Genomic DNA, 135,773 nt, shown 5'->3' with positions numbered 1-135,773 from the left:
ACTAACCTATTAATCTTCAGAAAACTTGGTGTGTCATGTTACTCCTTTGCTCATAAAACATGCCTATTGGCTTCTCATCACCTGAAAAGGTTTACATCTCCATCTTGAGTCTGGTTTTCATTTGTAAAAGGAGGTTGATGAGTAGCACTGGGAGGGCTATGACAAAATGAAGCTGTGTAGTTAGCTTACACAAACTTGGGAAACTAGATATTTGAAGAAAACTTAAGTACCTATATGTTGGCCACATGACTTCAGTTATTTTACATAATTAGTAAAATAGAGCTATAAGGAGATTTTGGTTGCTGGACTTGGGGAGGTACGGTCTTGTCTGTTTTAGTAGGGGTGCTGGGGATAGAACCTAAGTGAGCATCTCTGGTAAAGTTTTACCTGCTCTACCACATCCCAGCCTGTAAATTTTAATTTTCACTTTATAGGTGAGGAAACTAAGCTCTGAATAATTTGCCTAAGATCCAAGCTAGTAATAATACTTACTGTTAATCCAACAATTATTTATTTGGACCTTGTGTGTCAGACACTAGGCACTGTTTATATTATTACACAAGATCTGATTAAGTTGATGTTCGAGTATCTTCACATTTTCACACTGGTTTCATCTGCTTCGTTCATTTATCTCCCACCATTACAACTATGTCTTGCTATTTTTTTTTTTTTGCTGACCATATAGAGTATTTGTTTAACCAAAATTAACACTCTATTACATGAGTGATAAGAGCTTCAAATTTGACTAAACAGTACAGCCTATGTTATTGCCCTATAATCTCTATCTACACTGAGATGCGAAGCAGGAGGAATACAAGTTCAGCATCAGTCTGGGCTACTGTACACTATCTCAAAAAAAAAAAAAAGTTAAAGAAGGTGCACACTTGTAATCCTAGCTACTCAGGAGGCTGAGATGTGAGGATTGCGATTCAAAGCCAGTGGATGCAGAAAAGTCCATGACTCTTATCTCCAAATAATAACCAAAATGCGAGATGTAGAGCTGTGGCTCAAGTGGTAGAGTGTTAGCTTTGAGCAAAAAAGCTCAGCACCGAGGCCCTGAGCTCAAGCCCCAGGAAGGGAAAAAAAAATTACTTTCTAATAGAAGAAAAAAGTAAACAGATCAACACAAAAATATGTTTACATGCTATGCAAAACAAAATGCTACAAGAGAGGGTTTCAGACTTGTAACTAGATAATTAGGGAAAATCTAAGGAGACGCTCAAGTGAGGCCTAGATGGTAAGAGGTAGCTAGCTGTGAGGACTAAGGAGCCATTCAGGTAGAGGATACACCTAGTGCAAAGGCTTCTAAGAAGTTAGCTCTGCTGGGAGATGAAAGAAGAGAAATAGAAAAGACTCTTTGTAAAGAATTTGGATTTATCTTTTATATATCAAGTTCATGAAAGATTAGAGATAGCTTCATGCCAGTTAGGTCAGATTTTTTTCTGCCAAATGTGTATGTATATATATATATATATATATATATATATATATATATATATATATATGTATATATATGGCAGTCATGGACTTGAACTCTGGGCCTGGGTATTGTCCCTAAGCTTTTCAGCCACCAGCGCCCGCCTGGCTTCCAAATAAATTTTTAAACCTGGTTTACAGACTCATAAACCTGTAATTATGTGCATGTTCTAAGGATTAAATGAATTGACCTGTGATACACTTAAGAATTCTAAGTGTATGGGCTGGGAAGGTGTCTCTGGTAAAGTACCTGCCTTGCATGCATGAGGCCCTGGGTTTGATTCCTCAGCACCATATAAACAAACAAAAAAAAAAAGCCAGAAGTGGCACTGTGGCTCAAGTGGTAGAGTGCTAGCCCTGAGCTGAAGAGCTGAGAACAGTGCTCAGGCCCAGAGTTCAGGCCCCACGACCGACCAAAAAAATTATTAAAAAAAAAGAATTCTAAGTGTTGTGCCAGGCATTGGTGGCTCACACCTGTAATCCTAGCTACTCAGGAGGCTGAGATCTGAGGATCGCGGTTCAAAGCCAGCCTAGTCAGTTAAGTCCTTAGAGTCTTATCTCCAATAAACCACTCAAAATACCAGAAGTGGGCTGTGACTCAAGTGGTAGAGCACTTGCCTTGAGCTGAAGAGCTGAGGGATAGCGCCCAGGCCCAGAGTTCAAGCCCCATGACCGACAAAAAAAAAAAAAAAAAAAAGAATTCTAAATGTTGTATAAATATTAACTATTAGTCTTACTGACAGAAGAGTGACTTTACAAATCAATACTTTAACTGGCACCAGTAGTTCAGGTCTGCAGTTCTAATTATTCAGGGTAAGATCCGAGGATTGCAGTTTGAATCTGATCTGGGCAGAAAAGTCCATGAGACTCTCTCTTTTCTTTTTTCTTTTTTTGGTCGTGGGGCTTGAACTCTGGGCCTGGGTGCTGTCCCTCAGCTCTTCAGCTCAAGGCAAGCGCTCTACCACTTGAGCCACAGCACGACTTTCGGTTTTCTAGTGGTTTATTGGAGATCAGAGTCTCATGGACTTTCCTGCCTGAGCTGGCTTTGAACCTTGATCCTCAGATCTCAGCCTCCTGAGTAGCTAGGATTACAGGTATGAACCACCAATGCCCAACTCCATGAGACTCTTATCTCAAATTATCCAGAAAAATCCAGAAATAAAAGTATTGATCAAGCAATAGAATGCCAATTTCAAGTGAAAAACCTGGGTCAGAGCACAAGGCCCTGAGTACATCAGTACACACACACACACACACACACACACACACACACACACACACACACACACACACACACACACAAGCAAAGGACTTGAATAGGTACTTTTCAAAGAAGCTACACAGATAACCAAAGAGACTCAACGTCATTAATCATCAAAGAAATGCAAATGAAATTACTATATCTATGCACAAAATGGTTATCATTAACAGCAACAACAACAACAACAAAACAGACATGATGTTGTATACTTGTAGTTCCAGTACTCAGCAGGCTGAAGCAGTAAGATTATGAGTTTGAACTCTATATTACAAAACCCTTGGGCTGGGAAGGTGTCTCAGTGGTAGAGTGCTTGCCTTGCATGCATGAGGCCCTGGGTTCAATTCCTCAGCACCACATAAGGAGAAAAAGCTGGAAGTAGTGCTGTGGCTCAAGTGGTAGAGGCTAGCCTTGGGCTGAAGAGCTAAGGGACAGCACCCAGGCCCAGAGTTCAGGCCCCACGACTGACAAAACAAAAACAAAAAAAACAAAACAAAACCCTGCCTTAAAAAAAAAAAAAATGAGAGCTGGGTGCTGGTGGCTCATGCCTGTAAATTGTAGCTACTCAGGAGACTGAGATCTGAGGATCTCAATTCAAATCCAGCCCAGGCAGGAAAGGCTGTGAAACTCTTATCTCCAATAAACCACCAGAAAACCGGAAGTGGCACTGTGGCTCAAGTGTAGAGTGCTTGCCTTGAGCTGAAGAGCTGAGGGACAGCACTCAGGCCCAGAGTTCAAGCCCCTGACTGACCAAAAGAGAGAGAGAGAGAGAGAGAGAGAGAGAGAGAGAGAGAGAGAGAGAGAGGCGGGGGAAACCCAAGTGTTAACAAGGATTTTGGGAAAGTAGTATACTTCTGCAATATTGAAGTAAGCATAACGTGAAGTAACCACTATGGAAAAATAGACAATACAATTGAAGTCCCTTAAAAAAGCTAGAAAGCTGGATGTGGAAGTGTAAGCCTGTACTCTAGCACTTGGAAGATCAAGGCAGGATGGCCATTTGATGCCAGCCTGAGCTAAAGAGCAAAGCACTGTTTAAAAAAATAATAATAGGGGCTGGGAATATGGCTTAGTGGTAGAGTGCTTGCATACCACACATGAAGCCCTAGGTTTGATTCCTTAGTACCACATAAACAGAAAAAGCCAAAAGTAGTAGTATAACTCAAGTGGCAGAGCACTAGCCTTGAGCAAAAGAAGCTCAAGGACAGTGTCCAGGCCCTGAGTTCAAGCCCCAGGACTGGAAAAACAAATATTATTAATAATGATAAAGTAAAAATAGAATTATTTTTGGGCTTGGGTACTCACAGTAATAATCCCAATACGAAGGAAGCACAGGTAGGATGATTGAAGTATGAGGCTAGTCTGTAGCAAAAAGCACAAAACCATATATGAAAACTAAGCCAAAAAGGACTGTGAGTGTGGCCCAAGTGGAAGTGTGCCTACCTAGCAAGCTTAAGGCCCTGAGTTCAAACCACAGTACTGCAAAAACAAAGTCTAAAAAAAATAAATAAATAAAAGCCAGGCGTTGGTGGCTCACGCCTGTAATCCTAGCTACTCAGGAGGCTGAGATCTGAGGATCACAGTTCAAAGCCAGCCCAGGCAGGAAAGTTGGTGAGACTCTCATCTCCAATAAACCACTAGAAAAAGGGAAGTGGCACTGTGGCTCAAGCAGTAGAGCGCTCTCCTTGAGCTGAAGAGTGCAAGGACAGCGCCCAAGCCCAGAGTTCAAGCCCACGACCGACCAAAAAATAAATAAATAAATAAATAGATAAAGCAGGGCTAGGAAGATGGCTCAGTGGTAGAGCACTTGCCTTGTATGCATGAGGTCCTGGGTTCGATTCCTCAGCACCACATATGCAGAAAAAGCTTGAAGTGGTGCTGTGGCTCAAGTGTAGAGCACTAGCCTTGAGCTGAAGAGCTGAGGGACAGTACCCAGGCCCAGAGTTCAGGCCCTATGACAGAAAGAAAAAGTAAGAAAGACAGAAAGAAAGAAGGAAAGAAGGAAAGAAAGAAAGAGAAAGAGAGGAAGGAAGGAAGGATAAAGGGATGGAGGTATGGCTCAAGAGTATTTTATACACTGAGTCCAAACTCTAGTACCTTAAAAAAATGACTGCATGACCTAGTAATTCCATTCAATTAATATATCCAAATATAAATATATTTTGGATATATACCGAATATATCCAAAATAATTGCAAGCTATAACTTGAAAAATATTCCTGGAAGTGGAGCTGTATCTCAAAGTGGTAGAGTGCTAGCCTTGAGCAAAAGAGTTTAGGGACAGCACCTAGACCCTGAGTTCAAGCCCAACTGACCAAAAATGAAAAATTGATACAATACTTTGCTTAGTGCCATTATTGGTAGTAGCCAAAAAGTGCAAACAAGTCAATATCTATCAATAATAAATAAGTGACTAGGGGGCAGTGGCTCATGCCTGTAATGCTAGCTACTCAGGATGCTGAGATCTGAGGATCATGACTTGAAACCAATCTGGGCAGCAAAGTCTGTAAGACTCATCTCTATTTAACCACCAAAAACCCCGAAGTGGAGCTATGGCTCAAGTAGTACAGTGCTAGTCTTGAGCAACAAGAAGCTCAGGGACAGCACCCAGGCCCTGAATTCCAGCCCTAGCAAAAAATAAATTTAAAAAATACTGAATAATAAGCAAAATGGCATATTATTGAATTTAAAAAGGGAAAAGAAGTTCTGAGACATTCTACTGTATAGGATATCATTTATCCCAAGAGAATAAATTCTTCATGATATTACCTTATATAAGATGCCAATGCCTATGTGTTCATTCACAAAGGCAGAAAATTGAATGACACTGATCAGAAGGTGAGGAAAGAGAAGGGGAGTGACTGCTGATGAATACAGACCTGCAGTTTGGGCAAAAGAGCTCTGGGGATGGATGATGATTCAAATGTACGGATGTGCTTAATGCCCCTGAACTGTACACTGAAAACTGATTAAGGCTGGGAATGTGGCTTAGTGGTAGAATGATTGCTTGGCATGCATGAAGCCCCAGGTTCGATTCCTCAGTACCACATAAACAGAAAAAGGCAGAAGTGGCACGGTGGTTCAAGTGGTAGAGTGCTAACCTTGAGCAAAAGAAGCTCAGGGACAGTGCTCAGGTCCTGAGTTCAAGCCCCAGGACTGGCAAAGAAAGACAGAAAGAAGTATAGAAAGCAAGAAAGGAAGCAAGCAAGCAAGAAAGAAAGAAAGGAAGGAAAGAAGGAAGGAAGGAAGGAAGGAAAGAAGGAAAGAAGGAAGGAAGGAAGGAAGGAAGAGAGATAAAACAAGAGGGGGAGGAAGGAAAGGAAGGAAGGAAGGAAAAAACTGGTTAAAATGGTAACTTTTATGTATTTACTCTAGTTCACATACATAAACAGAACATTCAAACATTTTTTAAAAACTTTAGAAACAAAAATTCAACATGCAGACAAGAATAGAGTATACAGAGAATACCCAGAAAAGTTTTTTTTGGTCCGGTCATGGGGCCTGAACTCTGGGCCTGGGTGCTGTCCCTCAGCTCTTCAGCTCAAGGCTAGCACTCTACCACTTGAGCCACAGCACCACTTCCAGCTTTTTTCTTTTTGCTTATGTGGTGCTGAGGAATGGAACCCAGGGCCTCAGGCATGCAAGGCAAGCGCTCTACCACTGAGCCACCTTCCCAGCACCAGAAAAGTTATTTTTGTTGTTTAATACAGAATATTGATGAAGATCATTCCGTGGAGAATATAAAACTGTTGAAAGAATTTTATTCTGGTTGGCACTTTAGTTATAAATGTGGTTCCATACCTGAGAAGAAATTGCTAAATACATCTTCTCTTAGGCTCAACAACAAGACTTTGTCTATAATTCAGAAGAGATAAAGCACATAAGTGAACACAAACCTAAACTGTTCTTTAGAGATAAAATAGATCCGTTATGGTATTTTTAGCTTTGGACGAATTCAATTTTTAGTGTTTTATCTTTTACCCACTTAAAAAAATGTGTTGGCAATATGGACCACCTCAGAAACCAGGTGGGCAACCACAGGGTATGAAGAGAAAACAGTGGCAAATCCGATGCGTGGCAGTTGGTAGCTTTCTTTTTTTTTTTTTTTTTTTTTTTCCCAGTCGTGAGGCCTGAACTCTGGGCCTGGGCGCTGTCCCTCAGCTCTTCAGCTCAAGGCTAGCGCTCTACCATTTGAGCCACAGCACCACTTCGGGCTTTTTTCTTTTTGCTTATGTGGTGCTGAGGAATTGAACACAGGGCCTCAGGCATGCAAGGCAAGCGCTCTACCACTGAGCCACCTTCCCCGCCCCGGTAGCTTTTTTTTTTTTTTTTTTTTTTAAGATGAAATAGGACTCATTTATTCTTGCTTGTCCTTGGGCTTGAACTCATGTCCTGGGCACTCTCCCTGAGTCTCTTTGTGATCAAAGATCGCACTCTACTACTTGAGCCACAGCACCAATTGGAGATAAGAATATCACTGACTTTCCTATCTGGGCTGCCTTCAAAATGGAGATCTTCAGATCTTAGTCTCCTGAATAGGTGGGATTATAGGTGTGAGTCACCAGCTAAGACTCATTTTAATCTTTTTTTTTTTTTTTTGTCGGTCGTGGGGCTTGAACTCTGGGCCTGGGCGCTGTCCCTCAGCTCTTCAGCTCAAGGCGAGCGCTCTACCACTTGAGCTACAGCGCCACTTCCGGTTTTCTGGTGGTTTATTGGAGATAGGAGTCTCACGGTCTCTCCTGCCCGAGCTGGCTTTGAACCGCGATCCTCAGATCTCAGCCTCCTGAGTAGCTAGGATTACAGGCGTGAGCCACCAGCGCCCGGCTACTCATTTTAATCTTATGTCTACCTTTTATTCCTCTGCAGAAATGGCAGAAGATTTTTTTTTTTCATTTAACCTCCAGGGTAAAATTGCAACTTTTTGGAATCAAGCTTTCCTTACTATTACAGTCCTATTGATTGTTCTGTTTCTAGATACCATGAGAGAAGTGAGGAAATAGTCCACTACTCATACCTTTGAGAAAGGCACAACCAACAGACCTAGTGCCTATGAACATTCGCAGATGACACTTTTTCGGTCTCAAAGAAATCTTTGTATCTCTAGAGTTTTTATTACTTTTTTTGACTAGTGTTGAGACATCTGGTTACACTTAATACTCAGCTGAACAAAGGAGTATTGAAAACTCAAGTAGAAAATACTAATAAAGTTGTCAAAAAGTTTACGGAAGAGGATGGAAAATTAAAATACTATCTACTTTTTTGGTAGCTCTGTAAATGTTATTGGTACCCTAAAGGAATGGCATACTATTTTTCAGCATCCAAAAATTTTCACCTGTAATTCTAGCATTGGGGAGACTGAGGCAGTCAGATCCACAAGTTCAAGGCCAGCTTGGACTACATAGTAAGTTTCAGTCCAGTCTAGGGTACAGAAGTCTTATCCTTGCCATAGTTAAAAAAAAAAAAAAATCTGGGGCTGGGAAGGTGGCTCAGTGGTAGAGTGCTTGCCTTGTAATGCATGAGGCCCTGGGTTTAATTCCTCAGCACCACATAGGAAAAAAGCCGGAAGTGGCACTGTGGCTCAAGTGGTAGAACGCTAGCCTTGAACTGAAGAGCTGAGGGGACAGCGCCCAGGCCCAGAGTTCAGGCCCCACAACCAGACCCAAAAAAAAAAAAAAAATCTTTCCTGCCTGGTGCTGGTGGTTCATGCCTGAAATCCTAGTTTAAGAGGCTGATCTCTGAGAACAGACAGCAGTTCAGAGCCAACCTAGACAGGAAATTCCATGAGATTCAAAACTCCAATTAATCACCAAAAAACAAATGTGGAACTGAGGCTCATGTGGTAGAGCACTAGTCTTGAGCTCAAAATCTCACAACAGCAACTGGGCCTTTATTTCCAGCCCCAAGACCAGCACACAAAAAATATGTATTTCCTTTGTTGATATGTCATAGGACAACTGTGTGCCTTTACTTTTTCTTTCTTTTTTTTTTTTTTGTGGGGGGGTCCGTTCATGGGGCCTGAACTCTGGGCTTGGGAGCTGTCCCTCAGCTCTTCAGCTCAAGGCTAGCACTCTACCACTTGAGCCACAGCGCCACTTCCAGCTTTTTTCTTTTTGCTTATGTGGTGCTGAGGAATCAAACCCAGGGCCTCAGGCATGCAAGGCAAGCGCTCTACCACTGAGCCACCTTCCCAGCCCTGCCTTTACTTTTTCCTTTGAGAACAATGCTCCTGACAGCAAAGCATGAGGAATATCTCATAATTCTAACTTTAGATAATAAAAACTTTTCATGGTAATTAGGGAATAACACCACAAGATGTCACTCTTTAGCTGAAAATTGATTCCAGTTCCATCCAGTACTTGAAATAAGCAATGCCACAACAGTACAAAAGCCTGTGATTACTTACTAGTGCTTTGCCCATACAAATAAAGGTGGTTGTTGTTGCTTGAAAAGACAGAATTCATTTTGTGTAATGGACTAATTATTTACTTTTCACTATGAAATTCTTGGTGGTGCATCTTATTTTCATAGTTGCAAATTGATTTTCATTTAAATTTAACAAGTGGCAATAAGACATAACTAACTCTGAAAGTAACATAGTAAAACTCAGAAATCGACGTGTAGTGGTCAATGACCACTGAAGGTCAAATGGCCTTGTGACACTGTCATGAAATGATATGTAATCCTGGGAGACATTATATATTACCTCTCTCTCTCTCTGCCTCTCTCTCTCTGTCTCTCTCTCTATATTTAATATGTGTGACAATATAGTTAAATATATTCTTCTAATTCCAAAGTATTTGGTTGGTTGGTTTTGTTTTGTTTTTTGTTTTTTGGGTTTTTTTTGGTCAGTTATGGGACTTGAATTCAAGGCCTGGGACACTGTCCCTGAGCTTTTGTGCTCCAGGCTAGCTCTCTACCACTTTGAGCCTCAGCTCCACTTCTGGCTTTCTGGTGGTTAATTGGAGATAAGTCTCATGTACTTTCCTGCCCAGGTTGGCTTTGAACTGGAATCCTCAGGCCTTAGCCTCCTGAGTAGCTAGGATTACAGTGTGACCTACCAGCACCTGGCTAGCATTTGGGTTCTTACAGTAGTAATAAAATTAGAACTGTTCAAATACAATAAATACCATTAGAGGTCAGTAACAGAAAATACTTTCTTAGAAACAGTACAATCAGAGATGTAATTTTTTTTTTCCACTGTTGGAATGAAACCTAGTGTATTCCATTTGCTAGGCAAGGGTTCTACCACTAAGCTACATCCTCTTCCCCTAGATATAAACTCTTGAAATTAAACAAAAAAAGCACATATATTACTAAGAAAAAAAGATGGTGGGGTGTTATAAAATATCAAAAGATGTTGGGTGCTGGTGGCTCATGCCTGTAATCCTAGCTATGCAGGAGGCTGAGATTTGAGGATCCAGCCTAGGCAGGAAAGTCCATGAGACTCTTATCCCCAATTAACTACCAATAAACCAGCAGTGGCACTGTGGCTCAATGGTAGAGTGCTAGGCTTAAGCAAAAAAGCTCAGAGTTCAAAGCCCCAAAATTGACAGGAAAAAAATCCCAGTGAAGTTCTTTACCAAGATAGACAAAATAATTCAAAAAATTCTTACGGAACAAAAGAAGACCCTAGAATAGTCAAAGCTGTTCTATCGGGCGGGGGGGGGGGGGGGGGGGGGGAGGGGAAGCAACACTAGTGGTATCACAATCCCAGACCTCAAGCTCTATTACAGAGCTACAATAACAAAAACAGTTTGGTACTGGCACAACAATAGACCTGAAGATCAATAGAACAGACTAGAAAGTTCAGAAATAAAACCATATACTTACCATTATCTGATATTTGGTAAGGGAGCCAAAGATATACAGTGGGGAAAAAAAGCCTCTTTAATAATTGGTTTTGGGAAAACGGGACATCCATATGCAGAAAACTAAAAGTGGATCTCTGTTTGTCATCATACACTAATAGCAACTCAAAGTGGATCAAAGACCTCAACATCAGACCTGAAACTCTGATATTAATGCAAGAAGCTGGGCACTGGTTTCATGCCTGTAATCCTAGCTACTCAGGAGGCTGAGATCTGAGGATGGAGGTTCAAAGCCAGCCTGGGCAGGAAAGTCCGGGAGACTCTTATCTCCAATAAAACACCAGAAAACCGGAAGTTGCACTATGGCTCAAATGATAGAGGGCTAGCCTTGAGCTGAAGAGCTGAGGGACAGCACCTAGGCCCAGAGTTTAAGCCCCACAACCAAAAAAAAAAAAAAAAAAAAATACTGTAAGGAGTAGGAGAAAACACTAGAACTCATAAGCATGGGCAGAAACTTTTTTTTTTTTTTTTGCTGGTCATGGGCATTAACTCTGGGCCAGGGCACTGTCCCTCAGCTCTTTAGCTCAAGGCTAGTGCTCTACCACTGGAGCCACAGCGCCACTTCCGGCTTTTTCTGTTTATGTGGTGCTGAGGAATCGAACCCAGGGCCTCATGCTTGCAAGGCATGCACTCTACCGCTGAGCCACCTTCCCAGCCCAGGCAGAAACTTTTTGGAAAGACTCCCAGGGGCACAGAGATAGGACAGAGACTTGACAAATGGGATTACACCAAAATAAAAGGTTTCTGCACAGCTAAGGGCATATTTATTAAACTAGAGACAGCCAACAGACTGGGAGATCTAGCCGGGCGCTGGTGGCTCACGCCTGTAATCCTAACTACTCAGGAGGCTGAGATCTGAGGATCGCAGTTCAAAGCCAGCCTGGGCAGGAGAGACCGTGAGACTCCTATCTCCAATAAACCACCAGAAAACCGGAAGTGGCACTGTAGCTCAAGTGGTAGAGCGCTGGCTTTGAGCTGAAGAGCTGAGGGACAGCGCCCAGGTCCTGAGTTCAAGCTCCACGGCCGACCAAAAAAAAAAAACAGACTGGGAGATCTTTACCAGCAGTACATCCAACAAAGGTAATATCCAAAATATACAAGGAGCTCAAGAAATTAACCCCTACCAAAGAATAAAGCAATCATTAAATGGGCAAAGGAGCTAAGGAAGAGTTCTCTGAAGAAGAGGTAATTTGAATGGCAACTAAACATAAGAGGAAAGGCTCATTATCCATGACCATAAATAAAGGAAATGCAGATCAAAACAACTTTGAGATTCCATCTCACCCCAGTTAGACTGGCCAACATTATGAATTCAAACAACAAATGCTGGTTGGGATACAAGAGAAAAGGAACCCTATTGCACTGTTGGTAGGAATGTAAACTAGTACAAGCACTTTGGGCAGCAGTCTAGTTCCTCAAAAAGCTAAACATAGACCTTTCCTACAACCTCGCTATACCACTCTTGGGCCTCTACCCAGAACATCACAAGCCAAGATACTATAATGACACTTGTACATTACTACATTATTCACTAGCTCATTGCTGTGCTATTCACAATAGCCGAGATATGGAAACAGACCAGATGCCCTATAATAACTGAGTGGATAAAAAAAAAAATGTGGTACTTACACACCATGGAATTTTTTTTTTTTTTTGGTTGGTTGTGGGGCTTGAACTCTGGGCTTGGGGGCTGTCCCTGTGCTCTTCAGCTCAAGGTGAGCGCTCTACCACTTGAGCCACAGCACCACTTCTAGTTTTCTAGTGGTTTATTGGAGATAAGAGTCTCCCGGACTTTCCTGCCCAGGCTGGCTTTGAACCTCCATCCTCAGATCTCAGCCTCCTGAGTAGCTAGGATTATAGGCGTGAGTCACTGGTGCCTGGCCACACAATGGAATTTTACACAGCCACTTTCTAGAAAGAATAATTTCATGTCTTTTTCAGAGAAATGGATGGACCTAGAACAAATCATGTTAAGTAACGTAAGCCAACCTCAGAGAGACAAATAATGCATGGTGCATGTTTTCTTTCATATGCAGAAGCTAGATCTAAAAGGCACCTGGAGCCGGGCGCTGGTGGCTCACGCCTGTAATCCTAGCTACTCAGGAGGCTGAGATCTGAGGATCGCGGTTCAAGGCCAGCCGGGGCAGGAAAGACCATGAGACTCCTATTTCCAATAAACCACCAGAAAACCGGAAGTGGCGCTGTAGCTCAAGTGGTAGAGTGCTCACCTTGAGCTGAAGAGCTGAGGGACAACTCCCAGGCCCAGAGTTCAAGCCCTACGACCGACAAAAAAATTAAAAAATTAAAAGGCACCTGGACATGATAAATTATAAATTATACAGGACTCTAGGTATTCATACACAGTGAGACTAAAGAAGGATACTCTTAGGGGAAGAACCCAAAGGTATAATGCCTCTGTCTGAACCTCTGAACATTTAAAATAATCTTCATCAAAATGAATTTCAGGAAACAATGTGTTTTTTGTTTTTGTTTTTCCTTCTTTCTGCCAGTCCTGTGCCTTAAACTTGGGGCCTGGGCTTGTCATTGAGCTTTTTTTTTGCTCAAGGCTAACACTCTACCACTTGACACTTCCAGTTTTTTTCTGTGTATGTGGTACTAGGGCTTAGGCCATGCATGTTAGGCAAGCACTCTACCACCAGCCCTTTTCTTTTTCTTTCTGCTACTGTTGGTGATGATGGCATTGTTTGTTGCTTTTGAGGGGTTTTGTTTCTTTTGTTTTTTTGTCTTATCTGTCTTGGGCCGGGGGAAGAGAGCACAAATATGGAGGGACAAAAGGTGAACAAATGCACTGTGGTACTCAGTAGACATTATGTTAAAAATGAACTATACAACTGTGGGCAGGGAGTGGAGGAGGAAACTGGGAGAAAGCAAAGAAAGGGGTGACACTGCCCCAAAAGAAATGTACTCATTACCTGACTTATGAAATGGTAACCCCTCTGTATATCACCTTAATAAAATTAAGAATTACAAAGAAAATATCAAGGTTTAAGTGGTAGTATAACCATCTTAGGGGCTGGGAAGATGGCTCAGCGGTAGAGTGCTTGCCTTGCATGCTTGAGGCCCTGGGTTCAATTCCTCAGCACCACATAAGCAAAAAGAAAAAAGCCGGAAGTGGCGCTGTGGCTCAAGTGGTAGAGCGCTAGCCTTGAGCTGAAGAGCTGAGGGACAGTGCCCTGGCCCAGAGTTCAGGCCCCCCTAAAAAAAAACAAAACAAAACAATCTTAGCATTTAACAGACTGAGGCAGAAGGACTTCAAGTCTAAAAATAATCTCATATAATTGTCATCATCGTCAAAGTGTTCTTGCTCATAGCTTATTGGAGTTATGACTCCAATCTGACATTTTGTTGATTAATTGGAGGAGTCTCACAGATTTCTCTGCCTAGGCTGTATTTGAACTTTTTCTCTTCAAGTCTCAGCCTCCTGACTAGGTAGTATTGCAGGAATGAGTCACCAATGCCAGCAATTATAGTAATTCTTAAATATTTCACCATTTGAATTACTACCTTTCAAGTATAATGCAAACAATTTCCTTTCCTTTCCTTTTCTTATTCTGGTACTGGGGTTTGAACTCAGTGTCTTGATCATGCTATGCCAGTCTAGACAAGTATTCTACCACACACTAATTCACACTAGTCCTGAGTCCAAACCTGGTATTGGAAAATATAAATATAGTACAATTGTGTAAACAGTGTCTGGTTTACACTATGATTCTTGTTTCGTTCCAACTGTCTAACTTTCATTTTTTGTATAATTTATATATGTAAAACTAAAGAAAGGTTTGTTAAAACTAAGATTATTTAAACGGTGGAAAAAATACAAGATCTATATTTCATGTTGCAGGCAGGCCTGCTCTCTCCGTGTGTGTGTGTGTGTGTGTGTGTGTGTGTGTGTGTGTGTGTCCTAGTGGTGGGAAGTGCAGTGTGAGAGGAGTTTGGGAGGGGCATCGTAGGGGTGGTGCTTTCTGTCCCATTGATAACAGTTCATTCACTGGGAAGCAGCTAAAACAGGCTAATCGCCTATTCAGTCTTTCCCGCTACGCTAATCAAGTTCTGCCACCTCGCCCAGAACTCGGTAAGTTCAAAGAGCAGTAAAAGTGCACGCTTCCGAAATTTAATAGGAGATGATTTTGTAGGCCATTTATTGGAAGTGGGGAGGGTGGAGGGGTTGGAAGTGGTAATTTGCAAACATCCTAGTGCATGGGTAAAGAAATCTCCAAAGCACAAGTGATTCTTTTCAAATACCTATTTTGATTCTTAAAACTGGAAAGCTCTTTAGAAAAGCCCCTCTTAGACTGCGGCTGCCCATGGGAAAAGTGGGTTTGCAGAAAAGCTCCGGGGAGGGAGTTCCCAGGCTCCTGGCCAGGGACGAAGGGCTTCTTGGGGGGGCGTGGAGGTGGGGAACCCGGTGGATTCAATCTCTGTGCTATCATCCGCAGATCCGGGGATGCTCCTGGCCTGGCGTGGCCTGCCCTGAAAGCACCCAGGGAATTCCAGAAGCGTGGATGCAGACCCCGCAGGCCATGTGTCCCCCGAGCGCGCGAGCGGGGCTCTCCCTGCGGCTGCTGCTGCTGCTGGCGGCCGGCTGCCTCCTCGCGGAGGCCCGGAGGGACAAGGGGGCAGCCGGCAGCCCGCTGCAATCGGCCTCCAGCCCGGGGGCGGGCGGTTCCTCGGGTCGCTTCGTGAGCCCGGAGCAACACGCGTGCAGCTGGCAGCTCCTGCTGCCGGGCCCCGGAGCCAAAGCCAGCAGCGAGCTGGCTCTGCGCTGCCAGGGCCCGGACGGGGCGCGCCTGCAATGCGCCTTCCGCGGGGAGCCCGAGCGCTGCGCCGCCTACGGAGCCCGCCGCCCGCACTTCTGGAAGCAGGTGATGGGCGCGCTGCGCAAGAGGGGACGGCCTTGCCTCGACCCCACTCCCCTGCACGCCCGCGTGTGCGCCGGAAAGAAGGGCCGGGGTGCCGAGCTGCGCCTGGTCACCCGCTCCACCCCGCCCGCCGGCCTCACTACCGCGGTCCCGCGCCTGCCCGGGGAGCCCAGGCTCAAGGCCAGGAGCCGGGGGCGACCCCGGCAGCTCGCTCCCGGCCCCGACGCCCCGCCCCCGCCTTCCCCGAGCGTGCCACCCCGAGTAAAACCTTCCGAGCGGAAGATCAAAGGGGGCAAGAGGAAGATGGCCTCGGATCCCGGGCAGGAGCGACCCATGGCCACGGGGCCCGACCCCGATGGGCTGGCGGAGAACGCCGAGCTCACCCAGACCTACTGCGCCGAGAAGTGGCACTCGCTCTGCAACTTTTTTGTCAATTTTTGGAACGGTTGAGGCTGCGATCTGGAAGGGACTGGGGGGTAGGGGCGCCCAGGGAGGGCAGGCTCCGGGAATCTTAGAACCCAGCGGTCCTGGATAGCAAGGGGAGAGGAGTCCAGATTCTAGGATGGGCAAGGGGGAGGGAAGGGGTGGATAGGGTGAAAGTCTAGGGGGGTCTGGAGAATAAGGCAAAGCAGTTAAAAACATTGAAGGGTCCCAGTTCTGATTAGGAGCAGACTAGTGGAAACAGAAATAGGCATGGCCTTGTGCAAAAACTGTAGACTCTACAGAGAGACAGGTACAAAGAAAGACTGAGAAAAATCGTTAGCAATAGGTGACCTGAGCTAGGTTCAATGTCTTCTCACCAATTCAATTGGCAAAGTGACAGGCCTGGTTTTTGTTTTGTTTTGGTTTCCTTTTCCAAATTGGTATGAACATAGGCACAGCTTGGTGTCACAGGAAACATCTGTGGAACTATAAACCTTGTAAGCCAAAAGTGAAATCTAAGAAAATATAGTCATGTAATTGCTACATTTTATGGAATGATATCTAATTTTTTTATTTTTATTTTTTGCTGGTGCTGGGGCTTGAACTCAGGGTCTGGGCTCTGTTCCTGAGCTTCTCTGTGCTCAAGGCTAGCACTCTACCACTTGAGCTACAGCACCACTTGTGGTTTTTTCTGAGTCATTTATTGGAGATAAGAATCCCATGGACTTTCCTGCCTAAGCTGGTTTTGAGCTGTAGTCCTCAGATCTCAGCCTCCTCAGTAGCTAGAATTACAGGCAAGATCCTCTGGCATCCAACTATACCTAACATTTTCAACTTTCTAAATTCAGAAGTGAATTGTAAAAGTTTAGTGGCTTGTGAGTCCTTTTAAAATAAACAAACTTCTTTATAATTGATCCTTCTTCAAAACCAGCTAAAATATAATATGTATCCCAGTCATTTTGACCGCTGTGTCTCATGTGCTTAACTGTTGATTTCATTTTTAATGTGATTGACTTTGTACTTGTTAAGTACTCAATAAAAACTGTACTCTAGATATAAAGAACTGTAAAGGCAGTGGGAATTGTCCCTGTCTTTGATCTACTTCCAAGTACTTTTTTTTTTTTTTTCCTGTCATAGGGCTTGAATTCAGGGCCTGGGTGCTCTCCTTGAGCTCTTTATGTTCAAGGCTAGTGCTCTACCACCTTGAACCACAGCACCACATTCAGTTTTCTGGTAAAAACTCACTTTCCTGCACAAGTTGGCTCTGAACTGTGATTCTCAGATCTCTGCCTCCTGAGTAGCCCCCCTCACCCCCATACTTCTAAGGACTTCTAAGTAAGGTGTTTATATTTTGAGATAGGGTCTCTCTCTGTAGTCCAAGCTGGCCTTGAGCCCTATCCTCTTGCCTCCATCTCCAAAGTGCTGTGATTACAGGTGTGTACCACCATATCCAACTTGAATCAAGTTGCTTGTAGTACTGGGGATTGAACCTGGGGCTTGGAGCCAGTGTTCTACCCCCTGAGCTAAGCCCCCATTCCTGAATTAAGTTATTAAATATGCTTGGAATTGTTAGAAGGATAAATGAGTAGGAAGGGCTTTAGCTCTGTAAAGCTTTGAGAAAATTTCAAACATGTCTGTGGGGAGCCCTAGCAGTTGGCTCAAGGTCTCAAACTCTTGCTTAGCTTGTGGTGTGTGTGTGTGTGTGTGTGTGTGTGTGTGTGTGTGTGTGTGTGTGTGTGTGTGTGTGTGTGTGTGTGTGTGTGTGTGTGTGTGTGTGTGTGTGTGTGTGTGTGTGTGTGTGTTCATGCCAGTACTGGAGTTTGAACTCAGGACTTGAGCACTATCCATTAGCCTTTGGGCTCAAGGTTAGAGCCTTGAGCCACAACTCTACTTCTGGCTTTTTTTGTGGTTAATTGGTGACAAGAATCTCACAAACTGCCTGGCTGGCCTAAAATTGTGATCCTCAGATCTCATTCTCCTGAATAGGTAGGATTATAGTTGAGCTACCAGCACCCAGGTCCTGTGGTGGATTCTGACGATGCTGCTGCTGGACATGGTTAGCTAACTACACCCCTCACAGCAGATGCTCACTAAAGGAGAAGTGAGCAATTCACTCCCACAGTTGCTATAAAAGATTAACTTTTGGCTGATGTATTAGTTGGGTGTTTTCTCCCACTATCCTTAAAATGTATTACAACCAAAGCTAATAGATGTATAGGCAATGGATTCAACTCTTGTTTTTACCACTAATCATTATAAAAGTTTCATCTCTCTAAGTCTGGTACTTTTCCCAAAGGGTTGTTAGAGCATTAAATGTCTTGCTTAAATAAAGCTCATGTGCAGGCCACCACACTGTTGAGCCTATAATAAATAAATATATGGTTAGTGTTCTCATGTATTTTGAGTACCAGTGCAAGCCCCCAACAGGGACTTTCAGTATTAAAGGGCACTTGCACAAAATCAGCAGCAGCTTTCCATCTCAGTGGGCAACAACGTAAAGGCAGAAGCAAGGGATAGGGATGCAGCTCAAGGGTAGAATACATGCTTAGCATATTCAAGGCCCTGGGTTCTTTCTCCAGCAGAAGAGAGAGAAAGAGGGAAAGACACACACAGACACAGAGACACAGAGAGGAGGAGGATAAAAGGAAAAGAGAGAGGGGGAAAAATAAGGAAAAATGAAAGAAGAAAAAGGATGAAAGGAAGGGGAGGGAGGGAGGCAGAATGGCAGGAAAGAGGGAGGGAAGGAAGGAAAATATTAAAAGAAGCTGGGCACTGGTGGCTTACTTCTGTAATCTTAGCTACTTAGGAGGCTGAGTCAGCCTAGGCAGATAAATGCATATTACTTTTGTTGTTGGTGGTGGTGGTAGTGGTTGTAGTGCTTGAACTCTGGGCCTGGGCGCTGTCCCTCAGCTCTTCAGCTCAAGGCTAGTGCTCTACCACTTGAGCCACAGTGCCACTTCTACCTTTTTCTGGTTATGTGGTGCTGAGGAATCAAACCCAAGGCCTCATACATGCAAGGCAAGCACCCTACCACTCAGCCATCTTCCCAGCCCCTCCATATTATTCTTATCCCAAATTAACTAGCAAAAAGCCAGAATTAAGGCTGTGGCAGAAGTGGTAGAGCCTTGAGCAATAAAGCTAAAGGATAACACATAGACACTAAGTTCAAACTGTAAGGTCTGCTCCTGGAAGGCTAACAGACTTCACCCTCCTTGAAGCAAAGTCTCCACCCAGTATCTGCGTTACCTAGGCAACTGGGACACCTGGAAGAGGTCACATCTGCATCCTCTGAGGTCACATCTGAATTTGATGTGGCCACACCTTTCTCCACCCATACCCTAGATAAGGCCTAGCCCAGGCCCAGACGCCCTCTCTCTGCTCTTTTCTTTTCTTTTTTTTTTTAGGCATGTGAGGTAATATTTAATTTACTCCATTTAGTCATCATATAATGTAGTCTTATTGCAAAACATATTATACCATCTCTGCTCTTTTCTAGCTCTTTTCTCCCTCTTTCTTCTCTCTTTCCCATCTCTTTCTCTTTCCCAGGCCTTTCCCAGCCACGTGGAGTGCCAACCTTGCCTGGTCCCAGCAGGTCTACTGAATAAACCTACCCCTTACCTGAATACCACATGGGTGATGCTAACACAATCCCCAGAATTTGTACATGTGCACATGCATATGCACGCATGCACGCACAAGCGCCACACACACAAACACACACACAAGGGGATTTTGTGACCATGAGAGCAGTACTCACATCCTTGAAGTGGAAATGCTAGCCACTTGTGAGGAATTTAAAAGGCAAATGTTTCTGTCCAGAGTTCATATGTAGTCTTAGAGGCTAGAGGGCCACACCTGACCTCCCAGCTTTCTTACTTTAAAAAATAACTGCCCTAGCCGGGCGCTGGTGGCTCACGCCTGTAATCCTAGCTACTCAGGAGGCTGAGATCTGAGGATCGCAGTTCAAAGCCAGCCCGGGCAAGAAAGACCGTGAGACTCCTATCTCCAATAAACCACCAGAAAACCGGAAGTGGCGCTGTAGCTCAAGTGGTAGAGCGCTCGCCTTGAGCTGAAGAGCTGAGGGACAGCGCCCAGGCCCAGAGTTCAAGTCCTATGACCGACAAAAAAAATAACTGCCTTTAGTTCTTGCCCACTGCTTTACATCTGCGGAGCTTTGATGAACTTATCCAAGTTTTGTCCTTCCTGTGACCTCTGGTTCATCACACTCAAATTTTGCCCCTTTTCAAAATTTCAAAGCAACCAGAAAATACACTAAAGTCCTCCCTTTTTAAAAGGAAGAAGCTGACTTTGGCTGGATTAAAATTATTGGGGGCAGCAGAATTCAGTGATAGAGGGAATGCCTCGCATGCACAGTGCTCTCTCTCTGGGTTAATCCCCAGCACCACATTAAAAACAAAACAAACTGAATGGCTATCATATATAGACAACAAGCAGTTAGACAATACAATGGAAGTTAACATTACTAATAACAACACAAAGTAAAAGAATTCACAAGGAGAAGACTCAAGAGGAAATATGGGAGAGCTAACACAGAGATACTTTTGAGAGTAGAAAAGAAAGACTCAAAATGAAACCATGTGGATATTTTTATTAGAAAAGAGAGCTTCCATATTTTAAAAATGTGTCCATTTAAACAGGATTATAATTAAACTGTCAGACTTTGGGAGTGTAAGAATTAGACAAACTGATTGTAAAGTTCCAATGGAAAATCAAAATGCAGGAGGGATGCAAGTTCTAATGTTTCAGAGAAAGACCGAAAGACAGAGAGAGAAGGAGAGAAGAAAGATGCTTTCATTAAGGGATTTGACTTGAAATGACTAAAAACAGTCTCCCAAAGGAATGTTGGCAGCTTGGTACAAAACAATGTAAATACTGTGTGGCAGGGGTGGAAGGGAGGGTTGTTTCTAGGTAACCACAGGGACTCCCTGTAAAAACCTGAAGCTTCAGAGCCCACCAGCATTTCAGCTGACAGTGGTTGCCTTTGAGCTGGGTGGTCATGTGATTTTGGTGGAGCTGAAGACCCTAGACCTTTGATCCATATGTCTTTTTTGTTCTCAGGCACAATGATTACAATAAGGATGATTCTTCTTCACACCAAGACAGGCATAGGATGCTGGTGCATTGATTTGAAGATGTGGGAGAGAGGTGAAGGGGAACTGCCAGTGTGGGATCCCCAGAAGGGCGAGGCATCAAAGTTTAGGCTTAGCCATGGGCTGGATAAGAATTGCTTCACAGTCCAAGTTGTCTACTTGTGGATATGAAACTAGAACAGTGCATCTCGTGGAAATGTTTTAAGAAGATGAGAGCGGAAAAAAAAAAAAAAAAAAAAGAAGATGAGAGCGGGTAAGGGAGAGGAATAGAGGGATAGAGGGAGTTGAGTTGAATTGGGATACATTTTATACATGTATAGAAATGTCACAATGAAATCCTCCTTGTACAATTAATGAATGCAAGCGAAAAGAAAAAACTAATAACAGAGATTGTGTACTCAAAAAGAAAAAAAAATTCTTGGACAATGCCACTGCACAAAATTCCTATCAGTATCTAGAGGCAGCAATTTATTTCCTAATCTCTATTACTGCTCAAGGCTCTAAAGGCTTTCACTTGGGGAAAAGGGCGTGGAGAATTAAAGCAAAGAAAGAGATCAGGTGCCAGTGGCTCATGCCTATAATCCCAGCTACTCTGGGATTATTTAACCCTGGCAACAAACGCCAGAAGACTCATCTCCAATTAACTAGCAAAAAGCCAAAAGTAGAGACATGGCCCATGGGGCTGGGAAGGTGGCTCAGTGGTAGAGCACTTGCCTTGCATGCATGAGGCCCTGGGTTCGATTCCTCAGCACCACATAAGCAAAAAGAAAAAAGCCGGAAGTGGCGCTGTGGCTCAGGTGGTAGAGCGCTAGCCTTGAGCTGAAGAGCTGAGGGACAGCGGCCAGGCCCAGAGTTCAGGCCCCACAACTGGACCGAAAAAAAAAAAAAGAGAGAGACATGGCCCAAGTGGTACAATGTCAACCTTGAGAGAAAAAGCTAAAGAACAGTAGCCCAGGTTCTGAGTTCTAGTCACTGGCACATACATACAAAAACAATCAATTGACTTTCCAACTGGAGCTGGACAGAATGGGTCCTGCAAAGCGAAGTGGTAAGAAAAAAGGCTGTTCTGCTATCAACCAGTGAATGCAACACCGAGAATACACCATGAACATTCACAAGCACACCCATGGGGTGGGCTTGAAGAAGCATGCTTCTCATGCACTCAGGGAGATCCATAAGTTTCCTTTGAAGGAGATGGGGAACTTCAGATGTGTGCATCAATCGATACCAGATTTAATAAAGCTGTCTGGATCACAGGAATGTCTCCTATTGATCTGTGTGCAGTTATCTAAAAAACTTGCAGATGAAGATTTACCAAACAAGCCCTGTACTTTGGTAACCTATGGCCCTGTTACCATGTTCAAACATCTACAGTCAATATAGATGAGAACTCACCAGTGAGTGTTCAAATAAAGCTATAACATCACCTTTGCTTGGATGTCAGTATATTTCTAAAAGCAATTCCCAGATGTGGAATCATTTGGAGAGCTCGAGAGCTCTTGAAACTACTGATGGCTACCCAGCCCCTGGAGATTACTTGAACAAGGTTCAAGGCTAGTTTTATTTTTATTTTTAAAACAGATTCTGATTTGAGAAACTTTGACAGAGGTGGTTGGGGACATTGGAACTATGTTGAACAATTTTCCAGGAACCAATGTGTAAGGATCAGATAGATGTCTTTGGCCAATTCACACATTTTAAGAACCCCTACCCAGGCTCCAGGGGCCTGTAATCCTAGCTACTTGGTGTTAGGTTTTTAAAAAGAGGTAACCGAGTTAGAACAGCACCAGCACGCACGTGGTATTCAGATAAGGGGTTTATTCAGTAGACCTGCTGGGACCAGGCAAGGGTGGCACTCCACGTGGCTGGGAAAGGCCTGGGAATGAGAGAGAGCTGGGAAGAGAGGAAAGAGAGAGAAAAGAGCAGAGAGAGGGGTAAGAACAGTAGCACTCACGTGGTATTCAGGTAAGGGGTAGACCTGCTGGGACCAGGCAAGGTTGGCACTCCACGTGGCTGGGAAAGAGAGAGAGCAAGAGAGCAAGAAAAGAGCAGCAAGAGCTAGAAACGAACAGAGAGAGAAAAAAGGGGGCAGCAAGAGAGCAAGAGAAGAGCAGCAAGAGCTAAAAAGGGAGGGTCTGGGCCTGGGCTAGCCCTTATGTAGGGTATGGGTGGGGAAAGGTGTGGCCACATCAAATTCAGATGTGACCTCAGCAGATGCAGACGTGACCTCTTCCAGGTGTCCCAGTTGCCTAGGTAACGCAGGTACTGGGTGGAGACTTTGCTGCGAGGAGGGTGGAGTCTGCTCGCCATCCAGGAGAGGACCTTACATTCCAGCCTTTTAATAATCATGAAATAGGGCGAGGATTCTCTCTGGCTACTTCCTGCTGACAAGGGGCGTCGACAATAGGGGTAAAAGGCTGGAAGTTGGTCTCCTCCCAGAGAAGGCAGTGAACAGCAGCTGTCCCTTGGTGGCGTGAGTCCTTAGATGAAATCTGGAGAAGTCTCATGAGCATTGAGGGGCTGGAAAAAAAATACTAGAGAGCAAATAAATGGCAAGAGGAAGGACTTGGGGCTGAAAATGTTGGTAGAAATGTCCCTAGTTACTTCTGACATCTGGCGACTAGGTAGAGAAGTCAGGTGACAAAGGCAAGAATATAAATTCCTGTTCAGTTAATAGGTAGACAGGTATAGACATTGGCTGGGTAGGCTTCTTACTTCTACTGACCTCCCGGCTCAGGTTAATTTTGAAAGGGCAGGCACAAAGTAGCTGATGTGACATCATCTCCTCTTACTCCTTTCCACGTTCCCTTGTTCCCTAGACTGGCTGAGTCTAGGTGCTCGTTGCTGGGATGGCTTGTCCCAGTTGGTATTCAAGATTTGAACTCAAGGCCTGGGCACTGTTCCTGAGCGCTTCCGCTCAAGGCTAGCACTGAACCACTTTGAGTTATAGTACCACTAGTATTCAAGGAGGTTTGAACTCAAGGCCTGGGCACTGTCCCTGAGCACTTCTGCTCAAGGCTAGCACTCTGCCACACTGAGTTATAGTACCACTTGCAGAGTTTAGCTGGGAGACGGAGTCTTAGGGATTTTTTAGCCCGAGATGGCTTTGAACTGAAATCTTTGCCACAAAAGCCCTTTATTATTTTCAATTAAAGCAACAAGGAGATCAAGTAGAATAAGTAGAGCTTACCTGGTTCTTATCAAGAATTGCCAACAAATATTCTGAAATGACAAAACTCATTAGATGTGATGAAAATTTTAGCATAGATATGCCCAGTATTTTAGAACCATGTAGTCAGTAGTAGAATACACAACACAAAACAAAAAAGGCAAAACTCAAAACCTAAAATTTTGACAACATTTAGACATCTTTGCTAACAAAGCACATCAGATGGTTGGGCCTCAGTTACTAGGGCCTGTGAAAAGAGCAACTTGTTAGCAAGGCACCTTAGAATAGATGGAGTAGTAAACTTAGTGGAAGGTTAAGGGTCAGATGGGGCCAAACCCTTAACCCACCACGTGGCCAAGATGGCGGATTCAAGATGGCGAATTTCTGAAAGAATGCAAAGAAAGCCTGAATAGATTAAGCCTACATTGGCTAGCCTTTGAGAGGGAACCTAGAGGGGGGTCCCTGGGACCCAGCCTGCGTCGCACTCTTCAAGGCACAAGCCAAAAAGTTGTAGAAAAAAAGGGTAGAAAGTTGCCCATGAATGGCAGAGAGAGCAAAGAGCCTGAAATTAAACTTCTGACCATTTACCATTGCAGTAGCAAAAACTGTGCTTCTGAGAATGGCATAAAAATGAGGCTCTCTGGCTTTCCAGGGAGCGCGGGAGACATTTCAAAGGGGTTTCACGGCTCAGGCGTGATTCGTAGCACCCCATTAAATGAGTAGAGTCAGTCTGGTGAGTGAAGGAGAGCTGACCAGGCAGAAGCGGCGTCCCGAATTCCCCCAGAGCCCTCTAGAGAGAAATGGCCAAGCCCCCAAAGCCAAGCATCCTCAGCTTCAGAGGTGACCGCCTTTCAGCTAAAGGCCGTAGGAGCTCTCTGGCGTGGCGCCACGTCTGGACAGAGACTGAGTGACAGAGAGCCGTAGAGTAGTTTCACTCACCAGAGTAGAGAAGTGTGGACATGGATGTGAAGGCAGCAATGGTATCGATGCGTTGATTCCGCCACAGACAGACTGGTTCGCAAAAGGCCGTCAGAACTGCGGGTATTCCTCAGAGCAAAAAGGGAAGAACAAAAAAAAAAAAAAAAAAAAGAAAAGAGGAAAAAAACAGAGAAATCCCAGCTATCCTGACTTTAAGCCTTTATCCGAGTCACGGCACCATTTATGTTAGGTTTTTAAAAAGAGGTAACCGAGTTAGAACAGCACCAGCACGCACGTGGTATTCAGATAAGGGGTTTATTCAGTAGACCTGCTGGGACCAGGCAAGGGTGGCACTCCACGTGGCTGGGAAAGGCCTGGGAATGAGAGAGAGCTGGGAAGAGAGGAAAGAGAGAGAAAAGAGCAGAGAGAGGGGTAAGAACAGTAGCACTCACGTGGTATTCAGGTAAGGGGTAGACCTGCTGGGACCAGGCAAGGTTGGCACTCCACGTGGCTGGGAAAGAGAGAGAGCAAGAGAGCAAGAAAAGAGCAGCAAGAGCTAGAAACGAACAGAGAGAGAAAAAAGGGGGCAGCAAGAGAGCAAGAGAAGAGCAGCAAGAGCTAAAAAGGGAGGGTCTGGGCCTGGGCTAGCCCTTATGTAGGGTATGGGTGGGGAAAGGTGTGGCCACATCAAATTCAGATGTGACCTCAGCAGATGCAGACGTGACCTCTTCCAGGTGTCCCAGTTGCCTAGGTAACGCAGGTACTGGGTGGAGACTTTGCTGCGAGGAGGGTGGAGTCTGCTCGCCATCCAGGAGAGGACCTTACACTTGGGAAGCTGAGATCTGAAGATTGAGATTTGAAGCCAGTTTAGGCAAGAAAGTAAATGAGGGGTGTTTGTTTGTTTGTTTTGTTTTGCTTTGCTTTTTTGCCAGTGCTGGGGCTGGAACTTGGGGCCTAGACACTGTCCCTAAGCTGCTTTTGCTCAAGACTAGCACTCTACTACTTGAGCCACAGTACCACGTCTGGCTTTTTCTATGTATGTAGTACTGAGGAATTGAACCTAGGGCTTCATGCATTCATACATGCTAGGCAAGCATTCTACCATTGAGCCCCATTCCCAGCCCCCATGAGAGTTTTATTTCCAATTAACCACAAAAAGCCAGACGTGGAGCTGTGGCTCCAGTTGTAGAGCACTATCCTTGAATACAAAAGCAGCTCAGGGACAGTGCCTACACCAAGAGTTTAAGCTACACACACACACACACACACCCCAAAAACAAAAAACTCTACAATGATACATTTATAGATTTACAACAACAAATGGCGGTAGGGCTTTGAAAAATGATTGCAGTGATGGTTGCACAATTGTGAATATAGTAAGAACCATTGAGTTAATAATAATAATAATAATATAAAATCAGGCATGATATATTATTTTGGTGATGCAGTTTTACAAAATGCAACATAATATAACAGGACCATGAAAGGAAAATACTTTTGGCTGCAGCCAACTTGTGTTGCTGGTCAGCTTGCTGTTTTCTTATTCAGATTCAAACTGACTGTCTCCCTCCCTCCCTCCCTCCCTCCCTCTCTCTCTCCCCCCAACTCCCATACTGAGAAGGCCATATACTCTTTCAAGTAAACCAGGCAGTCCCCCAGCCTTCTTATCTTTCTCTGACCACAGAAAGGAGTAAACTTTTGATAAGAACACCCAAGTCGCTTGTTCTGTAGACCAGGGATATGCACTGTGTCACCTACTGAAGCACAGGCACAGAGTCTTACATGTGAGAGCTGAGCATGAAAGCAACTACACCGAGTTTTGAGAGTCTTACTTTTTCCTCATTCTTCTGATGAAAATACATCTTGTTTCCTTTTTCTCAAATCTGTCAGTTGTAATTGGCATTCTGAGGCCAAGGGACCCAGCATTTGTGAACAATAAGGTGTTTTGTTTTGTTTTGTTGTTCAGTCCTGGGGCTTGAACTCAGGGCCTGGGCACTGTCCCTGAGCTGCTTTTGCTCAAGGCCAGTACTCTACCACTTAAGCCACAGTACCACTTCCAGCTTTTTCTGTTTATGTGATACAGAGGCAGGGCTTCATGCATTTTAGGCAAGCACTCTACCACTGGGCCACATTGCAGCCCACAATAACACTCTAGTATTTATCTGAAAGTTTGATGTTACATACTAATTGAAGTTCATAGCATCAGCTAGGAAAAGAAGCTTCCAGATGGTTGAACATGTAGAGGAAGCTGAAGGTAGTGTCTTTTTTTGTGTGTGTCAGTCTTGAACTCAGAGCCTGCTAGTGCTGTCCTTGAGCCTTTTCACTCAAGGCTAGTGTTTTTATCACTTTGAGCTGCAGCTCCAATTTTCTGGTTCTTAATTAGAGATGAGTGTCTCATGGACTTTCCTACCCAGGGCTGGCTTTGAATTGCAATCCTCAGATCTCAGTCTCTTGAGAAGCTAGAATTACAGGTGTGAGCCATCAGCATGTGGTCAGTGTCCAGATTTAAGCTGCAGAAAATTTCAGGCTGAAAAATAAAAATTGAGGAGCTGGGGGTGTATTCCCTGGCTGATCACTAGCCTTGAATTTCCATCCTTAACATCATCCTGGAACCCAAAACTACCATAAAAGTGCAGATAACACAGTTAATTGCAATGTGTGAATCTTTATTTTGGTCTGGATATTAAAAAAAACAAACCTAAAAGTCATATATCAGAAACAATGGAGAAAATTTGAATAAAATGTATATATTCTGGCTGGGCACTGGTGGCTCACGCCTGTAATCCTACCTACTCAGGAGGCTGAGATCTGAGGATCGCGATTCAAAGCCAGTTCAAGCAGGAAAGTCCATGAGACTCTTATCTACAATTAACCACCAGAAAACCGGAAGTGGCACTGTGGCTCAAGTGGTAGAGCACTCACCTTGAGTTGAAGAGCTCACGCCTAGAGTTCAAGCCCCATGACCGACCAAAAAAAAAATATGTCTATATATTCTATATATATTCTATTATTCAGTCAGAGTTTTCTTAGGCATGATAAATGACAACCTAATTATATAAGGAATTGTATATGTAGTTTATGCTAGTGGCTCACACTTAAAATCCTACTCAGGAAGCTGAAACCTGAGGATCCAGGTTCAAATCTAGCCTTTGCAGACAAATCAGACTCTTATCTATAATTATCCAGCAAAAACCTAGAAGCATGGCTCAAGTGTTAAAACAACAGTTGTGAGTGAACCCAGTGACAGAATGAGGCCCTGAGTTCAAGTCCTAGCGCCAAGACACACACACACACACACACACACACACACACACACACACACACACACACACACATTCCTATTTGCTGCATATGAATTATTTCCAGTCAAAATGTCATGAGGGGGCTGGGAAGGTGGCTCAGTGGTAGAGCGCTTGCCTCACATGCATGAGGCCCTGGGTTCAATTCCTCAGCACCACATAAGCAGAAAAAGCCCAAAGTGGTGCTGTGGCTCAAGTGATAGGGCCCTAGCCTTGAGCTGAAGAGGTGAGGGACTGCGTCCAGGCCCAGAGTTCAGGCCCCACAACCAGCAAAAAAAAAAGAAAGAAAAAAAAATGTCATGAGGTCTGCAAATTACTTTCAAATAATTCAGAAGAAATTTTACTTATAAAGATAAATACTAAAGTAATCCCTCCTTCCCTCTGTTCCTTCTTTCCTTTTTTGAGGCAGCATTTTGCCAAGTATCCCAGGCTAGTCTTGAATAGTCTCCCTGATAAGTGGATGTTAAATCCAAAACATAAGGTGATATGACAAAGTTAACAAGACTTGAGAAGCAAAGGACTTCCAGTCATCTGGTCGAATCACTACTAAATAACCTCATGCTGCTGATCACATATATAGTATATAGGTGCACACAGGAGGGAAACTAGGAGGAAGACACAGAACTAGAGGGAATCAGGGAAAACCATACAACAGCGGGACCCATCAGCTGCATTGGACATGTATCAATACAAACTAAGCAACTCAAAGGCAGCCATGGGAGGGAGGGAATGAGTGGGAAAGAGGGAACAGCTGACACTAAGTAAAAGGAAAGGAATGTATATATCACCCGATGTGGAAGAAATAACTTGTCAAAGCTCATAGAACTCATAAATGTTATAGACCGTGATAGACAATTTGCCCCATGAAAGTTAGAGTGTGTTTGTGACTTTAACTGAGCATCACTATCCCACAATACTGTGAATTTTGTGAAATTATGTAACCACTTAATCACAATAATTGGCAAAAAATGAAAATAAACCAAAATCTGCAAGATGAAAAGAACCACGCGATGAGGTAGGGGAATGGAAGCGCAGCACCGTGGGTCAGGTGGGACCCCAGCGCTGCGCAGCGCCCGGGCGCGCAAAGGGTTAACTCTGACAGGGGGGCCCCCCCCCCCCCCCCCCCCCCCCCCCCCGCATGCGCCCTGGGCCCGCCCACACCCGGCTTCTGAATGCCGACGGTGGTCTGACTGCGGTGGGGTGACTTGGCCGCTCCAGTCCGACCCTCCCACTGGCCAGGCCCGCGCCCCGCCCCAGCCGCTCCCCCGCCCCCTCCCCCAGTCACGTTACCTTCTCGCATTCAAGGAGCCCCGCGGGGTTACAAAGCAGGACATTAGGAAGTCTGCGGGTGTCGCAGGAACTAGGAATGTGGGGCCTGGGACTTGGTTTGTGGGGACAATGACCAAGGTTCTCAAGACCCCGTTGCCCAGAGTTTGCAATCTGACTCCTTCCTTGATGAAATTGGGGGTGCTGTTTGAAAATAAAGCGAGGTACAACCGTGTGTGTGTGTGTGTGTGTGTGTGTGTGTGTGTGTGTAACTCCAAAGCAGCCAAACAAAAACCGAGACACTGATTTCCCTTTGTTTCACTTTGGTACAACCGTGTGTGTGTGTGTGTTACAACCGTGTGTGTGTGTGTGTGTGTGTGTGTGTGTGTAACTCCAAAGCAGCCAAACAAAAACCGAGACACTGATTTCCCTTTGTTTCACTTTAGATTTTTTTTTTTTTTTTTGGTCCAGTCGTGGGGCCTGAACTCTGGGCCTGGGCACTGTCCCTCAGCTCTTCAGCTCAAGGCTAGCGCTCTACCACTTGAGCCACAACACCACTTCTGGCTTTTTTCTTTTTGCTTATGTGGTGCTGAGGAATCGAACCCAGGGCCTCAGGCATGCAAGGCAAGCGCTCTACCACTGAGCCACCTTCCCTTTGTTTCACTTTATAGACCAGATGGTAACAAGATAGAAACTCATAGAGACCTAAATATTTCAAATCTATGGAGAGCTAAATAAAAATGCATAATTTTGTAAATAGGAATCCTGAACCAAGTCTAAGCTAGTTTTCTCTTATGGCAAGGCACATTTTGGGGGGTGTATGAAGACATTTTCCATTACTCAGGGCCTGGGTGCTGTCCCTTGGCTTTTTTGGCTCAGTGTGAAGACTTGACCCACAGCTCCAATGATCAAAAACATGAGAGAATATGTGATTAAGCAGGCTATACAAAATAACATTTATTTTTACCAGAGAAATTAGCATGCATAGAAGGAATAAAATGAAATTTCCAAATAGGGAATTCACGCCTTCATTTAGTGTCTGGAGATCTCTGCTGAACAGGGCTGGTAAGGAGGGATAGGTCCTGAGCTCAGGCATCTCCCAGTATTTCAACGTTAGAGTACTGAGTGGCTGTAGCTATTTTCCTAAGTTCTAGGGACTGCAGGTTCTAGGAGAGACACTCCTCCAGATCATTGGGTGTATGCAGCTGGTGGAAGAGAGAAAATTCAGTCTAGCAGTTTTCCCAAATAAACTAGGCCAAGCTAAGGATCAGTGGGTCACAACTATAATCCTAGCTGCTCAGGAGGCTGAGATCCGAGGATTGTGGTTCAAAGCCAATGCTAGGAAGGGAAGTCCATGAGACTTATCTCCAATCAACAATCAAAAAGCTGGAAATGGAAGTATGGCTCAAGTGGTAGAGTGCTAGCCTTGAGGGAAAAAACTAAGGGATAGCCTAGACTATGAGTTCAAGCCCCAGTACCATACATGTGGGTATGCATACACACACACACACACACACACACGAAAGGGAGGGAAGGAAGGAAAGGAAGAAGGAAGGAAGGAAGGAAGGAAAGAAGGAAGGATAGACGGATGGATGGGAGAGAGAAATTAGGCCAGAGGTTCCCCAACTTTGCTAGATATTACAACAGGGAGCTCTTAAAATGCCTCATGGCCCAGATCATACCACAAATAAATCAGAATGCTAAGGAGTGAGAATCTGGCATCAGTAATTTGAAAAAAAATTGCAAAAATTGTGGAATTACTAAAACAAAAAGAGGGAAGTCGATTTAAAATTTTTCTGAAGGAAAATACGTGTCCAGCAGACACACAGTGTTAGTAATTCTTTCCTTCTGCACTGTGTGGTGTCTTGTAAGCACTCACACTGTCAGTGGCCTTGCTTTGCCACCAGATGTCCTAAGAGGACCAACCTGTCATGGACTGACACCTGTAAAACTGTAAGCCCAAAAGCCCAAATTAGTAACTCCTCCTTCTCCTTTTTCTTCCTTTCTTCCTTCCTTCCTTCTTCTATCTCTTTCTTTTTGTCAGTCATGGGGCTTGAACTTAGGGTTTATGCACTGTCCCTATGTGTTTTTGCTCAAGGCTAGCAAGCCCTCTACCAGTTTGAGCCACAACTCCACTTCCAGTTTTTAGGCAGTTAAATGGAGATAATAGTCTCACAAACTAGGTACTTGTGGCTCATGCTTGTAATCAGAGCTACTCAGGAAGCTGAGATCTAAGGATAATGATTCAAAGCCAACCTAGATCTAAGGATAATGATTCAAAACCAAGGTAGACAGGAAAGTCCCCTAGAGATCTTATCTCCAATTACCCATCAGAAAATTGGAAGTAGACCTGTAGTTTAAAGTGGTAGAGTGCTACTCAGAAACAGTGCCCAGACCCTGAATTCGAGTCTCATGAATTTTCCTGCCTGGTTTGGCTTCCAGCCATGGTTCTCAGATCTCAGACTCCTGAGTAGCTAGGATTATAGACATGAGCTACAAATACCTAGCAGGACTAACAACACCTGGCCCTTTCTTCTTTATAAGGTGTTAGTTATAGTAATGGAAAGCTGGTTAATCCACCAAGCCTTCCTAAAGAATGCCCTTTACCACAATCTAAGTTCTTGCCTAAGGAGAACATAAAGGACAAAAACAAAATCACTACTTCCAATTTATCTGTTTTGTCTTTACTAATGTGCTATAGTAAGTACATGGACAACAATAACAAGAATTTTTCTATTTTCACAGAAGTGGCGCTGTAGCTCAAGTGGTAGAGTGCTCGCCTTGAGCTGAAGAGCTGAGGGACAGCACCCAGGCCCAGAGTTCAAGCCCCACGACCGACAAAAAAAAAAAAAAGAATTTTTCTATTTTCAAATATTTTCCCCCTCTTTAGTAAAAAAAGCACACTTGTCAAATATTAGTCATAGAAAGTTTAAAAAGAATTGTACATTATCTGACAATGAAATGGTAACAACTCTGTACAATACCTTAATAATAACAATAACTTTTTTTGGGGGGGGTCGGTTATGGGGCTCAAACTCTGGGCCTGGGCGTTGTCCCTCAGCTCTTCAGCTCAAGGCTAGTGCTCTACCACTTGAGCCACAGCACCACTTCCAGTTTTCTGGTGGTTTATTGAAGGTAAGAGTTTCACAGACATTCCTGCTCGGGCTGGCTTTGAACCTTGACCCTCAGATCTCAGCCTCCTGAGTAGCTAGGATTATAGGGTGAGCCACCGGTGCCCGGCTTACACTATATTTCTTAAAAAAGGCTGGGCACTGGTTCTTTTTTGTTTTTTTTTTTTTGGTCGGTCGTGGGGCTTGAACTCTGGGCCTGGGCACTGTCCCTCAGCTCTTCAGCTCAAGGTGAGCGCTCTACCACTTGAGCTACAGCGCCACTTCCAGTTTTCTGGTGGTTTATTGGAGATAGGAGTCTCACGATCTCTCCTGCCCGGGCTGGCTTTGAACCGCGATCCTCAGATCTCAGCCTCCTGAGTAGCTAGGATTACAGGCGTGAGCCACCAGCGCCCGGCTTGGGCACTGGTTCAAAGCTAGCTTGGGCAAGAAAGTCCTTGAGATTTTTTTTTTTTTTTTGGTTGGTTGTGGTGCTTGAACTGTGGGCCTTGCCTTGGTGCTGTCTCTCAGCTCTTCAGCTCGACTAGTGCTCTATCACTTGAGCCACAGCACCACTTCCAGCCTTATCTGTTTATGTGGTGCTGAGAAATCAAACGCAGGGTCTCAAACATGGAAGCAAGCACTCTACTGAGCCACCTTCCCAGCCCAGTCCTTGAGATTTTTTTTTTTTTTTTGGTCTGGTTGTGGGGCCTGAACTCTGGGCCTGGGCGCTGTCCCTCAGCTCTTCAGCTCAAGGCTAGCGCTCTACCACTTAAGCTACAGCTCCACTTCTGGCTTTTTTCTTTTTGCTTATGTGGTGCTGAGGAATTGAACCCAGGGCCTCTAGCATGCAAGGCAAGCGCTGTACCACTGAGCCACCTTCCCAGCCAGTCCTTGAGATTTTTATCTCTAATTAACTACCAGAAAAGTGGTAGTGAAGCTGTGGCTCAAAGTGGTGGAGTGTTAGCCATGAACAAAAGTGTTCAGGGACAGTGCCCAGGCCCTGAGTTCAAGCCCCAGGACCGACCCCCCAAAAAATGTTAATCATAAAAGGTCAAGAACACTTAAGGAATAGGCCACAGACCTGTTATAAAGTCAAAACAAGACATGGAGCTAAGGCTTTCTCCACCTACAGCTTTTTTTTTTTTTTTTTTTGTCCTGAGGCTTGAACTCTGGGTCAGGGCACTGTCCCTCAACTCTTCAGCTCAAGGTGAGTGCTCTACCACTTGAGCCGCAGTGCTGCTTCTGGTTTTCTGCTGGAGATTAGAGTCATAAAGACTTTCCTGCCTGTGCTGGCTTTGAACTTCGATCCTCAGATCTCAGCCTTTTGAGTAGCTAGAATTATAGGAGTGAGCCACTGGCGCCTGGCCCAGCTATTTTCTATGCCATCACCCTCCTCACTCCAAACACTCTGGAAGATTTACTCTCGTAGGCCCTCGCAGGAAATGGCCTCTTGCCATATTTCTCCTGTTGTAAATGGTAGTCTCATTAGTTAAGAGACTGGAAAGAAAACATCTTTGAATCCAGGCTGAGATGGCTTGCATTTTCATTAAGACTACAGGATACAACTTCTGATTGAGGGAGGGTGGGGAGGCTGATCTCTGAAGTTCAAAGAGACCCACAAAGCAGGATGTCATACCACTCAAGGGAGTGAAATCCCCACAAGACCTTCTCTCCTTTTTCTTTCCATTCTTGAGCTGAGGGTGGAACCCAGGGCTCCTGCATAGTGGTGGCAAGAACTTGTGTCTCTATTTTATTAGCCTGGAGTGCTGGCATCTCTACGTAGTAAAGCCAATGCAGGGCATGTATTATCTCAAGGCTCCTTCCCTGAAGCACTGGCTCCAACTGAGACCTGATGGGATTAACAAGGGTACTTTGGTGACTTAGCTTCATGGCACAAAGACTCTCTCAAATCCAGGGGACTCTAAAGAGCCAGGCCCGAGGGAACTAGGGAATGGGTCTTAAGGGAGAGGACTTTTTCATTAATCCCTTGTCAGAGGTGGTTAAGTTTCCATGGCTCTGAAACAAACCAGTAGGGTATGAAAAGCAGCCCTAAAAGGCAGAAGCTGATTTATAATGAGGCGAGTCACACTCAAAGCCCATGAACACACTAACCATGTGTTCAGTAAAAATAAAAGTGGATTTTGAAGCAGGCTCTCTAAGGATAGCTGGAAGCTGTTGCTCAGCCCTTAGGTGCCAGGTTCTTCAATTATCTTTCCTCTTTCCACTTCTTCATCTTTATAATCAGCTTAAAATTTATCAAGAATTCACAGATATGATCTCATCTGAGTCTCCTACTTACCCTGGGAGGTTGGCAAGGCATCCATGATCTGTTTCCTTGTTACCAGTGTGTGGTCCCAGAGGCAAAGATCTCAGATTCTTGGTGTCTCCAACAAAGAACTGAGTGAACACACACACACACACACACACACACACACACACACACACACACACACACACACACACACACACACACACACACACACACACACACACACACACACACACGTAAAGTAGCAAAGCAAGGAGTTTAATAGGGAGAAAGTACACTGTGGAGGAACAGCTGGGCTGAGCTAGGTGGCTTAAGAGCCAAACACATGGTTAAGAAAATTTCAGCTATCTAGGATTTGGAGTTGTTCTTGGTAAAATCCTATTTTTCTTTTTTTGAAGATGTTTGGTAGGTATCTGTTGCACATGCAAAGTTGCCATCTCACGGGTTTATATATATGAAATACAACCTATAACTCATGAGGCCTTAAGTAGGACTATGTTGCTCAAAGGTCAGGTTAAGGACATAAGGGGTTCCACTGCACACGTGCTTCAGCCTGATTAGAAGTGGCCCCTGGCCAACTGCCCTGTGGCTCATGACATGGTACCTGGCCAAGCATATGCTTAAAATAATATCCACTGGCATGCTATATAGTGATCAGAGCTTGTCTATGAGACCGGCTGGTCTATTCTGGTGGCAAGGGTCTTGGAGAAACAGGAAGATATTTTACTTTAAAACCAAAAAAAACAAAATCCAAAAAAACCCCAATGAAACACATTAGGGTTTGGCTTCACTTTTTTTTTTTTGGCCAGTCCTGTGGCTTGAACTCTGGGCCTGGGCACTGTCCCTCAGCTCTTCAGTTTACGGCAAGCCCTCTACCACTTGAGCCACAGCACCACTTCCCATCTTCTGGTGGTTTATTGGAGATAAGAGTCTCATGGACTTTCCTGCCTGGGCTGGCTTTGAACTGTGATCCTCAGATCTCAGCCTCCTGAGTAGCTAGGGTTATACCTGTAGCTAGGATTACACCTGGCATATCTTTTTCTTTATTGTTACTACCTGGCTTTAACTCAAGTCTTTGCTTGGCTTGCTTGCTTGAGGCTGATGCTCTATCACTTGAACCATACCTCTTAAGCTAGGCTTTAACTTTTTTTTTTTTTTGCCAGTCTTGGGGCTTGGACTCAGGGCCTGGCCCTATACTTAAGCTTCTTTTGCTCAAGGCTAGCTCTCTACCGCTTGAGCCACAGCACTACTTCTGGCCTTTTCTATTTATGTGGTACTGAGGCTTTGTGAACACCGGGCTTCATAAATGCTAGGCCAAGTATTATACCACTAAGTCATCTTCCCAGCCCACTCCATTCTTTCGGTTTCAAGAAATTTCGAACACATAACTTCTGCCACCTCTGTCATCTCTTGAGTCTACATTGGGTACTACTTTATTTCATAAGGTTCAGTATGTAATGTCAGTGGATGAGGGAGACTCTCAGCCTCTTGGTTTTCATGTAACATCTCAGGTCCTTTAGATCCATGCATGAAAAAAATTTCAGGGTGTCTTCAAAACAGGAGAACCATCAGTCATTGGTAGGATTTAAATGGTTGACTTAGGGGTCATTTCCAGCACTGTTCAGTGTAGCTCTCCACCTCCCCCCTGAGGAGTCTTGTAGCTTTTTCTCCCTGGGAGTCCTAGATGAACATCCCACCCTGAGAGAATGTGTTCACCTTTTTGACTGGGAGTGCTGCTGTTAGAAGATGCTAAATGCCAAATAACATGGGATTTGTATGGTGACCCTTTGTGTAGCTATCTGGTAGAGGGGTATGTGGCTGTCACCTTCTACTTACCCTTTCTAAACCCCACCCAGCAGGACTGAGATGACAAAGAGATAGTGTGGTATATTAGGGTGGTATGTAAATGCAGACTTCTAATCCCATCAGGAATGCTTAGGGTGTTAGTTTGACTATCTTTCACAGCTCATAAATCTACTTGGGGGCAAAGCTGCCAGACACTAAACTTCTTCAGAGGCTGGCAGTTTGTGTAAAACAGCTGGGATCATGCTTCAATAAGGTCAAATAAAGACCTTTGTATGTGGAGGACTAGAGAACAGCTTCTCACATTTGGATACAATAGAACAAAACAGTGGGAAACGTGAATATCTGATTATTCAGACTGGTGGTCTCCTCTACACCCCTGCCTGCCCACTGAGCCATGGATCCTCATTCATTCACAATTCTTTGCATGCAGATGGATCTATCTTGCTCCCAAACAATAGCCTGCATAGGCTTCTCTTGGATTAGCTTGTTTAATCCCTGTCTATAAATATAAACGGACTTTATTCACTTCCATTGGAATCTGCTAGCCTTTTTATATTAAAATGTACTAAGCTTCAGCCAGGTTATTTCTACATAGATTCATTCTTCTTTCAGTGATCAGAATAGAAACATTCCCTCTCTTTGTGGAATAGAATGCCTTCCCATAAGAGTTCTCACTATTGGCCAATTTGTGAGGTTCAAACTGTCAACAGAAATCAGTTTCAACCTCTGGATTACAGCTTTATTCAGACTCCTTTGGTGCCTCAAATGGATCAGTTTAAAATACAGCTTATTTGCGATTCTAAGTAAAAACACGCATCCTGTGGACCATCTGTTTTAAGGGGGAGGCACTTGGGCAGGAATAGATTTCAACTTTCTCCAAGCCTCTTGGAAGTTGCCTGTAGGGATATAAAAGCTCATCTGTTAAATCTTAGACTAGCTGGGGTTGGGAGGGTGAATAGGTTCCCCCAGTGGCACAGCAGTTATGATTCCAGAACTGAGACTGCAGGTATCTCAAGCTTTGAAGATACTTACCCATCCTTCATCTCTCTAGAGTATAAGCAGCAATGACATTGCCACAGATGATAGAGCAAAAATTCCTATTTCCTCAGGGCTGATTTACTGCAGGCTAGGTGTACAGCACACTTAGAAATTATCCTACATAAATTCCTTAAAAAAAAAAACAAAAAAACGCCAGTCCTTGGGCTTGAATTCAGGGCCTGGGAACTGTGAGCTTTCTTTGGCTCAAGGCTAGCATTCTACCATTTGAGCCAGAGCACCACTTTTGGCCTGTTTATGTGGTACTGAGGATCAAACCCAGGGCTTCATGCATGCTAGGCAAGCACACTAAGGCACATTTTTAGCCCTCTATGTAATTTTTTTTTGCCAGTCATAGGGCTTGAACTCTGGGCCTGGGTGTTGCTCCTCAGCTCTTCTGCTCAAGGCTAGCTACTCTACCACTTGAGCCACAGTGCCACTTCCAATTTTCTGGTGGTTTATTGGAGATAAGAGTCTCATGGACTTTCCTGCCCAAGCTGGCTTTGAACCACGATCCTCAGATCCAGATCTCATTCTCCTGAGTAACTAGGATTATAGGTATGAGCCACTCTCGCCCAGCTCTCTACCTAAATTTCTAAGATAAAATATTCATGGTTTAAACTGCTCCCAACCTCCCATACCTTTAGTTGTTTCCTACATGAAGGGCAGGAGGAGACAGGACAGAAATCCACTAGGTGTTTCCCCAAAGATACGATATTTAATAAATGACTTATGCTCTGAAAAGTTCAGAATTAAAACAAAATTTTTCTCAAACAGCTAGGATAGGAAAGAACTGGCTATCTCACAATGAAATCTAGAAGACCCCGTGGTCTCTGCCAGACTTTAACCAGGATTCAGTGTAGAACCCCTAAGCCTTACATAGAGAGTATCATTCCTAAACTTGGTTGGGTTGGCTTAAATCTGGGGGGACATTCTACATGTACTTGGGGCTTCACCTCAGATAAATCTTGGTTCACATCTTCCCTCATTTATTAATTTCACAATTCACGGAGTACTTTCTATGTACCAGATGCTAAAAAAAAAAAAAAAGAAAAAAAAAGCAGAGCATGTCTCCCACCCTCCCCCACCTCTCCCCCACCTACCCCCCAAAAAGTTCCTGAATACAGTGGAAAGGCAATCTGAGACTCTCCACTTACAAACTTGGCTCTTAAGTTCCTTTAACTATTTATTTTTTGGTCGGTCGTGGGGCTTGAACTCTGGGCCTGGATGCTGTCCCTCAGCTCTTCAGCTCAAGAGTTACCACAGTGCCACTTACATGTTCCTTTAACTCTTGAACCCTAGTGCCCTCATCTGGAAGATGGATTTAATATCTTCCATGTGGAATTATCTGACTAGTAGTATAGGGATTTGATACATGTGATTATTGGTAACTGGTAGTGGATTTGATACACAAATGTGATTACTGTAGGTAAACCGAGTAAATTTGAGTTATTGTTGGTAGTGGCTGTTGCCACTAGACATGTGACCCTGTTGTTAATGCTGTCGTGCTATTAGTTAAAATGTCACTGTTCATTATGAGGTAAACAGACTCTACAAGACCAGAGTCAAGATCATTTGTAGAAACCTGCTCATTTACTATCCATTGAGCACTATCTCTGTGCCTGATACTGAGCTGCACCAGTGGATTCATCCTGTGAAGCTCACATTTTAGTGTCCTGTGTCTTGGTCTAGACTGACAAATATACTGTAATAAGTAAATGTTTTTTATATTTTTTACAGTGCTGAGGATTGAACGCAGCCTATGAGGCTGCTACATTAAGAATGTGACTGGTAGCTGGGTGCTGGTGGCTCAGGCCTGTAATCCTAGCTACTCAGGAGGCTGAGATCTGAGGATCACGGTTCAAAGCCAGCCCAGGCAGGAAGAGTCCATGAGACTCTTATCTCCCATAAACCACCAGAAAACCAAAAGTGGCGCTGTGGCTCAAAGTGGTAGAGTGCCCGCCCTGAGCTGAAGAGATGAAGGACAGCACTCAGGCTGAGTTCAAGCCCCACGACAAAAAAAAAAAAAAAAAAAAAAAAGACTGGTATACTGTAGAAAAAAGAGCAGGGTAGGTAAAGACAGGGAGTGAGTATGGGAAGATGATGTACAAGGGAATTGGAAGGTCTGAGAAGGTGACACTGAACAATAGTGAGGCAGTAGACATGGGGATGCTGGCAGAGGGGGGATTATTCTAGGCAGATACAGCTACTGCAGAGACCCCTGACAGGAGCATGTCTGTGAGATCTGGAGAGTTGGAGTTCCGAGAGTGAAGTGAGCAGGGGGTGGAGTGGGATGCAGAGGCTCACCACATCAGGGTCAAGCTAGGCATGTTAAGAACTGTAGCTTTTTACACTAAGTGAAATGGGAAGCCACTGCAGGCTTCTGACAAAGTGGAATAATGTGTGACTTAGGCTTTAGCTTAATGTGAAATTAAGTGAAATTAGACTGTGGTAGTTGGGGAGATGAGAGGGGCAGACAAGGGTGAAGTAGACAGAGCCATAGATGGGATGTGGAATGTTAGGGAAAGAGAGATGACTTCAGGGAATCTAGTTATTTACATAGGGTCTTGCCCTAAAATGAGTACTGGGATCAAGGGTGTAAGCCATCACACCACATCTGGTTTGGGACTTTGGTCTTAAACTTGCAGTAATTAACCAGAGAAAAGGAGAAAACTGAGTAGGTTTGAGAAAGATTTGCCATTAGTTATGTTTTTAGATTTCAACTTAAAACTTAACATCTTTTGGCTACCCTAACTCATTTGTACCATCCTTAAAAATTCACTTTTTGATGGTATCATCATGTTAAATGAAATAAGCCAAACACAGAAAGACAAACATTGGGGCCTGGCACTGGTGGTTCACACCTGTAATCCTTGCTGTTCAGGAGGCTAAGATCTAAGGATTGTGGTTCAAAGGCAGTCAGGGCAGGGAAGTCTGTGGGACTCTTATCTCAAATTAACCACCAGAAAACCAGAAGTGAGCTGTGGCTCAAAGTGGTAGAGTGCTAGCTTTGAGCAAAAAAAGTTGAGCCAGCGCCCAGGCCCTGAGTTCAAGCCCTACTACAGACAAAGAACCCAAACCAAACAACCAAATATTCCATGTTCTCTGTCATACAGAAGCTAAAATTTAGAAAATTATATGGGTTATTGATTTGGGAAAAAGAACAAGGCTCACAAATGTGTGAAGTATGCTACTAATTAAAAAATTAATATAGAGGGACTAGCAATAGACTTGGGATTCCTGCCCTCCTAAGATGCATTCACTGTTTTCCCAAGCTGACTTCAAATGGTATCGTTCAACCTCTCAAATTGCTGGAGTTTTAGGAGTGCGCTACTGTGCCTAGCAACAAATTATAGATGCATATATGGGGCTTGAAGTCAGGGATGGAAGCACTGTCCCTGAGCTTTTTGCTCAAGGTGATCTACCACTCTGAGCCAAAGTTCTGCTTCCAGATTGCAGATGGTTAATTAATATTAAGAGTCTCACAGCCTTTCCTACCTGGGCTAGCTTCCAATTGTGAGCTCCCAATCTCAGCCTCCTGAATAGCTAGGATTATAGGCATGAGCCACCAGTGCCCAGCAAAAGGGTACCTTTTATATGAAGAGCAACAACTTCCTGATGGTGTGACTAAACTGTTTTAGGTCACAGGTTTTCTAAGCAAGTAAGCATAAAGGCAAGTATATGGAGACTTGAGAGATAGCCTAGCTTTATAGACATTTAATTGTTTCCCTGGTTAAGAAAGGGTACCTTCTGGACATTGATGAAAACAAACTAAGCAACTCAAAGGCAGCGATGGGAGGGAGGGAATGAGAGGGAAAGAGAGGGAACTGCTGACACCAAGTGAAAGGAAAGAAATGTACATATCACCTGATATGGAAGAAATAGTTGTATTCTCAAAGCTCATAGAATTCACAAACTTTATAGGCCATGATAATGACAATTTGCCTTGTGAAGGTTAAAATGTGTTTGTGACTTGTATCACTATCCCACAATACTGTGAAACTTGTGAAATTTCTGTAATCACTTAATTTCAATAAAAATTATTAAAAAGTAAGTAATTAAAAAAAGGAAGGGATACCACTATTTGTTTCATCTGTCACTCTAGTCTCTAATTGGACGGGACAGTAGGTAAAGGCACAGTAAAGAATAACAATTTTAAGAGCTTTGGGAAATTTATTTGCATTTTTTCTTGCCTCATTAACCTGTAGACGATTGGATCACATCATACATTGCCATTCATGCTTAGCAATAGCAAGCAAACACTTTAATAATATCTTAAATGAAGCAGGAAGATAAAGCTGCTGAAATATATTTCAAAGTTAAACTTATGGATTATTTGTACCATCATTCTCTTATAGAAAGCAGAGAACTGATCACACACACAAGGACACTTAGCATACTGAATTATAAATACTTTCTTTTAAGGAGAACAACAAGAACTATCATTAACTTTGAGATCTGGAAACTTACTGAGAATGTTTTATATGACATAGAAAACAAAAATATATTCCTCTTTATAAGAAGAGATTGATTTCCAGGAATGAGTTTTAAGGTTTGACCAAACATTTTGTTGGGTGCTATAAATATCTAACCACATTTTACAGACACTTCCATGTTATAATATGTAAATGTACCCACAGCAATCAACAAACTTTAAATTGCACTCTTTATCACTATTAGACTCAAAACTATATTGTCTTCCTGTAACTGTTTTATTAACAAATTTTCATCCATTTCTCAAAGACCATTCAACACATTTATACTATTCCAGTAACTATCATGCTATCCAGAAAAATAATGAAGTTTATTTAGAATTAAATGAGGGTATGGAATGTGATAACAGTACAACTAAGACACTTAAGATGGGTATAATAGCACTAGTCACGCAAAAAATTAAATTCATATAAAAAAACACAAGACAAAAAAAGCAATTCCATCATTATAAAGTAAGATGTTCCATGCAAAGCACTAAAAATTCCACCCAAAACCCATACTCCCAATAAACAAAAAAACTATGTGAAAATATTGCCATGCTAACATGTTGATCAACATATAATTCATGGAAAAACAATATAATTATTAAACAATGGATTAGAATGAAGTAACACAGTTTGCAATATTGTCAACTAGACCACAATGATTTTACATAACAAACAATTCCAGATTCACTCATAGGGTGAGTAGAATGGGTTAAATGTTGAGAGAAGGTAAATATAAACCCTATTAATTCATATCATTATCTTCTAATTATAGAAACTAGAAGCTGAGAACCTGAAAAAATTATATAAAATTTGGCATACTCCCGTGTTCCAAGAAATGACTTCAGGATCATATATGCAATTAATAGACAGTTGTATAAAATCACTTCAAGGTCAGGATTTAACCTCTTAAACCATTATCACAATTTACATCATAGAAATAACTCCAGAAATACATTTATCAGGACAAAAAAACATGATGTTCTAGCACTGTATGTACAAATTTAAAAAGGGCAAGTTAATTTAGGGGTTAAAACAAAGGCAAACTGGTTCGGAGCGAGGGGAAAGATCCTCAATTACAAAGACGTAAGTGGGTAAAATGTTTTCTTGGTTTCTGAGGGTACAAGTCAACAGGTAAAATAGACCCTGCCAGGCAATAATTCAGATCTGTTCCAAAATTCATGAGTACTATCTTTTCATAGAAAAGATAGTTTTACATTAAAAAGAGTCAGAAATGGCATTCACAGGACAGCAATTCCCTGCACAGCTACCATACTGAACCCAGCCCTGGTCACCACAACTGTTATGCTCCTGCCAAGGGTTGTGTTCATAAACTGAGAGCATATTTCCAACTGGACAGAGTATCACAGGAGGCAAACCAGGATCAGGAGTCACCTGTCTTATTACACTTGCCCATTCAGGAGGTGAAAACAGGAGTGAGGTGAGAAACCTCAATTTATGGTTCTGGATTGAGTTTGCTCATCATGTACAGACTGGCTATAAATAAAACCAAGATCAAGGAAAAAAAATACTTAGGATAAAATACTACCCACTTGCTTTTTGCTATTTTTCCTCCTTTTAGATTTAAGGTAATTAGAATTGATTGGGAGATTATCCGGGATTACACTTTCCAATCCTAAAATTTAATTTCCTATTTATATTCCATGAAAACACTGTTAAGCATTCAAAAGAGGATTTGGCCTTTTTTTTTGATCGGTCATGGGGCTTGAACTCTGGGCCTGGGCACTGTCCCTGGGCTCTTCTGCTCAAGGCTACAGCTCTACCTCTTGAGCCACAGTGCCACTTCCAGTTTTCTGAGATAAAGAGTCTCACAGACTTTCCTGCCTGGGCTGCCTTTGAACTGCAATCCTCAGATCAGCCTCCTGAATAACCAGGATTAAAGGTATGAGCCACCAGGCCCTGGCTTTTTTTATTATTATGGATTTGGCCTTTAAAAAAAAAAAAACAAAACAAAAAACCAGCCCGGCGTCAGTGGCTCACGCCTGTAAACCTAGCTACTCAGGAGGCTGAGATCTGAGGATCGCAGTTCAAAGCCATCCCGGGCAGGAAAGTCCGTGAGACTCTTATCTCCAATAAACCACTAGAAAACCAGAAGTGGCGCTGTGGCTCAAGTGGTAGAGTGCTTGCCTTGAGCTGAAGAGTGCAGGTACAGTGCCCAAACCCAGAGTTCAAGCCCAGTGACCGACAAAAAAAAAAAAAAACAAAAAAAAAAACCCAAACCCCCCAAAACCCCCAACCCAACCCAAACCCAAAAAACAAAAGGAGCACTTTAGTTTTCATAATATGACAATGAAAAATTTCCAGAGTGACACTTACAGAGTTTGAGGTCAGTGAATAAGATTCTTTAAAATCAGGGCCTATCAGAGTTCAAGTTCTTTGGAATGTGAATATTTTATATACAAAGGAAGGACAAATTAAACCCCCAGAGAATTCAAGTGAGAAAGATATGTTTTTAAAATTCAGTCATGGGGATTAAACTCAGGGCCTATGTTGCTGTTCCTGAGCTTTTTTACTCAAGGCTAGCCACTTCTGGTTTTCTGGTGGTTAATTAGAGATGAGTCTCATGGACTTTCTTTTCTGGCTGGCTTTGGAACTGCTCAGATCTCAGTCTCCTGAACAGCAAGGATTACAGGCATGAGCCACTGGCACCAGGTGAGAAAGGTTTCTAAATAAGATGCTTCCAACAAATTAAATCTGATAAATTAGTCTTTCCCAACTAAATTTCAGCTAACAACTCAATACAGCCTCTTGAATCAGACATAAAGATCACTCAGTCGTGGATGATGATCTAAGGATGATACATGATGGAATATAGATGAGCAATACACATGAAAATGTTTGTAAACCGCTGCAGTTCTAAAACAGTACACTTATATTACAAAGCAATGTAAATAAATATTGGGCTAGTAAAAAAGCTCTTATTTACAGTTTTACAAATGAAATTGTATTCAGTGTAAATGCTGTGTTAAAAGAACACAGTATTGTATTAGTAAAATGAGTTCTGTTGAGGGCATTACAGTTTGTTAGAATCAATGCATAATGTATAAAAGGTTCAAGGAACTGTTTATAATTTAGTACAGACAAACCCAGTTAAACCTGGAATGGCATCTGTTAAAGTGCTGAAAAACAGGAAATATTTAGAAAACACTGTACATTATTAAAGCTTAATCAAGTCAGAATTGTTAAACTTCTTTCACATTTTTATCCTTTTGTTACGAGCCATGTGCAAGATGAGTATGACCAGCAAAGAAATAAAACTTAGGCCACCAGCTGCTTTGGAGATTTTAGGTTCAGTGGAATGAGTTTCCTAAAACTGTTTATCCATCAACCATACCTTCAGGCCTCATAATCTGGTAAGTAATTAAATATTCAGGGTAAGCCTGCAAGAGAAAGATTAATTCAAATGGTAGTAAACAAATTTTGTTCCAAGGTTAAGATCTTTCATAAGCATTCAAATTTTTAGGGAGGCTGTTCTAAATTAGTCTTAAAAATATAACTTGAGGGTAGGGATGGGAGGGAAAACAATGGGGGAGAATGACAGAAGGGGTGATATTGATCAAGATACATTGTACTCATAACCTGACTTATGAAATTATAACCTCTACTTAATAATAAGAGTAGTAATAAAAAAGGTGGATGCTAGTGGCTCACACCTTCAATCCTAGCTATGAAGGAGAATGAAATCTTAAAATAGAGGTTGGAAGCCAGCTCAGCCAGGAAAGTCCATGAGTTTGATTAACAACAAAAAAGCCAGAAGTGGAGCTGTGGCTCAAGTGGTAGAGAGCTAGCCATGAGCAAAAAAGCTTAAGACAGTACCCAGGCCTTGAGTTCAAGCTCCAGGACTGGCACAGAACAAAAACACCCCAGAATCATTTAGGGATATCTTCCCAAAACACAGTTATCTTAACTCCAACCCCCCCCTTTTTTTTTGGTCCGGTCGTGGGGCCTGAACTCTGGGCCTGGGCACTGTCCCTCAGCTTTTCTGCTCAAGGCTGGCGTTCTACCACTTGAGCCACAGCGCCACTTCCGACTTTTTTCTTTTTTGCTTATGAGGAATCGAACCCAGGGCCTCATGCATGCAAGGTAAGCGCTCTACCACTGAGCCACCTATCCAGCCCTCAACTCCAATCCTTTAGACTAATAACCAGCAAGTAGGTCTATGATGGGTATTTAAGGACATGTCTATCTGTTTTTAGTAATAGAGGTAATTATGATACCTATTAAATTCAGAATACTATTCTGGCCCAATATTTTACTGATAGTATGAGAGGATCATATGCTTCTTCGAACACACTTTTAAAAATCAGAATTCTGATTAATTACATTTTATAGAAGCAAAAGAAAAATGCAGTGTAGTTGGTCAAATTTAAATAGTTTAGAGATATCAGTATATTTCCTTATTTTGAAAAAATTTAAGTAATCTTATTTTACTACCTTGGTATCTTTTCAAGTCTGAAACTACATATAAATTTTTGTTTTTGTTTAAACCAAGGTCTTGCCTTATTCATTTAAGAAACTAAAGTATGGTTCTATGGGGGGGGGGGTGGAGGGTGGTTAGTATGGAGTATGAACTCATAACCTGGCTCTTTCTTTTCTTTTTTTCCTGTAGGTCGTGGGGTTTGAACTCTGGGCCTGGGCACTGTTCCTCAGCTCTTCAGCTCAAGGCGAGTACTCTACCTGAGCCACAAGTGCCACTTCTGGTTTTCTGGTGGTTAACTGGAGATAAGAGTTTCACAGACTTTCCTGCCTGGGCTGACTTTGAATTTTGATCCTCAGATCTCAGCCTCCAGAGTAGCTAGGATTACAGGTGTGAGCAACCGGCACCTGGCTAGACCTGGCTCTTTCTAGGCAGATCTTTTACTACTTAAACCATACCTCCAGCTCTTTTCTGGTTTAGTCTGTTCTCCTACGTATTACTAGAGCTTGGTATATAGACATGCCAACACACTGACCCCTATAGCTTTTTTTTTTTTTGGTCGGTTGTGAGGCCTGAACTCTGGGCCTGGGTGCTGTCCCTCAGCTTTTCAGCTGTAGACTAGCCCTCTACCACTTGAGCCTCAGCCCCACTTCTGGCTTTTTCTGCTTATGTGGTGCTGAGGAATAGAACTTAGGGCCTCATGCATGCAAGGCAAGCACTCTACCACTGAAGCATCTTCCCAGCCCCCCCATAGCATTTTTAAAGGTAAACAAAACTCCCCTCTGTACAGTATGTTCACAAAAAATAAAATAAAAAAAAAAGGTAAACAAAACTGAGTTACCTGTTCGCCTCTGTAAATAACATATTCAGCTAATGCTAGGCCATTAACACTGGGCCGACCGGTGACAGAGTGATGCCCGGGAGGTGAATGTGCCATTTTCATTGCACTAAACTGCAGAAAAGACTTTCCCAAGGTTACCCGGCAAAAGAGCAGTTGTCTAAAACATAAAATGGAAAAGGGCACTCTGAAGACAAATTTAACACAAGTTTTACAACCATTATTTGCATACATTAGGTAAACTTTAGAAATGTCTTCACACGAAAACATTTATGATTGTTGTTAATATTTAACCCTCAAAAGAACTTTGTGCTGGGCTGTGGGGCCTCATGGGTATAACTGTAACCAAAAGGTTGAGATCTGGAGAATTATAATTTGAAGTTAGCCTAGGCAGAAAAGTTGGTGACACTTCTTTTTTTTTTTTTGGTTATGGGGCTTGCACTCTGGGCCTGGGTGCTGTCTGTCCCTCAGCTCTTCAGCTCAAGGCTAGCACTCTACCACTTGAGGCACAGTTCCACTTCCAGTTTTCTGGTGGCTAAATAGAGATAAGAGTCTCATGAACTTTCCTGCCAGGCCTGGCTTTGAACTGCGATCCTCAGATCACAGCCTCCTGAGTAGCTAGGATTACAAGTGAGAACCGCCGGCACCTGACTGTGACACTCTATCTTGAAAACAACCATAAGGCAGGTTGGCATTGCTCAAGTGGTAGAACACCCACCTAGCCCTGAGTTCAAATCACAGTACTGCAAAAAAAAAAAAAAAGTCTATCATTCTTTTTTTTTTGGATCCGGTTGTGGGGCCTGAACTTTGGGCCTGGGCGCTGTCCCTCAGCTCTTCAGCTCAAGGCTAGCGCTCTACCACTTGAGCCACAGCACCACTTCCGGCTTTTTTTCTTTTTGCTTATGTGGTACTGAGGAATCGAATCCAGGGCCTCATGCATGCAAGGCAAGTGCTCACTGAGCCACCTTCCCAGCCCTCATTCTTTTAAAATAATTTGTTAAATTATTATTTTTTCTTCAGTATTGGGAACTGGACATGTTAGGCAAATATTCTATCACTGGACTGTATTCCAAGTTTTTTTTATTTATTTTTGTGACAGGGTCTCACTGATTTGCCCAGGCTAGTCTTTAAGTCATGATACTTCTTGTTCAGCCTCCCACTAGGTGTGATTATAGTAAAGCGAATCACTATATCCAGCTAGTTAATTCTTATATTTTAACTTTAAAACTGGAAAAACGTTAACAACTTTATAGATTTAAACTGTTATTATCTTCTTTGTGTCAGAGCAAAAACACAAATCACAGACCAAGTGGGGAGGAAGGAGGTTAAGGAACTTCTATGGTAGCTTGCAAAAGAATCATTTATTCAAAAAGGCCACTGATTCCACTTTCAAGATACATTTAAAATTCATTTACTTCTAATTTTGTCATCATGTCCAAACCATCAAAATTTCCACCTGGACTATAGCCTACTAACCCAGTTTTTCTACTTCTACTCTAATTTCCTGCCCAAACTACTTTCTGTCTAAGCAATTACTGATGAAAACAACTACTGCCAGGTGCTGGTGGCTGACAGTTATAATCCTAGCTACTCAGGAGGCTGAGATCTGAGGATTGCAGTTCAAAGCATCAAAGTCCTGAGACTCTTCAATTAACCAGAAAAAATACATTAGTGGACTTGTGGCTCAAGTGGTAGAGTGCTAGCCTTAAGAAGCTCAAGAACGGAGGAGGCTACAATGCTTGATAAGAAATGTACTCATTATCTTGCCCATGTAATTGTAACCCCTCTGTACAGTATTTTCACAATTAAAAAAATAAAAAAGAAGCTCAAGAAGAGGGCTGGAAAGGTGGCTCAGTGGTAAAGTGCTTGCCTTGCATGCATGAGGTCCTGGGTTCGATTTCCCCAGCACCACATAAGCAAAAAGAAAAAAGCCGTAAGTGGTGCTATGGCTCAAGTGGTAGAGTGCTAGCCTTGAGCTGAAGAGCTGAGGGACAGTGACCAGGCCCAGAGTTCAGGCCCCATGACTGGGCCCCCCCAACCCCCCCCCAAAAAAAAGAAGCTCAAAAAGAGTGCCCAGTGGGTGGGGGGGCAGGAGGAGGATGGAAAGGGATGGGAAGGGGAAACAAAGGAGGAGGCTACAATGCTTGATAAGAAGAAATGTACTCATTATCTTGCCCATGTAATTGTAACCCTTCTGTACAGTATTTTCACAATTAAAAAAAAAAAAAAGAGTGCCCAGGTCCCAAGTTCAAGCCCTTGTGCTGGAATAACAACAACAAAAAAAGACAAAACAAAACCACAATCATTTTTGTCTTTTTTTTTCACTTTTTTCTTTAAAATCTTTTAGCCGCTGCTTACTGTACTTAGAAGGAAATCCCAATTCCTTAAAGTAGCTCTTTCCTCTAATTTTATCTTATCTTTATCATGCCCTAGGCACATTAATTTTCTCTGTCCACAAAGTCCAATCTTCCTTCCTGTCTGTTATCCATTCTCTGTACCATCTGAGATGGTGTCTGTTTTACTGCTCCTCCACTGGAACACCTACATTTATTAACTCAGGTGTCCCCTTACCATGAGTGTAAGTAGATATTATCCCACTCTCTTCAAGCATGTGATTGACTTTCCTGTTTCAAAGAACGTTTCAATATTATTTCACTGTTTATTTCTAAGCCTACTGTACATATAGTCTTTCACCCCAATGTTGTTTTGTATTCAGGTTTTTCTTTTTTCTTTTTTGGGCCTGAACTCTGAGCCTGGGCGCTGTCCCTCAGCACTTCAGCTCAAGGCTAGCGTTCTACCAGTTGAGCCACAGCGCCACTTCCGGCTTTTTTTCTTTTTGCTTATGTGGTGCTGGGGAAATCGAACCCAGGACCTCATGCATGCAAGGCAAGCACTTTACCACTGAGCCACCTTCCCAGCCCAGGTTTTTCTTTTTTGTTGGTCATGGGGCTTGAACTCTAGGCTTGGGTGCTGTCCCTATGCTCTTCAGCTCCAAGCCAGTGTTCTACAGCGTCACTTCTGGTTTTCTAGTGGTTAACTGGAGATAAGAGTCTCCTGGACTTTCCCCCTCAGGCTGGCTTTGAACTTCAATCCTCAGATCTCAGACTCCTGAATAGCTAGGATTACAGGCGTGAGCCACTGGCCCTTGGCTAAGAGCCTGTTTTTTTTTTTTTTTTTGTAGGTCCAGGGGCCTGAACTCTGGGCCTAGGCACTGTCCCCCATCTCTTCAGCTCAAGGCTAGTGCTCTACTACTTGAGCCACAGCGCCACTTCTGGCCTTTTCTGCTTATGTGGTGCTGAGGAATTTAACCCAGGGCCTCATGCATGCAAGGCAAGCACTCTACCACTGAGCCATGTTCCCAGCCCCTAAGAGCCTGTTTTTTAAGATGAAAAACCTGAGCCAGATGCCAGTGGCTCACACACATAATCCTAACTACTCAGGAGGCTGAAACCTGAGGATCACCATTCAAAGCCAGCCAGGGCAGGAAAGTCCCTGAGACTCTTATCTCCAATTAACTACCGGGAAAAACAGAAGTGGCACTGTGGCTCAAGTTGGTAGAGTGCGTGCCTTGAGCTGAAGAACGGAAGGACAATGGCCAGGCCCAGAGTTCAAGCCCCATGACCAACAAAAAACAAAACAAAACAACACCCCCCCCCCCAAATAAAAAACAACAGGCTCTTGGGCTAGGAATAATATGGCTTAGTGGTAGAATGCTTGCTCAGTATGCATGAAACCTTGTGTTTGATCCCTCAGTAACACATAAACAGAAAAAGCCCGAAGCAGTGCTGTGGCTCAAGTGGTACAGTGCCAGCCTTGAGCAAAAGCAGCTCAGGGACAGTGTCCAGGCTCTGAATTCAAGCCTCAGGTCTGGTTAAAAAGAAAGAAAGAAAAAGCAAAAAACACTCTTGCTAGGTTGCCCAGGGTGATCTTAAACGTGGGTTTATCTACTTTACCATACTTGCATTTTATTTTGCCTACTTCCTCCTCCACCAGAACTGAGATTTGAACTCATTAGAGCCTCATACCTGCTCGTCTTGCTTAGTTGGCAGGTGCTCTATCCTTTGAGTCACACTCCAGCCAGCTTTCTGTTGGCTACTTTGGAAATGGAGTCTCATGAACTTTTCTGCACAGGTTGGCTTCAAAGTGTAATCATAATCTATAGATTTCAACCTGCTGAGTAGCTAGAATTAAAGACATGAACCACTACTGTGCCAAGTGAGCCATTGAGCACTTTTTTCTTTAAAGCTCTATGTGTTATAATGAGTTAAAAGATCAACTGCTTAGAATTAAGCTGCCCCACTGAGATAACTAAAGTAAATATTAACTATTATTTTAACTTGTGAGAGGGCAAAAAGCCTAAAAACATGTTCAGTCTTGATTCTTAAAGTCAGGCATAAGGCTTTGCCCTTTAAATTTCTTAAATATCTAACCAATTCTTATCAAAATAAATGAGAAGTGATCTCTTACCTGTGGCAAATATAACACGATCTGTCTTTGTGAACTGGACATCCAGTACCTCCTCCAATTCCATACACATACTGATTGCTTTTGGAGGAGTTTTCAGCAAAATAAATCCCAGCTCCAAACATGCCACCTATGTATGCATGCCTTTCATCAAAGCCCTTATGGATAATTGCATTCACAAAAGGAGACCCTGAAATACACATAGATTGGTAAAAGCAAGTTAAATATTTTTTTAGAAGGCAAAACTAAAGTCTCTTAGAATTTCATTTCTTTTTCCTGTGGCATATTGGGGATCCAATCTAGGGCTTCATGTATAGTAGTGACAAGACAGGCCCAGCCAAAGAAGAGCTACAGATCACAAGAACCAGATCAGGTAGGTGTTGTGTGCTAAGGGCTGGAAAAAGACAATCACAGCTAAGTAATTCATCAAAACCCTGTCCTTGGTCATCAAGGGACAGGAAAATATCCTGAATTCCCTTTTATAGAAATAGAAACACGTTGGGGGAGGGAAGGGATAGTGGGACAACAACAAGGAAGGGAAGGGGTAACAATGATCAATAAGTAATATACTCATTGTAACCCCTCTGTACATCTTAACAACAAAAAAGAATGAGCTTGGAAATGAACTTGGAAAAAACAAAACCATTTCTAGAAAAAACCTCATTAAAACTTTCAAGTTAATAAATAAAAACCATATATTCTTTGCCAAGGGATTATGATAATAACTTTTTTAGGGTTGTAGCATAAGTAGTGGTATTCAGATTATCTCACAGAAACCCATTCTAGCTATTCCTTCAGGGGACTATGAAATTCATTCTACTTCTACAAGTCTTGTGTTTATTAGGCAAGTGCTCTATCAATGGGCTACATCTGCAATCTAGGAATATGAAATTTAACGTGCTTTTTTATTTTTATTTTTTTTGGTCCGGTCGTGGGGCCTGAACTCTGGGCTTGGGCGCTGTCCCTCAGCTCTTCTGCTCAAGGCTAGCGCTCTACCACTTGAGCCCCAGTGCCACTTTCAGCTTTTTTCTTTTTGTTTAATGTGGTGCTGAGGAATCGAACCCAGGGCCTCAGGCATGCAAGGCAAGCGCTCTACCACTGAGCCACCTTCCCAGCCCCTAATGTGTTTTTTAAAAATCAAATTAGGTCTCCAAAAACTTTCTGCAGTCAAGAACCAAGATTTTGGTGCTTTTTTTGATTTTTTTTTTTTTTTGGATGGGGTGATCCCTGAGCTTTTGTGCTCAAGTCTAGCACTCTACCACTTGCGCCACAGTTTCACTTCTGGCTTTTGAGTGATTAACTGGAGATGCTTCTCATTCACTTTCCTTCTTGAGCTGGCTTTGAACTTTGATCTTCTGATCTCAGCCTTGTGAGTAGCTAGGATTACAAGTATGAGACATCAGTGCCCAGCTTCAAGGACAAAGAAAGGAACAGACTGAAGCTACTATTAATAACAAGCTCAAAGGCTTGAAAAACAATACATCAATACCTATAAAGTTGAAAACCAACCAATACTTGACAGTTTGTGAAATTTTAATCAAAGAAAATTTAAATACAATAGTGATGCTATAAATTCAATAATTATCAGTAACCTCTATAGATCTAATGGCAATGGTTTTTTGTTTTTGATGTTGTTAGTCATAGGGTTTAAACTCAGGGCTGGGGCATGCTCCCTAAGCTCTTTTGCTTAAGGCTAGTGCTCTACCACTTTGAGTCATACAGCTAGCTCAACTTCTGGTTTTCTAGTGGTTAATTGGAGATTCATGGCCTTTCCTGCCTGGACTAGCATGGTAGCATGGAACCATGATCCTCAGATCTTAGGCTGCTGAGTGGCTAAGATTACAGGTGTGAGCCACCAGCACCTGGCAAAATGGCTCTTTAACACTGAAGTTAAATGTGATTTTGACACTGAAATTTTAAAAATCAAAGCAGATACAGAAAAACAAACCAGAAAGTCCACATTATCATTTCTACTTTTTCCATTATAATAATCTTATTTATGAAGCATCCATTTATAAAGTATCCACTGTAAAAGAAACTGACAACAGGAGCATAAAAGTTACAGAAATATTAGATTATTTTAAAATGATATAAAGAAAATATTATTTAATATCTGCCAAAAGCTATCTTAATATGGAGAATAGTAGTAGAGTTGTGGGAGAAGGAATCTTACCATGAAATAGCATTCGTTCATTTGCATGGTTGTGGTTTTCTTCAGAAACTTCTTTTCTCCGGTGAGTATACCTTTCCCATAGTTTCTTGTTACAAACCTTCTGAATCTGTAACACCAGAAAAATCAAATCTTTAGGTGTTTATAATGACCTATTTCATCTTAACCAAAAGATTGGCCTCACACTTGGCCAGGAGTGAGGTGAAATTTTTTCGAAATATATGTAATTTTAGTCAACTGAAGATAATTGCTTATTAAAAATACCTTTTATAAATATTATCCTACAAAGTTAGACGTATAAATGCCTTTTTGGAATCAAATACCTCAAAAAAATAAGGACATACATAAGCTTGGTATCTGGCTTACACCTTTAATCCTAGCTACTCAGGAGGTTAGATTTGAAGATTGTGGTTTGAATCTAGCCTGAGCAGCAAAGTCATCTTATCTCCAATAAATGACCAAAAAAGCCAGAAGAGGTAAAGTGTTAGCTATGAACAAAAATGCTTAGGGACAGTGCCCAGGCCCTGAGTTAAAGTCCCAGGACCAGCACATGTGCACACATACACAAATCATGCTTTAGCTGGGAGTCAGTGGCTCAGGCTAGTAATCCTAGTTATTCAAGATCATAGTTTGAAGCCAGACTGGTGAGAAAAGTCCATGAGACTTTATTTTTACTTTTATTAATTTTACCTTGAGAATATTGTATCTACTGAAGATGCCACCTGCATGTCCACCATCTCTGTGCTCGCGGACTGTACTCTGCATCTGATGGGAAAATAAGTTAAAATGTGTGAATTAACTTTTATGTATGACTTGGGGAATACAAATTTCTGATTCATCTAATTCTATTTTTGAGAATTTAAGTCTTTAACTTTTTGTTGTTTAAAGGATATAGGTATTATAAATTCATGAGTACTGCTTTCTAGAGGTAGCTATTAGTCAGTCATTTAAAACATTATATAGGGGCTGGGAAGATGGCTCAGTGGTAGAGCGCTTGCCTTACATGCCTGAGGCACTGGGCTCGATTCCTCAGCACCATATAAGCAAAAAAAGAAAAAAGCCGGAAGTGGCACTGTGGCTCAAGTGGTAGAGCGCTAGCCTTGAGCTGAAGAGCTGAGGGACAGCGCCCAGGCCCAGAGTTCAGGCACCACGACCAGACCAAAAAAAAAAAAAAAAATTATATAATGTAAATTACAGGAAGAAAAAGAAACAAGAATAGGAGGTGATTAAATATAAAGCTAAATGCTAGTCACCTATCATACTAAAAAGTAAAACACTGATTTCTTTGGTCCTACTGATTTTAGACAAAGCACAATAGGTATTTCATTAAGAACTGGCCTTTCTTGAGTTTTAAAAAAGTCTTACTGGGGGTAGGAATGTGGCTTGGTGGCAGAGTGCTTGCCTAGCATGCATGAAACCCTGGGTTCAATTTCTCAGTACCACATTAAACAGAAAAAGAAGTGGCACTGTGGCTCAAGTGGTAGAATGTTAACCTTGAGCAAAGAAAGGTCAGGAATAGTGCTCAGGCCCTGAATTCAAGCCCAGGATGGCAAAAAAAAAAAAAAAAAAAAAAAAAAAAGTTTTTACTAAATCTTCTATTTCTATGTTCAATTCACATGGCACCTATGCTTCAATGTGTAAGAAGGGCATTATTCAAAACTTTCAGCCGACCCAAGAGTTATTTGTAAACAATGCTAAAATACAAATATCTTGGGCAAATAATATGTACATATTTCTGGCTCTTATCTGAGACTCTAGGCTTTGTACCTGCTTCGCCAATGGAACACTGTGTCTGTATGACTGACCTATCTTTTCCATTATTTAAGGAATATGAACATACCTCTTCTTCCACAGACTGAAACTCTTTATCATCAGGAGACAGATCTATGAGAATTGTTCCACTACCAGAGTTGTTCAGAGTTAAATATGGGTTAAGACCTACGAAACAAAATTAAAATTTAAAGGTTAAAAAAAGTGCCTATAAAACAACAGGGCTGGGAAGGTGGCTCAGTGGTAGAGTGCCTTGCATACATGAGGCTCTGGGATTGATTCCTCAGCACAACATAAGCAGAAAAAGCTAGAAATGGTGCTGTAGTTCAAGTTGGAGTGCTAGTCTTGAGCTGAAGAGCTGAGGGACAGTGCCCAGGCCCACAGTTCAGGCCTCATGACCGACCAAAAAAAAAAAAAAAGTTACTTTGATTGTTTTGTTTTTTTTTTTGTCTTTTTTGCCAGTCGTGGGGCCTGAACTCTGGGCCTGGGCACTGTCCCTCAGCTCTTTAGCTCAAGGCTAGCACTCTACCACTTGAGCTATAGCGCCACTTCTGGCCTTTTCTGCTTATGTGATGCTGATGAATTGAACCCAGGGCCTCATGCATGCAAGGCAAACACACTACCACTGAGCCACCTTCCCAGCCCAATTTAAAAACTTTTAATTTTAGAACAGTTTACATTTATAGAAAGGATTCCTTTATATCCTTCACCCAACTTCCCTCTGGCTATATACATTGTATGAGTACCGTATGAGTTTCAAAAATTATTAATATAGGCTTAATTTGGATCTCAGTAGGTTTTCCTACTAGCACTCCCAGGATCAAAACTAGGATATCACACTGCATTTAGATCACTAATTTATAACTTCATAAATTCTAAGAGTTTTGTTGAAGTATTTTGCAAAATTATTTTCTTCTATATTTCTTATTTTTTTTAATGTGGTAAGATATATATAACATAAAATTTACCATGTGAACCATTTTTTAAGTGTTCAGTAAGTAATTCACACTGTTTTGTGGCCATTTCCACCATCTATTTCCAGAACCTTCTCATCTTTTCAAACTAGAATACTGTTTCCACTCATGATTATTTTTTTGTCCTTCAGAGCCTGGGTGCTGTCCCTGAGCTCTTTTGCTCAAGGATAGTGCTCTACCTCTTTGAGCCACAGCTCCACTTTTGGTTTTTTGTTTTTTTTTTGTTGTTGTTGTTTTTTTTTTGGGGTCTGGTCGTGGGGCCTGGGTGCTGTCCCTCAGCTCTTCAGCTCAAGGCTAGTGCTCTACCACTTGAGCCACAGTGCCACTTCTGGCTTTTTTTCTTTTTGCTTATATGGTGCTGGGGAATCGAACCCAGGGCCTCATGAATGCAAGGCAAGCGCTCTACCACTGAGCCACTTTCCCAGCCCTCACTTTTGGTTTTCTGGTGATTAACTGAAGGTAAGAGTCTTACAGATTTTTTTCCTGTCAGGGCTGACTCTGAATTGCAATCCTCAGATCTCAGCCTTCTGAGTAGGTAGAATTACAGGCATGAGCAATCTAGCTTATTATCTGCTATTCTCAGTGAGTTGTATGTTTTCTTCTCCAAATTATTCCCTTCAAGAACTATGTAACCATTTAGTTATTCTTTTTATTTTCTGTAAACGTGAGGCAGAATTATGAGACGAACTTATACAGTCTCAGGTAATCTTAAGTCTACATTGAAGTCCATCAAGTTTCTTATCTGATTACTCATAAGAGTGATTGATAGATTCCTTACTTCAGCAATGAACTTGTCCTTTCTAAATGTCAATGGTCAAGATAACCCTATTTTTTTGTACCTTTACTCTTATAAAATCTTTTTTTTTTTTTGGGTCTGGTTGTGTGGCCTGAACTCTGAGCCTGGGCGCTGTCCCTCAGCTCTTCAGCTCAGTTAGCGCTCTACCACTTGAGCCACAGGACTACTTCCAGCTTTTTTCTTTTTGCTTATGTGGTGCTGAGGAATCGAACCCAGGGCCTCAGGCGTGCAAGGCAAGCGCTCTACCACTGAGCCACCTCCCTAACCCCTCTTATAAAATCTTTAAAAATGAAATTCCAAACAGAATCTTCTTTGGCATCTTTATAATACAACTCCTTTTTAAATTTATACAAAATCTCCAAGCTTCTGCTGTTTTTTCAGGTTGGGTAATCTTTTACTTCAGGGCTAGTGCCTGAAGATTAAGAGGACGATTCCAGTTCTGAGTTGTGATCTAAAAAACAACTACTACCAACAAGCCACTCTCTGATGACTTAAGAGGAGCAACTATGAAGACTATATGCAAACTATTATGCAGAATAAAGACTGTGGTAAATGCCTAAGGCCAGTGAACCCTAGCCAAGAAATTCACCAGTATTGGAAGACCAGTCAGTATTGGCATCTTGTGACTTGATGCACTGGATGACAGGTAAGGCTGGTAAGTCAAGAAGACAAGAGACTATTAGAAGACCACTACAGGTATTTACTGGTTCCATTTTATAAATCAGTAAGTAATCCTGGCTTCAAATGAAATCCAGCAAATTAGTAACTTCATGCAGGAAAGTGACCCAGATGTGTTATGTTAGATATAGCCATTGTCAACATTGTGTTTTTCCTCCATGAAGTAAATGCTTCTACTCAATTGTATAGCTAGATGTATCAGGAGTAACTACAGGACCAGAGAGAGTACACCTCTACCATTTGGAGGTAAATATGTATTTCTGTCACTGTTTCTTGAGTCTTTCAATATAATCATAACTTGACTTTGTTTAGTTTATACATACACTGACTGATTTTTTTTTAATTTAGCTCCTTCCTAAAACACTTCTGTTACCCCAGTATTCACCCAATACCACTATTATACCAGATGAGGTATTTTAATAGCTACAATGACATTCTACAACTAAGGTTCTATTTCTTCTTATTTTTGGTAGCTCTATTATAAACTAGTATCCAAGGAATCATAAGTTTTCCCTCTTGCCTGGATCCTGTTCCTGAGCTCTTCAACTCAAGGCTAACACTCTACCACTTAAGCCACAATGCCACTTCCAGTTTCCTGGTGGTTAGAGATAAGAGTTGGCTGGCTTTGAACCCCGATCCTCAGATCTCAGCCTCCTGAGTATCTAGGATTATAGGTGCGAGACATCAGTGCCGGGTTTCCTCTTTTATCTTATGAAATTTAGCTTTATACTAGATAAGTAATATTTCTCATATTTTAAGTATTTTATTCTAGTGTATACTTGGCATGTGAAGTCCATTTACCTTTTTTTTTTGCTGGTCCTGGGGCTTAACCTCAGGGCCTGGGTGCTATTCCTGAACTTTTTTGCTCAAGGCTAGTGCTCTACCACTTGCATGTGCAACACCTCCACATCTGGCTTTCTGGTGGTTAATATGAGTTAAAAATCTCATGGACTTTCTTGCCTGGGCTTGGCTAGATTTGAACTGCAATTCTCAGATCTCAGTCATCTAAGTAATTAGGATTACAGCTCATGGCTGGCTATATTTTATATACTTTTTTTTTTTGGTGGGTTGCAGGGCTTGAACTTGGGGTCTGGGTGCTGTCCCCTGAGCCTTTATATGCTCAAGGTTAGCGCTCTACCACTTGAGCCACAGCACCATTTCTGGTTTTTGAGTGATTAAACAGAGATAAGAGTCTCATAAGAACTTTTATGTCCAGGCTGGCTTCAAACCGTGATCCTCAAATTTCAGCCTCTTGAGTAGTTAGGATTATAGGCCTCAGTCACTGGCATCTAGTTCCATTTACTTTATCAACTGTATTGAATAACACTAGTTTAAAACATTTCTTTAGAGCTGGGCACTGGTGGTTTACACCTGTAATCCTAGCTACTCAGGAGGCTGAGAGCTGAGGATCCTGGTTCAAAGATAGCCTGGGCAGAAAAGTCTGTGAAACTCTTATCTCCAATAAACCACCAGAAAACTGGAAGTGGCACTTGTGGCTCAAGTGGCAGAGCACTTGCCTGAGCTGAAGAGCTGAGGAACAGAATACACATTCCTTTAAACATTTCTTAGCTTGAATCACCTAAATTTTTTTTTTTTTTTGGTCGGTCGTGGGGCTTGAACTCTGGGCCTGGGCGCTGTCCCTCAGCACTTCAGCTCAAGGCGAGCACTCTACCACTTGAGCTACAGCGCCACTTCCGGTTTCCTGGTGGTTTATTGGAGATAGGAGTCTCATGGTCTCTCCTGCCCGGGCTGGCTGTGAACCGCGATCCTCAGATCTCAGCCTCCTGAGTAGCTAGGATTACAGGCGTGAGCCACCAGCGCCCGGCTGGAATCACCTAAATTTTTAGTAGTACTACTTTTTTGCTTTAACAAGCGGTCCTCATCCTGTCCAGCATACATCATTCCCTGAAAATTCCATCTTTGCTAAGAAAAGTTTCTCTTTAATAATTCCAGCTGAACTTCAAGTATAGGATATTTCAGGGTAAACCACTCTCTCAGTTTAACAACAAGGTTAAAATATGGCTTAACACTTGAAACATTTTATACCTAGATCTGATAAACAAGAAACATTAACATCTCTCGAGTAAATACAATGTGTGCTTTCCTTAAGCCCTGAACACTATTGAAAAATAAAAATATTATACAGATTTGTATTGTTTAATTTCCTTGGTTGCCACCTTATTTTTTCCCCATTCCAAGCTTAGTATTTTATACAAGAGACTTACTACATTATTTTATGTGATACCTTTAATGTCTACCTGTTATTAAGTCAGAACAAAAAATGAGATACTTAAATTCCAGATCTTTTAGAATCATAGAAATTGAGAGCTAGGGTAACTTCAGAAATCATCACAATTTTCAGTAACTAAGACAATCTTCAAATTTCTGTATTGGGTAGACACTTTACACAATTAATACTGGTAGCTCAGATGTATAACTATTAGCAGATTCTTCATCACAGGTGTCCTGAATCCTAGTTACTACTTTCCTTATTAAACATATCTTCTCATACAGATTTTCATGTTATTAATACACTAAGCAATGGCCTTACACCGATAACATAAATTAAAATGAAATACCTTGTTGTCCAGAGATAAGTCTTTCTACTCCTTTAATTAGTTTGTGTCTATGTCCATAAGCATTGATTCCAATCTCTTTGAGTTCCTTGTGTCCCATCTCAACTAACACATCCAAAGTGATCTTATAAAATAAAACAATTTAAAATGCTTATTAATTTTAGGTAGACATACATATATGGGTATTCTTTTAACATGAGACATTCACATATTTAATTTGTATTTGTGTGAACAGTTTTAACATTAAAATAAACCATTTGCTAAACTGAATTTAGCAAAAAATATAAGTTGGCCTAGCAGATGGGCACCAGTGGCTCACACCTATAAACCTAGCTATTCAGGAAGCCAAGATCTGAGGATCAAAGTTTACAGCCAGCCCAGGCAGAGAAAAAGAGAGTCTTCTGTCTAAGTAAACAGAAAAAAGCTGGATATGGAGGCATAATGCAAGTGTTAAGAGTGCTAGCCATGAGAGAAAAGGTGAGAGTGCAAGGTATGGAGTTCAAGCCTAGTACCAGCACCAACCATCCAATCAACAAAAAAATGGGAGTAAAATAGAAGTTGAGTCAGGCCCAGGACAGTTTTGAACTGCAATCCTCAGCTCTCATCTCTTGAGTAGTTAGGATTACAGGCATGAACTACCAACATCAAGCCATACATGTTCTTTTATATTAACCACAGTCAGGTGAAACATTTCATCTATTACACTAACTTTTCTACTATCACTGTATAGCTTACCTTAGTTACATAATTTTTCTATTGTTCCTCCAAAGTCTGAATAACATGCTAACTTATACTTTCACAATACTATTCAAATTAACTTTTTTTTAAACCCAAAATATATCATCACTTCACAAAATGGAAGCAATTCAATCATTCTCTCCCACTCTCTTTTTTGTGGTAAAAGAATCTGAACTCAGGACCCTGTATTTGCTAGGCAGGTACTCTACCACTTGAGCCACACCTCCAGCTCTTTTCTGTTTTCAGGTGGGGTTCTGACAGTGATCTCAGCCTCCCATGTAGCTGGAACCACATATCTGCACTATCATGCCTATTTTTTTTTTTAATTTATAAACTTTCTATGAAGCTGTCCCTTGATAGTTTAGTACATAATAATCTCCACCCCCCCACCCAATTTCTAAACTCTATGACAAACATCTTTGAATGGTCTTGTTCCAGCTTCATAAACCAGACTGAAAAATCTCTTTAGGTACAAGTATACAGTTGTTACATTTTCTAAACAGTTAACAACAGCTGGGTGCTGGTGGCTCACGCCTGTAATCCTAGCTATTCAGGAGGCTGAGATCTGAGGATCATGGTTCAAAGCCAGCCCGGGCAGGAAAGTCTGTAAGACTCTTATTTCCAATTAACCACCAGAAAACCAGAAGTGGCACTGTGGCTCAAGTGGTAGAGCATTTGCCTTGAGCTGAAGAGCTTAAGGACAGCACTAGGCCTAGAATTCAACCCTCATAACCACCATCAGTACCAGCACCAGCACCACCACCAAAACAAAAACAGTAACAGCAGCAAAAATATGTCAATGTATTCTGATAGAACTGCTTAAGATGGTAATAGATAGAAAAGCCCAACTGTAGGGCTGGGAGGTGGCTCAGTGCTTGCCTTGAATGAATGAGGCCCTGGGTTCGATTCCTCAGCACCACATAAGCAAAAAAAGCTGGAAGTGGAGCTGTGGCTCAAGTGGTAGAGTGCTAGCCTTGAGCTGAAGAGCTGAGGGACAGCGCCCAGGCCGAGTTCAGGCCCTACAACTGACAAAAAAAAAAAGAAAAGAAAAGCCCAATTGTATGACTGGCATATTCCTCTCCATAGGAGCTAGCTAGCAATGTCAGGTTTAGAATGGGTAGTAACGGACAGAACAGAACTGAACACAGTTAAATGATAACTCACTTTAAGTACTAAGATAATTCTGCCATTCAAAAAAGTTGTTTTATTACTATACACTTAACAGAAATTCCAAAATCAAGCCAAATCAGGAGAGCGACTAATTAAAAAACACTCTCAAGAAGTGAGAATAGCTCCATGGTAGAATAAAAGTTCAATCCCAAGACCCCTAAAACAAGACTCATCAAAAACTCTCCTCCACAGATTGCAGAGGTCAAGTAAACAACACTAAATATACTAAACAATACAATTAATCTACTTACCTGTTCTCTCTCAAATATATCCATTAAGTGCTCAAGTCCAAGATTCCTCACAAATTGAGTTATGCTAAAATCTACTCCTGGAACTGGGAAATTCAAAGAAAAAAAACTCAGAACAAAATTTTTACCCTAGAATAATACATATCAGCATTATAATAATACAGTTCTGTGATGTCACCATATATGTGAAGATAAAGATGATGCAAAACACTAGTAACCAGTTAGGACAGAATACAGAATCAAAAGTCACAAAAAGCAAGAATTGTAACATTTCAACGTTCATAGGGATATTTAAACACTGGAGCATTCTCAGGTTTAAAAAAACTTCTCACCAGCACAACTATGCTTATTGCAGCATTATTTACCATAGCTAAGATATGGAACCAACCCAGATGCCCCTCAGTAGATGAATGGATCAAGAAAATGTGGTATATATATACACAATGGAATTCTATGCCTCCATCAGAAAGAATGACATTGCCCCATTTGTTAAGAAATGGAAAGGCTTGGAATAAATTATATTAAGTGAAGTAAGCCAAGCCCAAAGAAACATAGGTCCCATGGTTTCCCTTATTTGCAATATCTAGTATATGTATGAGTCAAGCAGAAAAGGTCAGATAATGTGATGTTAGGAAAATGAACCCTTAGATATGTATTTAAAGGTTTTTTCTTTCATGCATTTGTTTTTAATACATTTATAAGATTATTTCTTTGTTGCTTTGTATGTCCCTCCCCCACAGTATAACCCCTGCTTTCACTATATTTGATGTCAGTATAATTTGTGGAGGAGATGGGGAAAAACAAGTCATTTAAGGATACAGGTGGACCCCTTGCAACATTGAGAAGTACAAGTTGTCATATCGAAAATGAGCTTTACAAGTTTGGGGGGGGGGAAGGATTCGGTGGGGGGGTGCAGGGGGAGGCTGGGAAGGGATGTGAAGGGTAAACAAAGGAGGAGGCTGCAATGCTTGATAAGAAATGTACTCATTATCTTGCCCATGTAATTGTAACCCCTCTGTACAGTATGTTTACAAAAAATAAAAAAATAAATTAATTAAAAAAAAAAGGGCTGGGAAGGTGGCTCAGTGGTAGAGCGCTTGCCTTGCATGTGTGAGGCCCTGGGTTCGATTCCTCAGTACCACATAAGAAAAAAAGCCAGAAGTGGCGCTGTGGCTCAAGTGGTAGAGCGCTAGCCTTGAGCTGAAGAGCTGAGGGACAGTGCCCAGGCCCAGAGTTCTGACCCCACTACTGGACCAAAAAAAAAACCAAAAAACCAAAAAACCAAAAACTTCTCATTTTTAGTTTTAAATTTTATTTTTAACCTTATCTTTAAGATCAATGATTTATCTTTCAGAATGTAGGCTCCTTTTCAAAACAAGGTCCATAATTTGGCATGGTAGTATATGTTTGTAAGGCTAGCATATAGGAGGTTGAAGCTATCTCAAGGTCAAAGGGGTTGAAACAAATTATTGCGGGTAAGGTGAGCGGAATTTTGACAGGCAAAGGTTTACATCTGAAGATTAGTTAAGCAGAGGTAAGAGTCAACTTTCAACTTGGAAGGACACAGTTTCATTAGGAATTTTATTAGTAATGTGAAAAAACAACAAAAGGCTATAATTTAGATTAATAGTTACGTTTAAGGTTAAAAAACGACTTTCTACCATTCTAAGTGACAAATATGAGGCTACAATGCCAGTTAAAGTTTTTGTTAAGCTGAACATCATGGTTCAAAGTCAGCCCAGGCAAAAAAGTCTGTGACACTTTATCTCCAACTAACCACCAAAAAAGCCATTAGTGGAATGGTAGCCCCAAGCAAAAAAGCTCAGAGACAGAGCATAGGCCCCAAGTTCAAGCCCCAGGACTGAATTACAGAATATCTCACCCTCCTTTCTCTCCAAACTGGAAGCAGCCTCTGGTCCACTTGAACCAACTACTGAAGACAGTTCAGAAAAACTCCCAGATAAGTTGTCCAGACTGCTTGCTGCAGAAAGGCTTGATGGGCTAGATGGACCAGAAGACAGAGAATCTGCAGTGGCTCCAGGGCTTCTCACACCATTGAGCACTTGAGGTTTATAGCATGAAGGCAGAGCAGAAGGAGGCATAGCAGCTGTCAGGAGGGCACTGACATCATCAGCCTAGGGTATATTTAAACAGAGAAAAATCTGTCATAAGCAAAATTTAAAATTCCAGTATACCTAGTAGGATACAATAAAAAACATGACAAAACCCAGTAGATGTGCACTAAGACTGTTATCATATAATACTGATAAACACTTGATTATTTTACAGGTAAAGTGAATGATTAGCTAAATTGTTATTAAATATAAAACATAATTGCAAACATCCCTTCCAAGCCACATAAAATCAAAATAAATCTGTTAAATGTGGCAAAACATGAACAAAATCCTAATTTTGATATGATTAAAGGACACTGAAACCAATTATAGTCACAACAATTTAAAAAAGGTCAGTTTTTAACCCTATTATAGTTATTCTAATTCAACATATGTAGAACTTAAGCACAGACTAATGTTTGTATTTAATAGAAAATAGTGATATGTTTGTTTTTCAAAATTGAAAACAAAAAAAAAAACCTTTTTTTGGGGGGGTCTACTCATGGGGCCTGAATTCTGGGCCTGGGCGTTGTCCCTCAGCTCTTCAGCTCAAGGCTAGCACTCTACCACTTGAGCCACTTCTGGCTTTTTTTCCCCTGCTTATGTGGTGCTGAGGAATTGAACCCAGGGCCTCAAGCATGCAAGTCAAGCACTCTACCACTGAGCTACCTTCCCAGACCGAAAACAAATTTTTTGGTAACAAAGATAATTTTAGTCAAATCTGCTAGAATGGGAAACTCTCCCAAACTTACTGATATTACTGTTTCATTAGCAACAAAAACCATCTTTCACAAGATACTGGGTAAAAACATCCAGCAAGAAGTCAATCAATGTTTTCAGTTTATACCCTACACCAACCCAATCTTTACTTTTCTCTTTCCCCACTCAATTTGTACCTTTTCATGGCACTCAGTCTGTATATAACACTTGTTTATAACAATAGTACCAGTTATTGCATGTGTCTGATGTCATATCTAGGACTTTAAATATATTAACTAATTTACTTCTCATATTGAGCAGACATGTTTTACTCCTTACAGATAACATATCTAAACCTTAGCAATTAGGAAACTTGGTAGAATGTACAACCATGACAGAGCTAGAATTCTAGGATAATATTCTAAAGCTCATGCATGATCTCAAGTATTTTGTTCTCTGCCACTTAATTATATGGTGAATGAACATATGGGGGAAATGAACTCTCACATTTTACTTCTAAAGTAGCTTGGAACTGAAAGAACTGAAGGAATCAAGCTGTAATTATGATCTGATTGTCAGCCTGCTAAGGAAAATCTATTTAAACCCCAGATGCAGTTGAACTAAATCATTTTCTCATTGTAGCTTGGAATAGTAGAATCTCAGTAGAAAGCAATTTGTAGAAGAGACTTTTTCCTTTCCATCTCAAAGGAGTTCTTGTTTCTTTACCGCTCTGGCAAGCAAAATTACACTTGTGTTACAGTGGTCAAAGTAGAGGTGGAAGCTATAGTTGACATTCCTATATTAATTCTTTTTTTTTTTGGTCCGGTCGTGGGGCCTGAACTCTGGGCCTGGGCGCTGTCCCTCAGCTCTTCAGCTCAAGGCTAGCGCTCTACCACTTGAGCCACAGCACCACTTCCGGCTTTTTTCTTTTTGCTTATATGGTGCTGAGGAATCGAACCCAGGGCCTCAGGCATGCAAGGCAAGCGCTCTACCACTGAGCCACCTTCCCAGACCCTCCTATATAAATTCTATTGGGGAAAAGAACAAGAATAAAAGAAGTTGTGTAGGAAGAAAAGGAAATCTCTATTAGTAGCAGGCTGGGTGGGTTTACCTTCAGGGCACTGTTCCTAAGTCTGATGGTCTATACAATCTTGTTACTATTATAATCTTGTTACTATTATAACATTCATGGAGGGCTTGTTACTGTTTCCTAAGCAGTTAATAGTGTTTTTTTTCCTACTTTCATGGTACTTAGTACAAAATTACTGATCAATAATTCTATTATTTAAATTTTAATACCAAAGAATTTTAAAATTTAAGTTTGGGCAGAAAACCAGATTTTGCTACATTCACTATAAAGACATTTTATATAAATCTATCAAGTGAATTTTAAAAGGTCAGGAAAGCATTAAGGTTTTTTCAAAGAGCCCATCACTTACTGAAACTAAATCTAAAGGTGTTTGTCCTTCCTGATTTTTAAGAGTAGGATCAGCTCCGTGGGCCAACAATAAAGCACAAAGCTGTGTTCGTCCCTTTTGGGCTGCTTCATGCAAAGGTGTGAAAGCCCATTTGTCCGTGGCATTGACACAGGCATTGTACTTTATTAGTAAAGCTGCTACGTCTACATGCTGTAAAAGAAAATACTACTGTTATGGTCTGACATATTATATTATTACACTTTAGTTCTTAAGAAGAAATGATGTCTGTACCTACCTCCACATTTTCAAAATTAACTCTGAAAATGACACTAATTTATGGTAGCTGCTTAAAATTACAGTAGGAATTTCAGTAACTTGAGAACTACTTAGAAAATAGTTCAGGATTCTATATAAGAAACTACTTTAATGATTTCAAACTTACTCATGTGTTATAACTTAATATCAACTTATAAACTAGTAGCCTTCCTCAATTATTCAAACTACACCCCTGATACTGGTGAACATTGACCATAACATTCAGGGTTATTCAGAATCAGAAAGAAGGTACCTGTACCCCTACAAATTCTTGTGAAACCTTATGGATTTCCTGAGCACGAACAAATAAACATATTGATAATATCTCACTGAAAATAAGAGAGAAGTGCTAAGCAAGACAATAAAACAATCGCAACATAGCAAGCTTACAAGTAGTTTCAGAGCTAAAACTTATATATAATTTAGCTTTTACTTCTCTGTAAAATGAAAAAAGTCAAACTAAATTCCATATGCACTTCAATATTGACTTTCACTTTGAAAATTACATGGATTTTAAAAGGTTATCATAGAACTTACCCCATAAGATGCTGCATTATGTAAAGGAATAAGTCCTCCTTTGTCTTGAGCATTAACATCAGCTCCATGTTGTAACAAATACTCTGCAACTTCTAAATTATTATAACCAGCTAAAAAAAAAACCAAAAAACCACCATATTACTTTCACTTGTAATAGTCACCTACATGTTGCATACAGCTATATTTATATTTATAAAGCATAGATACTAAAAACAAAGAAGAAAATTTATATAATCTGAAATTATTATTATTATTTTTATTTCCAATTAACTACCAAAGAGCAAGAAATTTTTTTTTTCTTTTTTTTGGGTCCGGTTGTGGGGCCTGAACTCTAGGCCTGGATGCTGTCTGTCCCTCAGCTCTTCAGCTCAAGGCTAGAGCTCTACCACTTGAGCCACAGCGCCACTTCGGGCTTTTTTCTTTTTGCTTATGTGGTGCTGAGGAATCGAACCCAGGGCCTTGAGTATGCAAGGCAAGCGCTCTACCACTGAGCCACCTTCCCAGCCCATAATCTGAAATTAATGAGTCTATTAAAACTTAGCTTCTGAGGCCAGCTGTGGTGGTTCACACTAAAAATCTCAGCTACTCGGAGGCAGAGATTGGGAAGCAGACAGGATTATAGTTTAAGTCCATGTCTGAGGCCGGCTCGGCAAAATGCAGTAGATCATCTGCAAGGCCCTGAGTTCAAAGCCCACTACTGCTAACTCCCTTCCCTCAAAACCAAACAAATAAAATGTAGAAAGCAAGGACAGAAGGGAGATTGATACTGGTGTAAAATCTTGGGGAACTTTTTGGTTGGTGATGACGTTCATTGGTTTTAGAGACTCCCAAAACATTATTGATCAGCTTTCTTCTACCTTCCTATCAAAGTCCCTGCTTTTGGGAGGGTGGCTCAGTGGTAGAGTGCTTGTGTTGCAAGCATAGGCCCTGGGTTCGATTCCTCAGCACCACATAAGCAGAAAAAGCCAGAAGTGGCATTGTGGCTCAAGTGGTAGAGCACTAGCCTTGAGCTGAAGAGCTGAGGGACAGCGCCCAGGCCCCGAGTTCAGGCCCCACAACTGACCAAAAAAACAAAAACAAAAACAAAAAACAAAAAACAAACCCCACAAAAAACCAAAACAAAAAAAACCCCAGTCCTTGCTTTCACAGTTGTTACGTAACAACTCCTAAACTCAGGTTTATTTTCTAAAGGATTCTTTAAGTCACAGGCATCTAAACACATAAAAAACCAAGTTAGGAGTGTAAGTTAGCTGTAACATCAGAAGCAGAACACCAGGATGAATCTCAAAGTATTCATTCTCAGGTCATACATAAAAGCATATGCTCTTTGCTAGGGAGAATTTACATGTTCCTATCTCTGATTAAGGAATCTACTCACTGCTAAAGCCATGAAGCAAAGGTTTGTATTTTGGAAACATGCATAATCTCCCAGCTACCATTCTATCAATAAAGTATAGTCTATTTGACATATAATCGTAAGAAAAGAAAAGCAAATTTTCAACTTAACTTTGGCAACATAGAAACAGATATCACTTGAAACTTGAAAAATGGTTCAAATGTTTTTATTCATACTTATGTTTACTGTAGTTGTTTTTATTTTTTGTTGAAGGATCTAAAGTATGAAAAATTTTAAAAATCAAGTGAGAAAACCAAAATGGCCATAAACTATTATAATAATCTAGAACTCTTTCTAGCTCTCAAGGTATAGCATTTAATCCTACAAAAATACTTTGAGAGAAATATCTTGTATACTCAACATGAATTTTAATATTACTGCTAAATATTATACTAAGCTACAATAAAGATAAAAAAACTAATTAAATATGTACAGTACAACTTCCCACCAGGTTATACCCATACATTGCATGGACTAGAAACTGGGTAGTGAAGCTTTTGCTTTGTCATTTATGGCTTGTCATTTCCAAAAATGCTCTAACGCAGAGCATAGTTAGAGTAATTCATATTCTTGGATAATGTTTGGGGTCCAAACACTAGCAACACACTGAGTTATGCTGTAAGACTGACATGAACTCAGAAATGTTTTTCATTTCTTATGTTATATAAAACTAGAAGAAATAGGGGCTGGGAAGGTGGCTCAGTGGTAGAGTGCGTGCCTTGCAAGCATGAGGCCCTGGGTTCGATTCCTCAGCACCACATAAACAGAAAAGCCAGAAGTGGTGCTGTGGCTCCAGTGGTAGAGCGCTAGCCTTGAGCTGAAGAGCTGAGGGACAGCGCCCAGACCCAGAGTTCAGGTTCCATGACCGGCAAAAAAAAAAAAAAAAAAAAAACCTAGAAGAAATATCTGTATTACTTAATTTTTACTTTTGTTTTAAACCAGGTTTAGATAACTGTGTCTATTATGGAACTCTCCTGAGGCATTAGATGTAGCTCTGAGATTTTCATAACTTATTCTCTAGTATCTGCAATGCAGCTGAAAACACTATATTGAAATCACATCACTGTATACCTACACTAAAACCAACAGTGCACTGAAAGTCAACTTCGTGAAGGAAAAGGTAGAACAAATGGGATCCAAGCCTTAACTCAAATGGCTTGGATGCCTTAACGCAAGTGGCTTGGATGTGACCGTATTTGGAGATGGAGTCTTTAAAGAGACAAAGAAGTGAAAATGAAGCCATTAAGATAGGGATTAATCTAATCTGGTCAGTGTCTTGGTAAGACCTATGAGAAAAAATTTCTGTTGTTGATTCTGGCAGTTCTTGCAAAATGAACACAAATATAACTTTGGCAAAGGTTTATGTAACTCCTTCAATATTTTAATGATTATTTTGTGGTTTGTATTTAGCAGCAATCATCAGAAGAGTAGAAGCTTTAGCTTCCCATGAGGAAGGCTAGCTGGAGCAGGCTTATTTTTAAATTCACCAAAGATGGCAAAACAGGATTCTTTTTTTTTTTTTTTGTTGGTCGTGGGGCTTGAACTCTGGGCCTGGGCGCTGTCCCTCAGCTCTTCAGCTCAAGGCGAGCACTCTACCACTTGAGCTACAGCGCCACTTCCGGTTTTCTGGTGGTTTATTGGAGATAGGAGTCTCACGGTCTCTCCTGCCCGGGCTGGCTTTGAACCGCGATCCTCAGATCTCAGCCTCCTGAGTAGCTAGGATTACAGGCGTGAGCCACCAGTGCCTGGCAATACAGGATTCTTAACAAAGATCCCAAAGGCCGGGTGTGCTGGTGGCTTACTCCTGTAATCCTTGCTACCCAGTAGGCTGAGATCTGAAGATTGTGGTAGTTGAAGTCAGCACAGGAAGAAAAATCTGTGACTTCAATTAACCACCAGAAAACTGGAAGTAGAGATCTGGCTCAAAGTAACATCAGTCTTGTGCAAAAGAGCTCAGGGACAGCATCTAGGCCCTGAGTTCAAGCCCCATGACTGACAAAAGAAAAAGATCCATTTGAGCCACAGTGTCACTTCCTGTTTTCTGGTGGTTTATTGGAGATAAGAGTCTCTCAGACTTTCTTGTGAAATCCTCAGATCTCAGCCTCCTAAGTAGCTATGATTACAGGCCTGAGCCACTGACGCCCAGCTTATAGGCAATATTTTACTTCACCAATCAAAGTCTGTGAAACTTCATTCACATACCTGCTAAATGTAAAGGGGTAGAATGTCGGCCTTGGGTATCACGGCAATTTACATTATCAGGTGAAGACAACTTCTTCACTCTGGCTAAACAACCTTTTTTGGCAGCATCTAGCAAGGCCGCATCTCCCCTAAGTAGGTCTTGGATATCTGTATCTCCATCTTTAACAAGATCCAAAGGAGTATTCCCATCCCTGTTTTTCTTTGTAGGATCTGCACCATGCTGGAGATGTGAAAAATAAAAAGGGAGGAGGAAGGACTTTAGGTGAATCTTTCATAAGTAAGAAAAGTCAATGCAACCAAGTCAAAGAAACTAATTTTATACCCTAAGTTAAAATGGTTGTTATTAATGTGAAAATATAGAAGCAGCTAAGTATTATGGATTTTTAATAAGGCATGAATAATAACAATTTTGAACTACATTTAAGATAAAAGTATTTCATCAAAAATTAATTGATGTACATCATAGTCATGCTTTAATTAATGACAGGTACAGGTTCTGAAAAAATGTATTCCCAAGTGATTTCATCATTGTGCAAATATCATAGCCAAACACCTATTTACACTAATGTAGACAGCAGAGCTTTCTATATACCTAGGCTACATGGTATAGTTTACTGCTTCTAAGTTATAAACCCAAACAGTCTGCTAATATGCAAAATATCATAGATAACTAACACAATGCGATATTTTCTTTTTCTTTTCTTGTTTTTTTTTTTTTTGTCAGTCATGAGTCCTGAGCTCTGGGCCTAGGCGCTGTCCCTCAGCTCTTCAGCTCAAGGCTAGCGGTTTACCACTTGAGCCACAGCACCCTCTGGCTTTTTCTGCTTATGTAGTGCTGAGGAATCAAACGTAGGGCCTCATGCATGAAAGGCAAGCACTCTACTAATGAGCAACCTTCCCAGCCCAGAATGAGATATATTTTTGTACCGAGTTATCAAAAACATTTTCAGCAGCCTTATAATTTATTACAATAAAAATATCTGAAGTTTACCATTAACTGAATCATTATTTTATAACTCATGGATTTTTACCTTTCAAAAAGTGTGAATCTATCTTCTAATGTATCTACTGTGACACTAGTGCCATCAACTTTATCAATGTTAAATTAATTTGGTTTATAAACTATATACTTCAAAGCATTTAAAGTTAAATAACTAAACTGTACAGGTAAACAGACCTGTGAAATGTTGAGTTTGTCAATTAAAATAATGTTCAAGACATTTTTTCCCCCTGAAATCTATTTATTGAAACAGATAACTTCATTTAATTATTAACTTATTAGTCCACTCTCAATAAGTGTAATTTTATACTAGAGTTGCTGGAAAAAGTTAAATTTTGCTAAATAATTTACACTGTCCACGGAAGTATTTGAAATATACCTGGAGCAGAAGCTTGCAAATTTCGTATTTTCCTTTGGCTGCAGCTTCATGTAAAGGTGTGAATTTCCATAAATCAGCTACATTAACTACTGCTCCATGCTTAACAAGAAGCTCTGCAACTTCATAATGCCCATAAGAACATGCATTGTGCAAAGGTACAAGGCCTCTGAAATAAAGAGGTAAATGAATAAAACCAGAAAAAGACATGATTTAATTTCAATAATTATACATAAATGATGAAAGACATTTTTTGGGGGCGGGGGGGTCCGGTCGTGGGGACTGAACTCTGGGCCTGGGCTCTGTCCCTCAGCTCTTTAGCTCAAGGCTAGTGCTCTACCACTTGAGCCACAGCACCACTTCCGGCTTTTTTCTTTTTGCTTATGTGGTGCTGAGGAATCAAACCCAGGGCCTCAGACATGCAAGGCAAAAGCGCTCTACCACTGAGCTACCTTCCCAGCCCATGAAAGACATTTCTTAAACTGCCTAATTATTGTACTAAAGAACCTAAATCTATGGAAAACAGAAAACAAAAAATTTGGAGGAGGGTGAGTTTTTAAAAAACATTTTAAATGCAGACAATATGATAAACATTCAGGTAACTTAATACCTAGAATTATGTATATTTGTATATATGCTTATTTATTTATTTGAATGTACCAGAACTGGGAATTCAGTACCCGGACACTGGTCCCTTAGCTTTTTCACTCAAGATGAACGCTTTACAACTTGAGCCACATCTCCATTTTTTGGCTCCTCCCCCCCTCCTTGTTTCCATTTCACTTGACTTTTTGCTGGTTAATGGAGATAAGAGTCTCAAGGACTTCGCTATCTGGGCTGGCTTGGAACTGTGATCCTCAATTCTTGAGGCCTCCTGGTAGCTAGAATTATAGGCATGAACCATTGACATGTGGGTGAGAATTGTATTATTTTTTTAGTAAAAATGATTTCAAGGTACATTTGAAAAATTCAAACATCTTCGATAAACAATAAAAACATTTACTAGTGGCTCATTCCTATAAATCTAGCTTCTCAGGAGACTGAGATCTGAGGACCATGGTTCAAAGCCAGCCTAGGCAGGAAAGTCTGTGAGACTCTTTTTTTTTTTGTTTTTTTGCCAGTCGTGGTGCCTGAACTCTGGGCCTGGGCACTGTCCGTCAGCTCTTCAACTCAAGGCTAGTGCTCTACCACTTGAGCCACAGCACCACTTCCAGCTTTTTCTGCTTATGCGGTGCTGAGGAATTGAACCCAGGGCCTCATGCATGCAAGGCAAGCACTCTACCACTGAGCCACCTTCCCAGCCCCTCTGTGAGACTCTTATCTCCAATTAACCACCAGAAACTGTAAGTGGGGTTGTGGCTCAAGTGGTAGAGCACTTACCTTGAGCTGAGGAGCTCAGGAACAGCACCCAGGCCCAGAGTTCAAGCCCCACAAACAACAAACAAACAAAAAAAGAGTGTCATATAATTGCTAACCTTATCTTGAAACTGAGAAACTACATTTAAACTGTGATTTAAAGAAAAAAGTTGGCAACTATCAAAAAAGTGTTTTTTTCTTCCTAAAGGCCAAGGATGTGTGGTAGTTGCTGGTGCTTACCCTTTATCTTTAGCGTGCACATCAGCTCCGTGCTGTAGCAGATATTCCACCACAGACACTCTGTTATATCCAGCTGCAAAATGGAGTGGTGTAGACTGACGTCCTTCAATGTCTCTGCAGTTGACACTCTGAATAGTACACAGTTTCTGAAGGATTGAATACAACAAACAATGCTATAAAATCTTCTTGTTTCAACTCATATAGCAGAAATTTCAAATGTCTCACTTATTTTGTCTCATTAGTTTTCTCCAATCATTTATTCTTTTTTCTTTTTTTTGTGTGCCAGTATTATAGCTTGAACTCAGGGCCTGGATGCTGTCCTATACATCTGTTTGCTCATGGCTAGAGCTCTACCACTTCAGCTACACCTCCACTTTTGACTTTTTGGTAATTAATAGGAGATATGAATCTTGGGACTTTTCCTAACTGGACTGGCTTTGAATAGTGATTCTCAGATCTCAGCTTCCTAAGTAGCTAGGATTTATAGGCAAGAGTGACTGGCACCAGGCCTGAGTATTTTAAGCCAGGTGTGGTGGGGTATGTCTCTGATTCCAGCACTTAGGAGGCAGAGATAGGAGAACTATTTGATGCTAGGGTGGCTACATGGCAAGGCCTTGGTGTCTTCTCCCTGCCTCCATTATAATAAGATCTCTAGGTGATCTACAAGCACATTAAAGTTTGAAATGTCCTCCTCTGGACCAGTAGTTGTTTCAAATTTACATTCTGTGGCTGGATTGGGGTTTGAGAATTTACATTTCTAGGTGATGTGATACTGATGGTCAAGGAACAAAACTTAAGAGACTAAGTCACACTGCACTAGTTAAGAATTCATTTTCTTTCTTTTTTTTTTTTGTCGGTCGTGGGGCTTGAACTCTGGACTGGGGTGCTGTCCCTCAGCTCTTCAGCTCAAGGTAAGCAGTCTACCATTTGAGCCACAGCGCCACTTCCGGTTTTTTGGTGGTTTATTGGAAATAAGAGTCTCACAGACTTTTCTTAACTGGGCTGAATTTGAACCGCAAGCCTCAGATCTCAGCCTCCTGAGTAGCTAGGATTACAGGTGTGAGCCACCAGCGCCCAGCCTTTTTTTTTTTCCTTTGGTCTGTCCTGGGGTTTGAACTGTGGGCCTGTGCGCTGTTCCTCAGCTTCAGTTCAAGGCGAGTGCTCTACCACTTGTGCCACAGTGTCACTTCTGGTTTTCTGGTGGTTAACTGGAGATAAGAGTCTCATGGACTTTCCTGCCCAGGCTGGCTTTGAAGGGTGATCCTCAGATCTCAGCCTCTTGAGTAGCTAGGATTACAGGTGTGAGCCACTGGTGTCTGGTTCATTTTCTTTTTTAATAGCTATTTACTTTGTTGTTATTATAAAGGTGACGTACAAAGAGATTACAATTATGTGAGCCATTCTCTCCCAGTCTCTCCCTCTCATCTCTATTCACAAGTTGTATAGTTCACTTTCATTAGTGTCCAATGAGCAAGAATGAATTTGTTTAATATGAGTACCAAGTACTACTAGATGTGGTAATTATTACAGATCATTTTACTTCCTACGTAATTTTATCCATCCTCAGTCAGGTTTTTCTAACATCATTATTTGATAAATCATCTAGACTAATGGGTCACCACTAAATACAAATGAGCACGTAAGTATTCACTGGTAGGCAGATGCTCTTGATGCATAAAGATCCACTTGCTTAGAAAAAGGTTAACGGTGATAAACTTCCAACAAGGGGATTTTACAAGCTGAAGGAAGACAGACTAATGTCTGTCACAGGGAGAGATGGTCTTTCTTATTTTATTCTCTAAGTCTACTCTAGCCTCAAGCTTGTATTTTTCTTCACTGATTTCTTCTTCTGGGCTCCTTTATTATGAAAACAACGCTTAACTATTTCCTTTTGATACAGTGTCTTGCTATGGTACCTAGGCTACTCCATCTCTTGATCCTCTTGCCTTAACATCCTGGTGTGGTTATAACAGGTGTACCACTATTCCTGGCAAAGTTTGATTATATAATTTTATGCTTATAACAGTTTCATGTTCTGAAACTGGTTAAATGGATTTATGTTCTTTAATAAGGATAAATGAGTAAACATTTAAAATTTACCAATTTCTTGGCACATGCATATAAAAAGTCAGCTAGCTGTCTGTCCTTATCTATTTGCCTTTAAGTTTTTATCATTTGTTTTGCAAAAAACAATTTCCCTATTCAGATTCAGCAATATAAAAGGGTAAGATGCATTAAAAAAATCAGTTTTCAGAAAGCTTTTCATTTAAGAGATCAAGGACAAGCATGGTGGTACACATCTGTGATCCCAATAACTTGTGAGGCTGAGAGAACTGAATTTGGACTACATGAGATTTACCCTATTTCAAAAAACAAAAAGCAAGTTAAAAACCAAAACCACTGAATAAATTATCTTGAAACTCCAGAATGAGGCCAACAATGCATTTCTCTATCAGATAGTTCAGGCCAGGTGCTGGACCAGCGGCTCATGTCTGTAATCCTAGCTACTCAGGAAGCTGAGATTTGAGGATCGTGGTTCAAAAGCCAGCCCAGGCAGGAAAGTCTGTGAGACTCTTATCTCCAATTAACCACCAAAAACAGTGAGTGGTGCTGTGGTTCAAGTGGTAGAGCATTAGCCTTGAGCTGAAAAGCTCAGGGACAGCTCCCACGCCTGGAGTTCAAGCCCATGACCGGGGGGGAAAAAAAGTCTAAATTGACATTGTGCAGGAGGTCTGTTTAGAACTGAAACAACTAGCCGGGCGCTGGTGGCTCACGCCTGTAATCCTAGCTACTCAGGAGGCTGAGATCTGAGGATCGCGGTTCAAAGCCAGCCCGGGCAGGAGAGACCGTGAGACTCCTATCTCCAATAAACCACCAGAAAACCGGAAGTGGCGCTGTATTTCAAGTGGTAGAGCGCTCACCTTGAGCTGAAGAGCTGAGGGACAGCACCCAGGCCCAGAGTTCAAGCCCCACAACCGACAAAAAAAAAATAAAAAAAAAAAGAACTGAAACAACTATATAGAAATATAGTTAAATTATTTCAAATAATTACTTCTACTATAAATAAAATTTAGCTTTTTATAAAACTTATCAGTCATTGTAGTCCCCTCAAGTATCATCAAGTTTTGAAAAGGAAATACAGAAAGCTTTAAAAATTAGCTTTAAAAATTTTAACCCTCTGAAGATTTAGCTAATAATAAAACATGCTGAAAAATTCTAATTTGTATTAAGTAGCTGAATTGTGAAACTCTTGGTCTTTGAAAACATTAGGTTTTTGAGTTATTCATCAGAGTATTTCTGTAGATAACAGATAACCTGGTACAGGCAGTAAAACATTACATACAGATGTATGATAAAGTCTAAGCAGAATCTCAGGAAAGGTTTTCCTGAGGAAGACTGATTTAGGAAATGGGGTAGACAAGAAACAAAGTTGGTTGCTGTAAGCAAAACAAACAGTAGTCTAGATTAACAGTGGAATATTAGAAGACAGTGGCTCTGAGAAGTGGCAATAACTGTATTACTACTGTATCAACATAGATCCCAGAGGCAGAGGGGAGAAAAAAATGAGGAAACCTGTTTATATGTCATCTGTAAACAATACTGGACAGTAATTTGATGCACCTTATTTTTGTTGTAGAGTTTTTGTTTTATTTTTTTTTTGGGGGGGGGGGGTAGTTCCAGGATTTGAATTCATGGCCTCTCACTTAATGAGGTTTTTCTATCACTTGAACCACACCCCAGTCTTTGCCTTTTATCGAGACAAGGTCTTGCTATGTAGTTATGGTTGGCCTAAAACAGGACCTTTCTTTCTGCACCTGTCATCTCAATGTCAGGATCACAGGTATTTGCCACCATTCCCAGTATACACCTTATTGGTGTTGGTCATGGGGCTTGGAACCCAGGGTCTGGGTGCAGTCCTTGAGCTTCTTTTGCTCAAGGCTAGTTTTTACTGGAGACGAGTCTCACAAATTTTCCTGTCCCAGGCTGGCTTTGAACCACAATCCTGAAATCTCAGCCTCTTGAGTAGCTAGGATAATAGATGTGAGTCACTGGCACCCCACTACATATTAGTCTTTTAAAGGGACAAATGAACAGTTCTTTAAATAAAATCTACTTGGTGTTACATAAAATTTGTTTAAACTAGTGAATGTGATACTTACTGAAATCTGAAACTTTAAATCTTTCTCTTTCATTACCTAGTGTTCCTTATTTTCATAGAGGTAGGTATTTTTGTCCTTTTAAAGCAAGGCACACAAAAACCAAGACGTTCATTATAATAGTACAAATTCATTAAACAATGTCAAAAGACAAACTCTAAAGCTAACAAAAACATTCAATTTTATCTTACTTTTACAGTTTCCACATCTCCGGCCTTTGCAGCTTCCAGCAATTGTCGGTCTGCCTCTGAATTACCTAATGGAATACCCTCTAAAAAGAAAGAGAGGAAAAGTTATGATTAACTTCTATTTAGAAAATAGGACTACGCTTCAAGGGAGGTACCTTTCTAAAGAGCAAAGATCTCTTACAAGTTTACTAGATTATATAGGAAATTTTCCTTAGTAGTGAGGAAAAATATTAAAGTTCCTAACAATATTCTGAAACATACTGAATATAAATATTATATAAGTATGTGTAGTTATAAAATGTGACTTGAGCAATAGAAAATACAAAATAGGTAATGAAGGTAATGGTATGCCCTATAACTATGAGGAATGCCAGCAAAGTATTAAATTAGGAGACTAATTCTGCCATTAACTAGTTAATGAACTTGGATAAATCACTTTAATTTCCTGAGCTTCAATATATTTTTCAATGCTAAAGAACTGGAATTGGAGGCATGGCTCAAGTGGTAGAGCATCAAGTATAAGTGGAAAAAGCCTACCAATAGCACAAGGCCCTGAGTTCAAACCCCAGTACTAGCACAGAACAAAAAAACAAAACTAAACAAAACCTAGGAAAAAACTTAGGTAAATATTTCTACGTTTTAGAAAATTTTCTTAGGGTATCACTTCAAAGGCAAAACTAAAAATGAAAATTGATTTAAAAAACATCAGGTAATGTCATGGCATTTAACAAAGCTGTAAGACAATATGGAAAACCCCATATTACAGTATGTATTTAAAAAATACGTTTATATATAAGCATTCTTATGAAGATTAACCAGGAAGGGTTAAATACAAATCTGAGTATATTAACAAGTAATTAATATACAGAAAAAGAGAAATGGCCAATAAAGTTATGTTTGAACTTACTTATACTCAGAAATACTAAAATGAAATGGTGTTTTTACCCAGCAATAGGAAAAGAGAAACTGGGGAGCTATACAGACCATATTTCTAGTTTGCACTAAAAAGAGTTTTTTTTAATTCACTAATGCATGCTTAGCCAAGGAAGACATTAAGAATTGTAATAGCTGGTGCTGACAAGGAAAACATGTAATTAGTGTTAGTAGGAATGCAAAATAGTATAGTTTTTCTAGAAGATAATCTACCTTGAAAATTCCAAATTTATTCTAAGAAATGAGTGGGAAAGATAAGTAAAGCTATATAATACTATTTAGCATAAAACTGCCAAGGCTATAAATTCTATCACTGGGGAACTGAGCAGGACTAGTATTCTTAATCTCTAATCAAGTGTAATATATGGGAGTAATCTTGAAAGTAGATTTGTAGTTAATTCAATTGTGGCAGATCCTAGGAGGTTATATCAATCTGTCTTCATCTCTTTAAGCAGTACATTACAAAGTGGTTCTCACATCACCGGCATAAGATCATCAAGAATTATTGTTAAAATGAGAAAGTAAAGGCTTGATCTATTTGCTACCTGAGTTTTGAGATCTATGTTCAATCTATGTTCAGTGTGAAGATGTTTAATCCAAATATCTTAAAATAATGAATATGAACAAATTCAATAAAGTAAGTTCTAATAGCTCATATAAATTCCACATGCCTTCAATAGGCAGGATCTAAAAAGCAATGAAGGGCTGGGAAGGTGGCTCAGTGGTAGAGCGCTTGCCTTGCATGCTCGAGACCCTGGGTTCGATTCCTCAGCATCACATAAGCAAAAAGAAAAAAGCCGGAAGTGGTGCTGTGGCTCAAGTGGTAGAGCGCTAGCCTTGAGCTGAAGAGCTGAGGGACAGCGCCCAGGCCCAGAGTTCAGGCCCACGACTGGACCCCAAAAAAACCAAAAAACAAACAAACAAAAAAGCAATGAAGCACAGCTAGTATTTAGGCTGTACTTATCACTAGGATTGTTATACTAAAAGATGCTTGAAGACCCTTACACCTTTTTTTGTCAGTTGTAGGGCTTGAACATGGGGCCTGGGTGTTTCCTTGAGCTCTTTTTGTTCAAGTGTTGTGCTCTACCACTTTGAGCAAGTGTCGCTTCCAGTTTTCTGGTGGTTAACTGGAGGTAAAAGTCTCACAGACTTTCCTACCTGGACTGACTTTCAACAGCAGCCCTCAGATTCTCAGTCTCCTGAGTAGCATGGAATACAGGCATGAGCCACCAGTGTCTGGCCCCCTTATACCTTCTTAAGTTTTCCTTTCTTCTTATTTTCACTGGGTACTGAGGCCTGAACTCAGGTCTTTGGGCTCATTCTCAGCTTGCTTAGCTAGCACTCTACTGACTTGAGCCATACTTCCAGTCTTGCATTTTGCTGTTAGAGATGTAGTCTCTCAGACTTTTCTGTTTGGGCTGGCTTTGAACTGTGAACCTCCAGCATCCTGAGTATCTAGAATCACCAGTGTGAGCTAAAAAGTGTGTGTGGGTTAGCTGTATCTTAATTTAAAAAAACCCAAAACAAAAAACCAAGGCTGTTACACAGTCTCATTATATAACCAACAGCTATCATCCCATTACAGGTGTGCACCACTACATCCAGAAGAAAAGGTTTTTTTTTAAAAACAAAAAACAAAAATCAATAAAACTTCCTTTATAAAAAAGTTAAAGCCATCTACTTAGAGCAACTCAGCAAAAATGCTACTTGAACAAAATCATATGAGTTAATGACATTTGGGTATTAAGTGTAATGAAGTGATTAAAGTATGAACTAAGAAGAAAACAAAAATTTTCTTTTACTTACCAACTCTTACATACAACACTTAGTACGTAAAAAAGTAAAGGCTAATAATAATGATGATGATGATGATGATGATGATGTAAGCACTTAATACCTTGAAGGAGTTGCTGTACATTTTCATTTCCCATCTGCAAGGCAGTAAAGCCTTGAAGGGATATAATGTTAGGATCACATCCATAGCTCAGGAGTAGACGACAAGTTTGTAAGTGTCCACAATGTGCAGCTCTGTGCAGGGACGTCTGACCAAGATTATCCAATGCATTAACCTTAACGCAGAAAAAGTTCAAGTTAGTCTACAGTGCAGTAAATTTATGCTACCATACTATGCTGCCAATGTTACAATGCAGGCAACTTGAAGGAAAATTCCTTTTTGATACTCACATCCGTAGTTCTGCTCAAGTGCCCCAAACCAAATAAAAACATCTGGTAACCTATTATTGTAGATGTAGTACCAATGGGTTTAAATCTCTTATCATCCCTATATGTTAGTAGTATTTAATAACTTTCTTTCTTTTTTTTTTTGTCGGTCGTGGGCTTGAACTCTGGGCCTGGGCGCTGTCCCTCAGCTCTTCAGCTCAAGGCGAGCGCTCTACCTTTAATAACTTTCTTTTTGTTGGTGTGGGGCTTGAACTCAGGACCTGGGCAGTATCTCTGAGCTACTTCATTCAAGGCTAGTACTCTGCTCTACCACTTAGAGCCAGAGCTCTATTTTCAATTTTTGAGTGGTTTGTTGAAGGTAAGAGTCTCATGGACTTTCCTGCCTGGACAGGCTTTGAACCATTAACCTCAGACTTCAGCCCCTTGAGTAACTAGGATTACAGGTATAAGCCACCAGCACCTGGCCAGAAAACTCAAATTTTGATTGAAAAGTTGTGAGACATTAAGTAATAGTTGTGGTTAACATTAAAGCATCCATAGATTTATCCTATTTAGAGCTAGACATGGCCAAGAAAGTTGAGTCCATGAATTTTACAGGCTCTCTGGGGGATGTGAGATTAACAATGGCTAGGAACAAAAGTGGATATTACTTAGCATTAAAATGCTCATCTCTTTTCCCTCCCTTTTGTGGTTCTAGGGATTAAATTCCGACTATGCTCAAACTAGGCAAGCTTGCTTCTACCACTGAGACATAGCCCCTGCCCTTAAAATATTTATTTCTGTTGCTTGTCTATCTCATTATCATGTAAAATATAATCTGCATAAATGTAAGAGTATATCCACACAGCGGAATACTTCTCAGCAATTCAATGGAACAATGTTGATATGCTGATGAATGTCCAAAATATAAGAGTGGAAAAATCCTTATACAAGAGTATATGCTGTATGATTCCATGTTATCAAGGCTTCAAGAGGCAAATCTAACTTATGTTAGAAAGTAAAAATGGCTATTACGTCAACAGGTTAACATTACCAAGGATGGGATATTAATATTATCTTTTATGGTGGGGTAGTAGTCATTCTGGGGGCTGAATCCAGGGCCTTGCAAGCTATGACCACTGAGCAACATCACCAAACCCATGTTCTTTCTCTCAACAGTTTTGGCTACACAGATGAATACATTTGTCAAATTTCAGCAAATGTTCATTTAATAGCTGTACCTTTAAAGGCATGTAATTTATCTAAACAGAAATTATGAATGTTGAGCTCACACTGATTCACATTTGGAAATACTTAGGGATAAGTACAATAATTGAAAATTTACTTTGATATACATAAAAAATAAGATTGATGGATATGTAAAAACATAATAAAACGTTAGTGGCAAAATCTTTATGTTCTTTAATATTTTTTCAATTCAGCTGTATTTTTGAAATTCTTCACAAGAAAAAAAATACTTGTACAACCCTATTCCATCCTTAATTCTGCTTCCTGACCATAGATATAATTCAAAACATAGCTGAGAAATTAAGTTCTTCAGTTATCAACCCAGTATCCACTAATACATTTTTAGATACTGGCTGATTCATATTCATGAAATCAGAAATAGAAACACCACAATGAACATAAAACTAGACTATGAATAGCCATTCTCCATTCTTTTAGAATCTGAAAGATTTCACGTCAGTATGAGAAACATCACTTGAAAACAGTTTTGGATACCACTGTGTTATGATTAGGGTGACCAACTTGTTCTAGTTTGCCCGGGACTTTTTTAGCTTTTACACTAAAAGTCCTGTTTTTTTTTGTTTTTTGGGGTTTTTTTTGGTTGGTTGTAGGACTTGAACTCTGGGCCTGGGCACTGTCCCTCAGCTCTTCAGCTCAAGGAGAGCGCTCTACCAAATAAGCCACAGCACCACTTCCTGAAAATCCTGTTTTTTGGAAATCTCCAAGTCCTGGGTAAAACTGAGTGCTCAGTCACCCTAGTCAAGACTATTTTGAGTTTCAAAAAATCAATTTTAAACATGTATGAATATACTCTTCAAGTAACACACCACATGTATGAAAAAAGTAATCAATGAAGGTACAGAACAGAGAGACAAATGAGATATGCCAAGCAGTCAAGCAGAAATAAACGTTTATTTCATTGAAAAATTTACAACAGGAAAGGCCAAGATTCGCACATTATCAAGAACTCCCCCAAATCAAAGTGAGATTAGGACAGTGAAAGGTAACAGAAAAAGAAACTGGAAAATTCTAAGTAGTTCTTTGAGTAGAGACCCAAGGAAGGAAAGATAAAACTATTCTTCAAAACCTGGTTAGGGATGGGTATGGATGGGTCACTCCAGTAATACTAACTACTTAGGAGGCTGAGATCTGAAGATCATGGTTTGAAGCCAGCCCAAGTAGAAAAAGTAGAAAAAAGTCTGTGAGATTCTTATCTCTTAACTAATCAGCAAAAAGTCAGAAGTGGAGGTATGGCTCAGAAAGTAGATCAGTAGCCTTGAGCAAGAAAGCCAAAAGAGAATTCAACCCCCAGTACTAATGCAAAAAAAAAAAAAAAAAAACCCAAAACAAAAACAACCCTCCCCCAAATCTGATTAGGAAAGGATCCCAAGGACTATTCCAGGGAAATGAAGTCTTTGTTTCTTTATTCTTCCTTTATCCATTTTTTCTATTATGTAGTACACTTTAACTATTGTTTCTGCTTTGTGTATTTTTTAAGTTCCGGGATAAGAAATAATGATTTCTGGGCTGGGAAGATGGCTCAGTGGTAGAGCGCTTGCCTTGCATGCCTGAGGCCCTGGGTTCGATTCCTCAGCACCACATAAGCAAAAAGAAAAAAGCCGGAAGTGGCACTGTGGCTCAAGTGGTAGAGCGCTAGCCTTGAGCTGAAGAGCTGAGGGACAGCACCCAGGCCCAGAGTTCAGCCCCATGACCGGACCAAAAAAAAAAAAAAGAAATAATGATTTCTAGCCTTAGTGGAAGTAGTTACTCAGTGAATAAATGCTTTGTATACAAATGCTAAACAACATTAATCAAGATGGGCAGATACATTGTTTTTAACTAAAGTATTTAAATTATTTCTTTCTTTCTATTCAAGTTCTTTGGCTTAGTTACAGAAATAACAGAAGGTACAAAGATTATTTCTGTGGCAAGTAGGAGTTATCGTGGTAACTAAGGAATGGAAGATTCAGGTGAGAAAAGACAACTAGAAAAAGACTAGTCAGCATGTCTCTTGCTAGGATATATTCTGGAATATGTACTGTTAAATAAAGAGCTGAGTACTGGTAGTCAACATCTGTAATCTTTGCTACTCTAGGAGGCTGAGACCTGGAGGATCATAGTTTGAAGCAAGCCAGGCAGCAAAGTCTGCAAGACTCTATCTCCAATTATTCCATAAAATGCCAGACTGGAGGTATGGCTCAAGTTGCATTGTGTAAGTTGATCTGAATCTAGCACCAGGAATATAAACATGTGTGTGCACATACACAGACACATACCACCTGACCTCCCACCTCCAAATAAAAGTGAGAGTACTTAAGGATGACTTTGGCCAATGGGATATAGTTAAAAGGAATGGAGAAGAAAGAATATGTATGTAATTAGTATGTAAATCTTGTAGCAAAAAATATAGAAAAAAATTACCTATGAAACTGTTTTTAAGTGTAGATCAAGAGAAAACAAAACCTCATAAAAAAGTTCAAAAAGTCACCTGCTAAATAAAAAATAATGTATTGAATTACCAAAGATTACCAAAAATGAAATATACCTTTGCTTCATGTTTCACCACTACTTCAACAACATCATTGTGAGCTTTCTCAGATGCCACGTGCAGAGGAGTCAAGAATCTTAAAGAGAAAAAGTCAGCCAATGAGTATATTTCCTGAAGACCAAAATATCAATAATATTTAAGTATGAAAAGTATACTTACTCTTTAGTTTTTTCGTTGATGTTTGCTCCTTTTCTTAACAACAATTCACATATTTGTTTCCTTTTAGGATATGGAGATGCAGCAGCACAATGCTAAATAATTTAAATTGCAGCATTAATCAAAGAATATATGTAAATGACTTTATTTAAAATATTCATGTTTCTTGGTGTTGGAGGCGTGGCTCAAGTAGTAGAGTGCCAATCAATGAGCAAAAGTGTTGGATACTGAGCTCGAGTCACAATACAGAAAAACAAGGAACTTGTGTTTCTAATCAAGAGTAATCAAGTAGTTCAACTTCTTTATTTTTTTGAGCTAACTGCTCTTGGAAAACTTTTCTGAAAACCCTATGAACTAACTATATGACACCCACTATTAGATATTCTGACAAACTTTGTTCTTTATTGTTGAAAAAGCTGCTACTGTTGTGACAGAAATGTAATGTGACCAATCATCTTTTATGGTTCTCATATTGCATGGTGTCTGTGCTTTGTTTAGAATTTTTTCTTTTCAGTGTTGATGATCAACCCAAGGGCTTCACACATGCTAGGAAGTGTCTGAGCTATATTCCCCAGGCGTAGGCTGAGGTTGCTTTACATGGAGAATATTCATCTGGGCCAGGCATGGGTGGCTTATATCTATAAATCTAACCATTCAACAGACTGAGATCTGAGAATATTGGTTTAGCCACCTTGGTAAGGAAAGTCTGACATTCTTATTTCCAATTAACCAACAAAAAGGTGCAAGTGAAGTTGTAATAGAGTGCTAGCCTTGAGCACAAAAGCCTAGCAACAGTGCCCAGGCCAAGTTCAAGACCCCATAACACACACAAACATACACATGTACGCATGCATGGATTCACACACTCTCTCTCTCTCTCTTTCTACCCCTCTGCTCTGAATTCATTCTTCCCTAAACAGTGCCAAGGCCCTGCCTGGCTCTGGCCCTGAGTTCAAGATCCCATACTCTCTTTCTCTGTTCTGAATTCTCCCTGCTTAAGAACACTGATAAAACCGCTGTTAAACCAAATGGTATTTATCTCTCAACTAGTGGCAACAAAGTAAGAACCTTGGATTACCTGTTTGGTACAATGCTAGAAAATGATATATTCTAGGCTTGAGGATAAAGAATCTCTAAGAATCAAAGAAGAAAAGATGCTGGGTGCCAGTGGTTTACACCTGTAACCCTAGATACTCAACAGGCTAAAATTTGAACATCTAAACATTTGAAACCAGCCTGGGCAGCAAAATCCATGAGACTCATCTCCAATTAAGCACCAAAAAAGCTGGAAGTGGAGCTGTGGCTCAAGTGGTAGAGTGTTGGCCTTGAACAAAAAAGGTCAGGGACAGTACCCAAGCCCAGTGTTGAAGCCCCATGACAGGCACAAAAGAAAGGAAGAAAGGAAGAAAGGAAGAAAGAAAGTAGGAAGGAAGGAATGAAGGAAGGAGGGGAGGCAGGAAGGGAGGGAGGGAAAGGAAAGAAAGAAAAGAAAAGAAAAGAGAAGAGAAGAGAAGAGAAGAGAAGAGAAGAGAAGAGAAGAGAAGAGAAGAGAAGAGAAGTGAAAGCAAGAAAAGCAAGCAAGCAAGCAAGCGGAAAGAGGCAGGAAAGAGGAATTTGTTCAATAAATAAATATAACAATGTAAGTACAGTCATGGCTTGTATCTTTACAACCTCAATATCCTGGACTTCATGAACAAGAGGTATTCAATTAAGTCTGAATACTGATTAAATCTCTAAAAGTCAATGTATGTATATTAAAACTGACAGCCTCCTCAACTACTGGTGCTGGGAAAACTGGGCAGCCACATGCACAAAACTAAAAGTGGACCCCAGCCTATCACCATGCACTAACATCAACTCAAAATGGATCAAAGACCTTAACATTAAACCTGAATCTCTGAAACTACTGCAGGACAGAGTAGGAGAGACACTTGAACTTATAGATACAGGCAGGAACTTCCTGAACAGAGTCCCAGGGTCACAACAAATTGGAGGGAGACTCGACAAATGGGACTACCTTACAATAAAAAATTTCTGCACAGCTAAATCTATCGCAACCAAGCTAGAAAGACAACCAACTGGGAAAAAGTATTTACCAGCAATATATCAGACAAGGGGTAAATATCCAGTACACACAGAGAATCAAGAAACTAATTCCTCCCAAACCCAACAAACCAATTACTAACCGGGCAAGGGAACTAAAGAGAGACTTCTCAGAAGAAGAGATAAAAATGGCAAAGAAACACATGAGGAAATGTTCACCATCCCTGGTTGTAAAGGAAATGCAAATAAATACAACCCTGAGATATCACCTTACCCATCAGAATGTCTCACATCCTGAAGTCAGCCAATGACAAATGCTGGAGGGGATACAGAGAAAGAGGAACCCTATTACACTGCTGGTGGGAATGTATACTTATACAATCACTTTGGAAAGGAGTCTGGAGAGTCCTCAGAAAGCTAAATATAGACCTCCCCTATGACCCAGCCCCTCTGCTCCTAGGCATCTATCCTGAACAACAGGAACCAGGATACAAGGACACATGAACATGTTCACAATAGCCAGGATATGGAAACACCCCAGATGCCCCACCCCAGATGAATGGATCCAAAATTGTGGTATCTATATACAATGGAATATTATGCAGCCATTAGAAAGGACAAAATAATGGGATTTGCAGGGATATGGATGGAACTAGAAGAAATCATGTTGAGTGAGGTAAGCCAAGAGCAAAGAGATAAATGGCACATGGTCTCCCTGATAAGTAGATGTTAAATCCAAAACTTAAGGTGATACGACAAAGTTGACAAGACTTGAGAAACAAAGGACTTCCACTCATCTGGTCGAATCACTACTAAATAACCTCATGCTGCTGATCACACACATGGTATGTATATGCACACCGGAGGAAACTAGGAGGAGGACACAGAACTAGAGGGAATAAGGGGAAAATCGTACAACAATGGGACCCATCAGCTGCATTGGACATTGATCAAAAAGAACTAAGCAACTCAATGGCAGTGATGGGAGGGAGGGAATGAGTGGGAAAAAGGGAACAGCTGACACTATGCAAAAAGAAAGGAATGTACATATCACCCGATGTGGAAGAAATAACTATGGTTAAAGCTCATAGACCTCATAAACTTTATAGATCATGATAGACAATCTGCCCCATGAAAGTTAGAAATGTTTGTGAATTTAACGAAGCATCACTATCCCACAATACTGTACAATTTGTGAAATTATGTAATCACTTAATCACAATAAAGAATTTGCAAAAAAAAAAAACCAAAACCTGAAATGTGAAAATCCATGGGAAAAAAAGTTCTGGCTCATTTTTTTTTTTCTTACATCAGATAGGAGTGAAAGACTTAGGATTGCTCATCAGTGTTAAGTCTGCTGAACTATGTTATCATCATTGTATCTGGCTCATTTTTATGTAAAATTCTTCTCTATATCTAAGTATACAGTATTCATGATGTCTGTTCTGATCATAATTTCTTTCTTCCTTCCTTTTTTTTGTTGGGGCTTGAACTCTGGGCTTGGGTGCTGTCCCTGATCAGCTCTTCAACTCAAGACTAGTGCCCTAACACTTTAAGCCACAGGGCCACTTCCAGTTTTCTGGTGGTTAATTAGAGATAAGTCTCATGGACCTTCCTGCCTGGGCTGGCTTTGAACTGCAATCCTTAGATTGCAGCCTCCTGAGTAGCTAGGAGTATGAGCCACCAGTGCCCAGCTCATAATCTATTCTTAATCATAAGAACTTTCCAACCTGGCTTGTAATATATTCTTAATCTTAAGAACTTTCCAACCCGGCTGGAGGTTTATTCTTGGATACTGTTGTAGTTACCAAAACCATTCCTTTCAACCATACAAAATCAAATCTAATTGGTAAACACAGCTCCTTTGCTAAGGGTAATTACCCTACCTCATATAGAGAAAACGCAAAGTATATTTCTAAGAACTATTTATCACATCCCTACTCCTCTGCAAGATCCTAGAGCAGGACTTGCAATCTGAAAACTAAACAGAAACTGTTCCTGCCCTGTAACTATCAAAATCGCCCCTAGTACATTTTAAAGTTAATAAGCTTCTTATTTTAAGGTCAAAAGCTGTTTAATAACAGGTTATTTAGGGGGAAACATCATCTAGTATAATGGTCCCCCCTTACCTGTGCTTTTGCTTTCCTTGGTTTCAGTTGGCTATAGTTAACTGTGATTGCAGAAAATTCCAGAAATAAAACTCATGAAATTCCTTTTTGAAGTTTTACCAAGGATTTATTTTAGTTTAACAGAGTTAAAGTAGAAAGACAGAGAAAAAGAGAAACATTTCCTGCTCACCACGTGGCAAATGGGGGTTAAAAGACTCAACCCTTCAGTTTTAAAGCATGTGCATGTCTGAGAAGTGTGATGAAATCTGGCAATAGGTCCTGCCTAAGATATGACACATCTTTGTCCAGCATATATGAGCTAAAGATGCTACATGCTTTTCACTTAGCAGCCATGTTAATTATCATCAGTTTGACAATGTTAGCAAGTAATGCTTATTTTACTTAATAAATGACCCTGAAGTGCAAAAGTAGTGATGCTGGCAATTTTGGTATGTCAAAGAGAAGCTTTAAAGTACTTCTTTTCAGTGAAAAGTCTAATGAGGCCTAATGAAAAAAGAAAAAATAATATATGCTCAGGCTGCTGAGAGATACAGTTAAATTACCATCTCTTAGTGTATATAATTTAGTTTACAAACTGTACCATAGGTATGTATTCATAAAAAAACCACACTACATGTAGTGTTCAGTAGTATTTGTGATTTAGGCATCCACAGGGTCTTGAAAAAATGTACCCTGCACATGAGAAGATAACTGTATTAGGTATTCAGACTAGAAATTTTCCCAAGTCTGCAGCCTTGTTATTATTTTACTCAGATGATTTTTAAAAACAGTAAAAAGAAACAAAATGTTTATAGTTATTTTCATCTAAAGCACATTCTTGTGACTGATATAAAAGGACTTGATTTTCCCTTAAAATTTCTACTTTTAAGATAGACTCAGTTACACTTACCTACTTCTATATTCTATCATGTATCCCTGTTATGGTTGCTTTCCTTGGACTTCATAACTTATATCTATTATAGTTTCACGAAAGTTTTTTTCTTTTTTTTTTTGTACTTTTTTATTGCAAAAATGCTGTACAGAGGGGTTACAGTTACATGAGCAAGGTAATGAGTACATTTCCTATTGAGCATTGTTGCCTCCTCCTTTGTTTTCCCCCTACCATCCTTTCCCTCCCACCTCCACAACTACTCCCCTCTAATCCTCCCAAGAAGTTTTTTTCTTGCTTTTGTTTTTGTGAGGATCCTGCTACATGGTTCAGGGTGGTGTTGAACTTTCAATCTGTCTCAGCTTCTTGAGTGCTGGGACTACAGGTATGTACCATCACCCCCAATTTACCATAGAAATATTACCTCTTTGAGTATTAATTTAACATACTTTAATTTACTTAATTTTTATTTTATTTTGGCACAGGCCCTGGGGCTTGAACTTAAAACCTGGGGACTGTTCCTGAGCTTCTTTTGCTCAAGGCTAGTGTTCTATCACTCGATCCACAGTTCCATTTCTGGCCTTTGAGTGATTAATTAAAAGTAAGCGTCTCATGAATTTTCCTGCATGGGCTGGCTTTGAACGTTCAGATCTCAGCCACCTGAATAGCTAGGATTACAGGCATGAGCCACTGGTGCTGGGCTACTTTAAGCTTGAAATAAATTTTGGTTTTATTTTAGTTTTAATTTATTGGTATGTTTTTCAGTTTTCAATATTTTTAGTGGAGTCCAATTATTATTATTATTATTGTTATTATTATTTTTTGGTAGTGGGGCTTGAGCTCTGGGCCTGAGCGCTTTCCCTCAGCTCTTCAGCTCAAGGCGAGCACTCTACCACTTGAGCTACAGTGCCACTTCCGGTTTTCTGGTGGTTTATTGGAGATAAGAGTTTCACAGACTTTCTTGCCCGGGCTAGCTTTGAACTGTGATCCTCAGATCTCAGCTTCCTGAGTAGCTAGGATTACAGGCATGAGCCACCAGCGCCCAGCTCCAATTATTTTTATTACAAAGATTTTCCTTTTTTTTTTTTTTGTCGGTCATGGGGCTTGAACTCTGGGCCTGGGCACTGTCCCTCAGCTCTTCAGCTCAAGGCGAGCGCTCTACCACTTGAGCTACAGCGCCACTTCCAATAAGATTTTCCATTTTTAAAGCCTCCTTAAATAGCAAATAATATTATTGTTGGTCATGGGGCCTGACCTCTGGTCCTGGGAGCTGTCCCTTAGCTCTTCAGCTCATGGTTAAAGCTCTACCACTTAAGCCACAGCGCCACTTCTGGCTTTTTCTGCTTATGTGGTGCTGAGCAATTGAACCCAGGTCCTCATGCATGCAAGGCAAGCACTCTTCCACTGAGCCACCTTCCCAACCCCTTATCTTTTTCTTTATACATATGTGAGCATTACTTTAACTCTCAAAAATCACAGACTTAAAACAGCGCCATTACTAGAATAGATCATAATGATTACTTTGGCATGTTGTTAATTATTGTAATTAAAAATTTAAGTCTGAAGCTGGCTAGTGGCTCACATCTGTAATCCGATGTACTGAGGAGGCTGAAATCTGGGGATTGTAATTTGAGGCCATCTGGGGCAGGAAAATCCATGAGACACTCATCGCCAAGTCATCTTTTTTTTTTAAAAAAGGACTGGGAATGTGGCTTAGTGGTAAGAGTGCTTGCCTAGCATGCATGAAGATCTGGGTTAGATTCCTCAGTACCACATAAACAGAAAAGAGCAGAACTGATGCTGTGGCTCAAGTGGTCGAGTGCTAGCCTTGAGCAAAAGAAGCTCAGGGATAGTGCCCAGGCCCTGAGTTCAACCCCCAGGACTGGCAAAAATAAATAAAATCCCTGTCCTTCTTTTACAAAAAAACAAAAAACAAAAAACAAAAAAAACTGGAAGTGGAGCTGAGCTGAGATGCAAATGGTAGAATGCTAGATTTAAGCAAAAAAGCTCAGAGACAGAACCTAGACCCTGATTTCCCAAGATCAGTACCACCCCAACAAAAACCCAATGCCTCCCCTCCCCAAAGCTACATATACATATATAATAAATAAAATTTAAGTCTGAAACTTTACCAATGCTGTTTCATGAGTTTGAGGATGTTTGAAATTGACCATTTCCAGAGACAGGTGTTTTTTTATTCGTGTAACATCAGCTTCCCGTGCAGCTTGCAGCAACGAGTGTCCTTTAAACTCATCTAAATGAAGAAGCATTAAATCTATGTGAGAATTATCAAATTAATTCAATTTCCATAGTAACAGATAGTAACTTTCCTGGAATTAATATCAAAACAACTTCCCCAAATAGCTAGACTAAAGCTGTACAGGTTTTTTTTTTTTTTTTTTTGGTCAGTCGTGGGGCCTGAACTCTGGGCCTGGGCGCTGTCCCTCAGCTCTTCAGCTCAAGGCAAGCGCTCTACGGCTTGAGCCACAGTGCCACATCTGACTTTTTCTGATTATGTGGTGCTGAGGAATCGAACCCAGGGCCTCATGCATGCAAGGCAAGCACTCTACCACTGAGCCACCTTCTCAGCCCCTTGTACAGGTATTTTCTATATATAATTTCTAGAAGCAGACAGTGCTACTCCAGTTCCCTTCAATTATGGCTGAATTAATTCTTAGATATAGATAGATTTAAGCCAATGTAGAATCATGGTCTGTTCTATTTCATAAATGATCCAGAGATACCTACAATACTGCAATATATTTTTAGACTAGAGTGTTCTGAGAATTTTCTAAAACATAGAACTTTTCTTAGTTGAAAAAAAAAAAGGAGAGAAAGGGTGTTAATTATCCCTACACTAACAGCATGTTAGTAGCAGATGGCTTTTCTCATACCTCTTAGGTAACTGCGGACTTGACAAATTGGCTATTGCCAAGTACCATCTACAGTGAGCAAATTAAAGAGGGTATTTTAGCAAAGTTTCTCTTTTACTTGAGAAACCATCTTTTAATCCATTTTCATTCCACAACGAGTCCAATTCAAGTTGCCCATTTATAAGTAGTAATAATACTACATCTTAATTAGATGGTTATTTCTCACTGTATCTATTTTAGCTATAAACAAAAACCACAGAACTTGGTAAAATATGAAAGAATATGAAATATTAAGACCCAGGGACTATATATCTATATCTATATATGGTAAAAATCTTACAAATAACATTTTTAATTTAGCAGCAGATTTAACTAGAAAGTTATATTAAAAGAACAAAATCTAAAAACTTTCATTTCAAAAGTATACCATAATACGTATAAAAAAGCGTAATTTGTTTTCTTTTTCTTTTTTTTGTTGGTTGTGGGGCCTGAACTCTGGGCCTGGGTGCTGTCCCTCAGCTCTTTAGCTCAAGGCTAGCACTCTACCACTTGAGCCACAGCACCACTTCCAGCTTTTTCTGCTTACATGGTGCTGAGGAATTGAACCCAGGGCCTCATGCATGCAAAGTAAGCACTCTACCACTGAGCCACCTTCCCAGCCCCCATAATTTGTTTTCAAAGAATGAATAGTTGTATTTTAACAGCATTTAGCGTAAGTACTAGCTTCCAAATTATTAAGTAAGTTAAACATTATTTATATTAACTATTACTCATATTAAATATACTCAAATATTCCCCCAAATAAACAGGAATTCAGCTTTGAGAAATGTATGTTACTATTCATGATTCCTATACTCACATGACAATCTTTCTTTTAACTGTGGTGTGGGAGCCAAGTCTATAGCACTTTTATTGTGACAATTCAGCAATGTTGGATCTGCACCATAACTCAGGAGAAGAGAACAGACTTCAACTCTGTTCTTAGAAGCTGCTTCGTGAAGAGGGGTAAATTGCCACAAGTCCATTGCATTTACACAGGCACCATGCTGGTGAGAAAAAGTGTATTTTGATGTTAATTTTTGTGACAATTTATAACTGCAATTTAGTACATATGTATAATTTACTATCAGAAAAGTTTAAAAAAGATTATGTCTCCAAGGTTTATTTTTTAAGCTAATTATTTCAGAAAAAGAAAACATTTTTTCCTGTTGACTATTAAACCTGCTTGTTAACAAGGGTCTGTTTTAAATCTTATAGTTAAGAATGAAGCTTTAGATTTAACCTGCATCTTCTTCAAGACATTTTCTCCCTTCTGGAAGTATAAATACAAGTATAGTGAAATAAACAGTACTTTGTATAGTTGAGTTTTGACAGATATACATATCGATGATATCATCATCCAAGTCAAGATTTCGACTCTTCCATTACCAGAATTTTTCCTTGGGCTCTTTTATAAGCAATTTCTGGCCCAATTCTGACTTTTAGCACTGTAGCAGCATGCTTTCTAATTTCAAAAAAAATGAAAAATACAGTCACTCAGGTATCTATATGTACTAACACAATCAATCTGATGTGGCACTACTATTCCAAATGTTGTTTTAAAAGAAGCAAAAGCATCACTGCTACAAATACATGATACCACAGGTACATGATCAATTTGAAAGGGCTTATACAATATTTACTATTATGTGCATTATTACATGCACATGCCCCAAAGGAAACATAAAGGCCTTGGAAACTTTCCTTTCTCTTGATAGTTGCTGAAAGTCAGACAAAGTATTGAGGGATTAATAACTGGGTTCAGGGCAAGAGAAATCTTAAGAGGATGGGGGTGGACACACATGGGCACATACATTCACATGTAGAGAAATTGGGAGAGTTACAACTTTGGAAGGGTAAATCTTGCAGATATAACTGGTGCCTTAATATATGAGTCAATAAAAGCTGCTTTCTGATCTTTGGCTACAAAGTATAGAATTATTCAATGCCATGCTGACTCCAGTAGAGTCTGCTTAGCATGGGAAACCATCTATCAGACCAAGATAGGGGCTTCAGAGACCTATCTCTGAGTTTTGGGACTTCACCGAAATCTACCTCAGAGAATGGGGCTTTACAGAAACCTATCTCCAAGTTTTGGGACTTCACCGTAGTCTACCTCGGAGAATAGGGCTTCTAAGAGGCCTACTCCTGGAAAGGCTGGCCAAACCCCTGGAAAAGATGTGTTTCTGCCTTTCTTTTCCTCATAAGAGTGCCTATTGATCTTTTACTGCTTCTACTGCTCTTTGTACTTGCTCATTGTCAATGTCCCCTTATTCAAAGCTCTTAAGAGTGTTGACGACTCCAATATCTGATGAGTGTCTTAAAAATATGACTAACTCACCATAGTTAAGTGCTACCCTGAAACCCCTCTTATGAAGGCAAGTAGACAAGTTATAACTGTAAATATAAAAGTATTGGGGGTTTCACAAAGTCACTTCAGCAGAAGGAATTATTTGTAAGGGATTTACAAGAAGCTATAGGCTCAGTTAAAACAGAAAGAATGTATGGCAATTGCTGAGATAATTATTTAGGAGAGAGAATTTCCTGCTATTTACTAAGAGAATTGCTAGGTCTCCTTAAAGTTTACTATTAAAGAAGAGACAGGAAAGATCTTATGGAAAAGTTAAGGCCTCTATAAAAATAGGTAATGGTTAATTGGTGACAAACATTGAAACCCAAATCCATTGTATTCCTTAGAGATAAGCCGGAGACAAATGCCTATCAGGTGCCCAGCTGGTGACCACCCAAGAAAGAAGCCCTGCAGCAAGATTGTGTAACCTTTTGCCCTTTCTCATGGAGACTTCTGTTATAAAAGTTTGCTATCCTCTGCATTAAATCGCACTCAGCATCCACTCCTAATGTGTGTGAGTTGTCTGTTTGCCATCTCCCCATCCTATTCCAGGTTCCTCCCCTAGGTGTCCTCCGTCGTCCCGACAGAACCCGGTCTGCGGCAATTCAAGACAGCTATGTTATTTATATTTGAAGTTATATGGTATCTCAAAAATTTGAAGGTAATCATATCAATCCCATATATTTTATGCTTATAAATATTCCTTCTGTTTACCAAGCACTCAGAACAGAAATAAACCATGTATTTTAATAATTTTGTATAATAGAAAATAATCAGAAAGGTAAAAGAGAACAAACCTTGACCAGAAGCTCAGTTACTTCATAATGACCATAAGAACAGGCATTGTGCAATGGTACCAAGTCACTATAAGAGAATGGGGGATAAGTGTGTGAATACAGATTCTCTAGCCCTAGGGAAATTAACAAATTAAAGTTTATTTAATTTTGCTTTAAATATCAGATGATTTGGTGATCGCCTAATAAAAACTTGGTAATATCCAGAGGGATCCTAAGTCCAATAGGGTTATAAGTTAAAATAGTCTAAGTATTCTATCTCCCAAGTCTCTTCAAATCCATCTTCCGCCGATCCTACTATTGGCATTGACTTAATTCGGCCTATATTGTTTTCTTCCCTGTATTACTGAAATAGTCTCCACACTGTAGCCAAAGTTTGCCAAACTTTTGTAAATTAATTACTCCTTGTTTTAATGTTCCTGTTGTTTTTCCTTGCTTTTAAGAGACAATTTTAAGTTTCATTTACAGACTGGGTCTTTCTATAGCGTCCAGGCTGGTCTAGAGCTTCTTCCAGTTTCCTCCTCCTGAGTAAAGAATGCTGTGTTGACAGGTATGTGCCATTTTGTCTAGCACTGTTCTATCTTTTTCACATGTATACCACGGACTCATGAGATTGCCTTCTTTCCCTGGCTTGCCCTTCAGTATCAGTTCCCTGTGTTTTTTGTTGTTGTTGTTGTTGGTCCATGGGCCTGAACTCTGGGCCTGGGCACTGTCCCTCAGCTCTTCAGCTCAAGGTTAGCGCTCTACCACTTGAGCCACAGCGCCACTTCCGGCTTTTTTCTTTTTTCTTATGTGGTGCTGAGGAATCCAACCCAGGGCCTCAGGCATGCAAGGCAAGCGCTCTACCACTGAGCCATCTTCCCAGCCCTCACTCGACCTCTTGAGCCAAGCGCCACTTCTGGCTTTTTCTACTTATGTGGTGCTGAGGAATTGAACCCAGGGCCTCATGCATGCAAGGCAAGCACTCTACCACTGAGCCACCTTCCAGGCCCCTTCCCTGGGTATTTCTACACATACTGAACACTACATATCTCCCTCCATGTTCTGATGTCACTTTTATACATCTTTTGACACAGCTCCAACATTATCTGTATTCCTTGATAATGTTTTTCTGTGCTGGTTCTGGGGCTTAGATTCATGGCCTGGAATCTATTTCTGAGATTTTTTTGCTCAGGGCTACTGCTCTACTACTTGAGCCTTGGCTCCATTTCCAGGTGTGTTCTCTCTCTTTTTCTTTTGTGGTTACATGGAGATATATAGTCTCACAGACTTTCCTACCCAGGTTGACTTTGAACCATAATCCTCAGATCTCTTGAGCAGTTAGGATTATAGGCATGAGTAACCCGCACCCAATTTTGAAAATATTTTTTGAAATTGTGTAAGATAAACTGCTATACACCTAAATAACTGGTAACCTAATTCCTTTATGATATTAACAGAAGAACATCCACCATAACACGGTACAGTGAAGCATTAAAATCCTGCTTTCTGTCTTTAAGCTTCTCCTTCTCCTTGAGCATCACTCATAATTAATCACCACAGCCATTTACCATAACAGCTTCTGGTAACCAAGAACCACTGTGATTTAGTCTCTTTAGTTCTATGTCTCTTTTCTTGAACGGTTAATGGTTTTCTACCCTATCATTTAAAAATAAGACTCTTTATTCGCCTGGGCACCAATTTCATTCCCATTTGACTTGAGTTCCCATCATGAAAGTGTAACTTCTCTCCAAAACAATTTTTCCTTTTGTACTTCAGTGTGTATATAACCGGTTCTAAGTCATTTAGCTTCAGAATTTGAAATACAATTTTCTTCTTATTCCTTTCTCTCACATTATATCCAGACAAAAAAAATTTTTATGCTAATAATATCTATTAGGTATTGAAGCTCTAGGTTCAATTCCCAGCACCAACCCCCCCCAAAAAAAGTAACAACAAAACACATACATAAAACCCCAAACATAACATTTACACTAACATTGTAAAACTGACAGAAGAATATATAGTATCACTTAGTTGAACACAATCATTAATATCTTCATGAATTCAGATTTATCAGTAAAACAAGACTGCTTTGTTATATCTATTTTTTCATTTTTACTTCTTCTCTCATCATTACAAAACATTACTAAGTTCTAGAATACTTTCCAAAACTGCTCTTTTTATTTCTATTTACTTTACATACTCCTCCAGAATGCATATTCTTAACATCCTCTTCAAAATACTATTATCCTTATTTGTGATTACAAAATGCTTAGGGCTGCAGAATGAAGTTTGAATATCTGAAACCTGGTTTTCATGTATTTCTCCAAACCTAACTTACAATGTTTTTTATGTGAATTATCTGCTTCCTTAAGCTAGTCTAGTCACTGTTTCTTTTTGTTGTTGTTTTATTGGTTGTGGGGCTTGAACTTGGCCTGGATGCTGTCCCTGAACTCTTCACCTCAAGGCAAGTGCTCAAACACTTGAGCCACAGTGTCACTTCTGGTTTTTCTGGTGGTAAGAGTCTCATGGACTTCCCTGCCCTGGCTGGCTTTGAACGGTGATCCTCAGATCTCAGCCTCCTGAGTGGCAGGATTACAGGTGTGAGCCACCAGCTAGTCACTGTTTTGTTTTTTTTTTTAGTCACTGTTTCTTATATGGGTTTACCATCTCTTTCTCTTGCAATGTGATGTTTCCCCAACTCTTTGCTTTTCTGAATTGAGACTTGGTCAAGTACTAAGAACCAGATCAAGTGCCACATCCTTCTGAAAGACTTCCCAGCCATTCCTCCCATCACTAACTGCAACCTCCTTGGAACTCTTATAGTACTATCCTTCTCCAATCATTACCAAGCACTTAGAAAATAACTTTTTGTTTATGACATTTTCTTCAGACTCCATAAAGTGTAGTGTATGAGTAGCAGACTTAAGGTTTATAATTCTCTATGCCTGCAGAGCAACCTGCATATCGTAAGAGCTCAAAAATATTAAAAAATGGTTTTTGAAAGGTACTTATTACCTTATGAAATGGTAAGCCCTCTGTACAACACATTAATATTTAGAAAATAAAAGATATGCTTTTTTGTCAGCCATGGGGCTTGAAATGAATGCTTTTCATTATCAAATGTATTATAAAGATCCTAATACTTAAGTCCCCTTTTTGTTCACATACTTACCCTTTATCTTTAGCGTGGACATCAGCCCCATGCTGCAGTAACAGCTGTACAATCTTCACTCTGTTGTAGCCTGCTGCCAAATGTAATGGAGTTGACTGAAATAGCAATCAAATGAATTAATAAGACTTATGAAATGATGGCTGTGAAAGGAAAATCAAGCATAAAACTAGAAAATCTAATTATATCTTTGTTGTCTAAGAAGTAGTTATGTATATACTATAGTTTTATAAATCTATTTTTATGTTGAAGACATAAAAATTAAGTTCACAATGGCATATAGGAAGCAAATAAATGTCTATTATCAACTAAGTTTTTCTAAATTTAAGAATTAATTTGAATGACTACAAATTAATGACTAAGAATTTGAAAGGAAACATCAGTACTGTCTCTTAATGCTTTAGTTTGTAAAAGGGTAGTATATCTTCCTACTACCAGGAAAAGAACATAACATAAACTTAAAAAGAAAGTACCTTCCTGCCATCACTTGCATGGCAGTTGACATTTAATGGTGTAAGTAGAGCCATCATTTTTTCCTCATTGCCACTCCTAGAACACACAAAAAAAAATTAACTGTTTATATTTTTATCGGTGCCTACCTAGGAACATGTATTGCAACCATTAAGATAAAGTCCTTCTCTTTTAAAGTGTGTGTATTGTAGAATTTGAGGTGTGGTTCATGTGGTAAAGAACATTAGTTTAATAAATAAGCACAAGGCCAGTACTGCTAAAAAAAAACTTGGTGGTTTTCATTAAACATACTTATAAAATTAGTACATACCTGGCACTTTCCAAAAGTTCATCTTTCTTATAGTCTCCTGTGAATTAGGAAGAAAACAAGCAGAAATTTAAAAAAAAATCAATGACAATTTTATGCAAAAAGATGAGTGTAATATGGTAGATACATTTGGAAATAAATTTCTAAGAAATGCAAAATAGTTTATCAATACCATGAAATTTAAAAATACTTATATGAAGTAAGTACATGCAATACTTTTGTTATGAAAAAAAATTCAGTGTTACATAATGAAGTCTGACCACCACTATATTAAAAAGCACAGCAAAGGAAGGCCCAAAAGAAAATTCACTAAAACGTTAACAATGTCTGTCTTGGGTAGGGCATTACTGGTAGATGCTCCTTTTCTTTTCCTTCTAAAGTTTTTTTTTGTTTTTGTTTTTGTTTTGTTTTTTTTGTCGGTCATGAGGCCTCAACACTGGGCTTGAGATCTGTCCCTCAGTTCTTCAGCTCAAGGCTAGCATTCTAATACTTTGAGCCACAGAGTCACTTCCAACTTTTTCTGCTTATGTGGTGTTGAAGCATTGAACCCAGGGCCTCATGCATGCAAGGTAAGCACTCTACCAATAAGCCACCTTCCTAGCCCTATAAAGTTTATTATTTTTGTAACTGACAATAAGATTGTTGCTACTTAATGTTACTTAAGATATATGCAAATATCAAAGATTACGTAACTCTTCATGTTGATAACTTTTTTTTTTTTTTTTGCTTATGTGGTGCTGAGGAATCGAACCCAGGGTCTCAGGCATGCAAGGCAAGCGTTCTACCACTGAGCCACCTTCCCAGCCCCTCATGTTGATAACTTTTATTTATATTTTTTTGTGGATATTTTTGCACTTACAGGAGAGCAAACAAAATTATAAAATCAATACAATTTAACACAAGAGTTTGATGAGACAACATCCAAACTGGTGCTTACAATAGGAATTCTACACTGATCTGTAAGGTAAGGCTTGTTTTGTGCCATGATTTTTTTTTTTGTCAGTCATGGGGCCTGAACTCTGGGCCTGGGCACTGTTCCTCAGCTCTTTAGCTCAAGGCTAGTACTCTACCACTGGAGCCACAGCACCACTTCCAGCTTTTTCTGTTTATCTGGGCCTCAAGCATGCGAGGCAAACACTCTACCACAGAGCCACCTTCCCAGTCCAGGCTTGTTTTTTAAGAGAGAAAAATATGAAGTAATTTAGAATAATGAAGGAGGTATGGATAGTCCTGAAAGTAGTTCCTAAGATGTTTAGGGATTAGTTTTAAGTTTTCCAGCAATGCTAGAAGGAACATGTAAAGTCCAAGTATAAAAACTTTTAGAAGACCCCTCAGAGGCTTTTGTCTTTTAGATGTGATTTGAATGGTTATCATATAGTAGATAAGAATCCAGTAAGGAATATGGCAGAGTTGTTTAAGTGAAAAACACATTGATAAGGTTAAAAAATACTTATGAAGTAGCTATATCTTAAAAAAGCTTGCTAATCTAAATTAAGACCTAATGTATCATAATAGAATCCAAGGCTATGAATATGTTATAGTAGAGTCATCTTCATGGTACTAAAATCAGTGTGACCAGAATCCTGTTTTGAAGATGATGGATAAAGATAATTAGTGCTTCTGGAAAGGATTCTATAAAGAAATGATAAAAATATACTATACCCAAAACAAAAACTGGACTATCAAAGGGTTAGACATCAGTTGAATGAAAAGCTCAAGGATATTTAAAAAATACTCTGAATACAGTCAGGCACCAGTGGCTCATGCCTGTAATCCAACTACTCAGGAGCCTGAGATCCAAGTATCATGGATTCTTATCTCCGATCACTGGATCACTCAAAAACTGGAAGTGGCTCTCTGGCTCAAGTGACAGAACACTAGCCTTGCGCACAAAGAGGTCAGGGACAGGACCCAGGCCCTGAGTTCAAGCCCTGCAGCCCTGCAATCAACAACAACAAAAATTCTAAACACAGCAACATGTAATTATTATCACACACTGTTTCCAGTGAACAGTGACAGGTTTAAATATGAATCTGAAAGTTTAAGGTTTCATCTATTGAATGCTGATAGCTCACACCTATAAACCTGGCTACTTAAGAGCTTGAGATCAGAGAATTGAAATTTGAGGCCAGGAAGGGCAGACAAATTTTAGAGACTCCTACTAACCAGCAAAAGCCAGAAATGCCAGCCTTGAGAAACAAAGCCTTGAGAGGGAAAGCCCTTGAGTTCAAATACCAGTAAAGGCACTAAAAAAAACAAACAAAAAAAAGAGTTCCATTTTAGACAAGAATCAAATATAAACTGAGCTCCAGTGGCTCATGTCTATTACTTAGCTACACAGGAGGCTGAAATCTGAGGATCACAGCTCAAAGATGGCCTGGACAGAAAGTCCGTGAGACAGACTCTTAGTACTGGCACCAAAACAAAACAGAAAACACTAAATCTAGATGTACAAAAAAAAATAGCAACTGAACTGACACTATTTATATACTCTTCCTTTAAAAACCAAGGAGGGGGAGGGGGGACCAAGATGGCGACGGGGCAGTAGGGAAACGCCACAGCTCTCTCCAACCAAAAAGAGAGTTCGAGTTCCAACGCTTAATCTCCCCAAGAGACCGACAACAATAAAAAGACGAACACTCAGAGAAAAACCAGAGGCGGAGAATAACAAAAAAGAAAGAGGAAAAGAATTTCAAAACAGAGAAAAGCGAAGACCCCTCCCCCAACCTTTACTGGCCGCGCGGCAGCGCGCCAAGCCGCCGGCCAGCCGGCCCGGCGGGGGCTGTGGGAGCCCCAGAGAAACAGCAGAGACACAGGGGGCCACTTTCAGAACATCAGGTACTGGTTTGCAGAACAGCAGATCGCCAGGAACAGAGAAACCTACCAGCCGGGAGTCTCCACGAGGATCCCACCCCCACCCCTCACTCTCCACCCGAGCAGAGAGGCTCCATCCCGCCAAAGCCGCATGGCATCAGCAGAGTGACAAAAGGACCTGCGGCAGACCACCCGGCCCGCCTGATCGCGATCGCAACGATCCAGCACTCTCCACCTGAGCAGAGAGGTTCCATCCCGCCAAAGCGGCTCGGCGCGACAAAGGGTCCTGTCTGCAGACCACCCGCCCGCCCGATCACGATCGCAACAACCCGGCGGGGTCACTTGGGCCCCAGAGGTACCGAGAAGAAGCTGCCTGAGCGTGGACACTCTTGACCCAACAGCTTCCACAGAGGCAGAGACAGAAAAGAATCACACAGAGCCACCACCGCCCAACCCAGCCCGGATTGCAACAATTGACGACCTACACCACACAGAAACAACCAGCTCCAGGGTGAGTACCCCACAGGGGAAGTGTATCCCTCAAGGGAGACCAGAGCTGGAGGGAATCCCCAGACCCTGACCTAGACTCCCTACCCCAGCACCCGGACCACAGGACCCACTAAAACTGGGAACTGTTTGAGAGCTCCACCAGCCCGTGGAGCACACTCAGCTGGCCAGGCTAGAGCAAGAGCACCCCTGGAAGGGAGCTTAAATGCCCAAGCCAGGAACAGCGCCCCTGGGTCAAGACTACCAACAGTAGAAGAAATTTGAACTGTGTCCCCCAGGCTGTATAACCTAGGGGGTATACACATCAGCACAGGCCTAACAAGCGCGCTCCAGGCTGGGGCCGGAACCAAGCCCGGGGATCCGGCGCCTGAACAACACAACCAACTCCTCCCAATTGAAGTAAAAAGCTGAGCATACGCCTCAACAGAGGGGAGAAAACCAGGAAACAACACTCCCCCGGGAAGCACGCCTGTGACAACAAAAGACCTGGAGGCCCAGGACAAGAGAAGCCCAAACCCCACCAAAACTCCACCCATATACCCTAGACTGGGAATTGGGCAACACAGGCTGCCAGCACCTGATAGTAAGCAGGAGCTCAGACTGTTAAGGCGGCTCAGCAATAGAGTGATAGTCTTGGATGTATGAGGCCCTGCATCTGATTCCTCAGCATCACAAAAGCAAAAAGGGTCAGAAGTGGTGCTGTGGCTCAAACGGTAGGGTGCCAGCCTTGAGCTGAAAAAGCTGAGGGACAGCACCCAAACCTAGAGTTCAAGCCCACAACCAGCCCAAAACAAATAAACAAAAACACATCAGGAGCCCATAGCAGACTCCAGCATTTGGGAGAGTGCATCCAGAGCATCTGTTCTTCACAAGAGCACCCGTAGGAGCAAACACAAGCAGTCTAGGCTGCTCAACCCTTCCAAAGGCGGGAACTGTCAGCAATCTACAGCAGAGAGCTGAGAATCCTAAGTAAGTCAGAATAGCAGCTGGAAATAGGCTCCCAACAGAACCCAGATCAGGCACAGACTCTCTCTACCAATACAGAATCAGCAACCAAGCAAAGACAGACACACCAAAACAAAATTGAAGAGCAGTCTCCTGAACCTCCATGCGAAAATCACAGAGAAAAATCACAAGGTTTATTACCACCCAGGACAGCAAGCTCACCCCAAAAGCCAGCAGCCACACAGGGGAGAGCCCCAGTGGGAGCAAAGCAGGAATGGAAGACAAAGGCTACTTCCAAGGGTTGCTGGAGGCAATGACTCAAGAAATAAAGCGAGAAATTTATCAGAAATTGAAAGAGCACAAGGATGAACTATCCAAAGAGATACAGGGTATCAAACAAGAGATGCATGCAAAAATAGAAGCTGCACAAACCTCAATAAGAAGTGAGATAAACGCCAAATTAGAGGTAATGCATACCTCATTGAGAGGTGAGATCAGTACTCTGAGAACCAACATTGAATCCATAAAGGGATCCATTTCCTCCATGCAAACCACAATAGAAGCCACTGTCAACAGAGTGAATGAAATGGAAGGTCGAGTGTCAGATACAGAAGACAGAATACACCAACTGGACCAAAAAGTGACAGATATGGAAAAATTACTCAAATTAAACCAAAGGGATATTCAAGAGCAAGCAGATAATGCTAAAAAATTTAACCTTCGCATAATTGGAGTGGACGAAGGTGAGGAATTCCAGAGCAAGGGAATGCAACACCTATTTAACAAGATAATCAATGAAAATTTTCCCCACCTCAAAAACGACCATCTTAACTACATCACAAAAGCTTATCGAACACCCAACAAGCAAGACCCCAGGAGAAACACTTCTAGACACATTATAGTAAAAATGATAGATCTGAATAATAAGGAAACAATCCTGCATGCAGCAAAAATGAAGAAGGAGCTATACTACAATGGGAAAAAAATAAGAATTACTGCAGATCTCTCCACACAAACAATGAATGCAAGAAAAGCCTGGGAAAGCACCATACGAGCCCTGAGAGCCAATAACTGCCAACCCAGACTGATCTACCCGGCAAAGCTAGCATTCACATTTGATGGAGAACTGAAAACTTTTAATAGCAAAGAAAAACTAAATGAATTCATAAACATTAAGCCAGCATTACAAAGAATTCTAAGAGGGGGGACACAACCTGAAGAAAGCAGCCAGGAACTGGGGCCTGCCCCAAACAGGCATTACTCAAAGTCTAACTGAGCAAGCACAGGAGGAAAGGAAAAAAGAAAAACTTAGGAAAACGGAATGGCAGGGACAACAATGCATCTCTCTATACTTTCTCTTAATATAAATGGGCTGAATTCGCCAATTAAAAGAAAACGAACTGAGGACTGGATAAGAAAACAAGACCCATCCATCTGTTGCCTTCAGGAGACCCACCTCTCAGCCAAACATACAAACAAACTCAGAGTGAAGGGGTGGAAAAGGATCTACCAATCAAACGCCCCCAGTAAGAAAGCAGGTGTAGCTATCCTGATATCTGACAAAATAAACTTTTCATTAAAATCAGTACAGAAAGACAAGGACGGACACTACATATTAATAAAGGGAACAATCCAAGAGGAGGATATAACCATCATCAACTTATATGCCCCAAATATTGGTGCACCCAGATATGTCAAACAAATGCTCTCAAACTTACAGAATAAAATAGATCCCAATACGATAATACTAGGAGACTTTAACACACCACTCTCACCAAAGGACAGGTCTACCAACCAGAGGATTGGCAAAGAAGCTACCGAATTAAGAGAGGCCATACTGCAAGCGGAATTAACTGACATCTACCGAGTATTTCACCCTAAAACAACACAGTACACATTCTTCTCAGCAGCTCATGGAACTTTCTCCAAAATAGACCATATCATAGTTCATGCAAGGAACTTAAGCAAATACAAAGGGATCGACATAATCCCCTGTATCCTATCTGACCACAGTGGAATCAAGCTAGCTCTCAATAACAAAGCATACAGCAGAAATTTCTCCAATACATGGAAATTGAACAGCACACTCCTTAACAATGCCTGGATAACAGAAGAGATCAGAGAAGAAATAAAGCATTTCCTACAACTCAATGAAAATGAAAACACCTCACAAAGAAACTTGTGGGACACAGCAAAAGCAGTCCTGAGGGGCAAATTTATTGCCCTCAGTGCCCACATCAAGAGAATGGAGACAGACCAAGTAAATAATCTCATGTTGCAATTAAAACAGCTAGAAAAACAGGAAAAAATGGAACCTAAAGCTACTAGAAGAAGCCAGATAACCAAATTAAAAGCAGAGATTAACCAATTAGAAAATCAGAAAACCATAACCAAAATAAACCAAACAAAAAGCTGGTTCTTTGAAAAAATAAACAAAATTGATGGTCCATTGGCTAGATTAATTAAAAAAAGAAGAGAGGAAACCCATATTAATAGGATTAGGGATGCCACGGGAAACATCACCACACGTACCCAAGATATCCAAACAATTCTAACAGACTACTTTCAAAAGCTATACTCTCTAAAGGAAGAAAATCGGGCAGAAATGGATGCATTTTTAGAGAAATACAAGTTGCCCAAACTGAGCAAAGAAGAAGTTAACCAATTAAATAAGCCAATATCCTATAATGAGATACAGGAAGCTATCAAAAGTCTTCCAACAAAAAAAAGCCCAGGACCAGATGGATTCACAGCAGAATTCTATAAGACCTTTAAACAAGAACTAATACCCATACTCCTCAAGCTCTTCAGAGAAACAGAGAAGGAAGGAGCTATCCTAAACTCATTCTACGAAGCCAATATCACACTCATCCCCAAACCAGGCAAAGACCCAACCAAAAAGGAGAATTACAGGCCAATCTCCTTGATGAACACAGATGCAAAGATCCTTAACAAGATTCTAGCTAACAGAATCCAGAAACACATAAAAAAAATAATTCACTATGACCAGGTAGGCTTCATCCCAGAGACACAGGGATGGTTTAACATACGTAAGTCAATAAATGTAATCCAACATATCAACAGAGCCAAGGTCAAGAATCACATGATTATCGCTACAGATGCAGAAAAGGCCTTTGACAAAATTCAACATTCATTCATGCTAAAAGCTCTGGAGAAAATAGGAATAGAAGGAACATTTCTAAAAACAATAAAAGCCATTTATGACAGACCAATAGCCAATATTATACTTAATGGGGAAAAGCTACAACCAATTCTCCTAAAATCAGGAACAAGGCAAGGATGCCCACTGTCTCCACTCCTCTTCAATATAGTCCTAGAACCCTTAGCCAGGGCAATAAGGCAAGAAAAAGACATTAAAGGGATCCTCATAGGAAAAGAAGAAGTTAAACTATCCCTTTTTGCAGACGACATGATACTATACCTCCACGATCCCAAAAACTCCATCCCCAAACTCTTAGAAATCATAAATCACTTTGGCAAAATAGCAGGATACAAAATAAACCCACAAAAATCAGTTGCCTTCCTATACACAGATAATGTACAGGAAGAGAGGGAAATAAAGGGAGCAACCCCATTCACAATAACCTCCCGAAAAATAAAATATTTAGGAATTAACCTAACCAAAGATGTAAAAGAACTATTTAATGAGAACTATAAAAAGTTAAAGAAAGAAATTGCAGAAGACACTAGGAAATGGAAAGACCTCCCATGCTCCTGGATAGGCCGACTTAATATAGTAAAGATGGTAATACTTCCAAAACTAATATACAAATTCAATGCAATTCCTATTAAAATCCCAATGACGTACATCACTGAAATACAGAAAACAGTCCAAAAATTCATATGGAACAACAAAAGACCTAGAATAGCCAAAACAATTCTAGGGGATAAAGACAATATGGGAGGGCTATCCATGCCGAACTTCAAACTCTACTACAGAGCTATAATAACAAAGACAGCATGGTACTGGCACAAAAACAGACCCGAAGACCAATGGAACAGAATAGAAGATCCAGAAATAAATCCACAGGCCTACAGCCAGCTGATATTCGACAAAGGAGCCAAAGACATACAATGGAAGAAACACAGCCTCTTCAACCGTTGGTGCTGGGAAAACTGGGCAGCCACATGCAGAAAACTAAAAGTGGACCCCAGCCTATCACCATGCACCAACATCAACTCAAAATGGATTAAAGACCTTAACATTAAACCTGAATCTCTGAAACTACTGCAGGACAGAGTAGGAGAGACACTTGAACTAATAGGCACAGGAAGGAACTTCCTGAACAGAGTCCCAGGGTCACAACAAATTGGAGAGAGACTCGACAAATGGGACTACCTTAAAATAAAAAGCTTCTGCACAGATAAAGCTATCGCAACCAAGCTAGAAAGACAACCAACTAATTGGGAAAAAATATTTACCAGCAATATATCAGACAAGGGGTTAACATCCTGTATATACAGGGAACTCAAGAAACTAATCCCTCCCAAACCCAACACACCAATTACTAAATGGGCAAGGGAACTAAAGAGGGACTTCTCAAATGAAGAAATAAAAATGGCAAAGAAACACATGAGGAAATGTTCATCATCCCTGGTGGTGAAGGAAATGCAAATAAAGACAACCCTGAGATACCACCTTACCCCAGTCAGAATGTCCCACATCCACAAATCAGCCAACGACAAATGCTGGAGGGGATGTGGAGAACGAGGAACGCTATTACACTGCTGGTGGGAATGGACACTCATACAACCACTTTGGAAAGCAGTCTGGAGGGTCCTTAGAAAGCTAAAGATTGACCTCCCTTACGACCCAGTCATACCACTTCTAGGCATCTACCCTGAACAACAGGAACCAATATACAAGGACACGTGCACCTCCATGTTTATTGCAGCACTGTTCGCAATAGCTAGGATATGGAAACAACCTAGATGCCCCACCACAGATGAATGGATCCAAAAATTGTGGTATCTATACACAATGGAATATTATGCAGCCATTAGAAATGACAAAATAATGGCATTTGCAGGGAAATGGATGGAGCTAGAAGGAATCATGTTGAGCGAGGTAAGCCAAGAACGAAGAGACAAACAGTACATGGTCTCCCTGATAAGTGGATGATGAATCCAAAAGGTTAGGTGATATGACAAAACTAACAGGACTTAAGAAACAAAGAACTCCCACTCATCTGGTTGAACCACTACTAAATATCCCCATGCTGCTGATCACATATATGGTATATAACATATGAGCACCGTTATATATTACAGACTGTGATAGACAATTTGCTCCAGGAAAGTTAGAATGAACTTGTGACTTTAAATGAGCATCATTATTCCACAATACTGTGAATTTCTGGAAATTAAGTAATCACTTAATCACGATCAAAAAAAAAAAAAAAAAAAAGAACCTTGGGGAAGGGAGGGAGGGAGGGGATGGTAGGGGGAAAACAATGGAGGGGGTAACAATGTTCAAGAGGAAGTGGAAGTGTACTCATTACCTCACTCATGTAACTGTAACCCTCTGTATAGTATCTCTACAATAAAAAAAATTAAAAAAAAAAAAAATAAATAAAAACCAAGGAGGGCTGCGTGGTGGTGGCTCATGCCTGTAATCCTAGCTACTCAGGAGGTTGAGGTCTGAAGATTGTGGTTCAAAGCCAGCCTAAGTAGGAAAGTCTGTGAGATTCTTAACTCCAATGAACCACCAGAAAACTGGAAGTGGCGCTGTGGCTCAAGTGGTAGAGCACTAGCCTTGAGCTGAAGAGTTGAGGGTCGGTTCTCAGGTCCAGAGTTCATGCCCCATGACTGACCAAAAACAAACAAGCAAACCAAGGAGGGCTGGGCATTGTTAGTTCATGTTACTCAAGAGGCTGAGATCTGAGGATCTTGTTTCAAATGTAGCCTGGGCTACAGGTAAGCCCTTAAGACTCTTATCTCCAACTAAGCACCAAAAACCCAAGTGGAACTGTGGCTCTAGTGATAGAATGCAAGCCTAGAGCAGAAAAGGTGGTCAGGAGAGTACTCAGGTTCTGATTTCAAGCTCAGGACCAGAACAACAACAACAACAAAAAACAAAAACAGAAAGAACCCCAAGGAAGGTACACAGACTTACCAGTCAGTACTGCTTTGGCAGATGGGTCTGCTAGATCCAATGCTGTCCTTCCATCTGTATTTCGAATGGTCGGCTCAGCTCCATGTTGTAGGAGAACTGCAAAGCACCAAAATTTTCAAAATGGCAAATCATGACACTTGAGTTTCTTCTTTTTTTTTTTGCCGCCAGTCCTGGGCTTGAACTCAAGGCTAACACTTTACCACTGGAGCCACAGTACCACTTCTGGCATTTTTGTTTATGTGGTACTGAGGAATTGAACCCAGGCTTCATGCATGCGAGGCAAGCACTCTACCACTAAGCCACCTTCCCAGCTAACAACTTGATTTTGGTATGTCACTTTCTTAAAAATTCTGGTTCAGGGCTGGGAAGGTGGCTCATGGTAAAGCGCTTGCCTTGCATGCATGAGGCCCTGGGTTCGATTCCTCAGCACCACATAAGCAAAAAAAGAAAAAAGCTGGAAGAGGTGCTGTGGCTCAAGTGGTAGCGCGCTAGCCTTGAGCTGAAGAGCTGAGGGACAGCACCCAGGCCCAGAGTTCAGGCCCCACGACCGGACCCCCCCCCATTCTAAGGAGTGCTACATATGCTAGAAAGGCTGCTATGTCAAGACAGAAATGCAGTATCTAAAGCCACAGACAGATCAGGAATCAGATCTGTAGGATGAAAATACTAAATAGCTCACTTAAACTTTCTGTAAAGTTTTCATCTCCTTTTTTTGTGTGAAGAAAAACAGAATTAATCAGTACAAGTTCACTATTCATTGTTACCACACAAAGATTCAACAGCAAGGTATACAAGTCTAAGGAGTAGGGTAGGTAGGTAAAAACTGAAACCAACCAAGATATAAACCATTCCTTCATCTCTCATTTGTTGGGCTCAAATATTCTAAACACTAATAATGGAAAAAATTTTCCATCAAATGCTTTTTTATTTAACCCGTCATTTCTAATCTGAATATTCCTAGGTCATTTCCCTATCTCTCACATGGATATTTTACAGTGCCCTAACTAGGCTCCATGATGCCACCCATTTACCCAGCTCCCTACTAGATTACTCTTTCTAAAATGTTCTATATTTTCATAAACCTACTCCCTTTAAGTATCTTGAAAAGTACACACTGCCTACAAAGTTATATAAAGCTTCTTAAATCTAGCATGCAAAACTCTTTTAAAGAAGTCCCTACCTACCTTTCTTCCATTAAAAAGACTCCATGTAATTGGCCCTTGAGACTTGACTTCAGCTAAGTTACTTTACTAATCTTTATCCAGTATCACTCAACAGTTTACTTCCATCTTGTCTTTATTTGGTTCTTTCTGATTTTATCTTCCAAGAGAATCCAAGTTTTGTGAGAAAAGGAACTGTATACTCTAGTCTCCAGAGTTTAAACTTAGTACTATAAAAAGTACATTCAACGAATAGTTCCCCCATACCCTTAGTACTAAGGTTTGAAATCAAGAACGTCAGGTAAGCACTCTACCATTTGAGCCACACCCATAGCCCTTTTTGCTTTCATAATGCCTGGGCTGGACTGCCCTAAGCTTATTTATGCTACATGCATAGCTGAAATGACAAATATGCCCAGCTTTTGAACTTTTTTTTTTTGTCAGTTGTGGGGCCTGAACTCTGGGCCTGGGCACTGTCCTTCAGCAATTCAGCTCAAGGCTAGGGCTCTACCACTTGAGCCATAGCACCACTTCCGGCTTTTTCTGCTTATGTGGTGCTGAGGCATCGAACCCAGGGCCTCATGCATGCAAGGCAAGCACTCTACCACTGAGCCACCTTCCCAGCCACATGAACTTTTTGACAGGACTAGTCTCCAACTGTGATCATTCTGATCTCTATCTCCCAAGTAGCTAGGATTACAAATCAAGAGCTATCACAACCCAATCTGAAGTGTTCCTAAATACTTAAGTTCAATTTGGCAGAATTTGATATCAGCAATAATACCATTTTGCATTTAGTAATGATAACATCTGGAAAATTCTGAAATTCAAATAGTCTTACCAATGCAAACATCAATTTTTCCTTTAATTGCAGCTTCATGGAGAGGAGTGTAATTCCAATTATCTCGAGCATTTGGGTCTGCACCATGTTGCAAAAGGAGATTGACTACTTCAGCATGACCAAAAGAACATGCGTTATGAAGGGGAATAAGGCCCCCATCATCACGTGCTTGGACATTTGCACCATTCTGAAGTAGATATTCGACTACATCTTTCCGTCCAAAACCTACGAGAAAACAAATTGTTCATTTAAAGTTCACCAAGGAAAATATACTAGAATCACCAAGTATAAATCATGCTAAAACATTCTAGGTTGGAAAACAATAAATTCAACAGTTTATTCTTGAATAAGAAAGGTGATCTGAAATACACCACTAACAAACTTTAATGATAAAAGCCAAATCTTTCTTTAGTAGTCTTGGGACCTTAGTGCCTTAGTCGGTGCTGGTACTAACTTCAAAGAGATCACAAAATTAATAGAAAAACTCAAAACTTCAGATATTTCCCACTAGTTGCATTTTAAATTTCAGATTCAGAGTGTTATATATTTAACATATACTAAAGATATACACCTTTTCAAAATACATGACTTACATATATAAATGACTACCTTGCTGGGCCCTGTGGTGGCTCACACCTGTAATCCTAGCTACTCAGGAGGCTCAGATCTGAAACCAGCCTAGGCAGGAAGTCCTTGTATCTCCAATTAACCACCAGAAAACTGGAAGTGGTGCTGTGGCTCAAGTGGTAGAATGCTTGCCTTGAGCTGAAGGGCATCAGGGTCAGTGCCCAGGCCCAGAGTTCAAGCCAACAACAACAAAAAAAGACTCTCTTATAAAGCAGTGACAAAATTAACTTTTGTTAGAATCTCTTCTCCACATCTACCTCATAAAATGTTTCTGTTATTTTTACAGCCTCTATGAAAGCAGTAAGAAAAACAAAACAAATCAGATGAGCTTGAAGTTGGGAACTTAGCTCAGTGGATAAGCACTTGAGTAGCCAAGTGCAAGGCCCTGAATTCAGTTTATACCACTTTGAGCCACAGCTCCACTTCCTGCTTCCTGAGTAGCTAGGATTATAAGCGTGAGCGTGCCTGGCTTAATAACTTTTTAAAGCTTACTGTGAAATGAAAAGTATTTTCATGGTATGTTAAAACATGGAAGGATGTGTCTATCAGTGAGAGTATGTTAAAAAATGGAAGGGTATGTGTGGGTGAATGAAAATACTTTACTCTTCTAAAAATTCTTAGTAATATTCTTAGAATCCAGTGTACATACAATCTTTTTTATGATGACAGGCACGGGAGTGGATAAGACTTAGTCTTTCTAGGTTGGTAAGAAACTAGTTGCAACTGAAAAGAAGTTAAAAAGGGCTGAAAAGACTGTGTGTGTGTGTGTGTATGTGCACGCGCACACACACACACATTTTTGGGAGGACGAGGGGAGGGAAGGAGAGTTAGGTTTCCAGCCACAATAATGAATATATTTGTATCTTCCCTCATTTCAATAAGCTCACAATTTAAGGAAAAGTCATTGCAGTCCAAGCAGAAGAAACAAAATACACATGTGGATGGAAGCATGAAAGAGCAAATCCTTCATAACAGCCCAGAGCCAGACAATGTTCAAAGTGGCAGATGGCAGATCAGGAAGATCCTTGAATGTCACACTAAGGTAGTGTTTGAACTTACAAAGTAGTGTTTTTCAGATTTCAATAAAATTTTATTTATGACTTGAATACATGTTTATGCCATGTTTACTAAGTATCAGACTGATATAGTTGTACCCATAGTTCAAATTAACTGATGTGAACAATCTTCTTCCTCCTTTTCACAAAATCCCCAAAGAAAATATACCTTTATCTTTTTGAACCACTTCTTACCATTTGAAAACAATGCTAAAACACATCAATATTTTCTTTCTTAGAAAGATCATCTTGGTGATATGTGGATTAATGGATGAAATGTGGAGACAGAAGTAAATAGGTCAAGACTTTATTTAGATGAGTAGTTATCTCATAATCCATGTGATAACTGACAAGGGCCCAAAATCAAGACTGACTTAGTGTTTAGGATGGGTTCTTTTTTTTTTTTTCTTTTTTTTTTTGGGTCCAGTCGTGGGCCTGAACTCTGGGCCTGGGCACTGCCCTCAGCTCTTCAGCTCAAGGCTAGCGCTCTATCACTTGAGCCACAGCGCCACTTCCAGCTTTTTTCTTTTTGCTTATGTGGTGCTGAGGAATCGAACCCAGGGCCTCATGAATGCAAGGCAAGTGCTCTACCACTGAGCCATCTCCCCAGCCCATAGGATGGGTTCTTGTGAACAGAATTGGTAACAATTACAAGGCTGGAAGAAAAGGATGTACTTCTACCCTTATTCCCAATTTCCCCTGATTGTAATTACATATATATGTATATATACATATATATATATACATACACAAAATACATATATATATATTAAAGATACTATACGCATCTTTCATCAAAAAAAATCTAGTAACTTCCTAGAAATCAACTCCTTTTAATTTATGTTTTATTTGCTGGAAATATCAAAGTTTTAACTAGCTCCATTCTCACAGTTGAGTTTAATTATTTTTACTTTTCCTTTTTGTCCATCATGGGGCTTAAACTTAGGGTCTGGGTACTATCTCTGGGTACTATCTTTTGCTCAAGGCTAGCATTGAGCCACAGCACCACTTCTAGTTTTCTGGTAGTTAATTGGAGCTTTCTTGCCTGGGCTGGCTCTGACCCTCAATTCTCAGATCTCAGCTTCCTGAGGAGCTAGGATTACAGACATGAACCACTAGCACTCAGCCATTAAATTATTTCTTAATCCTTATTTTAAAAATTATTTTCCACCGGGCTCTGGTGGCTCATACCTGTAATCCTAGCTACTCAGGAGGCTGAGATCTGAGGATCGAGGTTCAAAGCCAGCCCGGGCAGGAGAGACTGTGAGACTCTTATCTCCAATAAACCATCAGAAAATCGGAAGTGGCGCTGTAGCTCAAGTGGTAGAGTGCTCGCCTAGAGCTGAAGAGCTGAGGGACAGCGCCCAGGCCCAGAGTTCAAGCCCCACCACCGATCAAAAAAAAAATTTTTTTTCCCAATCTTTACAAACAATGTTGCTATCAAATGCCCAGTTAGTAGATTCAAGACTTCTGAACTCAGGAATCAGACTGAATTAGAGAACACACATTGGAATAATGAGCATAATGATTAAAGTTAAAATCATGCGTAAACATTAATGAAACTTGGGCTGGGAAGGTGGCTCAGTGGTAGAGCGCTTGCCTTGCATGCATGAGGCCCTGGGTTTGATTCTTCAGCACCACATAGGCAAAAAGAAAAAAGCCGGAAGTGGCGTTGTGGCTCAAGTGGTAGAGCACTAGCCTTGAGCTGAAGAGATGAGGGACAGCGCCCAGGCCCAGAGTTCAGGCCCCACAACCGGACCCAAAAACAAAAACCCCAAAAAAGCCAAAAAAAAAAAAAAAAAACCATTAATGAAGCTGACTAGAAAACATTAATATTCTATGTTTTGTTGAAAGTACACTTTCAATTTCTCACCTTCACTGTAGCTCTTTCTCACATTTTCAGTCATTACTTTCCTTTATTAATCTGTCCCTTCTCTCTTAGGTAACAACATATACCTACAAATTCCTTCCATTTTGTAGAAAGTATTCTCTAAGAACTCACATTCCCATCTCTGAGTGGGAATAACAGTTTGTTCAAATCTCCTATTTACTCCTCTCCCAATCACAAGTGACTTCTGAATTTTTCTTGTAACTACTTATAATAAGGTCACTTAGGGCCGGGCGCTGATGGCTCATGCCTGTAATCCTAGCTACTCAGGAGGCTGAGATCTGAGGATCGCGGTTCAAAGCCAGCCCGGGCAGGAGAGACCGTGAGACTCCTATCTCCAATAAACCACCAGAAAACCGGAAGTGGCGCTGTAGCTCAAGTGGTAGAGTGCTCGCCTTGAGCTGAAGAGCTGAGGGACAGCGCCCAGGCCCAGAGTTCAAGCCCCACGGCCGACAAAAAAAAAAAAAAAAAAAAAAAAAGGTCACTTAGGTCTTCATATTGCCAAATCCAAAGAACACATCTAGTCTGTATCTGATGAAGACACACAAGTGAAATTTAATAACTTTCCTATTTTCTTCCTTCCTGAAACACTTTCTTCAAAGATTCTAAAGCAGTACGTTCTACTGATAGTCCTTGTTTCAGTCATTCATTTAGCAAAAGGTCAAGAAATAATAGCTATGTGCCATATAACTTTCTGGTGTTCTAAGCCATACCACTCAGCAAACAAAATTCTTGCTTTTGAGGAACTTCTCTTCTATAGGGATGAGAAAGATGAGCAATAAATACAAAAAATAAGAATATTTCCAGATGGCAAGTAAAAGAAGAGCAGGGCAGGGAGTAACCAGCATAGGTCAGTCACCATAGGACTCTCTGAGATTGTTACACTGGATCAAAGGCTTGAAAAGAGATGAGTTAGCCAAACCAGCTAACTGTAAAGAGGCAGCATGGAGTGAGAAAGGAGTTTAGTATTGAGGAACCTAAGCAACTCCATTTCACTTAAGACCCCCATCTCAGTTCTGCAACTTAACCCTTGACCCACTTCAGCCCCAATGCTAGGGATTAGGACAGCAAGCCTTGTACAAACAATTCTCGGAACCACAGATGGTGTTTTCTCAAGACAGTATGTCAAGGTATCTGAAATTCCAGAACTGCCCCTCCTGGGGTCTGGTGACCATGCTCTAAACCAGACACCCTGCAGTTTAGCACCTCTCCTCTTGAGACTCCCCTGTGGTGCAAGCCAACCAGTTTAAAGTACGTCAGCCCCCTTGATCTAACCAACAACTTGTTTCTGGTCCTTTCCCGCTTTGTAGTGCGCCAATCATACTATATAGTTGTTTTATGATTTTCCTGCGGTTTGTAGTCATTTGTTACAAGAAGTTATGATGTATGCAAAGCCCCTGCCTTCCCTAAAAAATGTATAAAAAGTGCTGTAACCCTGGGCTCGGGGCCTCTCAGCGTCATGGGCTGCTGCCATGTACGCGGGGGGACCAAGCTTGAGCTTGCAATAAAGACTCCTTTGCTTTTACATTGGTGACTGTCTCTGGTGGTCTTTTGGGTAAGGATTTCTGAATTCGGCTTTACAGTATAGTAGGAAATGAAGCTCTGTGAAGATGCCAGATAGAGACATCATTATGAATGAAATTTGGCCTTTTATTTTTCCTCTTTAACTTGGAGGAAAATGGAGAGTACCTAGAGTTTTCATCTGACAAGTAACATGACATGACTTACATTACTCTCTGGCTGCTGCTGGGATAGACAGAAGTAGGCAAGAGATTGTAGTGGCCTGGATCACAATTTGGTGGTACTTGTCAGGATATAAGTGTCAGATTCTGGGTAAACTGAAGGTAGAGCCAGCACAGTTGACTAACGGGTTGGATGTGGTGAGAATATGAGTATGAGAGAGCAAGAGCAACTTAGATCCAGTAGTCATAGATGACCTCAAGATGTCTGGCTTGAGTAATGGAAGATTGATTATAGTTTTTTCATCAACTGAAAAGGGAAAAGCTTCAGATGAAACCGACTACTGGTGAAAAGCAAGGAATTCAAGTTTGGACATGTGCTGTTTCCCTGGGGGCTTCTTACTTCCTCTATTCAATTTCTACATACTGAAATTCCTTAAGATTTGGTTCTCTATCCTCTTTTTAGATGATGTTATCTATGCTTATATTCTTAAATACCATCTAATTACACATCCTGAAATTTAAATCTTCAGGGGCTGGGAATATGGCTTAGTAGTAGAGTGCTTGCCTAGCCTGCAAGAAGCCCTGCATTTGATTCCTCAGTACCACATAAACAGAAAAAATAGAAGTAAAGCTGTGGCTCAAGAGGTACAATGCTAGCTTTGAGCAAAAAGCAGCTCAGGGACAGTGCCCAGGCCCTGAGTTCAAGACCCAAGACTGGCAAATAAATAATTGATAAAAAAAATTTAAATCTTCAACCTAAATTCTAGAATGTTTTTTACCTTGATATTTTAAAGGTATCTCTAACTTAATTTGGTCTGAGTTTTTCTTCATCTTCACTTATACTGCCCTATTTCAACCACCATTACCTCCAACTTCAACTACCCCAAGTGGGCTTTCTTAAGTGAGCTTTTCTTTTTCTTTTTTGTCAGTCCTAGGGCTTGCACTCAGGGTCTGGACACACTATTCCTAAGTCTCTCTGTGTTCAAGGCCAGCACTCTACCACTTGAGCAACAGCGCCACTTCCAGCTTTTTCTGAGTTTACTGGAAATGAGAGTCGCATGAACATTTCTGCCTGGGCTGTCTCTGAAACATGGTCAACATGTTCAGCCTCCTGAGTAGCTACGATCACTGGTGTGAACTACCAGGACCTGGCTTACGTGCACTTCTTATGTCCACTGTTTTTCTAGCAACTTGAAAAAAACACAAACATCATGAGCCAGATATAACTCAGGAAAATAAAGAGGAGGATCATGAGTTCAAAGCCGGCTGGGATACAGCGTAAAATCCAGTCTCAACAACAACAACAACAACAACAACAAAACAAACACCCAACAACACTCAAAACAACATTAGCAACAAATCATATCACACAGCTGTTTGATTAACTAGTTTTGTATGAATGTTCTTAGAGCAAAATACTAACACTTTACTATGGTTTCCAGCATAAACTGGCTTTTATCATTATCTTTAACTTTATATCTTTTTGACTCCCTGACTATGAACCAAGCTTTGAGTTTGTCAAGTACGCTACAGACTTGGCAAATGATACCTTTCTACTTGGAATGCTCTTCATTTAAACATAACTCCTTTCACTTTTATGGATTTAGTTTGGAAAAGGTGCTCTGGCACTTATTAAAACTTGTAACTACTTGCATTCTCTTTTCTTGTATTTTGAAACAGGGAGGACAGGAGGGTGGCCTTGAACTCTGACTATCCCTTTCAGCCTCCCAAGTAATAGGATTAGAGTGATGGATTTATAGCCCGGGGCTTAGCTTCTAGACTCTTGGTTCTATAAAGAGAAAGAACTAAGCGAATTTACTGTTAGTTCCTCAATGTCCTTTGCAGTAATGTGGTAAACAACAATTTGTTGATGCTTGCTAAATGAATATATCATAATACCAGAAAGATGACTAAGAAGGACAACACTATATAGAGTCAAAAAGGAAGGGAAGGCTATGTCTATTGTCATTAACTCCTACTCCAGTCATCTTCATCACGTCCTGGGGATTAGTGATATTTTCCTTACCTATTATGTAATTTACTATGGCCCTATCTCAACCACTCAGCACCCACCTGGAAGAAGCTTTTAGAAGTCTTCTTAAGACACACTGGTGTAATCCTAGCTACTCAGGAGGCTGAGAGCTGAGGACTGGGGTTTGAAACCAGCCTAGGGAAGCAAAGTTTGTGAGACTCTTATCTCTAATTGACCACCAAAAAGCCAGACTCAAGCTTTGGCTCAAGTGGTAGAGCAAAAAAGCTTGAGGGGACAGCACGTAGGTCTAAGTTCAAGCCCTAGGATTTGGATGCGAGAGTGTATACGCGTGTGTGCACACATACACATACACAGTTTTCTTAAATTGGAGACACAAAGAAAAGGAATCAAAATAAGGAAAAACTAGTAAATGTTCCTGGTAAGTAGTGACCCACAGGCTAACTCCTTCCACATCCCCCCTGGTGGAGGAGGCCTAGAGACAACTGAAGATGGGAGTTGTTACAAGAAACTGTCAATTGAGAAGATATTTGTTCCAAACAGTAACAATCTAGCTGAGGGCCAAGTAGTAATCTCTGTCAAAATGTCACTGGAAAGAATCCAGTGCAGTGGCTCATGACTGAAATCCTAGCTACTTGAGAGGCTGAAATTGGGGGAAACCACCACTCCAGGACAGTCATGTCAAAAGTTCATGACAGCCATGTCAAAAAAGTCCATCTCAAGCAGTAAAAAAGCTGAGCCCAGTGTCACATACCTGTCATCCTAGCTATGGTGGTAAACATAAAAAGGAAGGCTGTAGTCCAGGTAGGCCTGGGCAAAAAGCAAGAACCAATCTCAGAAACAGCCAAAACAAAAACATCTGGAGAGATAGGACTTCAATAGTAAATTGCCCGCCTATCAAGCATGGGGACCCCAAGTTCAAACCTAAACTGGGGAGGGGAGAGAAGAAAAGGAAAAAAAATTCACTGGCAAGAAGAGGGGTGCTTGAAGTCAGGATTAAAGACATTATTGAACCAGTTTAAGCTGAGGAGGAATAATGGTTAAAACAAGTCAAGTGACTACATCTATATAATTACCAAAATTCCAAGATACAGATATCATATCTCCTATATTAATGATTTTGTATCAACATGCTTCTCCAGCTATTACCAGTTCTAAAATCAGCCACCAAAGTGGTACATGCCTACAATTCTAACAGTAGGGAGGCAGAGGATAAAGAGTTTATGGATAATTTGGGATACACACCCCTGTCCCAGAAAACCAGAAAGATGCCTCAAATCAATCTAGAGACTGCCAGCAGAGATCAGTGGTTTTTTGGTTTTTGTTTTTTTGTTTTTTTTTCTGTCAGTCGTGGGGCTTGAACTCTGGGCCTGGGCGCTGTCCCTGCACTCTTCATTCAGCTCAAGGCGAGCACTCTACCACTTGAGCCACAGAGCCACTTCTGGTTTTCTTGTGGTTAATTGGAGATAAGAGTCTAACAGACTTTCCTGCCCGGGCTGCCTTTGAACCATGATCCTCAGATCTCAGACTCCTGAGTAGCTAGAATTACTGGCATGAGACACCGGTGCCCAGAGAGATCAGTGTTTTTGTGTGTGTGTATATGTCCAGTTGTGGGCCTGAACTCGGCCTGGGTACTGTCCCTCAGCTCTTCAGCTCAAGGCTAGCACTCTACCACATGAGCCACAGCGCCACTTCCGCCTTTTTTTTTTTTCCTGATTATGTGGTGCTGAGGAATCGAACCCAGGGCCTCATGCATGCAAGGCAAGCGCTCTACCACTGAGCCACCTTCCCAGCCCGATCAGTGTGTTTTTAAGGTCACATGTAAGAACTATAATAATAGATGTGAGTGGATGTCATTTGCTGAGATAGTAGAGTCTAATATTTTAAATGTTTAAATCCACATCTTGGCAGCTATATTTAGCCTTGAGCTAAAAGAAATTCTGGGAAAGCACCCAAGCCCTGAGTTCAAGCCCTAGGACTGGCACAACAAAGAAAAAGAAAAAGAAAAAGGAGAAAGAAAAAGAGAAAAAGAAAAAGAGAAAGAGAAAGAAAAAGAGAAAGAAGAGAAAGAAAAAGAAAGGAAAGGAAAGGAACAGAGAGGAAGAAGTATGGTAGGATCCTCACTAATGGGAATTTGGTAAAGCCTTTCAAGTGCTTCCCAAACTCTCAGGGGGTAATTCCCTCATGAAATCCTCTCTCTTAGGGTCTTCAAACTTCTGGTAAGTACTTATTTCTTAAAGAAAAATTAGTTTTACAAAGTACACTTTAATCTGCTCTGAGTAGTGAAGTAGAACACGAGCATTTATATTCTGTTCAATCTAATATACTACAGATTCTGAAGAATCAGAAGCCTAAGGTTAGAAGGCTGCATGGATGCTGAAGACACAGTTTATTTTATAATTATAGAACAACACTAATCTTCAAACACTGCTCTATATGTAAAAACCTTGGCAAAATCATTTATCAAGTATAAGTCTATTATAAGGTCCTGACAGTGAAGCAAAGATAGCCAGGTTCAGGGGCTGGGAAGGTGGCTCAGTGGTAGAGCGCTTGCCTTGCATGCCTGAGGCCCTGGGCTCGATTCCTCAGCACCACATAAGAAAAAAGAAAAAAACCAGAAGTGGCGCTGTGGCTCAAGTGGTAGAGCGCTAGCCTTGAGCTGAAGAGCTGAGGGACAGCGCCCAGAGTTCAGGCCCCACGACCGGACCCCCCCCCCCAAAAAAAAAAGATAGCCAGGTTCAAAGTATACTTGTTGATCAATAATTTGTATCATTTAAAACCATGGTTGGTAGTAAGTCCTGTTCATTTCTATTTCTACCGGGGAACAAAATCAGTGTGTGGCACATAGTTTGATAAATATCTGTTTAACCCTTGTCTTGTGCTTTGTTGGAATAGGAGGCAAAGGACCCTCCACAGGGAATATGAAGTTGATGGCTAAGAAAAGCCAGGTACAGTATGACAAGCTTATAATCTTAGCTTCTTGGGAAACAGAAATCAGGAGGATTGTATAGTTTAAGGCTAACCTGTGCACAAAGTATGAGGCTTCATCTCAACTACTAGCTGGTCACGATGGTACATACCTGTCATCCTAGGTATGTGAGAGGCACAACTAGGAAGAATATATTAAAAGACCAATCTGAACATGATATGAGACTCTATCTCAAAAAACCCCAAAGACCTAGTAGAGGGATTAAGTGGTAGAACTCCTGCCTTGTAAATGTAAGCTTCTGAGTTTAACATGGCAATTTAAAAAGGAAAAAAAAAATCATTTTCCTTCTTGTCAAGTTTCTTCACTACATGGATGACATTAGTATCAGCAGTTCTAGGGAACTATCTTGCCAACCATGACTATTGTTAACATTACTGTATTTTGCTGCTATATTGGAAACATGCTTTTATATTAATGGCGTCCAAAAAGATTTGAGGCAGTTAAAGTTACTAAAGAGAAACCAACTTAGGATTTTTAGGAGTTTTTGTTTGTTTGTTTGTTTTTTTGGTTGGTTATGGGGCTTGGACTCTGGGCCCGGGCTCTGTCCCTCAGCTCTCCAGCTCAAGGTTAGCACTTTACCACTTGAGTCACAGTGTCACTTTTGGCTTTTTCTGCTTATGTGGTGCTGAGGAATCAAACCCAGGGCCTCATGCATACAAAGCAAACACTCTACCACTGAGCCACCTTTCCAGGCCCTTTTAGGAGGTTTCACGAGCATCATCTCCAACTTCTCTTTTACAGTCCAAAGGTGGGATGGACTAGTAATGACAGTATGAGAGAGTGACGTCTTAACAATTTACAGACAGACTAGTACCACTGAGTGTTGTTATCAAAGCATGCCATGAGACAGAGACAACTTTGTGGCCTAGATGCAAAGACATATTTAAGCAGTCTTCATCTTTGACTTAAGATAGCCAGGACTACTGTTGACAGATTTTTTCCCTTTAGGAATGTATTTTAAACTTCTTGAACCAGGGCATAGCTTAAGTTGTAGACTACTTGCTTAGAAAGCACAAGGCCCTGAGTTCATGTCCAGCACTGCCAAAACAAAAACAAACTTAATTACTTTACCTACCTACCAACCTAAGTGGAGATTGGGGTTTGAACTCAGGGATTCACTCTTTGCTTTAGTTACTTCTCATGCTTTTGCCTGAGATAAGCCTCAGACCTCAATCTTCTGCCTCCCAAGTAGATGGGATTATAGTAGTGTACCCCCACATCCAACTTGTTCTTTATGTCTTCAATTGGGGTGTCTAGAGTAAAAATGCCATTTGGTGGTAGAAGAATAGTGATTCCCAAGTATTTTTAAATCCTTGGACTCTGTGCTGGGCACCTGTAGCTAATGTCTGTAATCCTAGCTACTAGGGAGGCTGAGATCTGAGGATCACCATTCAAAGCTAGCCCAGGCATAGTCCCCATGATACTCAACTCCAATTACTACTCAAAAACCAGAAGTGGCCCTGTGGCTCAAAGTGGTAGAGCACTAACCTTGAGCAAAAGAGCTCAGGGACAGAGCTCAGGCCCTGAGTTCAAGCCCCATGACTGACCAAAAAAAAAAAAAAAAAAAAAAAGAAAGAAAAGAAAAAAAAAAAAAAAAGAAGAGAAATTTGCTGATGCTTAGGTGTGAACTCAGGGCCAAATTAAAAACCAAACAACAAAAACCCCAAAACCCAAACCCAAACCACAAAACATCTCAAACAACAACACAGCCAAATCCCCAGCTGGATGCCGGTGGCTCACGCCTGTAATCCTAGCTACTCAGGAGGCTGCGATCTGAAGATCGCCATTCAAAGCCAGCCCGGGCAGGAAAGTCCATGAGACACTTATTTCCAATAAACCACCAGAAAATCAGAAGTGGTGCTGTGGCTCAAGTGGTAGAGTGCTAGCCTTGAGCTGAAGAGCTGAGGAACAGTGCCCAGGCCCAGAGTTCAAGCCCCATGACCAATGCCCCCCCATCAAACAAACAATACGTCTTGTGTATCTCCCATAATTATGACACACTGGGCTACAGCCAAAGGAAACAATACAAATAGCAATAATAATATCCTTAGTGGCTGACTTGTCAAAACCTTGAATTGAGAGAAACATTCCACTTTTCTGTACCAGTCAGATAATAACCTGTTGGTTAAACTTCCCATGCTACGTAGAAATCCTCTCTACAACTAATCTGGAAAGATGTCATTCAGCCAATGCTGAATGTCAGTTCCATACCTACATTGTTGAAGTCTGTTTGACTGCCTGTGATCTTTCTCCTATTGGCATTTAGTTCTGACTGATGAAACTACACTAGTCTTTTCCATGCTCTTCCACCTATGTGGACAGGTGTCCACTAGGACTAGACAGTGGTCTAGTCTTCTTTCATCCTACAATAAGTCACTTCAGCTTTCTTATCTGTTGCCTGCATAAAACATTCCAGGTTCTCTGATTTTGCTTCCCTCGTCTGGGGGGGGGGGGGGGGGAAATCCCATATATACAACTCACAAAACTGATACTTCAAGTTCAGTCTAACAGCCCAAAGCATATGGAACAATAATATACTACACATCAAAATAAGTGTCATTTTACTTGACCTGGATTCTACAATGCAAGCTCATTTTCAATTTTTCATTCATTCCTCATAAACGTATCAGATATGTATCTCTTTTCATCATTTATGATTTTTCAAAACCTAATACGTAATTTTATATTTTTCTCTACAGAATATTTCTCTGCATACTCAAAAGAATATTTCTTTTTTTAAAAATGTGTGTGTATGAGTCTTGGGGCTTGAACTTAGGGCTTACCCCTGTCCCTTTGTTTTTTTTTTTTTTTAAGGCTAGTGCTCTACCATTTGAGCCACAGCTTCACTTCCAACATTTTTGGTGGTTAACTGGAGTTTCACCAACTCTCCTGCTTGTCTGGCTTTAAACTGTGATCCTGAGGTTTAGGCCTCCTGTGTAGTTAGGATTACAGGCGTGAACAACTGGCACCTGACCATCCATCTTAAGCAGCAGAGTTCTACCTCTTTAACTCTGACTTCTAAAAAAATGATATTTTTTCTCCTTTTTTTTGTTTTTAAATTATGGACACCAAATGACTTTCTCCCCAAGTTTCTGTTATCTCTTATTTTTTGGAAGTAAGTTCAGAGCAGAGATGTCACAGGAACTTCAGATATTCTTCCTTTTATTAAACTTAAAAGTCCTTATTCTTACCTTTAAAAGATTTGTGATACATCACACAGAAAAACTAATCATATCCTTTATGTGTCTGTGTGTGGTGGGGAGCAGATAGAGGGCAAATAAAAATAATCTCCTGAGTAATTTTTTCTTCCAAGAAATGACTTCATTAGTCCTATTTATCTATAAATATATGATTTAGAAATATATATATACTAAAAAAACAGCTAACAGAAGAAAAATTCTTATTTATGTTAATTACCTTTATCATTAACAGAATTTAACTCCATTTAGGATAGCAAATGATTAAACCAATTTTTTTGAAGGGAGATGAAAGGATAAAACAAATCGTTTTCTAGGCTGTTTATCTTCTGTGGTCTGCACACATTTCTTATTCCTACTTTCTGGGGAAACAAAACAAAAACAAAACCTAAAGCTCCAACAAAACCCTCCAAATTTTAATTGCCTACTTTGAACCTTTATCATCATCTTTTTTGTTTTGTATGTGTGTTGTGGGGCTTGAACTCAGGGCCTGGGCGTTGTGCCTGAGCTTTTCTGCTCAAGGCTGATGCTCTACCACTTTGAGCCACAGTGCCACATCTGGTTTTCTGGTAGCTAATTGAGGGTAAGAGTCTCACAGACTTCCTGCCTAGGCTGGCTTTCAACTGTGATCCTCAGATCCTAAGATCTCAGCATCCTGAGAAGGTAGGATTATAGGTGTGAGCCACCAGCACCCAAAACACAAGGAACTGGACAGGAAATTACATGGTACCACTACCTATGGTTAAGCATCCATTATGCTTACATATATATACTAAAAGGAAATGCAGCTGGATACATTTAGTTAAGAAAACTAGACTGAGGGTGCAGTTCAGTGTAGAATATGTGCCTAGCACATATGTGCAAGGCCCTGGGTTCCATATCTAGTGAAGAAAAACAAAGTATGAAAATGGGTGCTACTTATTAATCTAATCATCTAGATTAAAAAACTGACCATTTCATCTTTTTTGTTCAGGGAGGAAAGGGGCAGTATTGGAGTTTGAACTCAGGATTGTGTGCTTGCTAGATAGATGCTCTACCACTTGAGACACACTTCTGGTCCATTTTTACTTTTCTGTCCTATTAGTTCATTGTGTATATTTTGTGATATACTTTTGTCCTTCCTGTTTTGTTACTTTTTGTTATTTTGGTCTTGCATGTTACCTACTGAGTAGCTGGGATGACAGATGTGCTCTACCATACCAACTTTGTACTGGTGGTTGATATGAGGGTCTTAAGAAACACCCTCTCACCTCCTATCCTCTCAATCTCAGCTTCAAGTAGCTGAAGTTACAGCCACTGTACCTGGTTTATAATGTCATCCTTTAAAGCTCTGACTGAATGTAAACACCTTAGAATTGTTTTATTATTCCTTTTTGTGTATTTTGACTTCTTAGTACTATAAGCCTATGAGATGTGAATTTGGCTCTTAAGACATTAAGTTTGCCACTTTGATCCGAACCTTCACAAAATCTATGTGAAATTTAAAATGTGTGATGAAAATTATGGGACTGAATTGAAGGTAGGACAGAAGTGGCCAGGATCAGTGAGAAGCGAATACCATAACCTCACACCTCTAAATATTACTATTTTCAGATATGAACTAATTAATATACCAAATTCTTGAAAGGTAGCAACTAAGATCATGCTTGGTTATTTTTATCTCATAGGTCAAGTGAACATAATCTAAGTAACTTTACCCTTTGGATTATGTATCAGTTGGCTATAACAGTGTGCCAAATGAGTTGGCTAAATGGTCAAACAGGGTAATTCAAATTAGCTGAAGAAAGGCAGCACTAGGCACCAAAATCCTAGGAAAAATGATTCCGATTTGACTTTAGTATCCTTACTTTTCATCTTCCCTGCCCACAAGCGGGTTTCTAGTTCTCCCAAATATGGTTCCCCAAAGGGAACCGAGAAAGGTTCCATGAAGTGTGCTACAGGGTAGCATTTACCTTTTAAAATGGAAACAGGTCAAAGCACACAAATCTCCAACTAGCAAAACTGTAGAGCAAAGTCTGTGAACAAGGAAATCTTTCTTGCTCCTCTGCTCATCATTCCTGTGCCAGATATATAGGACTAATTTAAAATTTCTGATTTTTCAAAGTAACTGTTTTAGACAATCATATATACCAAATAAAACATGTCCTAAGTATGAGGGCTTACTCTTGTTTTCAACCACACACACTTGGAGTTAGAAAGTCAGCCTATCCTCAAAGTGAAAAGGCTTAAAAGCTTTTTTTGGGAGTCATCAGTGTCTCCCATCCCTAGCTCTTTTAAATACTTCAACTAAATTTAATCATGAAGGGAGCCTAGTTAAGTAGTAAAAGAAATTCAAATGATATATATCTTAAGACTAAGACAACGTGAGTCCCAACTTAAAATTCTAGATTCAAGCTACAGTACCTGAACCATCTTTCCTTTTCATCCTAGTCCATTCCAAGTGTGTGTGTGTGTGTGTGTGTGTGTGTGTGTGTGTGTGTGTGTGTGTGTGTGTGTGTGTGTGTGTGTGTGTGTGTGTGTGTGTGTGTGTGTGTCAAGAGACCACACACTGCCTAAATCAGAGCTCAGCTCCTCCTAACTTGCTTATTTCCAGTGTAGTCGCCAAATGATTAGCTACTCTTATAAAAACTAAGGTTGTCAATAGCCAATTAAGCAACTACCAAGTAACATGCTCCCATTTAATAAGGACCTGTAGGACCTTAACGTCAAACGTGGTTACGAGGTATAGTGCACGAAGGACAGTGAGGAGACACCATTAGTCTAACAAATCCTTGCGAGGGGGGGGTGGCGGGGGGGGGGGGCCTTTCAGGGTAACAAGACCGGAAGTTGGTTCAGGTATTGTCGATACGATAAAACAAAACAAAGCCCCAATCTCCAGACTAATCAAACAGTTCTCCCCATCCCAAGAACGCAAATGCAACCTTGCACCGTGGTGTGGTGGAGGGGGACGGGCTCGTTCGGCACACCCCCAGCCTTCTCCGGCCCCCCCCAGGCAGAGAGCGAGATCGCCAGGACCAGAGTTTAGGGAGAAAGGTCGGGAGGGGGGGGGTGGTGAGGGGCCCCGCGTGTTCTCCGGCCGGCGAGCCGCGGGCGCGCAGGCGGGGTCAGCCCGGGAGGCCCGGCGGCGCAGGCCGGCTCCGGTTACCTGCGGCGAAGTGGAGCGGGGTGGACTTCCTGCCGGCCGTGTCGCGGCTGTTCACCTTCTCCGGCGTCACCAGCCGCTTGACGCGCTCCACGTCCCCGTTGCGGCACGCCTCGAACAGCTCCCGGGCGGCCGGCTCGGCGGCCTCGGCCCCCGCGCTCGAGCAGGCCGCGCCCCCGCCAGCGCAGCGGCGGCCCGACATGATCCTGGCCGCCGCCGTCGCCAGCAGCAGCAGCAGCGCCAGCAACGGTAGCAGGAGCCCCGGCCCCGCGAGGAGGAGGGCGAGGCCCCCCGGCGGAGACGCGCTCAGGGCCCGAGCCGCTGCGCTGCCCACTGTCACCGGACTCGGTGCAGTGCCATGGCCACGCCGCAGGGCGCCCCTGGTTCGGTTCCGTGTCCCCCAGCAGCTGCCCCGCGACGACGGAGGCAGCGTGAACGCGACGCTCGACCCCGGAGCGACGCGGCGGCGGAAACTAGCCAAGCCCCCACCCGCCAGCTCGGTGGAGCGCTGGGAGCTCGCGTGACGTCACCCGTGCGCGTGCGCAGTTGCCGGACACCGGTGGGGGCAGGTTTTGTGTGTTGTTTTTTTTATTTCCTGCGAGCCTAGCGGCGCGGAGGGGCTTGTGGGAAATCCGGGGCGAGAGCGCCGGTGGCTGGGGGACCGCCGCCATTTTTACTGCTTGCTCCGCGGAAGGCCGGAGACTGTGCCTATGGTCTTTTATGTTTTGAAGGCCTAGACTTCCCGGGGTGGACTTCCTTCCTGTTGTTGTCTCGCTGCTCCGGTGTTGGAAGCAATTCCCTTGCAGGCCTTGGTGTGGACGTTTTTGCAGGTTCAGGCTGCCCGGTGGGCTTCCGTTTTCTTCCCCCGACCCTGCCCTGCTTTGCTGCTTGTAAACCCACCACCGCTCAGCGATGAAGGGCTTGGCTTTTCGCTTCTTGAGAAGCTGGGGGTGAGTTGCTCCCAGGTACTGCGGACATTTAAACCAGTGGAGGCCGGGTCCCGGCTGTGGCGGTTGGCAGGGATGGCGGCCCTGGCAGTGACCTTTCCCGCTGTGACCCTCCGTTCGGTCCAGGGTGAAGGGCCTGCATGGAGCATCAGGACTGAGCCCATCACGGGTGAAGGGCCTGCATGGAGCATCAGGACTGAGCCCATCACGGCTGAGGGACACCCCCTCCACCCCCCCCCCCCAAGAAAGCTTTCTGGGTTGTAAATTCTCTTTTTTTTCTGAGACCAAAGAACACAAGCATAACTCGTTCAAGCTGAAGATAGTGAAGAAACGGAAAGAAAAGTATATACAGCTTTTGGTCTCATAAAATCACACATGCCCACGCTGGCATGACAAGCAAACCCCACCTCACTCACTCCCCCCCTCCCCCTCTATCATTGACTGGTTTTCAGGAAATCCAGGTTTTGTTTTGGAGTGTTGACTCACTACTGTGCTAGGAGAGAATGTTCACACACACATACACACACACCCCTTTGGAGCATTTTTTTTTTTTTTTTTACAATATGAGCATTGTTATAAATATGTAATTGTGCACTTAGTATATTCAACATAATTTTAAATTATGGTGCATATTGACATAATGAACATCCTTGAATACACTTAATATCGAGAACATTCCCATTATGATTGTCTCGTTCTTCTTCCCTATTTCATCCATTTGCCAACTTGTATTATTCACAACTTATATTATTTTTATTATTCATTAGTAGTTTCTTCTTCCTATGTATTCACTTCGGAGGTGTATATCCCTAAACCACATATTGTTTAGTTTTACTTGTTCTTTTTTTTCACTTATTTGCTTGTGCAATTTATGCATTCCTTTTCATTGCTTTATAGACCTGCACTTTGTGAACATAGCACATTTATAATCCTATTGGTCATTTGTGTGATTGCCAATTTTGTTACTGCAAACAACTGTGCTGTGAACATTCTTGTATGTTTCTGGTGCATATATGCAAGAATTTATAAGAGAGGCTTTCAGATTTTGTGACCACTACTCATCAGAAATGCAATTGATAGGAAAGTCAGACAGCATGTGAGTGCTAGTGGGAAGGAGAAGGGAAACTTTATGTACATGTTTGAAATGGAACAATGAAGCTTGTTGAGACTGGTTGGGGAAGAAGGGAAAAGGACTAGGGGAAATGAGGAAGGGGAAGTCTGATCGAAGTTATATTGAATGAATAAATGGACCTGTCAAAATGAACCTCACCGTTGTACAACTAATTGATGCTAATCTTAAAATATGGGGGTGATCCAAGCACTGGTGGCTCACACCTGTAATGCTAGCTATTCAGGAGGTTAAGATCTGAGGATCATTGTTCAAAGCCAGCCCAGGCAGGAAAGTCTGTGAGACTACTTATCTCGAGTTAACCACCCAAAAGGCTGAAATTGGAGCTGTAGCTCAAGTGGTAGAGTGCTAGCCTTGAGCAAAAAAGCTAAGGGACAGTGCCCAGGACCTGAACAGAAAAAAAAAAGTCAGGGAGGAGAGAATGTAATTTTGTTTTTCACCAATAAACACAATTGTATAAAACAAGTTTCTCAAAACAGTATTTGTCCAATGTCACTAAATCATTCCAATGTGTGACTCTTAGTAAATGTATTACAGAACTCATCAAAAGTGGTGAGCCTTGGGCTGGGAAGGTGGCTCAGTGGTAGAGTGCTTGCCTTGCATGCATGAGGCCCTGGGTTCGATTCCTCAGCACCACATAAGCAAAAAGAAAAAAAAGCTGGAAGTGGCGCTGTGGCTCAAGTGGTAGAGCGCTAGCCTTGAGCTGAAGAGCTGAGGGACAGTGCCCAGGCCCAGAGTTCAGGCCCCACGACTGGACTCAAAAAAAAAAAAAAAAGAAAAAAGTGGTGAGCCTTAATTTGAGAAACACTACAGGAATGGACTAAGGGAACATCAATGTTCACTTCGTAATATAAAAATGATCCGAGACTGCTAATGTACACACCTACCAGCAGCATGTAGGAGGTTTTATGTTAAAGCTTATCCTGCTTCTTGCCAAACCTTGGTATTTTCAGGTTAAGTGTTTTGATTTGGTGAGTGTAGATAGAATTTCTGAAAGCGTTTAGCATTTTATAGTAAATGATCACTAGAGAAATGCAAATCAAAACTGAAATGAAATATCTTTAACCTATTCGATATGGCTGCCATTAAACAGCAACAGCAACAAAACTTTCAGAAAATAAGTGTTGGTGAGAATGTGGACCAATTAGAATCCCTATGGGATCATAAAATGGTGCATCTATCCTAGAAAACAATATGGTAGTTCCTCAAGCAAATACAGAACCATACCATATGATTCGCTTCTGAGCACATATGTCCAAAGAAAGGACAAGGTCAAACAGATATTTACACAATCATGCTCATAGCAACATTATTCACAAGAGCCAAGAAGTACAAACAACTCAGATATCCCAGAACGGATGAAGGGATAAGCAAAATGTGGTACACACATACAATGAAATAATAGTCTCAATAACGAGGAAATTCTTGTCATATATGCCACCAATAGGAGAATCTTGAGGATATAACAAGTGAAATAGACCAATGAAAAAGTAGATGAATAACACTACTTGTATGATGTATATTTTTATATTTGATGCTGAGTGCTACCATAGTAAAATACCACAAAATAGATGGTCAAAACCACAAATACCCATTTCTCACTGTTATGGAGGCTAGATATTCAAGGTCAAGGTTGGCTGGTTGGCTTTGTCCTAAGCCTCTCTCCTTTGCCTTACTATTCTCTGGCATGGCTGTTCCTCTGCATGTACATTCCTGGTGTCTCTTCTATGTATCTAGTCCTCCTCATGAGACAATTTTTAACATACTAACCTATGTACTTAAGAGTGGTGATGATGGCCTGGTGTGGTGACACACACTTGTATTCCTATTTTAGGAGGTGGAGATAAGAGGATTTCAGTTCACAGTTCGTGACCAGCAAGGAAAAATTAACAGGAGACTAAATCTGTAAAACAAGCTAAATTCTTGTACTGGGGAAATGGCTCAACTGGTAGAGCATAGAGACCCTGAGTTCCAAATGCCAGTAACCCCTCTCCCCAAACAAATAATGGTGATAATAAGGAAAAATAGCTAATAAAGAGTATTAGCCTGTTTGTGATGCTGTAACATAATACTGGAGACTGGGGCCGGGCGCTGGTGGCTCACGCCTGTAATCCTAGCTACTCAGGAGGCTGAGATCTGAGGATCACGGTTCAAAGCCAGCCCGGGCAGGAGAGACTGTGAGACTCCGATCTCCAATAAACCACCAGAAAACCGGAAGTGGCTCTGTAGCTCAAGTGGTAGAGCGCTCGCCTTGAGCTGAAGAGCTGAGGGACAGCGCCCAGGCCCAGAGTTCAAGCCCCACGACCGACAAAAAAAAAAAAAAAAAAAAAAAAAAAATACTGGAGACTGGGTACTTTATAAACAATAGAAACGTATTCCTTATAATTCTGGATGCTGAGAAGTCCATGGTGAAAGTGCTAGCAGGTATGGTATCTTGCAGGGCTGTTCTCTGCTTCTGAGATATCTTGTTGCTGCATCCTCTGGAAAGATATAACACTATGCTCACAGAAGGGCCGGGCGCTGGTGGCCTGTAATCTTAGATACTCAGGAGGCTGAGATCTGAGGATCATGGTTCAAAGCCAGCCCAGGCATGAAAGTCTGTGAGACTCTTATCTCCAATAAACCACCACAAAACTGGAAGTGGTGCTTGTGGCTCAAGTGGTAGTGTTTTCCTTGAGCTGAAGAGCTGAGGGACAGCGCTCAGGCCCAGAGTTCAAGCCCCACAACAGAGAAAGAAAGAAAGAAAGAAAGAAAGAAAGAAAGAAAGAAAGAAAGAAAGAAAGAAAGAAAGAAAGAAAGAAAGAAAGAAAGAAAGAAAGAAAGAAAGAAAGAAAGAAAGAAAGAAAGAAAGAAAGAGCCTTCAGAACTTAGTCACCTATCAAAGGCTACCCACCTATTTTAATACTATTGCTTTGGGGATTAAATTTCAACATAAATTTTGGGGTAGAAACCATTTCTCAAGCCATAAAAGTGTCTTTTCATATGTTTATTGAGTATAATTCCTTATAGTAAAATGTCTATTCATCTTTGGTCCATTTAGTTTTTTGGTTGCAAAATGTTTTTTTCAATATTTCTTTTTCTATCATTTGCTTCCCTCGTTTCTGGATCCTCTTCATTCCTATTTATGTTCATTAGCAACCAGACGCAATTCTTCTGAGATCAGCTTGTTTTTAATATCTTGGCTGAATCCAGCAACCATAATGTATAATTAACTTTTTTTCCCCCAGTGTCTTCTTCTGGACAACTGCTACAAAGATTTGACTTTATGCAATGCAGGAGCTGGTAAAACAATCTCTGTAAGGCTATTGTCTTTCTGTCTAACACTAGTGCTTGAAATCTGTATGACAAGCAGTTGAGAAAGGACAAAGAGTATGATGGGAATAGAGCAGGATCAAAACCAGAATCAGCTCAGTTCTCACTGTCTCTA

General features: G+C 41.0%; 2 protein-coding genes, 1 non-coding gene and 1 pseudogene across 5 annotated transcripts; 2 read left to right on the top strand and 2 right to left on the bottom strand.

Moving 5' to 3' along the window:
* Nucleotides 1-15,143: 15,143 nt before the first annotated feature.
* On the top strand, nt 15,144-16,949 carry Fgfbp3 (fibroblast growth factor binding protein 3). Its single transcript, XM_070020453.1, has one exon. It carries the CDS (start codon nt 15,144-15,146, stop codon nt 15,930-15,932), a length of 789 nt encoding a protein of 262 aa, XP_069876554.1. The 3' UTR covers nt 15,933-16,949.
* A 4,985-nt stretch (nt 16,950-21,934) lies between these two features.
* LOC138825792 (large ribosomal subunit protein eL31-like) lies at nt 21,935-22,399 on the top strand (annotated as a pseudogene).
* Nucleotides 22,400-42,041: 19,642 nt separating this feature from the next.
* On the bottom strand, nt 42,042-130,785 carry Tnks2 (tankyrase 2). 3 transcript variants are annotated; one of them, XM_070021186.1, is made up of 27 exons: nt 130,274-130,785; nt 113,701-113,925; nt 111,700-111,795; nt 101,301-101,337; nt 100,993-101,068; nt 100,523-100,617; nt 97,369-97,435; nt 95,042-95,228; nt 93,442-93,563; nt 86,273-86,364; nt 86,111-86,189; nt 82,055-82,226; nt 79,228-79,307; nt 74,880-75,025; nt 73,287-73,452; nt 71,908-72,127; nt 68,310-68,419; nt 67,479-67,667; nt 65,109-65,361; nt 63,230-63,312; nt 61,074-61,194; nt 56,117-56,214; nt 54,967-55,041; nt 54,280-54,385; nt 52,110-52,296; nt 47,646-47,802; nt 42,042-45,767 (listed from the first exon to the last, which is right to left on the bottom strand). In XM_070021186.1, the coding sequence occupies exons 1-27, from the start codon at nt 130,470-130,472 to the stop codon at nt 45,705-45,707; spliced, it is 3,501 nt and encodes a 1,166-aa protein (XP_069877287.1). In that variant the 5' UTR covers nt 130,473-130,785; the 3' UTR covers nt 42,042-45,704. The 3 variants fall into 3 exon arrangements, with proteins under 3 accessions (XP_069877287.1, XP_069877289.1, XP_069877288.1); XM_070021188.1 differs by lacking the exon at nt 67,479-67,667 and having other exon boundaries at nt 130,274-130,706; XM_070021187.1 differs by lacking the exons at nt 86,111-86,189; nt 86,273-86,364 and having other exon boundaries at nt 130,274-130,706.
* LOC138826249 (small nucleolar RNA snR60/Z15/Z230/Z193/J17) lies at nt 89,615-89,697 on the bottom strand. Its single transcript, XR_011371605.1, has one exon. It is a non-coding gene; the product is annotated as a small nucleolar RNA snR60/Z15/Z230/Z193/J17 (small nucleolar RNA).
* Nucleotides 130,786-135,773: the final 4,988 nt, after the last annotated feature.

The sequence above is a fragment of the Dipodomys merriami genome, unplaced genomic scaffold (genome assembly GCF_024711535.1).
Source record: "Dipodomys merriami isolate MVZ:Mamm:240054 unplaced genomic scaffold, mDipMer1.0.p SCAF_14, whole genome shotgun sequence".
NCBI classification, from domain to species: domain Eukaryota; kingdom Metazoa; phylum Chordata; class Mammalia; order Rodentia; family Heteromyidae; genus Dipodomys; species Dipodomys merriami.
This window is presented reverse-complemented; position numbering and strand designations above follow the sequence as displayed.

Coding starts and splice junctions, on each gene's coding strand:
- Fgfbp3 (XM_070020453.1), top strand. CDS start 15,144: ATGTGTCCCCCGAGCGCGCGAGCGGGGCTCTCCCTGCGGCTGCTGCTG.
- Tnks2 (XM_070021186.1), bottom strand. CDS start 130,472: ATGTCGGGCCGCCGCTGCGCTGGCGGGGGCGCGGCCTGCTCGAGCGCG. Junction 93,564..95,041: donor GTTAAAAGAAAGATTGTCAT/GTGAGTATAGGA, acceptor TTCTTCATTTAG/ATGAGTTTAAAGGACACTCG. Junction 54,386..54,966: donor GTAGATACAATATTCTCAAG/GTAAAATTAATA, acceptor CTGGTGTTACAG/ATTCAGAAGGTTTGTAACAA.